At 48.4% G+C, this 141,908-nt stretch overlaps 2 protein-coding genes, 3 long non-coding RNA genes and 2 pseudogenes across 9 annotated transcripts; 4 read left to right on the top strand and 3 right to left on the bottom strand.

Moving 5' to 3' along the window:
- Nucleotides 1-1,054: 1,054 nt before the first annotated feature.
- Nucleotides 1,055-2,663, top strand: LOC138423726 (14-3-3 protein epsilon pseudogene; annotated as a pseudogene).
- A 16,920-nt stretch (nucleotides 2,664-19,583) lies between these two features.
- Nucleotides 19,584-36,098, top strand: LOC138423831 (uncharacterized). Its single transcript, XR_011250469.1, has 3 exons — nucleotides 19,584-19,641; nucleotides 19,787-19,861; nucleotides 35,182-36,098. It is a non-coding gene; the product is annotated as an uncharacterized lncRNA (long non-coding RNA).
- An 11,002-nt stretch (nucleotides 36,099-47,100) lies between these two features.
- On the bottom strand, nucleotides 47,101-101,265 carry LOC138423810 (uncharacterized). Of its 4 annotated transcripts, XR_011250460.1 has the most exons (5): nucleotides 101,001-101,253; nucleotides 99,103-99,191; nucleotides 98,915-98,984; nucleotides 62,050-62,323; nucleotides 58,225-58,443 (listed from the first exon to the last, which is right to left on the bottom strand). It is a non-coding gene; the product is annotated as an uncharacterized lncRNA (long non-coding RNA). The 4 variants fall into 4 exon arrangements; XR_011250461.1 differs by lacking the exons at nucleotides 58,225-58,443; nucleotides 62,050-62,323 and adding an exon at nucleotides 47,101-47,581; XR_011250459.1 differs by lacking the exons at nucleotides 58,225-58,443; nucleotides 62,050-62,323 and adding an exon at nucleotides 79,450-79,606.
- A 26-nt stretch (nucleotides 101,266-101,291) lies between these two features.
- On the top strand, nucleotides 101,292-111,161 carry C18H15orf39 (chromosome 18 C15orf39 homolog). 2 transcript variants are annotated; one of them, XM_069560163.1, is made up of 3 exons: nucleotides 101,292-101,459; nucleotides 105,063-107,912; nucleotides 109,770-111,161. In XM_069560163.1, the coding sequence occupies exons 2-3, from the start codon at nucleotides 105,113-105,115 to the stop codon at nucleotides 110,120-110,122; spliced, it is 3,153 nt and encodes a 1,050-aa protein (XP_069416264.1). In that variant the 5' UTR covers nucleotides 101,292-101,459; nucleotides 105,063-105,112; the 3' UTR covers nucleotides 110,123-111,161. The 2 variants fall into 2 exon arrangements, with proteins under 2 accessions (XP_069416264.1, XP_069416265.1); XM_069560164.1 differs by having other exon boundaries at nucleotides 101,294-101,459; nucleotides 105,063-107,964.
- Nucleotides 111,162-122,545: 11,384 nt separating this feature from the next.
- Nucleotides 122,546-124,251, bottom strand: LOC138423808 (uncharacterized). The gene is made up of 4 exons (XR_011250457.1): nucleotides 124,106-124,251; nucleotides 123,691-123,773; nucleotides 123,487-123,530; nucleotides 122,546-123,047 (listed from the first exon to the last, which is right to left on the bottom strand). It is a non-coding gene; the product is annotated as an uncharacterized lncRNA (long non-coding RNA).
- Nucleotides 124,252-124,391: 140 nt separating this feature from the next.
- LOC138423392 (taste receptor cell protein 1-like) lies at nucleotides 124,392-131,235 on the bottom strand. The gene is made up of 9 exons (XM_069559301.1): nucleotides 131,193-131,235; nucleotides 129,324-129,367; nucleotides 129,124-129,264; nucleotides 128,007-128,068; nucleotides 126,364-126,521; nucleotides 126,071-126,164; nucleotides 125,599-125,663; nucleotides 125,173-125,256; nucleotides 124,392-124,682 (listed from the first exon to the last, which is right to left on the bottom strand). The coding sequence occupies exons 1-9, from the start codon at nucleotides 131,233-131,235 to the stop codon at nucleotides 124,477-124,479; spliced, it is 897 nt and encodes a 298-aa protein (XP_069415402.1). The 3' UTR covers nucleotides 124,392-124,476.
- Nucleotides 131,236-137,392: 6,157 nt separating this feature from the next.
- Nucleotides 137,393-138,308, top strand: LOC138423391 (stress-induced-phosphoprotein 1 pseudogene; annotated as a pseudogene).
- Nucleotides 138,309-141,908: the final 3,600 nt, after the last annotated feature.

The raw sequence follows: 141,908 nt of genomic DNA, 5'->3' as shown, positions 1-141,908 counted from the left end.
TGTCTAGTCAAGGCTGTGGTTTTCCCAGTGGTCATGTATGGATGTGAGAGTTGGACTATAAAGAAAGCTGAGCACCGAAGAATTGATGCTTTTGAACTGTGGTGTTGGAGAAGACTCTTGAGAGTCCCTTGGACTGCAAGGAGATCCAACCAGTCCATTCTGAAGGAGATCAACCCTGGGATTTCTTTGGAAGGAATGATGCTAAAGCTGAAACTCCAGTACTTTGGCCACCTCATGCGAAGAGTTGACTCATTGGAAAAGACTCTGATGCTGGGAGGGATTGGGGGCAGGAGGAGAAGGGGACGACAGAGGATGAGATGGCTGGATGGCATCATTGACTCAATGGATGTGAGTCTGAGTGAACTCTGGGAGTTCGTGATGGACAGGGAGGCCTGGTGTGCTGTGATTCCTGGGGTCACAAAGAGTCGGACACAACTGAGTGACTGAACTGAACTGAAGAGAGAACAAGCTTTATTCTATTAAAAAATAATTTAAATCTCTCTTTGGTTTTTGGAAGACCCCTGTAGTCATCAAATAATCAATCCTTATTAATAGTTAAAGCTGCTCAGAAAGGGAGCTTAAAAATTAAAATTCAGTCTAAATGACCTTGGTAGTATACTAAGAGTTAAAATAAAATTCCCCAAGGAGAATTTAGCTGAAGGTCCACTTTTCCCTATACCCAAATAGGGAGGAATAAGCAGAGACTATGAATTTGACATAAAATGAGACCCTATGCAAATGAAAAATGACATGCAAAAAGATGCAAATAAATGAAGACAGTAGGGAGGGCCCTAGTGCCCTGGGTAGACATGGAATACTGGCTTCCTCTGGTTGGATGGCAGTTCTAAGAAAGTTGCCCCATCCTCCTCCTAGGTTCTCCCACATGGCCCCTCTGGCTGAGAAACTGAGGCCCAAAGACTATTCTTGCTGCCCTGGTCCCTCTTCCAGTCATTTGCAGAGACCCCTGTGGTCCATTGGAGCCACTTTCTTGCCACTCTACTCTCCCTGCTATGTGGGCCCTGGGGCTGGAGTCTGGTGCTGGGTTCAGGGCACTATGGAGTCAGGACAACTGGGCATGGCGGATAATTCTATGGCACCTCTTGATCCTTCAAGGTCTGTCCACTTCTCTTACACAGCCCCTATCCTCACCCCCATGCCATATGTTCAACTTTTCTCTTCATCACAGCAGTGTAAACAACAATAGTTTGCAGGGACTGGACATCAGGCAAAACAGGGCTATGATCTTCGACAGATGGAGGACACACAAAGCGAACCCCATGTTTAACCAACTTTCTTCCTGAGGCCATTTTCCAAACTGAGATGCAGCCAACTAGACCAAATAGGAGGTGACATCTCAAACAAAGGTTTTAAAATAAGTAAGGATAATATGTTAAAGAGAATAGAGCAAAAGATGGACCAAATGGGTGAAAAGCTTGAGTATTTAAAGAGAAAACTTGAATCTATAAGAATGAAAAATATTGGTGTTTTAGACTGCAAAATATCTGAAATTAAGAACTCACTGAATGGGTTTAACAGGACACTGTATACAGAGAAGACAAGATTAGTGACCAATCAATAGATATTATCTGGATTGAAGCACAGAGTGACAAGGAATTGAGGAATAAACAGAGCTGAGCATAAGAGATAGTAGGACATGCTCAAATATTTGAATAGATAATGACTGAGAATTTTCTAAATATGATGAAAGGCATCAAGCCACAGATTCATGAATATCAGTGACGATTGAGACACTGCCATTTTTGTTGCTCAGAAGTGGAGTGAGAGGCTGAGAGTGGGAGACACTATCTGCTTCCATCCTTCGCAATCTGGTGTATCAGGCAAAGCAGGCCGAGCAGGCTGAGCAATGCGGTGGAATGGTGAAATCAATGAAGAAAGTAGCAGGGACGGATGTGGAGTTGACAGTTGAAGGAAGAAACCTCCTATCTGTGCATATAAAAACTGTGATCAGAAGTAGAAGAGCTTCCTGGAGAATAACCCGCAACAAAGAAGAAAACAAGGGAGGAGAAGACAAGCTAAAAATGATTTGGGAATATCGGCAAATGGTTGAGACCAAGCTACAGTTAATCCGTTGTGACATTCTGGGTGTACTGGATGAACACCTCATTCCAGTCCCTAACACTGGCTGAGCCCAAGCTTTTCTATGATAAAATGAAGAGGGACTAGCACAGGTATCTGGCTGAATTTGCCATAGGAAATGACAGGAAGGAGGCTGTGGAGAACAGCTTGATGGCTTATAAAGCTGCTAGTGCTGTTGCCGTGACAGAACTTCCATCGACACGTCCCATTCACTTAGCCTTGCTCTCAATTTTTCCATATTCTACTATGAAATTCCTAATTCCCCTGAGCATACCTGCAGGTTGACAAAAGCAGCTTTTAATGAGGCAGTTGCAGAACTGAGCACACTGAGTGAGGAAAGCTGTAAGGACTCTCCACCTATCACACAGTTGTTAGTGATGATCTGACACTATGGACTTGGACATGCAGGGTGATGGTGAAGAGCGGAATAAAGAAGCACTGCAGGATGTGGAAGATGATAATCGGTGACACAGAAAAGCCAACATGAGAAACCATCTCTGACTACCCCAGACATTCCCATCCTACCCATCTTGGAAATTCCCCCATTGTTACTGAGAACCACCAAACCTGACTTTTACGTATGGCCTCAGACTTTAGTTCCTGCCCTGTTGGTCTTTTTGTTGTTGTTGTTAACGGTTTTCTAAAGTTCTTAAAGGCAAGAGTGAGTTTCTGTGGATTTTACTGGTCCCAGCTTTTAGGATCTTTAAGAGCACTAACAGGAGTGCAGAGAGGCTTTTTCAGCATTACTGCATTGTCTCTTGCAGACGCCGCAAGATCACCATTAGCAATGGAAATCACATTCAAAAGCTGTTAGAATTTTGTGTGATGCAAGCATCTAAGAGAAAGGTTAATCACACGACTGAGGTGTATGTGGTATCATTTTCCCTTTTTCTAATTCTTTGAATTTTAAACCAATGTTTAAAATTAATTGGATCTTAGCTAGAGGTGGTTAAAGGTTGTCTGGGGAGGTTTTTGCAATGGTTTTGCTATTTAAAAGTGTTTCAGACTCTGTTGAAATGTTGAAAAGTATGATGCTGGTAACAGTTTAACAATTGTGGCTGCTCATTCTTGTCTCCTTTTGCTCTTCCTCTGAAGCAGGTTAGCATTGAAGGTGTTATGGAAAAGCCAGCATGCATGTTCAGTTCTTTGTTTCTTCTCCCACTGGACCCCAGCCCTTCCCTCCTTTGCTCCCTCAGCCTCTTTATTCAGTATGTCTAACTTGAAACTAATTTATACTACTGCCTATATGACTTGAGCCATAGATACAGAATCTGTATTGTTCTTACTGAAACACAGCATGGATTAACATTAAACTGAAATAAAAGAAACCTAAATAAAACAAACCTAAATTTGAATAAAACAAAGCTAAACTTGAATAAAACAAACTCCAAATATTATAAGTATAAAGAAAACTATACCTAGGCCCATCAAAAATCTTAAAAGCAACCATATTTTAAAAAATTAACTTGTTTTTGGCTACACTGGGTCCTTACTGAGGTGCATTAGCTCTTTGTTAAAGTGATCATATTTTTAAAGAGACAGAGTTAGTAACCAGTTAACAGTACAGTTGATGGCTAACTATGGAAGCCAGAAGACAATGCAATGATATCTTTAAAGTGCTAAAGAAGAAACCCTACCAATCTAGAATTCTATGCCCAGAAAAAATATCCTTCAGAAATGAAGGGAAAATAAATGTGTTCAAAATTTTGTCAAGTGGACAAAAATTCAAAGAAATTGGTTTGTCACTAGTACACATTGGCCATACAGGAAATTTTTATGGGAATTCAGGATGAAGGAAAATGACCCCTGAGTGAACTGCAGGGAGGAATAAAGGTGTAGCAAAAGATTAAAATGTACATAATTATAAATGAATATTTACTAAAATAACAATAGGGGATTCCCTGGCAGTCCCATAGTTAGGACTCCATATTCTCACTTGCCAAGGGCCAAGACTCAATCCCTGGTCAGAGAACTAAGATTCCACAGTCACATGGTCAATAAATTAACTAATTAATTAAAAAAAAACAACTTAAAGCTAACAATATTATAAATTGTTTAAAGTTTTTATTGGAGCTGATTTACTTTGTTGTGCAGCAGAAATGAACACAACATTGTAAAGCAGTTAATCTCTACCCCCTGTTCTACTGCTCTAGGGCATCACGGAGCACCAAGCCAAGTTCCCTGTGCTGTACAGCAGCTTCCCACTAGCTACCTATTTTACATACGGCAGTGCATGTGTCTCATAAGGTGTTTAACATGAAAGTAAATCCACGTCAGTGTATAAAAATACAAATATATATTTAAATATATAAATAAAATTATACACACACACATACACACACGGGCTTCCCTGGTGGTTCAGATCAAAAAGAATCTGCCTGCAATGCAGGAGACCTGGGTTCAATCCCTGGATTGAGACGATCCCCTGGAGAAGGGAATGGTTACCTACTCTAGTATTCTGGCCTGGAGAATTCCATGGACAGAGGAGCCTGGCAGGCTAGAGATCCATGGGATCTCAAAGAGTTAGACATGACTGAGCGACTTTTACAACACACCCTAAACTTAGAGGCTTCCCTTGTGTCTGAAATGGTAAAGTCTAATGTTCTCTGTCAGATTTTATTAGTGGTGGCAGGTGAGTGGCACATGACGATGTGATAAATGATATTAATTAGTTTTAACTTCATTCAAGGTGCTATGGGCTTGAAGAGTATGGGCTCTGCAGACAGGTCTGGGCTTGAATTTCATCTCTGTGATTCTGACTTCTTTGGAGCCTGAGCGTCCTCATCCATAAAATGGATTGTGTAGAATAAGTAAAACGATATATGTGATGTGCTCAGCACAATGCCTGGCCCATGTGTGTGTACATGCTAAGTTGCTTCAGTCATGTCTGACTCTTTATGACCCCATGGACTATAGCCTGCCAGCCTCCTCTGTCCATGGAGATTCTTCAGGCAAGAATGCTGGAGTGGGTTGTCATGCCCTCCTCCAGGGGATCTTCCCAACCCAGGGGTCTAACCTGAGTTTCTCACATCTCCTGTATTAGCAGGCAGGTTCTTTACCACTAGCACCACTTGGGAAGCCCTGCCTGGCACATGTGAAAGTGAAGTTGCTCAGTTGTGTCTGACTCTTTGCAACCCATGGACTGTAGCCTACCAGGCTCCTCCCTCCATGGGATTCTCCAGGCAAGAGTACTGGAGTGGGTTGCCACTTCCTTCTCCAGGGGATCTTCCTGACACAGGGATCGAACCTGGGTCTCCCACATTCCAGGCAGATGCTTTACCCTCTGAGCCACCAGAGAAGTACCACAGATGGTAGATGGTTATTTCTGAGCACCTCAGCTATGTTATAAATATTCTAAGTAGAGAGACCATATTTCTATTTTGTTGTGGTTAGGTTTTTCTTTTTTTTTTTAATTCTTTGAATTCTGGAATATTTTAATTGAAGGATAATTGCTTTACAGAATTTTGTTGTTCTGTAACATAATCAGCCATATGGCTGATTCATGTTGAGGTTTGACAAAAAACAACAAAATTCTGTAAAGCAATTATCCATCAATTAAAAAATAAATTTTAAAAAGAAAAAAAGGCTATACCATAGATAACATATTTACAGTTTTAATAATAATAATATAATTAATACCAAGATACTTATTTCACAACTAGAAAATAAAACACATCCAATTCCTTGGAGCCTTTTGTTTCTTTTCCCAAATCATATCTCCTCTCACCACTTCAGAGGTTGCCACTATCCTGAATAGTATAGTGTAAGTAGAGGTCTTATGGGGGGCAGCACACCCACTCCTCCCAGCCGGGGAGGTCTAGTGGAAGCCAGAAACTCTCATGCCCTCCCAGCAATAACAGATAATACCCCCAACTCCAGAGTCAGTGGAGGCTGTTATGAACTGAATTGTGCCACCCCCATTCATAAGCTGAACCTGTAACCCTTGATAAGACAATATTTGGAGATAGGGCTGTTAGGGGGGTAATGAAGGTTAAACAAGGTCATAAAGGTGACGTCCTAGTCCAATAGATGTTCTTATAAGAAGAGGAAGAGACACCTGGGATGTAAACACACAGAGGAAAGGCCATGGGAGGAAGGAGTGAGTAGGTGGCCAGCTGCAAGCCAAGGAGAGAGTTCTCACCAGAAATCAAACTCCAACACCTTGATCTTGGACTTTCCAATCTCCAGAATGTGAGACAATAAATTTCTGTTGTTTAAGACACCCAGTCTGTGGTGTTTTGCTATGGAAGCCTGAGCTGACTACTATGGAGGCAGAGTGGGGAACCTGGATGTCTAACCCTGCCTTGCCTTAATGAGGTAGCACCTCCCCTCCTCTGCTGGACCAGTGTTAGAGGAAACCAGCTAAAACCAGAAGTTTAAATAAGATCCAGAGTCTCATAATATAATAGCCAAAGCACCCAGGTTTTAGTAGAAAATTACTTGTGACACCAATAGCCAAGAAGATCTCACACTGAAGGAAAAAAAAAATATTAATAGATACCACACTCAAGATTCCAGTGATGTTATCTGATTAAGATTTAAAAGCAGGCATCATACAATGCTTTAGGAAGCGACTGTGAGCACATCTGAAACAAGAAGAAAAAGAGAAAATCTCAGCAAAGAAATATACAAAGAAGAACCAAATGGATATTTTAGAACTGAAAAATTCAACAACCAAAATAAAAAACTTGGTAGATGTGTTCAGTAGCAAAATGGAAGGGGATAGAAGAAAGAATCCACGAAGCTGCCCAATCTGGACAACAGAGAGAAAATAAACTGGAAAAAAAAAGAGTGAAAAGAACCCCAGAGACCCAGGGGACTGTATAAAAAGAGCTAATATTCATGTCATTGGCATCTAAGAAGGAGAGAACATGTAGGACAGGATATATTGTGACAGTCATCCTTAGAAAATACAGTCCATGTTGCACAGAGCTGTAGTCGCTGTAGTCTTCTGTTTCATTTCAGTATTCTATTGTGTGACTGAACCATAAGCTTTTACTCATTCTACTGTAAAGGACATTTGGGTTGTTGCCATTTTTATTGCTATTTTAAACAGTGCTTCTGGGAATATTCTGTTCATGTCTCCAGGAGTGGAATTGCTGGGTCAAAGGGTATGTGAATGTTCACCTTCACAAATAATGTAAAATTCTTCTTCAAAGTGAGTGTACTAACATCTAGTCCCACGGCGGTGTACTAGTTCCATTTTGCCAACATTTTGTCAGTCTTTAAAAATGTTTCCAAACCAGTGGGCATGAAATGGTAATTTGTGGTTTTATTTGCATTTCCTTTTCTACTAACAAGGCCAAGTGTATTTTCATAAATTTAACAGGCCATTTGTGTTTTCTGTGAAATGCTTGTTTGTGTTTTCGAAACTTTTTCTATTGAATCATTTGTCTTTCTAATTGATTTATAGGATCTGGCTACTAATCTTTTTTGGCTTTATGTAAAAATATTCCATTAGGACTTGATTGGAAAAGTAATAAAGCTGTACATCAATTTGTACAATACTGTACAACTTTACAGTATTGAAACTTTCTATCCGTGAACATGGTGTTACTCCGTTTGGTTTTCTTATTGCCTTTCAAAAAGGTCCTTTAGTTTTCTTCATAAATTTTTTGAACATCTTTTGTTAGATTTATTTTCAATGACCTTATATTTTTCATTGCTACTGTAAATCTTTAATTGTATTTTCTGACTTTATTGCTGATGTTTATAAATTCATTAGACATATTTTTTGCAAAGTGAATTGATATATTTTCCCAGGCTGTCAATTGACTTTTCATTTTGTAAATAGTGCATTTTGAAGACCACTGATTTTAAGCAGTTATTGATGTACCTCAGTGTGGTTTCCTTCATATTTCTTCTATTTGGAGTTCATTGAGTGTTTTTGTAGCTATTGGTAATTTTCATCAAATTTGAATTCTTCAAATGTTTGTCTCTCTCTCTCAAAGCTATGGTTTTTCCCATAGTCATATACAAATGTGAGTTGGGAAGGCTGAGCACCAAAGAACTGATGCTCTCAAATTGTGGTGCAGGAGATGACTCTTGAGAGTCCATTGGTCTGCAAGGAGATCAGGGAGTCAATCCTAAAGGAAATCAGTCCTGAATATTTACTGGAAGGACTGAGCTGAAGCTGAAGCTCCAATACTTTGGCCACCTGATGGGAAGAGCCAACTCATTGGAAAAGACCCGGATGCTGGTAAAGATTGTAGACAGGAGGATAAGGGGGCAAAGAGGATGAGATGGTTGGATGGCATCATTGACTCAATGGACATGAGTTTGAACTGTTGTTCAGTCACTCAGTCATGTCTGATTCTCTGCAACCCTATGGACTACAGCATGCCAGAATTCCCTGTCCTTCACTATCTCCCAGAGTTTGCTCATATTCATGTTCATTGAGTCGGTGATGCTATCCAACCATCTCTTCCTCTGTCACCCCTTTCTCCTCTTGTCTTCAGTCTTTCCCAGTATCAGGGTCTTTCCCAATGAGTCAGTTATTCGCATCAGGTGGCCAAAGGACTGAAACTTCAGCTTCAGCATCAGTCATTCCAATGGATATTCAGGGTTGATTTCCTTTAGGATTGATTGGTTTGATCTCCTTGCTGTCCGAGGGACTTTCAAGAGTCTTCTCCAACACCACAGTTCAAAAGCATCAATTCTCCAGCAATCAAGCCTTCTTTATGGTCCAACTCTCACATCTATACATGACCACTGGAAAAACCATAGCTTTGGCTATACAGACCTTTGTCAGCAAGTAATGTCTCTACTTTTTAGTAGGCTGTCTAGGCTTTCACAGCTTTTCTTCCAAGGAGCAAGCATCTTTTGATTTCATGGCTGCAGTCACCATTTGCAGTGATTTTGGAGCCCAAGAAAATAAAGTCTCTCACTGTTTCCATTGTTTCCCCACCTATTTGCCATGAATTCACGGGACTGGATGCCATGATCTTCGTTTTTTGAATGTTGAGTTTCAAGCTGGCGTTGTTACTCTCCTCTTTCATTTTCATCAAGAGGCTCTAGTTCGTTTTTGCTTTCTGCCATAAGGGTGATATCATCTGCATATCTGAGGTTATTGATATTTCTCCCAGCAATCTTGATTCCAGCTTGTGCTTTATCCAGCCCACCATCTCATGTGATATACTCTCCATATCAGTTAAATAAGTAGGGTGACAATATACAGCCTTGATGTACTCCTTTCCCAGTTTGGAGCCAGTCTGTTGTTCCATGTACGGTTCTAACTGTTACTTCTTGACCTGCATACAGGTTTTTCAGGAGGCAGGTAAGATGGTCTGGTATTCCCATCTCTTGAAGAATTTTCCAGAGTTTGTTGTGATCCACACAGTAAAAGGCTTTAGCATAGTCAATGAAGCAGAAGTAGATGTTTTTCTGGAATTCTCTTGCTTTTTGTATGGTCCATTGGATGTTGGCTATTTGATCTCTGGTTCCTCTGCCTTTTCTAAATCCAGCTTGAACATATGGAAGTTCTTGGTTCACTTACAGTTGAAGCTTAACTTGAAGGATTTTGAGCATTAACTTGCTAGCATATGCTGCTGCTGCTGCTGCTAAGTCACTTCAGTCATGTCTGACTCTGTGTGACCCCACAGATGGCAGCCCACCAGGCTCCTCCATCCCTGGGATTCTCTAGGCATATGAAATGAGAGCAATTGTGCTATAGTATGAACATTCATTGAAATTTCCCTTCCTTGGGATTGGAATGAAAAGTGACCTTTTCTAGTCCCATGGCCCCATTTCCAAAATTGCTGGCATATTGAGTGCAACACTTTAGCAGCATCATCTTTTAGGATTTTAAATAGTTTAGCTGGAATTCCATCACCTCCACTAACTTTTTTTTTTGTAGTGATGCTTCCTAAGGCCAACTTGAGTTCATACTCCAGTGTGTGGCTCTAGGTGAATGATCATACCATCATGATTATCCAGGTCATTAAGGTCTTTTTTGTATAGGTCTTCTGTATATTCTTACCACCTCTTCTTAATATCTTCTGCTTCTGTTAGATCCATACCATTTCTATCCTTTATTGTGCCCATCTTTGCATGAAATGTTCCCTTGGTATCTCTAATTTTCTTGAAGTTGTCTCTAGTCCTTCCCATTCTGTTGTTTTCCTCTATTTTTTTCATTGTTCACTTTGGAAGGCTTTCTTATCTCTCCTTGCTACTCTTTGGAACTCTGCATTCAGATGGGTATATCTTTACTTTTCTCCTTTGCCTTTCACTTCTCTTCTTTTCTCAGCTATTTGTAAGGCCTCCTCAGACAGTCATTTTCCCTTTTTGCATTTCTTTTTCTTGGGGATGGTTTTGATCACTGCCTGCTATACAATGTTATGAACCTCCCTCCACAGTTCTTCAGGCATTCTATCAGATCTAATCCCTTGAATCTATTTGTCACTTCTACATATAATCGTAAGGAATTTGATTTAGGTCACACCTGAATGGCCTACTGGTCTTCCTTACTTTCTTCAATTTAAGTCTAAATTCTGCAATAAGGAGTTCACGATCTGAGCTACAGTCAGCTCCCGGTCTTGTTTTTGCTGACTGTATAGAGCTTCTCCATCTTTGGGTGCAAAGAATATAATCAATCTGATTTCAGTATTGACCATCTGGTGATGTCCCTGTATAGAATCATCTCTTGTGCTGTTGGACGAGGGTGTTTGCTATGACCAGTACATTCTCTTGGCAAACTCTGTTAGCCTTTGCCCTGCTTCACTTTGTATTACAAGGCCAAACTAGCCTGTTACTTTGGGTATCTCTTGACTTCTTATTTTGCATTCTAGTCCCCTATGATGAAAAGGACATCTATTTTTGGTGTTAGTTCCAGGTCTTATAGGTCTCATAGAACTGTTCAATGTCAATTTCTTTGGCATTAGTGGTTGGGGCATAGACTTGGATTACTGTGATATTGAATGGTTTGCCTCAGAAATGAACAGATTATTCTGTCTTTTTGAGACTGCATCCAAATACAGACTCTTTTGCTATGAGGGCTACTCCATTTCTTCTAAGGGATTCTAGCCCATAGTAGTAGATATAGTGATAATCTGAATTAAATTTGCCTATTCCCATCCATTTTATGATTCCTAAAATGTCTCTTGCCATCTCCTGTTTGACCACCTCCAATTTACCTTGATTCATGGACCTAGCATTCCAGGTTCCTATGCAGTATTGTTCTTTACAGCATCTAACTTTACTTTCACCACCAGACACATCCACAGCTGGGTGGTGTTTCCGCTTTAGCTCAGCCTCCTCATTCCTTCTGGAGCTATCTCTGCTCTTCTCCAGTAGCATATTAGGCATTTACCGACTGGGGGAATTCATCTTTCAGTGTCATATCGTTTTGCCTTTTCATAATGTTCATGGGGTTCTCAAGGCAAGAATGCTGAAATGGTTTGCCATTCCCTTCTCCAATGGACCACATTTTGTCAGAACTCTCCACCATGGTGGAGAGTTCACCTACCATCTTGGGTGGTTCTACAGAGTATGGCTCATAGTTTGAGCTAACTCTGGGAAATAGTGAATGATGTGGAAGCCTGGTGTGCCATAGTCCATGGGGTTGCAAAGAGTCAGACATGACTTAGTGACTGAATAACAACATCAATATAAGATTTTTCTTATCTAGTAATTAAATTTGCCTTTTTAGAATTACTTTTTAGGTCTTTTTATGCTCAGGCTTTGTCTACTTTTTTTTTTAAAGATATGGGATATATTTCTAATTGCTGTTTTAGTTTTAATGTTCTTATCTACTAATTCTATTGTCTCTGTCATATTTTAGTCTATCTCTATTGACTTATTTTTCTTATCATTATGGGTAATATTACCTGTTGATTTTTTTTTTCTTGAGAATATGTCAAATTTACTAACTTGCTAGCAAGGAACTAGCAAGATGACCAAAGTACGCTGTTTCAGAGAGGGTATGAGGAGAAGGAGTGAGATAGTAGGGGCACAGCCACTCCCCTAAATGGAATGTTGCCGAAGCAGGAAAGAGAGTGGGGTCTTTTGGCAAGATGGTCTCTATCATTTTATCAACTGTCACAGAGAGGGCCTTTGTGGCAAGTGGTCTGAGGTACCTACCATCAAGAGCAGACACACTTGTGTGTGAATTGAAACCACAAAGCTCCTCCCTCCTCCTAGGTGTATCTCACTGGCCGATTAGCAGAGGGCAGGAAACAGTGGCACCCCAGAGAAGCAGCCAGCCTCAGAGCAACAAGTGTGTGTGTGTGTGTGTGTGTGTGCGCGCGCCCGCTCAGTCGCTCAGTCCTGTCTGACTCTTCACGACCCCATGGACTGCAACCCTCCAGGCTCCTCTGTCCATGGGATTCTCCAGGCAAGAAAACTGGAATGAGTTCCTGTTCCCTTCTCCAGGGGATCTTCCCTACCCAGGGATCGAACCTGGGTCTCCTGCACTGCAGGCAGATTTTTTACTGTCTGAGTCACCAGGGAAGCATATGACCCAGAAATTTTACTTTTGGGTCTATACCAAAAGTAATTGAAAGTAGGGTATCAAAACCATATGTCTACACACATGTTCATAGCAGCTTTATTCACTATAGCTGAAACACAGAAGCAAACCAGGTCTGCATTGATGAATGAATAGATGACCAAAATGTGGTATACTCACACAATGGAATATTATTCAGCCTTAAAAAGGAAGGAAGTTCTGCAATATGCTATCAGTTCAGTTCAGTTCAGTTCATTTCAGTCGCTCAGTCGTGTCTGACTCTTTGCGACCCCATGAATTGTAGCATGCCAGGCCTCCCTGTCCATCACCAACTCCCGGAGTTCCCTCAGAGTTGCATCCATCGAGTCCATGATGCCATCCAGCCATCTCATCCTGGGTCGTCCCCTTCTCCTCCTACCCCCAATCCCTCCTAGCATCAGAGTCTTTTCCAATGAGTCAACTCTTCTCATGAGGTGTCCTACATACTGGAGCTTCAGCTTTAGCATCATTCCTTCCAAAGAACACCCAGGATTGATTTCCTTTAGAATGGACTGGTTAGATCTCCTTGCAGTCCAAGAGACTCTCAAGAGTCTTCTCCAACACCACAGTTCAAAAGCATCAATTCTTCGGCACTCAGCCTTCTTCACAGTCCAACTCTCACATCCATACATGACCACAGGAAAAATCATAGCCTTGACTAGACGGACCTTAGTTGGCAAAGTAATGTCTCTGCTTTTGAATATACTATCTAGGTTGGTCATAACTTTTCTTCTAAGGAGTAAGCGTCTTTTAATTTCATGGCTGCAGTCACCATCTGCAGTGATTTTGGAGCCCCCCAAAATAAAGTCTGACACTGTTTCTACTGTTTCCCCATCTATTTCCCATGAAGTGATGGGACCAGATGCCATGATCTTCGTTTTCTGAATGTTGAGCTTTAAGCCAACTTTTTCACTCTCCTCTTTCACTTTCATCAAGAGGCTTTTTAGTTCCTCTTCACTTTCTGCCATTAGGGTGGTGTCATCTGCATATCTGAGGTTATTGATATTTCTCCTGGCAATCTTGATTCCAGCTTGTGTTTCTTCCAGTCCAGCGTTTCTCATGACGTACTCTGCATATAAGTTAAATAAGCAGGGTGACAATATACAGCTTTGACGTACTCCTTTTCCTATTTGGAACCAGTCTATTGTTCCATGTCCAGTTCTAACTGTTGCTTCCTGACCTGCATACGGAGGAGTGGTGGCTGCGCAGCACAGAAGGGCCTAGAGGAGCTATCCCACGTTGAAGGTCAGGAATGGTGGCGGTAAGGAGATACCCCTCATCCAAGGTAAGGAGCAGTGGCTGTGCTTTGCTGGAGCAGCCGTGAAGAGATACCCCATGCCAAGGTAAGAGAAACCCAAGTAAGATGGTAAGTGTTGCAAGAGGGCATAAGAGGGCATCAGAGGGCAGACACACTGGAACCATACTCACAGAAAACTAGTCAATCTAATCACACTAGGACCACAGCCTTGTCTAACTCAATGAAACCAAGCCATGCCTATGGGGCAACCCAAGATGGGCTGGTCATGGTGGAGAGGCCTGACAGAATGTGGTCCACTGGAGAAGGGAATGGCAAACCACTTCAGTATTCTTGCCTTGAGAACCCCATGAACAGTATGAAAAGGCAAAATGATAGGATACCAAAAGAGGAACTCCCCAGGTCAGTAGGTGCCCAATATGCTACTGGAGATCAGTGGAGAAAGAACTCCAGAAAGAATGAAGGGATGGAGCCAAAGCAAAAACAATACCCAGCTGTGGATATGACTGGCGATAGAAGCAAGATCCAATGCTGTAAAGAGCAATATTGCATAAGAACCTGGAACGTCCAGTCCATGAATCAAGGCAAATTGGAAGTGGTCAAACAAGAGATGGCAAGGGTGAACGTCGACATTTTAGGAATCAGCGAACTAAAATGGACTGGAATGGGTGAATTTAACTCAGATGACCATTACTTCTACTACTGCGGGCAGGAATCCCTCAGAAGAAATGGAGTAGCCATCATGGTCAACAAAAGAGTTTGAAATGCAGTACTTGGATGCAATATGCTATAACATAGATAAACCTCAAGGATATTACACTAAGTGAAATAAGCCAATCATAAAGAAGATAAATACTGTATGATTCCAATTAGATGAGGTACTTAGGGGAATTGAATTCAGAGAGATAGAAGGTAAAATGGTGGTTAACCAGGGGTTGGGGCTAGGGAAGAATGAGGAGTTATTATTTAAAGGGTCTGGAGTTTCAGTTTTACAAGATGAAAAGAGTTATGGGGATGAAAGTTGGTGATGGTTACACAACAATGTGAATGTACCTAAAAAAAAAAAAAAAAAAAAACAATGTGAATGTACTTAATATCACTGAACTGTGAACTTAAACATGGTTAAAATGATAGACGTTATATTATGGGTATTTTACCACAATAAAGAAAAAATCACAAAACTGGAGTACCTTGGGGGCTACCCTGTAGGGCTATAAGCACAATGGGCTGCATAGAAGACTTCCGTGTGTGTCTGGAAGGACAATTTAGTAATGATGAGAAGGAGAGAGAAAGAGCCTGGCTCCTAGGGAGACTGGAGGAGGCCAGGCTGAGAAGAACAGAGATAAGGATGGAAAGGTTCAAAAAATTCCATTGCATGGTCAGAGCAAGACGCTTCTGCAGACATCGTTAGTTGTGATATTTCTAAAGTAGTCATCAGAAATGTAGCATGTAAGGTGGAGTGGATGGAGCAACCTGTTAGAGGCTGAGCACAAAGAACCTGAACTAAGATGTAGGAGAAGTAGAAAAAGTAGGAAAGGAAAGAAGGGAAGGAGAAAGGAAGGCAAGAAGTGGGAGAGGGGCAATGATTTAGTGAGAGAAAAATGGTAGGCCTGTAGAAGGAAAAGGCAGAGAGGAATCAAGATTTTTCAGAAGGGACCATCAGCAACAGAAAAAGAGTTCTTAGGATGCCACACATGCTCATCAAATCCTACTCTCCCAACAAGAGTTCAGAAGAGAAGCTGTTTATCTAATACCATTGTAAAAGCAATGGTGTTTCTCCCTCTTCCCTTGTCCACTCACCAAGTACTTAGGATGGGCAGGTACTGTGCCACAGAATCTGACCATTAGGGTCCAGTCTGGGCCTTGGGGCTGGTGGAGGGGATCATGCGAGGAAAGGCAAGGTGTCTGGTGCCAAGAGACTATGCTGCCAGAACCCAGAAGGGATGGGCCGGGAGAGAGATGCTGTATCTGGGCTGGAGCCAGACCTGGAGGAGGACCCTGAATGTGACAACAGACCAGAGGGCTGCCAGGAAGAGAGCCACACTGAGGCGAAACCAACAGAGGTGGGCTGCGGCGGTGCATCAGAGCCCTCTCCAGGTACCAACAGTGATGCACAGCTAGGGATTCCAGCCAAGAAATGACATTGCACAGGAAGATCTGCTTGTCTGCAGACTGAAGGATGGGCTACCTGCCGGGAGCCAGCAAGAGGAATCCCGCCCATGGCAAAAGTCATGGGGAAGGAAGCCCGACAAAACGCAAAGGCGTGATCTGGCTTCAGGGGTTCCCCCTGAGCTTTCCTGAACATCTACCCCACAAAACCAGAGTCTGCCTGCCTTATTGTACTGTGCTTTCCACTCTTCTGCCTCTAATAGGAATTAACTTAGGGCTCCAGTTAACAGTCTCCTGCACATGAAAGGAATGTTTCAGCTCAAACCCCTCTGATGGCTCTCTAACTTGCCTGACAGGTTCCCCTGGACTTTCACAATTTGTGAATTGCTTACAGCCTCCCAGCCACGAGAGGCACAAAGCTTAAAGCATCTTAAAGATACAGAGCCTTTTCTAAAGAGCTAAAAATTATATTGGTGACGGGTTTTCACTGTTGACTCAATGACTGCTGCCAGGCCTCCATATTCTTTATCTTTTAGGCACCTGGGAGGATATTAATCAATGTAATCAGGATGCAGAAATAGGAATATAGTAGTTTTGATGTTAGCAACATTAGACTTTTGAGTTAATTACTTTTCTCTTTGTTAGAAATTACTGTACTCCTTTTACTTGTTATAAATTGTTGTATCCTTGCTATATAAGAATATTACTTTATTTAATGCTTTTTGAGAGTGGAACCAGACTTTGGGAAGAACAACACAAATAAGTCTTCTGGTTGACAAACCCTTATCAGAAAAGGGCTGTAAAATGTTAATTGGCCTTCTGGCTGGAAGATGATGTAAATCACCTAAGACTTGTGTATACAACTAAGTATGCAGAGAAAAGGCCTGATCTCAATAAGAGTCAGGGCTGCTGATACTGCATAATTTTGTATTACCCATTGATCTCTATGTACAATCAAAAAGTATAAAAGGCCTTCTGAACAATAAAGGATGGACTGGTTTCTCGGACTAGTCTCTCGAACTAGTTTCTTGGAAATCTGGTTTCCCCCGTGTCTCTCTCTCTCTTTCTCCCTCTCCCTCCCTCTCCTTTTCTGGCTGAATTCCCATCTGGAGCGGGGAGGCTCACCACGTCTACTAACTTGCCCCAGCTTTTAAGTCCCATGAGAGAGGGAGCCCAAGGCGGGGCACCCTCCACTATTCAAACGAGCGCCGGTGGCCTAACATAGATGGTGCAAATTTCTTGTCCTGAAGTTTTATTGGCTTTCCCCGTAAACCAAGTTATTCAGCCTCTTTTCTCCACTAAATTTTCCTACTATACTATTCCTTCTTAATTTCTTTTATATTTCTAAATAAATAAGTTTTTCCTCGCCTACTCCGTCTCCCCTTCGAATTCCCTGGATCCACCGGGGCTGGACCCCAGCAGCAACCTGCATACTCTGCATCCTCTAAGGTTGAGAAAATGCACTGAGGGTGGCCTGCCTGTTTATAAGTCCCTCGTGTTGCTTTGGGGCTTCCCAAGTGGCGCAGTGGTTAAGAATCCACCTGCCAATGCAGACGAGGCAAGATATGAGTCTTTAAAAATATTCATGAAGTCTAATTTGTCTATTTTTTTCTCTTGTTATCTGTACCTTCAGTGTCATAGCCAAGAAATCATTGCCAAATCCAGTGTTGTGAAGGTTTGGTCCTATGGTTTCTTCCAACAGTTTTATTGTTTCTGGTCTTACATTTGGGTCTTTCATCCATTTTGAGTGAGTTTTTACATATGGTGTTAAGAATTCACCTTCATTCTTTTGCATGTGGCTATCCAATTTTCTCAGCACCATTTGTTGAAAATGCTGTACTTTACCTCACTGAATGGTCTTGTCACCTTTATAAGAAATCATTTGATTGTATATATCAAAGTTTGTTTCTGGGGTCTCTATCCTATTCCATTGGTCTTCAGGCCTATCTTTATGCCCATACCACAGGTTTTGATGACTGTAGCTTTAAGTTTTGAAATCAGGAAGTGTGAGTCCTCTAGTTTTGTTTTCCTTTTTCAAGATTGTTTTGTGCATTCAGGGTCTTTTGAGATTGCATATGAATTTTAGGGTTTTTTCCTCCTATTTTCACACAGAAGTCATTGGGATTTTTGATAGAAATTGCATTGAATCTGTAGGTTGTTTTAGGTAATATTGACATTTTAACAATATAAAGTCTTCTGATCAATGAGTATGAGTCGTATTTACATTTATTTATATCTTTAATTTATTTCCTCAGTGTTTTGTAGTTTCCATTGTACAAATCTTTCTCCTCCTTGGTTAAGTAAATTCCAAAGTATTTTATTTTTTTGAGCAATTGTAAATGGAATTATTTTTATAACTTCTTTTTCAGATTGGTCATTGTTTGTGTATAAAAATGCAACTGATCTTTGTGTGTTGATTTATATCCTGCTACTTATTGAATCTATCAGGATTTTTTTTTTGTTAAATCTCAATAAAATTAGGTTTCTCAACATATAAGATCATATTATCTGCAAACAGGTAATTTTACTTCTTCCTTTTCAATTTGGATGCTTTTATTTCTTTTTCTCATCTAAGTGCTCTGGCTAGAACTTCCAGTGCCATGTTGAATAGAAGTGATAAAAGCAGACATCCTTGCTGTATTCCTGATTTTAGAGGAAAAGCTTTCAGTCTTTCACAGTTGAGTATGATGTTTACTTTGTATTTTTTAATATGACTTTTATTATGTTAAGGTAGTTTCTTAGTTTGTTTCATTATAAAAGACTTGGATTTTTTCAAATTCTTTCCTGCATCAGTTGAGATGATCATGTGTTTCTCTTTTTCCCTTCATTCTGTTAATGTGGGACATTACATTCATTGGCTTTGCTATGTTGGACCATCCTTGCATTCCAGAAATAAACTTCACTTGTCCATGATATATAATATTTTTAATATGCTGCTGAATTCTGTTTGCTAGTATTTTCCTGAGGACTTTTTGCAGAATGTTTATAGGGATGTTGAGCTGTAGTTTTCTTTTCTTATTGTATCTTTTTCTTTGGTATCAGGGTTATCCTGATCTCATAGAATGAGTTACAAAGCGTCCTTCCTGTTCACTTCTTTGGAAAGATTTGAAGGATTGGTATTAGTTTTTTGAATTTTTGATGGAGTGCTCACTTCAGCAGCACAGTATTCTAAAATTTTTGATGGAATTTACCAGTGAATCCATCAGGCCTGGGGCTTTTCTTAGTTGGCAGATTTTGGATTTCTGATTCAATCCCCTTACTAGTTATGGGTATATTCAGATTTTCTATTTCTTCATGCTTTAATCTTGGTAGGCTTTGTGTTTCTAGAAAATTTTTATCTAGGTTATCCAATTTATTGATGTACAATTGTAATAGTACTATTTTATAATCCCTTTTCCCCCTATAGAATTGGTAGTAATCTTTTTACTGTACTGATTTTAGTCATTTGAATCTTCTCTATTTTTTCCTTAGTCCATCTAGCTAAAAGTTTGACAATTTTGTTGATTTTTTTCAAAGAGCCAACTTTAGTTTTCATTGCTTTTCTGTTATTTTTCTATTTTCTATTTTGCTTATTGCTGCTCTAATCTTTAGTATTTCCTTCCTTCTGCTAGCTTTGCATTTAGTTTGTTCTTCTTTTTTAGTTCCTTAAGTTATAAAGTTAGGTTGTTTTGAGCTCTTTTCTGTTTTGTTTTTTAAGGTAAGCATTTATAGTTATAAATTCCCCCCAGCTCTACTTTTCCTGCATCCTATGTTTGTGTATGCTGCATTTTCATTTATCTCTAAGTATTTTCTCTTTGTATTTATATTTATTTATTTATGGTTGTACTGGGTCTTCATTGCAGTGCACAGGATCTTTGTTGCTGCAAGGGGATTTTCTCTAGCTGCAGCAAGCAAGGGCTACTCTCTAGCTGCAGAGGGTAAGTTTCTCATAGCGGTGGCTTCTCCTGTTGCAGAGCACAGGCTCTAGGGCACACAGGTTTCAGTAGTTTCAACTCATGGGCTCTAGAGCACAGACTCGGTCGCCCCGTGGCACATGGGATCCTAACTCTCAGACCAAGGACTGAACCCATGTCCCCTGCATTAGCAGGTGAACTCTTAACTACTGGACCACCAGGGAAGACCCTCTAAGTATTTTCTAATTTCCTTTGTGATTTCTTCTTTGATCCATTGGTTGTTTAAAAATATGTTGTTTAATCTCCACAATTTGTGAACTTTCCTTTTTTTGAATTCTAACTTCATCTCCTTTTGAGTAGAGAAGATACTTTGTATGATATCTTTTTTTTTAAAATCTGTTGAGACTTACTTTGTGGCTTAATGTATAGTCTACACTGAAAAATGTCCCATGTGCTTTTGAGGAAAATGTGTATTCTGCTGTTAGGCAGAGTGTTTTGTATATGTGTGTTAGATCTAGTTGGTTTATTGTGTTGTTTAACCCTTTATTTCTTTATTTATGTTCTGTCTGGTTATTCTGTCCATTATGGTGAGTGAGATATTAGAGCCTCCAACTATTATTGTAATAATACCTATTTCTCCCTTCAGTTCTGTCATTTTTGTTTCATATATTTTGATGGTCTGTCATTCAGTTCAGTTCAGTTACTCAGTCGTGTCCAACTCTTTGCAACTCCATGAATCGCAGCACGCCAGGCCTCCCCGTTCATCACCAACTCCCGGCGTTCACTCAGACTCATGTCCATCGAGTCAGTGATGCCATCCAGCCATCTCATCCTCTGTCGTCCCCTTCTCCTCCTACCCCCAATCCCTCCCAGCATCAGAGTCTTTTCCAATGAATCAACTCTTCGCATCAGGTGGCCAAAGTACTGGAGCTTCAGCTTTAGCATCATTCCTTCCAAAGAAATCCCAGGGCTGATCTCCTTCAGAATAGACTGGTTGGATCTCCTTGCAGTCCAAGGGACTCTCAAGAGTCTTCTCCAACACCACAGTTCAAAAGCATCAATTCTTCAGCACTCAGCTTTCTTCACGGTCCAACTCTCACATCCATACATGACACTGGAAAAACCATAGCCTTGACTAGATGGGCCTTTGTTGGCAAAGTAATGTCTCTGCTTTTTAATATACTATCTAGGTTGGTCATAACTTTTCTTCCAAGGAGTAAGTGTCTTTTAATTTCATGGCTGCAATCACCATCTGCAGTGATTTTGGAGCCCCCAAAAATAAAGTCTGACACTGTTTCTACTGTTTCCCCATCTATTTCCCATGAAGTGATGGGACCAGATGCCATGATCTTAACGTTTTCTGAATGTTGAGCTTTAAGCCAACTTTTTCACTCTCCTCTTTCACTTTCATCAAGAGGCTTTTTAGTTCCTCTTCACTTTCTGCCATAAGGGTGGTGTCATCTACTTATCTGAGGTTATTGATATTTCTCCCGTCAATCTTGATCCCAGCTTATGCTTCTTCCAGTCCAGAGTTTCTCATGATATACTCTGCATATAAGTTAAATAAGCAGGGTGACAATATACAGCCTCGACGTACTCCTTTTCCTATTTGGAACCAGTCTGTTGTTCCATTTCCAGTTCTAATTGTTGCTTCCTGACCTGCAGATGTACAGATATTTATAATGGTTACATATTCTTGCTGTATTGAATCTTTTGTTAATGCATAACATCCTTCATTGTCTCTTATAATTTTTTTCATTTAAAGTCTGTTTTGTATGATATTTAGTGTTGCCACTCTTGTTCTCTTTTGGTTACAATTTGCATGAAAAATCTTTTTGCATCCTTTCAGTTTTAACCTGTTTGTGTCTTTGGATCTCAAGTGAATCTCTTGTAGATAGCATATGGTTGGATCATATATTTTTATCCATTCTTCCAACCTCTGTCTTTGACTGCAGTGTTTATATTAATGTAACTACGTTCAAGAGTGAATTATTTGTCACTGTGCTATTTGTTTTCTATATGCCTTATAACCTTTTTGCTTCTTATTTTCTGCATTCTTGTCTTTTGTGTTTAGTTCTTTTTTTGGTAGTAAAATATTTGAATTCCTTTCTCATTTTTTTTCATATATATTCTATAGCTATTTTTTTGTGGTTACAATGGGGATTACATTTAACATTTTAAAGTTAAGATACTCTGATTTGAATTACAGAGTATTTACATTAATATTAGCATTTGTAGTAACAATTGATTTTTTCTTTAAATGTTTTAGTCCTTGAAATCATATAGAAAGCAAAAAGCACAGTTACAAACCAGTTACTAGCATTTATAATTGCCCATGTATTTACATTTGTTGATATCTTTATTTCTCTCTTTGACTTTAAGTTACTACCTGGTATCCTCTTTTAAACTTGCAGGACTGTCTTGAGCATTTCTTTGTTTATTTTATTTATCTATTTTTAACCCTTTTATTTTGTATTGGAGTATAGAAGATTAGTAAACAATGTGACACATTTAGATGAGCAGCAAAAGGACCCAGCCATACAAACACATGTATCCATTCTCTCCCCAACTCCCCTCCCATCCAGGCTACCATGTAACATTGAGCAGAGTTCCATGTGCTATACAGTAGGTCCTTGTTGGCTATCCATTTTAAACATAGCCGTGTGTACTTGCCCATCCCAAACTCCCCAACTATCCCTTCCTTGCAGGGCAGGTCTATTGGTCACAAAGTCCCTCAATTTTCAACTATCTGGGAATTTCTAGATTTCTCCCTTACTCTTAGAGAACAGTTTTGGTGGATATAGGACTTTTGGCTGACATTTTTTTCTTTTAGTAGTTCAAATGTATGGGCCTACTGTCTTATAGCTCAAAAATTGTGTCAGAAATCTGACAATTATCTTATTAAGTTTCCTTTGTATGTGATGATTTGCTTCTCTCTTGCTGCTCTTAAGATTCTCTTTGCCTACCTTTTTACAGTTTAATTATGACTCTTGATGTGATTCTCTTTGAGTTCATCTTATTGGAGTTTGTTGAGCTTCCTGGATGTTCATATTTATGTCTTTCATCAAATTTGTGAAGTTTCCAGTTGTTATGTCTTTAAATTCTTTCTGCCCCTTTCTCTCTCTCACCTCCTACTGGGACTGCCACAGTGCTTGTTTTGCTCCTCTTGATGGTGTCCCACAGGTCTCTTAGGGTCCATTTACTTTTCTTCAATCTCTTTTCTTCTCCTTAGACTCAATAATTGTCATTGTCTTATCTTCAAGTTGGCTAACTCTTTCTTCTTCCTGTTCAAATCTGCCTTTGAATCCCTGTAGTGAGTTTTTCATTTCAGTTATTGCATTTATAGCTCCAGAATTTCTTTTTGGTCCCTTTTTGTTTTCTGTCTCTTTATTGATATTTCCATTTTGTTCACACATCATCTTCTTGACTTCATCCCATTTTCCTTGAGTTCTTTGAGCATCTTTAAGACAATTGTTTTGAAGTCTTTGTGTAGTATATCTGCCATTATATCTTTTTCAGAGATAGTTTCCATTGATTTATTTTTTTTCTATGAGAAACATACTTACTGTTTCTTTGTGTGCCTTGTCATTTTTTGTGAACACTGGATATTCGAATCAATTAATATGATAATTCTGGAAATCAGATTATCCCCTTTTCCAAGAGTTTACTGGGGGTTTTTTTGTTTGTTTGTTTTACTTGTCTTTTTAATTGTTGTAGGCTATCTTTGTACTGAGGATCAGCCTGAGGTATAAATTCAATGTCTTCTCATATCTTTTCTGAGACTCCCTGGGCATGTATGGTCATTTTCTAATTTTCCTTGTATATGCATATGTTTTTAAATATCCTAGTCTTTAATGTCTGGTTCCTGAGAGGGGGGAAAAAGATAAAAATGAAGGGTAGATAAAAAGATGCCATACCTTTAAATCCTATGTACGTCACTTCAGCTAGAGAGGGAGGAGCTTGCAAAACAGGAAAGATGCAACAACGGCTGCCAACCTCTTCGTCTCCACCTCTGTAATCAGAAACAGCAATCAGCCATCACAAAAGAGATCCCTGATATTTGGAGGACAGAATCCCTGATCTTTGGTGCTACACACTGCATGCAAGCTATTGCAGGAATATGTGCGCAGCTGCCCGCCATGTGGCTGTGGGGTGGAAGATGGGTAGCTCCTGCTGTGCTAAGAGCTAAAATTGGCTGAAATTAGCCACAGTTCACCATCCAAGTCCTCCCACTGGAAGCTGAAAGCCTTCAACAGATTCCAGATTTCCAGAATATATACATCAGACAGAATTTGCTGGTGCAGCTCTAGGTGGGGAGACAGATTCTTGGTGCTTCCTATTTTGATGTCCTCCTAGAATCTTCCTCTATACCTGGTGTTTTTTTATTGGATGCCAGATTCTGTCATTTAAAATTGTGTTTTGGAGTTTTTTATATTTCTTTGATTTTGATCTTACATGCAGTTAGTTATTTGGTAACAATGTGACTCCTTTGAGACTTGCTTGTGATTTTTTTTTTTTTCATGGAGCCAGAGTAGTCTTTATTCTAGGACTCATTTGGCAATACTCTTCTGAGACATCTCTCTGATGTCTACTTTGTCAAGAGATCCTTGCACCCAGCTGTTGAGAACATGAACTATTCCCAGGTTTTGGTTCTGGTTCTTGTTCCTCTTGTCCTTTGCTTTGGTAGCGTCCTCATGTAGTGTGCCATTTAGTGCTCAGCCGAAGACTATAGATTACGGGAGCTCTCTTTCTCTGTGAAGGTTTCTTATTCCAGTACTCTACATATTCCAGCCACCTTCAACTTCCCAGACTCTCAACCTTCTCTTCAACTCTGGTATAAATATTAGTATACAGATTTAAGGGGTAGATGTATATTTTCACTTCTCATGAGTAAATACCTAGGAGTCAGATTTCTAGGGCATATGGTAAGTATATGTTTTACCTTACAAGAAGCTGCCAAATTATGTTCCAAGTGGCTACACTAAGTGCACCCAACAAAATGATTGCACTGTTTTACAGTTTCACCCAGTAACATATAAAAATTCCAAATACTCTTCATTCTCTCCATTTTTCTTTCAGCTATTCCAACAAGTACGTAATGGCATCACATTGTACTTTTAATTTTCATATTCTTAATGATGATATTGAGCATTTAAACTGTGCTTATTGTCATCTCCATATCCTCTTTGATGAGGTTTCTATTAAAATATTTTCCACATTTTTAAAGTTGTGTGATTTTTGGCTTTTAATTAAGAATTTTTCATTTACATGCCATCAAACTCATACTTGTACAACCAAAAAATAAAATAAAATAAACTTGTACTATTATCACCATCATATACTTTTAGAAATTTTTCATCACTTCAAAAATTCCTTTGTGCCCATTTGTCCTCAGTCTCTGCTCCCACCCCAAGACCAAGGCAACTGGTGATCTGTTTTATATCTTCATAAAGTTGCATTATTTGAATTTTGCACAAATGAAATGATTCAATATGTAAATAATATTTTGTTTCTGTTTTTCTCTGTTTAGCATAATGTTTTTGAGATTCTTTAATGTTATAGCATTTACCAATAGTTTGTTTATTTTCTATTGATATATAGTAATGCATTAATGCATTATATATAGTAATCCATTTGAATGCAGAGTTCCAAAGAATAGCAAGGAGAGATAAGAAAGCCTTCCTCAGTGATCAATGCAAAGAAATAGAAGAAAACAACAGAATGGGAAAGACTAGAGATCTCTTCAAGAAAATTAGAGATACCAAGGGAATATTTCATGCACAGATGGGCTCAATAAAGGACAGAAATGGTCTGGACCTAACAGAAGTAGAAGATATTAAGAAGAGGTGGCAAGAATACACAGAAGAACTGTACAAAAAGATCTTTATGACTGAGATAATCACAATGGTGTGATCACTCACACTCATCTAGAGCCAGTCGTCCTGGAATGTGAAGTCAAGTGGGCCTTAGGAAGCATCACTACAAACAAAGCTAGTGGAGGTGATGGAATTCCAGTTGAGCTATTTCAAATCCTAAAAGATGATGTTGTGAAAGTGCTGCACTCAATATGTCAGCAAATTTGGAAAACTCAGCAGTGGCTACAGGACTAGAAAAGGTCAGATTTCATTCCAATCCTAAAGAAAGACAATGCCAAAGAATGATCTGACTACCGCACAATGTCACTCATCTCACATGCTAGTAAAGTAATGCTCAAAATTCTCCAAGCCAGGCTTCAGAAATACGTGAACTGTGAACTTCCTGATGTTCAAGCTGGTTTTAGAAAAGGCAGAGGAACCAGAGATCAAGTTGCCAGGATCAAATTGCTGCTGGATCATCGAAAAAGTAAGAGAGGTTCAGAAAAACATGTATTTCTGCTTTATTGACTATGCCAAAGCCTTTGACTGTGTGGATCACAATAAACTGTGGAAAATTCTGAAAGAGATGGGAATACCAGACCACCTGACCTGCCTCTTGAGAAACCTACATGCAGGTCAGGAAGCAACAGTTAGAACTGGACATGGAACAACAGACTGGTTCCAAATAGGGAAAGGAGTACGTCGAGGCTGTATATTGTCACTCTGCTTATTTAACTTATATGCAGAGTACATCCTGAGAAACGCTGGGCTGGAAGAAGCACAAGCTGGAATCAAGATTGACAGGAGAAATATCAATAACCTCAGATATGCAGATGACACCACCCTTATGGCAGAAAGTGAAGAGGAGCTAAAGAGCCTCTTGATGAAAGTGAAAGAGGAGAGTGAAAAAATTGGCTTAAAGCTCAACATCCAGAAAACTAAGATCATGGCATTCAATCCCATCACTTTGTGGCAAATAGATGGGAAAACAGTAGAAACAGTGCCTGACTTTATTTTTTTGGGCTCCCAAATCACTGCAGATGGTGATTGCAGCCATGAAATTAAAAGACACTTACTCCTTAGACTTCCTGGTGGCTCAGACGGTAAAGCGTCTGCCTACAATGTGGGAGACCTGGGTTCAATCCCTGGGTTGGGAAGATCCCCTGGAGAAGGAAATGGCAACCCACTCCAGTACTCTTGCCTGGAAAATCCCATGGACAGAGGAGCCTGGTGGGCTACAGTCCATGGGGTCACAAAGAGTCGGATACGACTGAGCGACTTCATTTTCATTTACTCCTTGGAAGAAAAGTTATGACCAACCTAGACAGCATATTAAAAAGCAGAGACATTACTTTGTCAACAAAGGTCCATCTAGTCAAGGCTATGGTTTTCCCAGTAGTTATGTATGAATGTAAGAGTTGGACTATAAAGAAAGCTAAGCGCAGAAGAATTGATGCTTTTGAACTGTGGTTTTGGAGAAGCCTCTTGAGAGTCCCTTGGACTGCAAGGAGATCCAACCAGTCCATCCTAAAGCAGATCAGTCCTGGGTGTTCATTGGAAGGACTGATTTGAAGCTGAAACTCCAATACTTTGGCCACCTGATGCAGAGAGCTGACTCATTGGAAAAAACCCTGATGCTGGGAAAGATTGAGGGCAGGAGGAGAAGGGGGCAACAGAGGATGAGATGGTTGGATGGCATCACCAACTCAGTGGACATGGGTTTGGGTAGACTCCAGCAGTTGGTGATGGACAGGGAGACCTGACGTGCTGCGGTTCATGGTGTTGCAAAGAGTTGGACACTACTAAGTGAATGAACTGAACTGAACTGAACTGAATGCATTATAAGGCTATATCACATTTTGTTTATTCATCTACCAGTTGATGAGCATTTGGATTTTTACCAGTTTTAAATTATTATGAATAATGTTACCATGAATGCTCATCAACAAGTTTTTGTTGTTATTGTTTTTTGCCACACCATGCAGCATGCAGAACCTTAGTTTCTTGACCAAGGCTCAAACCCACATCCCCTGCATTGGAAGCATGGAATCTTAACCACTGGATCACCAGGAAACTCCCCATAAACAAGTCTTTGTGTGGTAAACATATGTTTTCATTTCACTTGGGTAGCTAACTAGGAGTAGAAATGCTTGATTGTGTATTAAGTACATGTTTTATTTCTTTGATGAAATATCTCTTCAACATTTTGCCAAATTTTTAATTGGATTTTTTGTCTTCCTATTGTTGAGTTGTAAGCGCTCTTTATGTATTCTGGATACACGTACCTTAGCAGATACATGATTTACAAAAAAGTTATCTCTCTCAGTTATCATTTCACTTACTTGACAGTATCTTTTGAACCCCAAAGTTTTAAAATTTGATGAAGTACAATTTACTTGTTTCTTCTTTTGTTGCTTATCCTTTTGCTGTCGCATCTTAGAAGGCTTTGCCTAATCCAAGGTCATGAAAGTTTATGCCCATGTTTTCTTCTAAACGTTTTAGATTTTTAGCTCTTATGCTTAGGAATATAATCCACTTGGAGTTAACTTTTTTGTAAGGTATAAGGAAGGGGTTAACTTTTTTCTTTTACATGTAGTTATCCAGTATCCTAGTATAATTTTTTTAAAGACTATTTTTTCCACACTGAATGCCTAGGCACTCTTGCTGAAAATCAGTTGACCATAAATGTCAGGGTTTATTTCTGGACTCTAAATTCTATTCCATTGATCTATATGTCTATTCTTATGTGATACTGAACAGTCATGATTACTGTAGCTTTGTTGTGTTTTAACATCAGAAAGTGTGATTCCTCCAACTTCGTTCTTCTTTTTCAAGATTGTTTTGACTATTCTGAGTCACTTGCATTTCCATATAAGTTTTAGAATCAGCTTTTCAGTTTCTGCAAAAAACGCAGCTGGGATTTTGATTTTGATTCCACTAAATCTGTAGACCAATTTGGGGAGTATTGCCATCTTAAGAATATTGTCTTCATCCAATCCATGAACATGAAATATCTTTCCATAAATGTATAAAGGTCTTCTTAAATTTCTTTCAGTGATGTTTTATAGATTTCAGTGTGTGAATCCTGTACTTTTCTTTAAATTTATTTGCAAGTAATTTACTCTTTTTTATGCTATTGTAAGTGGAATTGCTTTCTTTGTTTCACTTTTGGATTGGTCATTGCTATTGTATTTGCTTGAATTTTGTTCAAAGAAATTTTTCTGAATTTATTTATTATTTTAAATAGGTTTTTCTATGGCTTCCATAGGATTTTCTATATGCAAGATCATGTTATCTGAAAATAGAGATAGTTTTACTTTCTTGCTTTCCAAAAGAATACTCTTCCTCTCCCTCTACCCTTTACTTTTGTAATTATCCTGGCTATTATCTCTAGTACAATGTTTGAATAGAAATGGTGGAATTGAACATCTTGTTCCTGATCTTAGGGGGAGAGCTTTCAGTCTTTCATCACTAAATATGGGTTTTTCATAGATGCCCTTTATCAGATTGAGGAAGTTCCTTTCTATTCATAGTTTTCTGAGTGTTTTCATCATGAAAGGGTGTTGAATTTTATCAAATGGCTTATCCACATTGTTGAAATGATTGTGCAGTTTTTGTTCTTTTTTCTATTAATACATTGTATAACATTGCTTTTCTTTTTCAGACTCTTTGAAGCAAAAACTTAGATTATTAATATTTTACTTTTCTCCTATTCTAACCTAAGCATTTAAAGCTATAAATTATTCTTTAAGCGTTGATTCAACAACATGCAATAAATATAGATATACTGTGTTTGAATTTTCATTCAATTCAATTTATTCCACTTTCTTTTTTTTAAGAAGTGTCTTGTTTAGGATTTCCCTGTTGGGACAGTGGCTGGGAATCCACCTGCCAATGCAGGGGACACAGTTTTAATCCCTGGTCTGGGAAATTTCCACATGCCTCAGAGCAACTAAACCCTTGTGCCACCACTCCTGAGCCTGCAAGCTGAAACTATTGAGCCTGAGCGCTACAACTTCTAAGGCCCGTGTACCTAGAGCCTGTGCTCTAAAACAAGAGACGTCACTGCAATGAGAAGACTGTGCACCATGATGAAGAGTAGCCCCTGCTTGCTGCAGCTAGAGAAAGCCAGTGCACAGCAACAAAGACCTAACATGACCAAAAATAAATAAATCATACTAAAATGCTTCTAGAAACAGAAGTATCTTCTTTAATTTCCAAATGCTTGGAGGCTTCTCAATTTTCTGCTATTTTTGATTTCTAATTTAATTCTGTTGTGTATGAAGAACATACCTTGTGTGACCTCAGGCTTTTTAACATATTATTGACTGGGGGATTTTTGCAGAAATTAATGCCTGTGGCTTTAATACATCTCTGGTAAAAATTGTGTTGTTTCTTAAGGCTTCTTTTCTGGACTAAAACTTATAGAGTCTTAGAGACTAGAGAATGTTACATGTTTGCTTGGAAATAATGTGTAGTGACTTCACTTTCACTTTTCACTTTCATGCATTGGAGAAGGAAATGGCAACCCACTCCATTGTTCTTGCCTGGAGAATCCCAGGGATGGCGGAGCCTGGTGGGCTGCCGTCTCTGGGGTTGCACAGAGTTGAACATGACTGACGCAACTTAGCAGCAGCAGCTATTGCTATTGATTTGGATTTTCTATCAAAGTTAGGTCAAATTGCTTGAGACCGTTGTTCATGTCTTCTATATCCTTAGTGACTTTTTGATTATTTGTTCATCAGTTACCAAGAGAGGCAAATTGAAATCCCCTAATATAGTTGTTGAACTGTCTATATCTCCTTTCATTTCTATCAGTTTTTGGTTCACAAGTATTAGGGCTCTGTTATTAACTGCTTATTTGTTTATAATTGCTTTATTTTCTTGATGCATTGATTCTTTTATCATTATGGAGTATCTTTTTGTTTGCAGTAGTGTTTCTTGTTTTAAAGTCTAATTTTGCCTGATATTAATGTCATTAACAATACTTTTTACATGATATATGTTTTTCCATTCTTTTACATTCAATTTATTTATATTTTTTGAATGTAATGTGACTCCCAGACTTCCCTGGTGGTCCAGTGGTTAAGAATACATCTGCCCATGCAGGGGACATGGTATTGATCCCTGACCCAGGAAGATTGCACATGCCAAAGGGTAACTAAAACCATGTGCCACAACTACTGAGCCCACGCTCTAGAGCCCGTACTTTGCAGCAAAAGAATCCACTGCAATGAGACAGCCTGTGCACCACAACTAGACAGTAGCCCCCATTCACTGCACCTAAGGAAAGCTGGTGTGCAGCAACAAAGATCCAACACAGCCAGAATAAATAAATAAATAAATTTAAAATGTGCCTCTTGCAGACAGTGTACAATCGGATCTTGCTTTATTAGATATTCGGACAATCTACACCTTTTTACTGGAATGTTTAGAATTCATATTTAATGTAGATATTGATATGATGTCATGTCAGTCCATTTTGCTATTTATTTTCTTATGTCCTTTTTGTTCCTCTGTTCCCCTTTGTTGCCCTCACTTACGTTAAGCAAATATTTTTAATGTATTGTCATCATTCCTCTGTTGATTAACTACATTTTTAGTGTTATTTTCTTAGTAGTTTCTTAAGGATTAAGATCCTAACTTATGACTATCTACTTTTGTATTGACTTAATTCTAAATATAGCAACTTCCTCCAATACAGCTCCATTGCTTCTCTCCTCTTGCATGTTGCTGGTTTTATATGTAATTTACATATGTTATGAACTTGACGATACAATGTTGTAATTACTGCTCTATTTAATTTTCTGCTTTCTAAAAGAAATTAAGTAAGATGAATTGGTTGCAAAAGGACAAATACTGTCTGATTCCATTTTTATGAGGATGTGTACAAACACCTTGAATCCATAAGATTTCCATTCTGCCAGTTGATCTGTGTGTGGATTGGGGAGTTTATTCAAAGTTCATCTAGTTCTCAAGACTGCCTTGGTCTTCACTTTCTGCTAGGGCTCTTGTAGATCTCTGTGAATGCGCTTACTTTCCCTGTCAGCCAGGCTTATATGGAGAACTGATCTAGCCCTTCCGTAGCTGTCCGATTTCCAGGGTCTCCCCATTAAGTTTCTTGCTGGTGTACTGCTCTCCCAACCAGGCTAGCAAAACTGCAGATTTTCCAATTTGTTACCTACTTTCATTAGCAGTGATGCTGGTTTAAGTTTTTGCCTACTTCAGTTCAAGTATATCCCCCTTTGTGGATATACTTCTGATTTTCATGCTATCCACACCCTGGTAACACTACCACTGTCAATGACCAAGCTACGGGGCAACGGATGCAGCCTCAGGTGAAAAGATTGCAGAATTCTACTGTTATTGCTCAAAGTTGTAACATGTTTTTCATGAATATATGATTCTCAATTTGTTGTTTGCCTTTGGCTAATCACCGAACCACTGCAAAGGTTATTTTGTTTTGTTTTTGTTTTTTATGTGTCCAGCTTTATATTTGTTTTTTAGGGAAAATATTTGCCAACCTCTTCATGCCACCTCAGACAGAAATTCCCCTTCCTGTTAGTGACTTTTGGGAATTCTTCATACACTCTGGATACTAGTCCTATAACAAATATGTATATTGTAAATATTTTCTCTCAGGCTGAGGCTTGTCTTTTCATCTGTTTAATAGTATTTGAAAAGCAAAACCTTAAAAACATTTATGAAATACAGTTTATTGATTTTTTTCCATATCGATTGTGCTTTTGGTATACTATCTGAGAAAACTTTGCCTGACCTATGTTCACAAAGATTTTTCTACTGTTTTTTTAGAAGATTTATAGTTTAGGTTTACATTTCTATCTGTGGTCCATTTCGAGTTAATTTTTAAATGTGTGATTTGAGTTGAGGTTCTTCTTTTTTTTGTTTTTTAATGACTGTCCAATTGTTCCAGTATAATTTGTTGAAAAGAATATTATTTGTCCATTGAGTTGACTTGACTTGACACCTTTATCAAAAATCAGTTGACCATATATGTGTGAGCTTACCTTTTTATTCTCAATTCTAACCTGTTAAAAGATAAAGTACAGTAAAATTTGGAAGAGTTTATTTGAGTAAACATTCATTCAAATTGGGCAGTACCAACCCAAGTGGTTAGGAGCTCTCTACAAGCAGGAGCTATGCACAAAAGCTTAGCAGCATGCTGCTGCTGCTGCTAAGTCGCTTCAGTCGTGTCCGACTCTGTGCGACCCCATAGACGGCAGCCCACCAGGCTCCCCTGTCCCTGGGATTCTCCAGGCAAGAACACTGGAGTGGGTTGCCATTTCCTTTTCCAATATATGAAAGTGAAAAGTGAAAGTGAAGTCCCTCAGTCATGCATACATGGAAGCAAAGCAAGGAAATTATTTGATATGCTATAACTTAAGCAGTTGCCTTATTTGGCTGTTTGTGATCGGTTGTTCTTTAGTTTCAATTTCTTAACCTTGAGGCACTTACAGAAATTTACTCTGAATTAGATTTTGGTGTGCTTACAAGGCACTAGAGTCACCTCAATCTGATGGCCTCTTTGTTTAATTACTTTAACAATTTCACTGATATCTGTATATGGTGGCTCAGATGGTAAAGCATCTGCCTGCAATGGGGGAGACCCGGGTTCAATTCCTGGGTTGGGAAGATCCCCTGGAGAAGGCAATGGCAATCCACTCCAGCACTCTTGCCTGGAAAATCCCATGGACAGAGGAGCCTGATAGGCTACAGTCCATGGGATCGCAAAGAGTCGAACATGACTGAGCGACTTCACTTTCTTTCTTCTTTTCTATACTCTCTTGAATATTGTAGCTTTATAGTAAATCTTGAAATAAAGGTGGCAAAGTTCTTTTTTTTCAAAGCTGTTTTGGATATTCAAGGTCCTTTGTATTTTTATACTTATTTTAGAATCATCTTGTTGATTTCTATGAAAGAACATGCTGGAATTTTTATTGGAATTGCCTTAAATCTATAGATTACGTTGGGAAGGATTGGTCTCTTGATGTTTCTAATCCATCAGCATTTATTTAGGTCTTCTTTAGTTTTTCTCATCATGTTGATTTCAGCATACCAAGCTTGCATACATTTTGCTAGATTTATACCAAGTATTTCAAGCTTTTATGCTATTGTAAATGTCTTGTTGTTGTTTAGTTGCTAAGTCATATCAACTCTTTGCAACCCCATGGACATAGCCTACCGGGCTCTTCAGTCCATGGGATTTTCCAGTCAAGAATATTGGAGTAGGTTGCCTTTTCCTTCTCCAGAGAATCTTCCTGACCCAGGAATCAAACCTGTGTTTCCTGCATGGTTTATGCCAAGTATTTATACCAAGAATTATACCAAGTATTTCATGTATTTTATGCTATTGTAAATGATACTATGTAAATTTTTAAAATTGTTAATATTTATAGAAATACAATTGGTGGGGCTTGCCTGGCAGTCCAGTGGTTAAGACTCTATACTTCTACTGCAGGGAGTCCAGGTTCAGTTCCTGGTTGGGGAACTAAGATCCCACATGCTACACAGAACAGCCAAAAAAATAAATAGAAATACAATAACTCTTTCTATGATGACCTTGTATCCTATACAGTTGCTAAATTCATTTGTTATAATGGTTTTTTGTAGATATTAGTATTTTTATATACAGTCAATTATGATTTTTCGGTATTAGAAACAGATTTACCTCTTCCTTTACTACCTGCATGCCTTTCATCTCTTTTCTCTGGCATTGCACCGGAAAGGACATCTGGTTAAATGTTCAATAGGAGTGAAGAGAGGGTACATCTTTTTAAAAAATATTTGTTTATTTGCTGCAGTAGGTCTTAGTTGCAGCACATGGGATCTTTAGTTCTGACATGCAAACTCTTAGTTGCAGTTTGTGGGATCTAGTTTCCTGACCAGGGATCAAACCCAGGCCCCCTGCACTGGGAGCGTGGAGTCATAGGCACTGAACCACCAGGGAAGTCCCAAGAGCATACATCTTTGCTTTTTCTTGATCTTGAATAGAAAGCATTCAGTCTTTCACCATAAATTAGACAATAGGTGTAGGCTTTTGGTGGATGTCTTTCACTGAGTTGTGGAAGTTTCCTTAATTCTTAGTTTGCTGAGATGTTTTATCATGAATAAATGTTAAATTTCTTCCATGCCTCTTAATTTCTCTTTCTTATCTCACATTTTTATCATTCGTTGCTGAATTCTTGGTAATTTCTTAAGCTTTGTATTTCAATTTACTAATTCTTTCTTCAACTTTGTCTTATTCTGCATTTCACCTTGTCCTTTGATGTTTATAATTTAAATTATTTTTTTAAATTTTTATTATCACAATTTTCATTTCTAGAACTTTTATCTGATTTGTATTCAAACATGGCTAATTTTGTTAATTTATTATTCTGTCATCATATTTTCAATATCTTTTTAAACTTCTTCAGATATATTAAAATAATTATTTCCTATTCTGAATCTGCTTATTTAACTTATATGTAGAGTACATCATGAGAAACACTGGGCTGGAGGAAGCACAAGCTGGAATCAAGATTGACGGGAGAAATATCAATAATATCAGATAAGCAGATGACACCACCCTTATGGCAGAAAGTGAAGAACTAAAGAGCCTCTTGATGAAAATGAAAGAGGAGAGTGAAAAAGTTGGCTTAAAGCTCAACATTCAGAAAACGAAGATCATGGCATCCGGTCCCATCACTTCATGGCAAACAGATGGGGGAACAGTGGAAACAGTGGCTGACTTTATTTTTCTGGGCTCCAAAGTCACTGCAGATGGTGATTGCAGCCATGAAATTAAAAGACACTTACTCCTTGGAAGGAAAGTTATGACCAACCTAGATAGCATATTCAAAAGCAGAGACATCACTTTGTCAACAAAGATCCATCTAGTCAAGGCTATGGTTTTTCCAGTGGTCATGTATGGATGTGAGAGTCGGACTATAAAGAAAGCTGAGTGCCACCAAGAATTGATGCTTCTGAACTGTGATGTTGGAGAATACTCTTGAGAATCCCTTGGACTGCAAGGAGATCCAACCAGTCCATCCTAAAGCAGACCAGTCCTGGGTGTTCATTGGAAGGAGTGATGTTGAAGCTGAAACTCCGAAGAGCTGACTCATTGGAAAAGACCCTGATGCTGGGAAAGACTGAGGGCAGGGGGAGAAGGGGACGACAGAGGATGAGATGGTTGGATGGCATCACCAACTCAGTGGACATGGATTTGGGTGGACTCTGGGAATTGGTGGTGGACAGGGAGGCCTGGCGTGCTGTAGTTCAGGGGGTTGCAAAGAGTCAGACATGACTGAGTGGCTGAACTGAACTGATTCTGAATCTCTTCATCCCATTTGGTGCAGTATTCGTAGGCCTCACCTTCTATATGTTCAATATACTGTTTGTGCTGATTGATGATCCTTGTGGTTTGTTTCCCCATGAGGTTTTTGTTGTTGTTGTTTATTTTACTTTTGATTATAAGCTTAATGTTCTTTGGAATTCTTTGAGATCTATATTTAAAATATGTTCTTCCAGAGAGGGTTTGCTTTGCTTTTGTCCATCACCTAGAAGTACTTCCACCTCAGAACTACTTAAATAAATTTTTGGCTTGGATTTTTTCCAGTCACACAAAGAATATGATTTAGGGCTTCCCTCTGCATGAATTTGGTTTATATCAGGAATCCTGATGGGCTTTTTTTATTCCCTGTGTTCCTACACCACCCAAAGCCAAGTGAATACAGGAAACTCTTCTGTGAGTGAGTGGGCATTTTCTCACCCTGTTTCTCTCCTAGAGCTCTGACTTTTGAAAAGTTCCAAATTGGGGGGAGCAGAGGGGTCTTTGGTAACCTCCTTCCCAGGCCCAGACCTAAGACCTTTTCTTCTCTTTCCTGTTCTGTTTGGGTTCTCCTAAGAGCAGAGCTTCAGACAAAAACTTGCATTTAGTTAATCTGACACCAGGGAGGAGGAGTGAGGGATGAGAGTGAAACAAAGAAACAAAAGCCAATATAGGATCAAGGGGACCTCTGATACTTCCTGGATGCTCACAGGATCATCTACAAGGAGCTTTGCGAAATGGAGCCTAAAGAGAGAAGCATTTATTATTTGCTCCTGTCTTCCACTGATCAAGAGTGGCTCTACAGTGTGCAGAGAAGGGCACCCTCCTATACTGTTGGTGGGAATGTAAATTGATACAGCTACTATGGAGAACTGTATGAAGGTTTCTTTAAAAACTAAAAATAAGGCTACCATATGACCCTGCATTCCAACTCTTGGGCATAGATCTGGAGAGAAACATGATCCAAAAAGTCGTGTGCACCCCAATTTTCATTGCAGCACTGTATACAGTAGCCAAGACATGGAAGCCACCTAAATGCCCATCAACAGAGGAATGGATAAAGAAGATATGGTACATATATGTACAATAGACTATTACTCAACCATCAAAATTCTCCAAGCCAGGCTTCAGCAATACGTGAACAGTGAACTTCCAGATGTTCAAGCTGGATTTAGAAAAAGCAGAAGAACCAGAGATCAAATTACCAACATCCATTCGATCATCGGAAAAGCAAGAGAGTTCCAAAAAAATGTCTATTTCTGCTTTATTGACTATGCCAAAGCCTTTGACTGTGTGGATCACAATAAACTGTGGAAAATTCTTCGAGAGATGGGAATACCAGACCGCCTACCTGCCTCCTGAGAAATCTGTATGCAGGTCAGAAAGCAACAGTTAGAACTGGACATGGAACAAGACTGGTTCCAAATAGGAAAAGGAGTACATCAAGGCTGTATATTGTCACTCTGCTTATTTAACTTATATGTAGAGTACATAATGAGAAACGCTGGGCTGGATGAAGCACTGGCTGAAATCAAGATTGCCGGGAGAAATATCAATAACCTCAGATATGCAGATGACACCACCCTTATGGCAGAAAGTGAAGAGGAACTAAAAAGCCTCTTGATGAAAGTGAAAGAGGAGAGTGAAAAAGTTGGCTCAAAGCTCAATATTCAGACAACTAAGATCATGGCATCTGGTCCCATCACTTCATGGAAAATATATGGAGAAACAGTGGAGACAGTGTCAGGCTTAATTTGGGGGGCGCTCCAAAATCACTGCAGATGGTGACTGCAGCCATGAAATTAAAAGATGCTTATTCCTTGGAAGGAAAGTTATGACCAACTTAGCATATTAAAAAGCAGAGACATTACTTTGCCAACAAAGGTCCATCTAGTCAAGGCTATGGTTTTTCCACTGGTCATGTATGGATGTGAGAGTTGGACTATAAAGAAAGCTGAGTGCCAAAGAATTGATGCTTTTGAACTGTGGTGTTGGAGAAGACTCTTGAGAGTCCCTTGGACTGCAAGGAGATCTAGCCAGTCCATCCTAAAGGAGATCAGTCCTGAGTGTTCATTGGAAGGACTGATGTTGAAGCTGAAACTCCAATACTTTGGCCATCTGATGCAAAGAGATGACTCATTTGAAAAGACCCTGATGCTGGGAAAGACTAAGGGCAGGAGGAGAAGGGGACAACAGAGGATGAGATGGTGGATGGCATCACTGACTCAATGGACATGAGTTTGGGTAAACTCCAGGAGTTGGTGATGGACAGGGAGGCCTGCTGTGCTGCAGTCCATGGGGTTGCTAAGAGTCAGACATGACTGAGTGACTGAACTGAGCTGAACTGAATGTAGCCATAACACAACCTCACAAAACATAACCATGATAACCACACAAAGTAACCCGTGACCAGAGGAGCACCTCATGAGGTGCGTGTGCAGCGCCATAAGCAATCTCAGCTGTTACATAGCCATCCAAAGTTACTGTTTACAGCACCTGGGGCAAGAGGCTATGAGAGCATAGAGCAAGAGAGCCTGTCTGGCGCCATTTTGTTAATTTCCCCACAGTCCCTTTAGGAAGGCTGCTAGGCAACCAGGAAATAAAAGGAAAGCATCAAATATTTATCCTCTCTTTTGTATATGATTTCTCCTTCCAGATAACTAAATAATCAACGAGGGGAAGTTTCACTTTGTAGAAATATGCCTGCTAATGAAGGAAGAATAAATGATGTGGTTAAAATATCACCATTTTGTAGACCCTCATGAATCCAGGCAATGAACGTCAATGGTTGCAAATGTCAAAAAATGACAGCCAACCAGAGATTATGTGCTTCTGATGGGAGCACGCATCATCACCTAAGAAGCAATCTTTCAAAATAATTGTTTTTTTAATTTGTTCAATTTACAGAAAATACAGAGGACAAAAGAACATATTAAATGGTGCTACAGGGATAAAATCAGCCAAGTTCAGACTGCGGCAAACTACAATGATGAATGATCCAATTTATTTAACAAAACAGCTTTACAAGATAGATGGTGGGGGAGCCTAGAGATTTAAGGTTCATCAACCAAGCACAGTACACATTTGTTATTCAGTTCAGTTCAGTCACACAATCGTGTCCGACTCTGTGTGACCCCATGAATCGCAGCACGCCTCCCTGTCCATCACCAACTCCCGGAGTTCACTCAGATTCACGTCCATCGAGTCAGTGATGCCATCCAGCCATCTCATCCTCTGTCGTCCCCTTCTCCTCCTGCCCCCAATCCCTCCCAGCATCAGAGTCTTTTCCAATGAGTCAACTCTTCACATGAGGTAGCCAAAGTACTGGAGTTTCAGCTTTAGCATCGTTCCTTCCAAAGAACTCCCGGGGTCGATCTCCTTCAGAATGGACTGGTTGGATCTCCTTGCAGTCCAAGGGACTCTCAAGAGTCTTCTCCAACACCACAGTTCAAAAGCATCAATTCTTCAGCGCTCAGCCTTCTTCACAGTCCAACTCTCACATCCATACATGACTACTGGAAAAACCATAGCCTTGTTATTTTAGCATTTGTTATTATTTGGATATTATTTGGAGCCCAATTCAAACAACAATTTAAAAAAGAAAAATGAAAAAAAGGAAAATTATAAGATAAAGAAGTATGAACTCTGAATAGATTGCTGTTTCTATTAATGAATTACTATTGATTTTTTGTATTATTTTGTTTAATTCCTTATCTTTTGGAGCTGCATACTGAAATATTTACAGAAAAAATACATGATCTTTTGAACTTGCTTTGAGATAATCCAGTGGTTTCCCTGATGGCTCAGTGGTAAAGAATCTGCCTGCCAATGCAGAAGACATTCTGCATTCTGGTCCAGGAAGATCCCACATGCTGCACAGGGCAACTAAGTCCGTGTGCCACAGCTACTGAGCCTGTGCTGTAGAGTCCAGGTGCCACAACTACTGAGCCCACGTGCTGCGGCTACCAAAGCCTGCATGCCCTAGAGCCCATGCTCTGCAGCAGAAGCCTCCACAATGAGAAGCCCGCAAATCACAGCTGGAGAGTAGCCCCTACTCGCTGCAACTAGAGAAAACCTGCACAGCAAGGAAGACCCAGCACGGCCAAAAATAAATAAATTAATTAATTTTTAAAAAAAGGTAATCCAGAGTTGAAGGAAAAGTGGGCAAGGGTATAGGTGAAAACAAGACTAACCATATGAGACAGGGGTAACCAGAGTTTCATCATATTATTTCTCCTAGCTTTGTATATGTCTGAAATTTTCCATAATAAAATTTTAATGCCTCTATATTCGTCTGTTAGAGCTAAAATGAGGCTGTGTAACAAATGACCCTCCAAAACTCAGAAGCAGAAGTTACCCACCATGGAGAAGGCACCGAGATGACTTGCCCATCTGACATTAGCCAGCTTCCGTCGCTGGCCACCCTGGTGCTCTCACAATGGTCACACGAAGGAAGCAGCCATAGTCAGAGGGATGGAGGCCATGCGTGAGCCCAACAAAAAGTGCAGGTTCCCACTAGCCACGGCTGTCTAAGCTACTGCTGCTAACGAATATCTGAACTGCCAGCAACAGAGATGTATACCAAGTCCTCCATTTAACACCATTTCTCCAGAAGACCAACTGCCTTGCGGGGGCAACTTAACTATTCTGAGCCCCTTCCATCCTTCAGGGACCAGTAACTCATTACAAACGATAATGTTTATTCTAAATAGCATCTTAACCAAATAATTAAGTACGTCAAGGCTGTATATTGTCACCTTGCTTATTTAACTTATATGCAGAGTACATCATGTGAAACGCTGGGCTGGATGAAGCACATGCTGGAATCAGGATTGCCAGGAGAAATACCAATAACCTCAGATATGCATTGCCTGGAGAATCTCAGGGATGGGGGAGCCTGGTGGGCTGCCGTCTATGGGGTTGCACAGAGTCAGACACGACTGAAGTGACCTAGCGGTAGCAGCAGCAGATATGCAGATAACACCACCCTTATGGCAGAAAGTGGAGAAGAACTAAAGAGCCTCTTGATGAAAGTGAAAGAGGAGAGTGAAAAAATTGGTTTAAAACTCAACATTCAGACAACTAAGATCATGGCATCCAATTCCATCACTTCATGTCAAATAGATGGGGAAACAATGAAAACAGTGACAGACTTTTTGGGGGGACTCCAAAATCACTGCAGATGGTGACTGCAGCCATGAAATTAAAAGATGCTTGCTCCTTGGAAGGAAAGCTATGACCAGCCTAGACAGCATATTAAAAGGCAGAGACATTACTTTGCCAAAAAAGGTCCATTTAGTCAAGGCTATAGTTTTTCCAGTAGTCATGTGCGGATGTGAGAGTTGGGCTACAAAGAAAGCTGAGTGCCGAAGAACTGATGCTTTTGAACTGTGGTGTTGGAAAAGACTCTTGAGAGTCCCTTGGACTGCAAGGAGATCCAACCAGTCCATCCTAAAGGAAATCAGTCCTGAATATTCATTGGAAGAACTGATGCTGAAGCTGAAACTCCAATACTTTGGCCATCTGATCGAAGAACTGACTCACTGGAAAAGATCCTGATGCTGGGAAAGATTGAAGGCAGAAGGAAAAGGGGACGACAGAGGATGAGATGGTTGGATGGCATCACTGACTTGATGGACATGAGTTTGAGTAGGCTCCAGGAGTTGGTGATGGACAGGGAAGCCTGGCATGCTGCAGTCCATTGGGTCTCAAAGAGTCAGACATGACTTAGTGACTGAACTGAACTGAACTAAATAATCCCAACCAGTAAGAAATATTTATATTCATTTCAATCCCCAGACTCAGGTCACTCCAGAAAGATTATTCTAAACACACTGATTGTGTTTTCCTACAGTAATGATACCAATACCCTGATATGAACTGCAGCTCAGGTCTTAGGCTTCTGTACTGCCATCTGTGAAATGATCTCCTGGGATTCTTTACTCTGTGCTTTTGCTAGCTGTCTGTTAAACCATCTCGGCACTCTCCTGACTACTTTGGAATGTCTTCTGTGTTTGGGGATTGGATGTTGCTGGATAGTAAGCTTTGTTATCAGCAAAATGGTACTTAAATTTATAAAAGCCTGCTAAATGCCATTTTTTCCCCAGCTTTATTGAGATGTAATTAACATGAAACACCGTATAAAGTTGAAAGTGTACCTTAAGTGCCATTATAAAATGATTACTTGTTCTATACCAAAAACCAAACCAAACCAAAACCATTCAGAAGCTTAAAACAATAATCACACACTGTCATGCTCATGTGTGTGTGAGTCAGCTGTGCCTTGAATCATCTAGCTTCAGGCTCCAAGCCAGACTGAGTTCAGGTGTACTCTACATATCACTCATTCTCCTTGGATTTGTGCTACCCAGGGCGTATGGTCTATTCCTGGACACTCATTCCAGGACCCAGACTGAAGGAGCAGCAGCTATTCGGGGAATGTTCTTATCGTGACAGATAACTGCAGCACAAGAGGGCATGTCCTATTGAGCAAGCACATTTCAAAGCTTCTCTTGTCAGATTCACAAACTTCCTACTGGGCAAGGCAAGTCACCTGCTGCTGCTGCTGCTGCTGCTAAGTCGCTTCAGTCTCCAAACACAAAGTCAAAAGTGGGAAAGAATTCACTGCCCACTATGACAAGGGTGGGGATGGAGAATTCTATTACAGGGGAGCAAAGACTTGACCCAGTAATCCAGTCTATCACAGCCCCTTTAGCTCCAAGCCACTTACTTGGTTCAAGCTCCAGCATTGGACTATAGGAACATTCTGCTAGGAACCCTGCCTGCCTCTAGTCTGGTCATTCCAAACTTTGCTTCAGTCAGAGTAATTTTTTTTCACTAGTTCTCCATTTTTATTTCCTAATTGAGGTTAAAAAAAAAACACACATAACATAAAATTGACCATTTTAATAATTTCTAAGTATACAGTTATAGTGTTAAGTATATCTACATTGTTGTGCTACCAGTCTCCAAATTTTTGTCATCTTGCAAAACCAAAACTCCATATACATTATTAAATAAAAACACCCCATTTCCCATCCCCTACCAAGTCCCTCGGAGACGGCAATGGCACCCCACTCCAGTACTCTTGCCTGGAAAATCCCATGGATGGAGGAGCCTTGTAGGCTGCAGTTCATGGGGTCGCTAAGAGTAGGACACGACTGAGCAACTTCACTTTCACTTTGCACTTTCACACACTGGAGAAGGAAATGGCAACCCACTCCAGCGTTCTTGCCTGAAGAATCCCAGGGACGGGGGAGCCTGGTGGGCTGCCGTCTCTGGGGTCTCACAGAGTCGGACACGACTGAAGTGACTTAGCAGCAACCAAGTCCCTGGCAGCCACAGTTCTTTCTGTTTCTATTAGTTTGACTACTCTAGAAACCCCCTATCAGCAGAATCACATTTGTCTTTTTGTGACTGGCTTATTTCACTTAGCATAATAATTCATCCAAGTTGTACCATATGTCAGAATTTCCTTCCTTTTTTAGTCTGAGTACTATTCCTTTGGATGTATATAACCACATTTTGTTTCTCCATTCATCTGTTGATATACACTTGAATTGCTTCCATGTTTTGTTGTTGTTGTTTACTCAATCAGGTCCAACTCTCTGAAACCCCACAGACTAGCGCCCACCAGGCTCCCCTGTCCATGGAATTTCCCAGGCAAGAACACTGAAGTGGGTTGCCTTCTCCTTCTCCAGGGGATCGTCCCAATTCACAAACTGAACCCAGATCTCTTGCTTTGGTAGGTGGATACTTTACCACTGAGCCACCAGGAAAATTGTTCCATGTTTTAGCTTTTGTAAATAATGCTGCTATGAACAAGGGTGTACAAATATCCCTTTGAGACCCTGTTTTAAATTCCTTTTAGTGTATACCCAGAAGTGGAATTGCTGGATCACATGGTAATTCTATTTTTAATTTTTTGAGGAACTTTTATACTGTTTCCCACAGTGTCTGTACCATTTTGCATTCCTACCAGTGGTGCACAAAAGTTCCAGTTTCTTTGCATCCTCACCAACACTTGTTATTTTCTGCTTTGTTTGTTTGTTTGTTTGTTTTGGTAGTGTCCATCCTAATGGTATCAGATTTTTTTAATTAAACTTTTTATTTTGTTATGATTGTAGATTCACATGCAGTTATAAGAAATAATAAAGACATTTCCTTCCTTTGCTTCCAGCCTTCACCAGTGATGACATCTGTTAATAGTACGATAGCTACACCCTGGAAATTGAAATTGTTACAATCCACCAGTCTTCAGATTTCAGCATTTTACATGATCTTTTAAACAGATGAATCTGATCATATCACTTCCTTGGTTTTCCTTTGTTTGTTTTGTTGACTGGGTGACCTATGGGCTCTTAGTTCCCTGACCAGCAATCAAACCCATGCCCCTTGCACTGGAAGCACAGAGTCTTAACCACTGGACCACCAGGGAAGTCCCAGACTTTGTTGTTTAAAACTTTTCTAAGGATGTTCAGTGTATCATTGTTTAGATTATTTTAAAAATAAAATAAAAATTAGAAACAGTCACAAATGTTCAGCAATAGAGGAACAGTTTAATAGATTACATTACATTCATGTAATAGGCATACAAGAGTTTTCCTGGTGGCTCAGTGGTAAAGAATCTGCCTGCCAACACAGGAGACACAGTTTCGATTCCTTGTCAGGGAAGATCCCAAATTCCGTGGAGCAACTAGGACCCTGCAGCACAGCTACTGAGCCTGTGCTCTAGAGCCCAGAAGCTGCAACTACTGAGCCCATGCACCACAACTACTGAAGTCCATGCACGCTAGAGCGTGTGCTGGAGAACAAGAGAAAGCACCACAATGAGAAGCCCGGACACTGAAACTAGGGAGCAGTCCCCACTCGCCGCAACTAGAGAAAAGCCCAAGCAGCAGCGGAGACCCAGCACAGCCCCAAAGAAATCATAGATAAATAAGTTTACAATGCAGCCATTAAAAAGAACATAGCAGCTATGTATACACTGCTATGGACTAGTTCCCATGGTCCATTATTTCCCTACTGAGAAGAGCAAGATGCAGAACTGAGACTCAGGACTGAGACAAAGACATTCACTCTCTTTTGCAGCAGTTCTCAGACTTCTCTGGGACCCTTTTATATTTAAAATTATTGAAGAGCCCAAAGCACTTTTGTTAATGAAGGCTTAGAAATTGTTGTTGTTTAGTTGCTCAGTCATGTCTGACTCTTTGCAGCTCCGCAGACTGTAGCCTGCCAGGCTCCTGGGTCCCCAGGATTTCCCAGGCACGAATACTGCAGTGGGTTGCCATTTTCTTCTCCAGGGGATCTTTCCAACCCAGGGATCGAACCCAGGCCTCCTGAATTGGCAGGTAGATTCCTTACCACTTGGCCACCAGGGACTCAGATAATTTTTAAATATTTACATATTAATCATTTAAAAATAACTACTATAAACCAGTTATTTGTTAATATCAGGAATATTTTTATGAAAAGAAACTTTTTAAAAAATTAGTGAGAAGAATGGCTTTGTTTTGTTTTTGAGAACCTCTTTAATCCCTGGCTTAGTAGAAAACAGCTTGATTTTCATATCTGCTACATTGTTTTGGTTGAATAAAGTGAAGAAAATTCAGTGTCACAAAGATATATAGCTAGAAAAAGGAGGAACCTTCTAATAGACTTTTGCAGATATTCTTCTTTGATAGCATGTCAAAATTTGACAAGTGGAAGTTTCTTAAAGATTAGTTGCAATGTAGAATCTAAAACCATAGCAAGGACATTTTTCATCCTCTGTTACCTTAAAATATATTGTTCTGTCTTGCACTTTGAATGAATCTTTTATATGGGCATGATTTTATAACATCATGTATTTGTCATTTGGAAAATATTGAGTTATGCAAATTTTCCAAATTTTAACATGTTTTCACGATACAATATTGAAAAATTACATATGTTACTATCACCATTAATCTCATCAGAAAAGTCTTTAAGTACTAGTAAAAGAAAAAACTGCTGTTTCCTCTCTACTCACACTTCTACCAAATGTATGGATTTTTTCCCCTACATCACCTGTTCTCTGACACTGACTACTTGGAGTTACAGCAGACCGCAGAGGTTAACGGTTCAGTCCCACAGATTGCCACCACTTTAGATGCCAGCCACAAATCCTAACTTGTCACTTGTACTTTCAACTAATCAGCTATTGAGTCTAGGGTTCCCATAACCCCCCTTTAGATAATTTGCTATAATGGCTCACAGAACTCAGGGAAACACTTATTTATATTTACTGGTTTATTATAGGATAAATAAAAAGGATAAAATAAGAGAGGAACAGCCAGATAAAGAAGTACATAGGCAAGATCTGGAAGTGTCCTGAATGCAGGGGTTTCATCTGCATGGAGTTGGGGTGCACCATCTTCCAGCAGATGGATATTTTTATCAACCCAGAAGCTCTCTAAATCCCTTTGGTTAAGGGTTTTTATGCAGGTTTCATTACATAGCCATGCGTGTATGTGTGCTAAGTCGCTTCAGGTGTGTCCAACTCTTTGCGACTCTACAGATTATAGTCCGCCAGGCTCCTCTGACCGTAGGATTCTCCACACAAGATTACTGGAGTGGGTTGCCATGCCCTCCTCCAGGGGATCTTCCCAACACAGAGATCAAACCCTCATCTCTTCTGTTTCCTGCCTTGGCAGGCAGGTTCTTTACCACTTGGGAAGCCCCATTACATTGCAAGATTGATTAAATCATTGACCACTGAAGATTAAGTCAGCCTCAAGCCCTGCTGTATTTCCCAGAGATAAGGGATGGACCAAATATTCCAACCTTCCCTAATCTTCTGATTGGTTCCTCTGGCAACCAGTCCAACATCTTTCAGGAGTCACCTCATTAGCATAAACTCAGGTGTGGATGAAAGGAGCTTGTTATGAATAACAAAAGACCTCCTCTCACCCCTACCACTCTGGAATTCCAAAGGTTTTAGAAGCTCTGTGCCAAGAAAGGGAGGAAGACCAAATACATGTTTCTTATTATATCACAGTTTTGATGCCAAAAGCTGAGCTTCTGTGTGCTGGTGCCAAATTGAATCTTGGAGACAAGAGTTTTGGGTGACACAGAAAAGAATAGCTTTATTGCTTTGTCATCACCAACTTGACGAGCAAGGTCCAGGAAATGGTGAAGGACAGGGAAGCCTCTCAGGCTGCAATTCACAGGGTCTCAAAGAGTCAGACATGATTAACCAACTGAAAAACAACAATTGCTTTGCCAGGCAAAGAGGGACACAGCAGGCTTGTGCCCCTCAAAGGTGTGTGCAGGGCCTGCACTCATTTTTTTTCTTGAAAAACAAAATTATTGAAGAATAGTTGACTTACAGTTTTTCAGGTGCACAGCTAGGTAAGCAATCATTTAATCTGTCTTTAGGCAGTTTCCTCCTAATGAGCTTCTCTGGGTCCTTAAATCCGGCCTCTGGTGGTCTCTTGATGAGGTTCATGATCTTTGGAGTGAAGAACACTGTTATCTTCCTTTTGTTGGGGGTTTCAGTTCTGGAGGCTTCTCAGGTGGCACTAGTAGTAAAGAACCTGCCTGCCAAAGCAGGAGACATAAGAGATGTCAGTTAGATCCCTGGTTCAGGAAGATCCCCTGAAGGAGGGCATGGCAACCCGCTCCAGTATTCTTGCCTGGAGAATCCCATGGACAGAGGAGCCTGGAAAGCTATAGTCCATAGGGTCCCAAAGAGTCAGACACGATTGAAGTGACTTAACATAACATGTAGACTTATCTTTGTGTCCACTCTTCATCTCCAGTGATAAGAGACCCTCCTCCCTTCCAGGTACTGAGGGAAACATCTTTGCAAGGGAAATTGATGCCCTGCCTTTAGGTAGATAAAGGGAGGATAAAAACCTCTTCCTGAATCAGCCAATTACCAGTTGCCTTCAGGTCAAAATAATCCTTATGCCAAAATGGTATATTTTGGGGTGGCATATTTCAAATCCTAAAAGATGTTGCTGTTAAAGTGCTGCACTCAATATGCCAGCAAATATGGAAAACGCAGCAGTGGCCACAGGACTGGAAAAGATCAGTTTTCATTCCTATCCCAAAGAAAGACAATGCCAATGAATGTTCAAGCTACTGCACAAGTGCACTCATCTCACACGCTAGTAAAGTAATGCTCAAAATTCTTGAAGCAAGGCTTCAACAGTACATGAACTGAGAAATTCCAGATGTTCAAGCTGGATTTAAGAAAAGGCAGAGGAACCAGAGATCAAATTGCCAACATCCGTTAGATCACACAAAAAGCAAGAGAATTCCAGAAAAACATCTACTTCTGCTTCACTGACTATGCCAAAGCCTTTGACTGTGTGGATCACAATAAACTGTGGAAAATTCTGAAAGAGATGGGAATACCAGACCACCTGACCTCCCTCCTGAGAAATCTGTATGCAGGTCAAGAAGCAATGGTTAGAGCCAGACATGGAACAACAGACTGGTTCCAAATTGGAAAAGGAGTACACCAAGGTTGTATATTGTCACCCTGCTTATTTAACTTATATGCAGAGTACATTATGAAAAACGCTGGGCTGGAGGAAGCACAACCTGTAGTCAAAATTGCCAGGAGAAATATCAATAACCTCATATATGCAAATGATACCACCCTTATGGCAGAAAGCAAAGAGGAACTAAAGAACCTTTTGATGAAGGTGAAAGAGGAGAGTGAAAAAGCTGACTTAAAACTCAACGTTCAAAAAATGAAGATCATGGCATCTGCTCGCATCACTTCATGGCAAATAGTTGAGGAAACAATGGAAACAGTGACAGACTTTATTTGGGGGGCTCCAAAATCACTGCAGATGGTGACTGCAGCCATGAAATTAAAAGATGCTTGCTCCTTGGAAGAAAAGGTATGACCAACCTAGACAGCATATTCAAAAGCAGAGACATTCCTTTGGGGTTGCAAAGAGCATGAGCAATTGAGCGACAACATCCCAGTCCCTTCATGTGCCACTGCCTTAATTTTTGCTAAGGCACTAACAGCTTTACCTACCATTCTTTTGAGTGATCAGTGAAATGATAACATAGTTAAAGGGTAAATAATGTCTTAGAGTATTACTGTAACTGAGCACAGCCCTGTGGGGGCCCTCCTGGGCACAAGAAGCCTTTCTGTGTCCCACCCCTCACCCTCTCCCCTTGTTTTTTATTTTCGGGATAAAGGCTTTAGGCTCCTAGATGTCCCTGAGTTCCAGGGAGCAAACAGTTGCTCATTAGGGCAGAAAGGGAATACAGAAACAAAGGAGGAATAGCCAAGAAACTTTAGTGCGGTTTAAAGCAGGATCCTGGTTCCTCCCCAAGGAACACACATAACACTATCTTTGGATTCTTCTGCATGAAATAAGGCCCCCACCAATGTGGATGATGAATAACTTCAGGTGGACCACAAGGTTCCTGGAGCATCACCCTGTTGCCTTGGTTAATCAGGAGAAAGTCACGCACCCTGCAGTTCAGTTCAGGGACGCCATGGACTGCAGCATCCCAGGCTTCCCTGTCCATCATCAACTCCCGGAGCTTACTCAAACTCATGTCCGTCGAGTCAGTGATGCTGTCCAACCATCTCATCCTCTGTCGTCCCCTTCTCCTCCTGCCTTCAGTCTCCCAGAATCAAGGTCTTTTCCAATGAGTCAGTTCTTCGCAGCAGGTAGCCAAAGTATTGGAGTTTCAGCTTCAACATCAGTCCTTCCAATGAACATTCAGGACTAATTTCCTTTAGAATGGACTGGTTGGATCTCCTTGCAGTCCAAGGGACTCTCAAGAGTCTTCTCCAACACCACAGTTCAAAAGTATCAATTATTCGGCGCTCAGCTTTCTTTATAGTCCAACTCTCACATTCATACATGACTACTGGAAAACACATAGCTTTGACTAGACGGACCTTTGTCAGCAAAGTAATGTCTCTGCTTTTTAATATGCTGTCTAGGTTAGTCATAGCTTTTCTTCCAAAGACCAAGCATCTTTTAATTTCACGGCTGGAGTCATCATGTAATCCTGCCGCCAAATTTTGCCTCTAAAAACTCCCTGAAACCCATCGAGGAGTCGGGGATTTTTTGAGCACAAGCTACTTGTCCTTTCTTGGCCCTGCAACAAACTTTTCTTGGCTCCAAACTCTGACGTTTTGGTTTGTTTGGTCTCACCATGTGTTGAGCACATGAATTTGTTTTTGGTAAAAGGAGTTTTGTATTTTCATTTGCTAGATCTAGCAACCCTAAGCAAGACATTACTATTTAGCACCCCATTCGAGGTAAACCTCTTTTTATACACCATGTTAACTCTTTGTTAACCCTTGCTGTCTCCATGAGAAGCTTAAAACACTTACTGATGAATACTTTCAGTCCCCAAACTGCAAAGACTCAGAGGACAGAGGCAAACTGTGGGCTGGGATGGATACTAGAGGTAAGAACATGTGTCTTCCTATAAAGTACGGGGGTGGGGGTGGGGGTCTCCATTTCAGCTTGGTCACAAGCTCCTGTCTTTTTTTTTTTTAATATATATATTTATTTGACTGTGCCAGGTCTTCCTTGCAGCATGCAAACTCTTAGTTGTAGCATGTGGATCTAGTTCTCCGACCAGGGATCAAGCCCAGGCTCCCTGCAAGGAGGGAACAAGGAGTCTTAAGCCACTGCACCACCAGGGAAATCCCACAAGCTCCTTTTTCAACCCATCTCTTCACCCCACCCTCTCACCAGTCCTGTCTCTAACCAAAGCTGCTATCTCTGCAAACTCTCCCCCCATAGAACTGACCACCACTCCCCACAGAGTTCCGAAATCTGGTTCCACCTCCTGGAAGGTCCCTGGGTGTCTGCAATTGCCCTGGTAGGGGAGCTCTGGTCTGAGGCGGGGTGGTGGTGATGGGTCCTCCCTCCCAGCCTGTCGCTCTCCACCAGACACAGCTGTTGCCGTTTTTCTCTCCTGTTAAGGACCTGACAGCAAACTCTCCTCCCTGCTGGGAGAACTTCTTCCTCCCAAGATCACAGAGTGGGGGATATTCCCTGCTTGAGGCCCTGATTTCTCTCCAGCTAACATGACCTTGACCTATTCCCTTCTGGGAGGACAGCCACCACCATATTAAGATGCCTTGCACTCCTTCTGGGCTGCCATTCCCAGCATCCCAGAAACTGAATGCTTGCTGCTGAACCGTCTGATCAAATGACGCCAATCTGCCCAGGGCTGGTTCCAGCCAAATGGCTCCAGCCCAGGGTTCCCCTCTGAGAAGAAGGCCACAGAGGGAGAGGTTTGGATGTGGTGGCCCCAGCCATGGACCAGTCTCTAGGAGAGGCTGCGTAGGGTCAGGTGCAGCAAACCTCTCCCATTGCTGGGCACTGATCTGGGGAAACAGCTTTGCTCAGAACCAGAGTAGGATTGCCCCCATAGAGGCGGGAATGTGTGTATTCTGGAAGCAGTGATGTGTTCTCCTAAGGAGGTAACAGGGGAGCTGGGCGTGTGTGAGCAGGTGGGTATGAAGAAATGGGTGGAGGCTCCAGGGCTGGTGCTTTCAACCTGCCCTCCCGGCTCACAGGGGAAAAGAGTGAGGCCAGAAGACAAGTGAGTTGTCCGAGATCACACAGTGACTGAGGCCTAGAACTCAGGGCTTTGGGTTCTCCACTGGGATAGGAGGCCTCATGGTTACGTGGCAGATTCTCCCTCTACTTCTAGAGGGGGGAAGGGTGAAGTTTCCTGGTGACCCTTATGCCAGAAAGGACTCTTGGGGCTAATTCAGTCACTCCTCCCCTCCCAGACTGGAACCCTAGCTGCTGCTATTGGACTTAAAAGACCAGGGAGACCGGCTCTGGGGTCCTGGCTGGACACCTTCTGATTTAAGCAGGATGGCTTCCCACACGTGTGGACATCTAGAGCAGAGGAAGCTGGGTGCCACAGACTACTGCCCCCTGCATCACTGCAGAGTGGCACTCAGGCCACTCTTGCAGGCCTGGAGCAAGAGTGTACACAGAGGCTGCCACTGGGCTGGCTTCCCTCCTCTGTGGTGGCATGATGCATATTTCAGAGGTAGCTCCCACAGTATACCCCAGTGCCTTCTTACAATGTGCTTTGACACATGTCCCATTAAGACATGCAGTCTGTCTGTATGCCCTGCCCTCTCATTTGGGCAACTTTATGGCTACCGCAGAAACAATGCTATATGACTTCTATAACTGAGTCATGAAAGGCGACAGAGCTTCTGCCTGATTCTTTCAGGACTCTTGCTCTTAGACCATAACTGCTAGGCTGAAAGAAAGCCCAGGCCCAGGCCAGCATAGGTGGAGGTGCAACGCCTGCAGCCAGCATCTGAGTGAGCAACTTTTGCACTGACTTTTGCCCCAGCCACCATCTGACTTGACCCGCATACTGGTATTTCAGCAGGCAGGTAGAGTGATCTCATATTCCCATCTCTTTAAGAATGTTCCACAGTTTGTTGTGATCCACACAGTCAAAGGCTTGAGTGTAGTCAATGAAGCAGAAGTAGTTGTTTTTCTGGAATTCCTTTGCTTTTTCTATGATCTGACAGGTGTTGGCAATTTAATCTCTGGTTCCTCTGCCTTTTCTAAACCCAGCTTGAACATCTGGAAGTTCTCAGTTCATGTACTGCCAAAAGATTTTGAGCATTACCTTGCTAGCATGTGAAATGATCGCAGTTGTGCGGTAGTTTGAACATTCTTTGGCATCACCTGTCTTTGAGATTGGAATGAAAACTCCACACAAAAGACTCCGAGAGAGAACAGTCCAGCTGAGTCCAATCAAACTCCAGAACCATAAGAGATACTGTTCTTATTTCATACCACAAAGTTTTGGGGTGGTTGGTTACACAATAGTGATTGGAATATATTCTATTCCAGGCTCCATCCTGCACCACGAGCGGCCTCAGCACCCCAGAACTTCTGTTCAAACTCTACATGCTCCCTGGGTCCCCCTGCACAACAGGCACCATTGGCCAGCCCTTGGACTTAGAAATACCCATCCCTGCTGCCCTAGAGGAGATAAGGTGGGCAGAAACCAGCTCAGGCCTGGAAAGTGGGCTGGAGGTCTGGAGGCCAGGGACCCAGAGTGTGGTCTAAAATGGGGCATGGGCTCTACTCTTGGTCCCAGTGGGGCTGGGAGCAGGCAGGGCAGGACCAGAGTGAGGTCTTCCGAAGCACAGAACCCAAGGGTGAGTACTTTATATCTGCCATTTCTTTTCTTTTTTTTTTTAAAACTCTTATTAATTTGGCTGTGCCGGGTCTTATATATAGAATTTTATTTATTTATGTTTGTATTTATTTTGGCTGTGCTGGGTCTTTGTTGCTGTAAGGGCTTTTGCTAGTTGTGGAGAGCGGGGGCTCTTCTTCATTGTAGTGCACAGGCTTCTCATTGCAGTGGCTTCTCTTGTTGCAGAGCATGGGCTCTAGCGCGCATAGGTTTCAGGAGTCACTGCACATGGGCTCGGTAGTTGCAGTTCTCGAGCTCTGGAGCACAGATTCAATAGTTATGGTGCTCGGGCTTAGTTGCTCTGCAGCATGTGGGATCTTCCTGGATCAGAGATTGAACTCATGTCCCCTGCATTGGCAGGCAGACTCTTTACCACTGAGCCATCAGGGAAGCCCTATCTGCTCTCTCTTGATCCTCCCCCAGCCCTGCCCCACTGGGCTCATTGTCTTTGTTGCCCATGAGAACACACAGGTTCGTAGAGAGTAAGTCACAAGGTACAGACACCCCAGCAGCAGCCAAGGTCAGATGGTAGCCTTTGTCAAACCACAAGGCTCCCAAGGCCCTCCTTGGCTCAAAGACACTTGATTGAGAATTTCTCAGACATGTAGTCTACCTACCTTTATTTTAAAACCAAACAAAACTGTACCCACTTTCGACTAAATGGGGAGGCCAAGAAGCCTGAAATAGGAGAACCCAGCCTTGACCGTGGGGGATGACGCTGGAAGTCAGAGGGCTGGAAGCGTCCAGCTGCCATCCATCCAGGAGCCCAGTCCTGTTGGAGGTCACCAAACCAGCTGGCGGAGACTCATTTATCTCTTTAGCTCCCCACCAAGGGATCTCTTTATCAGCTGCCCAGTCCTTAAACCCAATGTTCACCCTGAGGAGTGTCTTTTAAAACCATTTGGCCTTGAGAAAGGCAGTCTGCCCCTTATCGCTCTGTTTTGTTCTGTGTTGGCTTCCTGGTGGGTTATCAGGGGAAGCTTTGGTTTCTTGTCTCCTGTTATCTCCCTGCTGGAATTCAAAGCTGCCCTCAGCAGCTCCTGGGTGCCCCACCCTGTGGAGAATAGACAGCTGGAGGGGCAGGAGCTTTCCCTTCCAGTCAGTCCTTCCTGAGTCCCAACTCCTGGAACTTGTCTGCCCCTCGCCCACCTGGGCACTTAACAAGGCTGGCTGGGTATCACTCATGGCTTCTCCAGGGACATATGACATCATGAGGGTGAGCCTCATGGAACCTAGATTTGGGGAGTTCACAGAGCAACCACTTACAAACAAACAAGCAAACCAATGTTGGCTTCTTGCTTTACTTTTGTATTTATTTATTTGCCAGATACATTACAGAAAGCAGCTTCTTTTATTTCTTAAGAAAGGATGTTTTAACTCCCAATGAGGCAAATTCCCTGGTGGCCTGGTGGTTGGGATCTGTGCTTTCGCTACCGAGGGCGTGGGTTTAATCCCTGGTCAGGGAACTAGGATCCCACAAGCTGCACCGTGTGGCCAAAAGACAAAACAAACTCCCAAAAGAGTAGGAAGATCCAACTCCCAAAGAGTAGGAAGGCTATAAAGTCAGATTAAAATGATGGTGGCCCTGCATTCCCAGACCTGCCCTCTGACAAGAAAGGATGCCTGGCAGCCTGACATGATCTCTGAGGCCTGTGAAAACCTTGTCTGGGTTGCATCAGCTCCTGGATAGGTATTGAGACTCAGATCTAAGGAAATGAGGCTCTGGGGATTCCACAGAGCTGCCAGGTCCTTGCACACACATGGCTGTCTCAGGGCCTACATAGCACCTTTGCTTGCCCTGAATCCCCATCCCCTCCCCCCCACGCCCACACTCACGCTGCAGACACCGCCTAGCCGTCTCCTCCTCTAAGCAAAGCCTGCTTTGTGGGTGTGAGATCTGTGTGGTCACACAGGCTCTGTGCTGAGAAGGGCCCAGTGCTTGGTTTCACGCTCTGCCTTTGCTATCTCAAAATCTGAGCAAATGGCCTTGCGTTTTCATTCTGCAAGAGGCCATACAGATTATGGAGCCAGTCTTGCTTCCACAACACCTTGCTAATGTCATCTCTCACTCTAAGCTGAGTCTGAGGCCTCAGACAGCTGCTCTGCTTACTCCCCGATCACTCTCCCCTGAAAGCCCTACTTGCTTATTTGTCTCCTCACAAGTCTCTGAACCCCCTGAGGTCTGGGATAGAGTCTACATGAGCCCTGCACCATACTTAGTACATGGCAGGTGCATGTGTGTTGACATAAACAGTCCAGCAAAGGACTGGCCCCGTTCCTTATGTGATTCTGGCCAGAGCTGGGCTTCAACACACTTCTCTTGCTTTGGGGCCAAGACAATCTTCCCCGCCCTCTTGCTCTCCTGACCAGTGGCCAAAGGCCAAAACCAACCCAGACCAAAGCCAAACAGAAATTTGTTTTTCTGACCTAGGACCCAAATTAACGTATTTTGTTTTTTCCCAAAGGTACTCTACCATTTTCTAGAGGAGTTAAGACCAGCTAATTCAGAACATTAGAACACCCTCAACTCTCCAGGGCTGGGAGGTGTAAGGTTAGAATGAGGACAAAAATACCACCCAAGGTGGAGTAGGGCCCTGCTGGGTCATGAAGGACCCAGTATATCTGGGACCCAGATGTGAGGAACTGGTAAGCTGTGACCAGGGGGAGTGGCATGTGCTAAGGCTAGATTTCACAGGAGCAAAGAAAAGAAGGGTATGGCTTATACCAGTTCTGCCAAATCCTCCATGAAATCCCCTTACAGCCTTTTATTCATTCATTTATCCACTTATGCAGGGGATGTCTAGTGAGGAAGACTGACAGATCCCAAAGTTGTTTTTTTTTTTTTGTCTGACTGTGCAAGTGGCTTGTGGGATCCTAGTTCCCCCACCAGGGATGGAACCCATACCTCCTGCAGTGGAAGTGCAGAGTCTTAACCACGGGACCAGCAGGGAAGTCCGGATTCCAATCTTTAATGCTTAGAACCCAATCTTTGGAACAAGGTAGAGTCTATAAATAGTATGATGGAAGGAAGCCACTGGTGCGTACTTGGCTCCCTGCACTGGATGGAGGTTTCACAGATGCACCTTCGGGGCTTCTGCTGTCTTTAGAGGCAGCCCTCTCCTTGCTCGGGGACCAGTGCCCAAGCCAGTGGTTATCTGAGCCTGCAACCGGCAGTGCTGTGCTGTTCTCTAAGTTTCCCCAGCTTCCCCAGGGCTCTTCTCCCCTCTGGTAGCTGAGTTCTCAGCCAGCTGCTCCGGGCTCCATCTGATCAGTCTGCATGCACGCACGCTAAGTCGCTTCAGTCGTGTCTGACTCTGTGAAACGCTATGGACTATAGCCTGTCAGGCTCCTCTGTCCATGGGATTCTCTAAGCAAGAATACTGGAGTGAGTTGCCATGCCCCCTCCAGGGGATCTTCCCCACCCAGGGATCAAACCTGTGTGTCTTATGTCTTTTGCACTGGCAGACGGGTTCTTTACCACTAGTGCCACCTGGGAAACCCTGAATTAGTCTCTAGCGAAGCCCCAAAACGGACCACTCTGGCTTGCCCGCAGGCGTGGGAGATAGATCCGGCCATGTCTCTCCTCAACAAATATTGAAACACCCGCTGGGTGCCCAGCTCTGGGCTCAGGAGGGTGTATCCAGGCCCAGGAGGGAAGGGATGGTCTATTTTCTAGAGCTCTGGTCCCCATTGTGGGCACCCAAGAAAGAAGTGCTGAAGGAATGAATAACCAGGCCTGGGCAGACTAACTTCTGGACAAAGTTGGGGCATAGATCATCAGTGCTCAGCTGATCAGAGAGGAAAGAAGTCAGGTGTATGGGGAAGGTGAAAAAACTTTCCAGTCTCTAAATTCAAGAAAGGAAAAGACTTCCGGGGCCAAGCTCTTCTTAGCCACGAACAGGTTCATTTTAAACCTGGCGGAAATAACCACAGACAGTCTTACGTCAGTACCCTCAGGGCCAGCCAATCAGTGGCGGCCTCGTTCCAGGGACCACGCTTCTGAGAACCAGCCAATCAGTACCAGCCTTATTCCCCAGCACTCCAGCTTCTGAAAGACAACCAATTCCTAAGCTTTAATGTTGAAAGTCAGCCAATCTACAAACAGCCGGGCTTCTGAAAGTCAGCCAATTACTGAAGAGCCTGCTTTCCATGCCCTGTACAAGATCAGCTCCAGCGCTGTGCGGATTTTGCGCTTGCTTAGCAAGTAAAGTTCTCTCTGTGTGTTTTTCTCTTTCTGCAATAGATACAGCTTCCCTGGGAGGAAGAGTTGCACTCAGTGTACAGGTCCATATGTGACTGGTGGTGTCTGGGCCACTGGGCCACTTCTCTGTAACCCTGTCCTCTTCTTGCCCCAGAGATGTCTTGAGAACTGGGGAACAAGGCTTTGACTAAGGAGAGAGTGTGTATAGGGTATCTTTACAAGGCCCTCTGTGGGGCTCCACAGGCAGGGGAAGAGGGTCCAACCTAAGAGGGATCCGTGGCACAAACACTCCTGCTCTCCCAGGGCTGCTCTGAGAGGGCCGTTAATGGATAGCGAGACATCCATGACATCACATCTGGTTGGAATGACATGATCTGATGGAGGGGGCAGGACAGTAAGAGCAATCAGCAGAATTATTCTAGAGCTCCCGAGCCATACTAGCGGGGCCCGTCTTTCCCGGGATGCAGTAAGTCCCGAGGAGTGAGGGGAGGGTAAGTCTGGGAGGGGTCAGGGGACCAGAATGCCTCTCCTACTTGTGCTGACGTTACTGGCCAGCACTTTACGTCAGGGAAACAAAGAGGCGAGCACAGCTCCTCATCTTTATCTTCTCCCAGTGCTGTCCCCCACTATCCCACAGGCTAAGCCAGTGATGGGGTTGTTACTGAGCACAAGTTTGCGTGCTTGACACAGTAAGGTCAAATAAGCTGAACCAAAATGTCGAAGTTTGAAGCAGAGAAAGGTTTATTGCAAAGCCATGCAAGGAAAAATGGTGGTTTGTGCTCAAAAAACCCCCAGAACTCCCCAAAGGGTTTCAGCGATGCATTTTTAATGGCCAGGTGAGGGAGAGGCCTACCAGGGTATGCACTCAGCTACTGCACGGTTCTCTGGCTGATGTTGAGGTAACAGTGATTAACGTTATCAGTCCTTAGGTGCCAGTAGGCCTGGGGGCTCTGTGCCCAGGATCATTAAGTAGTTAATTTCTTCCATTTGGTGGTGGGTTTTAGCATCTGAAAAACTAAGGAAATACGCATGAGATACTATTATCTGGATACTTCAGAGAGGAGCTTCAGCAGAGGGTTTAGGAGTGAGGTCTGTCCTGGGAAGGCCCTGCAGGGTCCTGCCTAGTCACAGTGTGAACCCAAGGCCAGAGATTCTTTGATTGGAGAACTTCTTGGAATAGGGGCCTGGGTTGGCCTGAAGAGGGCCTGGTTGGGACCCTTGGAGTGATGGTACAGTAAGCAGAGTCAGGCTCTGTGAAGAGTCTGTGCGTTCTGCCTGCTTTGCCCCACTCTGCTCCTCCGCACAAACACCTGTTGCCACACCTGCCTTCACTGGGTAGATGACATATATTAAGGTGCCTTTTCCATTTACTGGAATAGACCTCATGTGGCAAGCAACTATCTCAGGAAGTTGTGCTTTATCAAGTCCTGGTCTGTTGGGAGTGTGCAGTGGTTTGGGACTTCTCCTTGAGCAATGGGTGCAGCAGCCACCCACGTGCCCTTCCTACAGTCTGGCTACCGTTTCTTCTTCCCTCGACCTCCTACCCTCAACCCCATGCAAACCTCCAAAAGGCTGATTTGCATAACATTTTGCCTATGTTTGCCTGGTGGCTCCTTTCTCCTTTTGGAGCCAGCCTGGAACTCCTGGGTTTTGGCTGCCAGGAGCTCTGCTCCTCCACGCCTGCCTGCAGGATGGCTAGGTTCTTCAATTCTTCTCCCCAGAATTAGGCTGGGACTAAAGCAAGGCCCAAAAGTGCCCACAGCAGAAATAAAGAGGCACTCATTCTTTCATTCATTTTTTGGCTGCATCTCGTGACTTTTGGGATCTTAGTTCCCCTACCAGGGATCAAAGCCTGGCCTTCGGCAGTAAAACCATGAAGTCCTAACCACTCGACCCTCAGGGAATCCCCCCGCCTCTTTTTTTTTTTTTCAGTTGAGGTAAAGTTGGTTTACAAAGTTGTGCTAATTTCTGCTGTGCAAAGTGAACCAGTTATACACACATATTTAACGTATTCTTTTCCACTATGGTTTATTCCAGGAGATTGAATATAGTTCCCTGTGTTATACAGTATGACCTTGTGGTTTCCTATTCTAAATGTAATAGTTTGCATCTGCTAAGCCCAAACTCCCAGTCCATCCCTCTCCCACCCGCTTCCACCTTGGCAACCACTCCTCTGTGTCTGTGAGTCTGTTTTGTAGACAGGTTCATTCATGTCATATTTTAGATTCCACATGTAAGTGATAGCACATGATATTTGTCTTTCTCTTTTTGACTTAGTATGAGAATCTCTCAGTCCATCCGTCGCTGCAAATGGCACTATTCTGTTCTTTTTATGGCTGAGTAATATTCCACTGTATAGATCTCCTGTTTATCTGTCGATGGCCATTTAGGTTGGTTCCGTATCCTGGCTATTGCGATTGGAGCTGCTGTGCACAAAGGAGTGCTTGTATCTTTTTGAATTATAGTTTCTGAATTATAGTTTTGTCTGGTGTATTCCCAGGAGTGAGACTGCTATATCATACATGAGAAAATGGAATATCTCCTGCCATATAAGTAAACAAAGAATATCACAGTAATCCGCAATTGCAGCCACTGACAGTGAGCTGGTGAGCCCTGAGGGAACTCAGGAAGGATAAAATACCTGCCATCTAGCAGTCATCAAAGTGCAGTCACTCCCTACAGTGAGCCCTAAGGAAGCTCAGAATGTGAAAAACACAGGATACTGGCCCCAGATAGCTGAGGTACATATCAAAGGAATTATTTCAGTGAGGCCAGACTCTTGCATCTTCCCAAACACAGAAAAGCACTAAATTCTTTAACCTGGGATATCTGGTTTTCTTTAATTTACAAACAACTTTTAACATTCAGACTACTTGCCCTTTGTTGCAAAATTTCTATATTACCTGGTTCATCTCCCTCCCCACCTCCTCAGAGCAGTTCTCTCAGGGTTACTTGAGATGCTGCCTCCTGGGCTTTAGTCCTAAAATTTTCTGCCAAATAAAACATAGCTCTCAACTTTTAGGTTGCGTGTATTTTTTCAGTTGACATATGGTAATTCTATTTTTAGTTTTCTGAGGAACCTCCATGCTGTTTTCCATAGTGGCTGCATCAACTTACATTCCCACCAGCCATGTAAGGGGGTTCCCTTTTCTCCACACCTTTTCCAGCATTTTTTATTTGTACACTTTTTAATGATGGCCATTCTGACCAGTGTGAGGGGCTACCTCAGTGTAGTTTTGATTTACATTTCTCTAATAATTAGTGATGGTGAATATCTTTTACATGCCCACTAACCATCTGTATGTCTTCTTTTGAGAAATAACTATTAAGTTCTTCTGCCCATTTTTTGATTGGATTGTTTGTCTTTTTGTTGTTGAGTTGTATGAGCTGTTTGTATATTTTGGAGATTAAGCCCTTGTTGGTTGCATCATCTGCAATTATTTTCTCCCATTTGTAGTTTGTCTTTTCATTTTTTAAATGGTCTTCTTCACTCTACAAAAGCTTGTAAGCTTGATTAGGTCTCATTTGTTTATTTTTGTTTTTATTTCTAGTGCCTGGGAGACTGACCTAAGAAAACATTGGTACAATTTATGTCAGAGAATATTTTGAAGAGACACTCACTCTTAGGTGCTGACCCTGTCCTTGCAAGATCCTGAGGGTGAGAGCCTCCTGAACTTTTGCCCATGAGATGCCTCACTTGCCTTACTGGAGCCCCTGCTGGGGGTGTTCAGGCCCCCGGGATCTGAAATCAAATCTTATCAAATGTGCCCTAAAAGTTGTTCATCCTGAGTCTGCCCCCAACCCCTCTTGGAGGGGCAGCTAGAAGAGGGAAGAAGGGGTCTGAGGTTGGTGGCACTGTGAGATCAGTATCAGGATCAAGAATCAGAGGGGAACCGCCCCCTAACACCACCCCAGGAAGTGAAAACCACATTGAAGGAAATTTGGAGTGACCTGCCATCAGAGGGAACCAAGCAGGCTGGTGAGTGGGGACGATGCTGATGTGAAACTCAGCACCCTGAACTGAACTTGACCTTCACCACAGCCTATCCTGGGGACCACCTGGCCCTTCCCAGAGAGGTCTGAAAGACTCTAGGGAAGGCTAGGCTGAAGCAGGAGGTTTAAAGTCCATGTCTCTCATAGGTTAGCTGTAGAAAGGGGACTGTTGTGAGGCCAGGAGGCGAGGCAGTGAAGATCTGCCTGTTTTAGGCAGCGGTGGTGGTAGATGTGTGCCTCCATCTCCATGCCTAGGCTTCAGAATTGCTCAGGCCCGGCCAAATTCCCCCCTCTCTCAGCCCTGCCTGCTCCTCACTCTGCAGAGAACTTTATCTTGCCTGACCCTTTGGACATCCCTCCTGCTTTCAGAAGTTATCCAGAACCTGAAACCCCTCTGTGCCTAGGTCATTGTTTGTGGCTTCAGGGTATGCTTTCTTGGGAATTCCCTGGTGGTCTAGTGGTTAGGACTTAGTGCTTTCACACTTTCAATGTTGCGCCCCGTGTTTGATCCCTGCTTGGGAAACTAAGATCTCTCAAGTCACACAGCATGGCCAAAAAAAAACCCCAAAGAAATTTTTTTTTTTTTTTTTAAGTCTAGCTAGAGGAGAGTGTGCCCCTGCTCACTGACCTCTTTCAGTGGTTGGTTGGGTGGAGGTGGTCCACAGGCCCACGTGGGCAGGATGAGCGTAAAGCAAGTGCAGGGTGAGCGTCCTCCTGTGTTGGGTGGTGCTGAGCCAGCTCTGAGAGGTGTGTACGCGTGTACGTGGAGGTGCCCCCAGATTATTCCAGGCTGGGTCTTCTGCATTCCCTGCGTGTCTGGGAGTCCTGCGCTCACCGGACAAACATCACCAGTGGCAACTAGCTGGCAAGACATTGTTTTCCAAAGGTGTTTCTTCACTTCTCTTTGGGAAAGGTGAAAACAAAGACAAGAGTTGACTCGTGGTTCTGAGCCTCATCTCCCAGAGTGTGAAGTGATCCCAAACACCCTGCCTCCCATATGTCTCCTCCCACCTCTCCCAGGGCTGGGGAGCCCAGGAGGCTTCTGACATGATACGTATGAGATAGGCAAGCCTCTAGCCTTGTCTTGAGGCTCTCTAGTGACTTATGCCCCCTCAGAGGGTATGAGGTGATAAAAAAGCAGAACAGACTTTAGAGACTGGCTGAGAAGGTAGTGGCCTGGGGAGGCTGGAGGGAACTGATCATAAATCAGAACTGGTGTCAGCCACCATACCCCCCGGCCCCCCACACACACTTTTGACGGTGACCAGGGCAGGATATGCCACGCCAGAAGCTCCCACTGTCACGTGTGGATTGCTTTGAACTGAACACAGTGGGGGCCCCCTCGGTGGGCTCAGGAAGAGCTTTTCATCCCTCTCACAATGACCTAAGGGAATTTAGAGAGGGGCCTGAACCAAGAAGAGATAACTTTTCATATCAGGAAGATTTATTTGCAGGGCATGACAAGCATTTCTTTACCAAACATCTGCTGTTCCCATCTTCCTATGAATTTTCTCTCTTCCCTTTGAAGCCCCTGACCACTACCCTCTTCTCCTTAGCTTGGGATGGTATGTATATAAACCTCAGTTATTCCTGACTGCCCTTGGGAGCCTCGTATTTGTTGACTGAAAAAATACACACAATCTACAATTTGAGTTGTTCTTGTCTAATCACTAAATTGTGTCTGATTCTCTTGTGACCCTATGGACTGTGGACCGCCAGTCTCCTCTGTCAATGGGATTACCCAGGCTAGAATACTGGAGTAAGTTGCCATTCTCTTCTCCAGGGAATCTTCCCGAACCAGGGACCGAACCTGTGTCTCCTGCATTGGTTGGTGAATTCTTTACCGCTGAGTCACCAGCAAAGCCCTACAAGTGGACAGTTATGCTTTATTCAATAGAAAGTTTTAGGGCTTAAGCCTGACAGCCAGCATCTCAAGTAACCCTGATAGAACTGCTCCTAGGAGGTGGGGTGGGGGGTGGAGAGGAGCCAGGTTATATAGAAGTTTTGTTACAAGGGACAGGTAGTCAGAACATCAAAAGTTTTTTGTAAATTAAAGAAAGCCAGATTCCAAGTTACAGAATTTAGTGCATTTCTATGTGTGGGAAAATGCAAGAGTCCAGGCTCACTGAAATTATTTCTTTGATCTGTACCTCAGCTGTCTGGGGCAGTATCCTGCATTTTCACATCCTGAGTTTCCTTGGGGCTCATCATAGGGAGTGGCTGCAGTGTGATGGCTGCTAGATGGCAAATATTCTTTCCTTCTTGAGTTCCCTTGGGCCTTACCAGCTTACCATTCATGGTGGCTGCAATTGCATGACTGTGACATCCTTGTTTACCGATACAATAGGAAAATTCCATTTCTCATATTTTTATGGGTCTCCCATATGTATGAAATTTTGTTTTTTTTTCCTATTAATCTACCCTATGTCAATTTAATGATTAACACAGCCAAGAAACTAGAAGGGAAAAAGGGAAAAGTTTTCTGTTTTGTTTGGGGCCATGTTAGCCAATGGGGTGAGTTCCAGGGAGAGAAGTTTCAGCTCAGAAAGAAGAACCTTTTCTCAGCAGAGCTAATGATGCCAAAAACGTGACCTCTGTGTACCAGTGCCGAATCAAATCTCAGAGACAGAGTCTTGAGTGAAGTAGAAAAGAATAGCTTTATTGCTTTGCCAGGCAAAGGGGACAGCAATGCACTCCATGCCCTCAAAAACTGTGTGTCCCAACACTGGAAGATTTTTATAGTAAGGAGTTGTATAGTAATGGCCCAAGGGTGGGGTTGCTGATAAGGATTAGGGTATGTGTAAAGCCTCACAGATTAAACCTCCTTTAATCTGACCTCAGGTGGTCTCCAGCTTCTCTGGAATGAAGGAGGGTTAACATCTTCCATTTGTTGGGGGCTTTAGTACTGGAAAGGTCCGATGCTAAAGAGCAATATTGCATAGGCACCTGGAATGTCAGGTCCATGAATCAAGGCAAATTGGAAATGGTCAAACAAGAGATAGCAAGAGTGAACGTTGACAATCTACGAATCAGTGAACTAAAATGGACTGGAATGGATCAATTTAACTCAGATGACCATTATATCTACTACTGCGGGCAGGAATCCCCAGAAGAAATGGAGTAGCCATCATGGTCAACAAAAGAGTCCGAAATACAGTACTTGGATGCAGTCTCAAAAACGACACAATGATCTCTGTTCGTTTCCATGGCAAACCATTCAATATCACAGTAATCCAAGTCTATGCCCCAACCAGTAACGCTGACGAAGCTGATGTTGAAAGGTTCTATGAAGACGTACACGACCTTTTAGAACTAACACCCAAAAAAAGATGTCCTTTTCATTATAGGGGACTGGAATGCAAAAGTAAGAAGTCAAGAAACACCTGGACTAACAGGCAAATTTGGCCTTGGAATGTGGAATGAAGCAGGGCAAAGACTAATAGAGTTTTGCCAAGAAAATGCACTGGTCATAGCAAACACCCTCTTCCAACAACACAAGAGAAGACTCTACACATGGACATCACCAGGTGGTCAACACCAAAATCAGATTGATTATATTCTTTGCAGCCAAAGTTGGAGAAGCTCTATAAAGTCAACAAAAACAAGACCAAGAGCTGACTGTGGCTCAGATCATGAACTTCTTATTACCAAATTCAGACTTAAATTGAAGAAAGTAGGGAAAACCGCTAGACCATTCAGGTATGACCTAAATCAAATCCCTTATGATTATACAGTGGAAGTGAGAAATAGATTTAAGGGACTAGATCTGATAGATAGAGTGCCTGATGAACTATGGAATGAGGTTCGTGACACTGTACAGGAGACAGGGATCAAGACCATCCCCATGGAAAAGAAATGCAAAAAAGCAAAATGGCTGTCTGGGGAGGCCTTACAAATAGCTGTGAAAAGAAGAGAGGCGGAAAAACAAAGGAGAAAAGGAAAGATATAAGCATCTGAATGCAGAGTTCCAAAGACTAGCAAGGAGAGATAAGAAAGCCTTCCTCAGCAATCAATGCAAAGAAATAGAGGAAAATAACAGAATGGGAAAGACTAGAGATCTCTTCTGGAAAATTAGAGATACCAAGGGAACATTTCATGCACAGATGGGCTCAATAAAGGACAGAAATGGTCTGGACCTAACAGAATCAGAAGATATTAAGAAGAGGTGGCAAGAATACACAGAAGAACTGTACTAAAAAGATCTTCACGACCCAGATAATCACGATGGTGTGATCAGTCATCTAGAGCCAGACATCCTGGAATGTGGAGTCAAGTGGGCCTTAGAAAGCATCACTACCAACAAAGCTAGTGGAGGTGATGAAATTCCAGTTGAGCTATTTCAAATCCTGAAAGATGATGCTGTGAAAGTGCTGCACTCAATATGCCAGCAAATTTGGAAAACTCAGCAGTGGCCACAGGACTGGAAAAGGTCAGTTTTCATTCCAATCCCAAAGAAAGGCAATGCCAAAGAATGCTCAAACTACCACATAATTGCACTCATCTCACATGCTAGTAAAGTAATGCTCAAAATTCTCCAAGCCAGGCTTCAGCAATACGTGAACCGCGAACTTCCTGATGTTCAAGCTGGTTTTAGAAAAGGCAGAGGAACCATAGATCAAATTGCCAACATCCGCTGGATCATGGGAAAAACAAGAGAGTTCCAGAAAAACATGTATTTCTGCTTTATTGACTATGCCAAAGCCTTTGACTGTGTGGATCACAATAAACTGTGGAAAATTCTTAAAGAGATGGGAATATCAGAGCACCTGACCTGCCTCTTGAGAAACATATATGCAGATCAGGAAGCAACAGTTAGAACTGGACATGGAACAACAGACTGGTTCCAAATAGGAAAAGGAGTATGTCAAGGCTGTATATTGTCACCCTGCTTATTTAACTTCTATGCAGAGTACATCATGAGAAACTCTGGACTGGAAGAAGCATAAGCTGGGATCAAGATTGACAGGAGAAATATCAATAACCTCAGATAAGTAGATGACACCACCCTTATGGCAGAAAGTGAAGAGGAACTAAAAAGCCTCTTGATGAAAGTGAAAGAGGAGAGTGAAAAAGTTGGCTTAAAGCTCAACATTCAGAAAACGTTAAGATCATGGCATCTGGTCCCATCACTTCATGGCAAATAGATTGGGAAAGAGTGGAAACAGTGTCAGACTTTATTTTTGGGGGCTCCAAAATCGCTGCAGATGGTGACTGCAGCCATGAAATTAAAAGATGCTTACTCCTTGGAAGAAAAGTTACAACCAACCTAGATAGCATATTCAAAAGCAGAGACATTACTTTGCCAACAAAGGTCCATCTAGTCAAGGCTATGGTTTTTCCTGTGGTCATGTATGGATGTGAGAGTTGGACTGTGAAGAAAGCTGAGTGCTGAAGAATTGATGCTTTTGAACTGTGATGTTGGAGAAGACTCTTGAGAGTCCCTTGGACTGCAAGGAGATCCAACCAATCCATTCTGAAGGAGATCAGCCCTGGGATTTCTTTGGAAGGAATGATGCTAAAGCTGAAACTCCAGTACTTTGGCCACCTCATGCGAAGAGTTGACTCATTGGAAAAGACTCTGATGCTGGGGGGGATTGAGGACAGGAGGAAAAAGGGATGACGGAGGATGAGATCTGCTGGATGGCATCACTGACTCGATGGACATGAGTCTGAGTGAACCCAGGAGTTGGTGATGGACAGGGAGGCCTGGAGTGCTGTGATTCATGGCGTTGCAAAGAGTCAGACATGACTGAGTAACTGAACTGAACTGAACTTAGTTCTGGAAAAGAGCTGAAATACATTGCTCTGTGTATCCCTGAGGCAGAACCAGGACCTTCCCCAAGACTGCACTACTGCTTTGGGGGAGCTAATGAGCTTTCTCTCACTGGAGAAGTACAAGTAGAGCGTGGCCCATTAGCAGAGTTTTGATGGTTTTCTGAAGGCCTCCAAGAAGGGTCTTGGGTGCTGGGACCAGACTCTTCTCTGGGAGCATGGCCAGGAAGGGTATCTCTTCCCCAAATCCAGCTGACCTGTCTGAACAAAAGCTGGGGGCTAGAGGGATGGATGTTGCCTGGATATCCCACTCTCAGGACAGGCTTCTCCTCTGGGAATCAGCAGTTGGTCTTTAGCTTCCTCTCCCAGCTCTGCTTTTGTCCAGCTCCTGTCACCTGACAACTCATTCTCACAGCCAGATGAAAGCAGGCCTGACATCCAAAGGCCACCTGTGTTCAGTGCTTCTTGGATTCAGGTGAGTGATGGCTTCCCTTCTCAAGACCCAGACCTGTTACTCAGGTGGAGTGTCTAGGGATGGACCAAGAGACCTTGCCCCTCTGGGGCTGCTCCCAAATTAGCACCTTTTACTGCTTGCTTCACAGCCAGGCTCAGGAAGGGTGAGGCTGTGTCATAGATGGGCACTGATAGGGAATGGGGTTCAGTAACACTGCACAGGGGAAGTGATGGGTGCCAGAAGGGATCTTCCTGAGCCCTGGGAGCCTATAAGTGGACCTGCTCTGGGTGTAACATGCAGGGGCCCATTCAGATGAGATGAAAATCAACCCTGCGGTACCCCAGCCAGTCCCAGGGCCTCTCTTCCCCTTCTTCTTGCCTGACCATCACAGGGAAGCCAAGCTGGGGCTGAGCCATCACCAAAGGGGCTGGGAGCTGGGTCAGGATCCTGCCCTCAGCTTCACCCCCAGAAGAAGTTCCTTCCCGCTTGCAGCCTCCAGTTTCCCCACTTGAATTATCGCTAAGAGCTTGTTTCAAGTGAGTTGAGGTCTAGGGAAGGGGGAGGTCTTGGAGGCCAGAGAAAGTTAAAAGCAGTCTTGGCCTCAGGGCCTACCATCCCAGCAATGTGACCAGTCAGCCTCTGGCTCAGGGGTGACAGCTGATGGGCCTGAGGGTGGTCTTGAGGGTGGGACAGCTTGTGCCAGTGATGTACAAAGGTCCGGATGGTGGGAGCCATATACTCCAAGTGTAGGCAATGTGAGGGGTGTGTGTAGAGAATTTTAAAACAGTAACAGAATAAAGTCTCTCTGCCTTTTATTCTTGCCATGTGCTGGCAGTTCTAAACTCTGTCAGTGATAAAATACTTCACTCTGAAAGTCTTTTATTGGTTGAAGTTTTAAATAATTGTTTCAGTTACTGTTGAATTTTTTGTAATAAGTAAAATAAGCTTCAAATTAGTACCTTTTACTGCATATTCGTTAATAAATGTTTTGTTCTACTGAACAAAATTCTTGGGCTTCCCCTTGGCTTAAAGCTCAACATTCAGAAAACAAAGATCATAACATCCGGTCCCATCGCTTCATAGCAAGTAGATGGAGAAACAGTGGAAACAGAGGCTGACTATTTTTTTGGGCTCCAACATCACTGCAGATGGTGACTGCAGCCATGAAATTAAAAGATGCTTACTCCTTGGAAGAAAAGTTATGACCAACCTAGACAGCATATTAAAAAGCAGAGACATTACTTTGCCAACAAAGGTCTGTCTAGTCAAGACTATGGTTTTTCCAGTAGTCATGTATGGATGTGAGAGTTGGACTATGAAGAAAGCTGAGTGCCGAAGAATTTATGCTTTTGAACTATAATGTTGAGGAAGACTCTTGAGACCCCCTTGGACTGCAAGGAGATCCAACCAGTCCCTCCTAAAGGAAATCAGTCCTGAATGTTCACTGGAAGGACTGATGTTGAAGCTGAAACTCCAATACTTTGGCCACCTGATGCGAAGAGCTGACACATTTGAAAAGACCCTGATGCTGGGAAAGATTGAAGGCAGGAGAAAAGGGGACGATAGAGGATGAGATGGTTGGATGGCATCACTGACTCAATGGACATGAGTTTGAGTAAACTCCAGGAGCTGGTGATGGACAGGAAGGCCTGGCATGCTGCAGTCCATGGGGTTGCAAACAGTCGGACACAACTAAGTGACTGAACTGAACTGAACTGCGGCTCAGTTGGTAAAAGAATCCGTCTGCAATGCGGGAGACCTGGGTTCGATCCCTGGGTTGGAAAGATCCCCTGAAGAAGGGAAAGGCTACCCACTCCAGTATTCTGGCCTGGAGAATTCCATGGACTGTATAGTCCACGGGGTCATAAAGAGTAGGACCCGACAGCAACTCTCACTTTCACTCAGAGAATTCCCTGTTACACATACCTGCCAAGCTTCCAGCATGGTTTCCTTTGTCATTCCTAACTGGCTCGCCTCATCGTTAGTCCTGATGGCACATAATCCTGTGTTTAAACAGTGGCTTCTGAATCAGCAGGGCTTCCCTGGTAGCTCAGACAGTATAGAATCTGCCTACAATGCAGGAGACCAGGTTCAGAGCTTGGGGTAGGAAGATCCCCTGGAGAAGGGAATGGCAACCCACTCCAGTTTTCTTGCCTGGAGAATCCCAAGGACAGAGGAGCCTGGCAGGCTGCAGTCCATGAGGTCACAGAGTCAGACACGACTGAGGAACTAACCCTACTACTACTCCTAATCAGCAAGGACAGCACAGTGACTGTAAAGACAAAGCAATGAAACTTGATGACCCCCGATTCTGCCACTCTGTGTAACAGCTTGGAGGTTTTATTTGTGAAATTAGAGCCAAGTAGGAGGTGTAACAGGCTTCCCAGATGGTACTGGTAGTAAATAACATAATGCAGGAGATGCAAGATAGGTGGGTTTGATCCCTGGGTCAGGAAGATCCTCTAGAGAAGGAAATGGCAACCCACTCCAGTATTCTTGCTTGGAGAATCCCATGGACAGAGGAGCCTGGCTGGTTACAGGTCATGGGGTTGCAAAGAGTAGGACACGACTGAAGTGACTTAGCATGCTTGTACACAAAAGGTGTAGTATTTTTGTTTGATAAATGCAAAAGTTAGTTCATTACAAATGCATTCATTTCATTTCATGATCCTTTCCGTGTAATCACAGAGAGGAGGGAAGTGTTAAAAAATGGTCCACCATGAGTCAAACGTGCTTAGTACATCACTGGTTTGTGCAGCTCTGTGGAGGGGGATCCAGCCAGTTTTCTATCCTGGGGACCTTGACCTCATAGGGAAGGCAGGGAAAGGGGTCAGCCTCACTGGTAGAGGAATGGCCTGGGGACTTTTGCAGCCCAGCAGCAGGTCCTCCTCCCCCAACTCAGTGTTATTCACCAGTGGATGAAGTTCCCTAGTGTAACCTGCAGCCACTCCATTGCCCCAGGTGGGAGAGGCGTGGGCTGCAGCTTAGTCCTGAGCAAGCTCTGATAAGGAACAGAGGCCCCAACCTCAGCCTGGAAGAACAACCTGGAAGTTGTCTAGAAAACTGACAGGTGCCCTCCAGCCTGGGCTTACATCTCATCTCTGTAATGAGCGAAGGGGTACCAAATCTACCACTGTGTCCTAAGAATTATTTTGAGCTGAAGATATTTGAGAAACAACAGATGCAGGAAGAGGCCTTTCTCTGAACTTTCCCTTATCTGCCTAAAAGCAGAGCCTCCCAAAAGAATTCCAATGTCATAAATTCCCTCCTGGGAGTTTCACAAGCAGAGAAGATGGACTCCAGTCACCTGAGACAGGGACCAGAATTCACCTAAACAGATCTTATCACAATACTCTCACTTCTCCCATCCATTCTCCTAAGAGCCCATTTATCTTTCCTAAAAGCTGTTTGTTTTCCCCTAAGTGCTCTTTCTCCTCTTCCGCTGTTAAGATGGTATATAATATCTGATAACGGGTTAATATCCAAAGAACTCATACAACTCAATAGCAAAAAGAAAAAAAAAGATCTAATTTAAAAATGGACCGAAGAACTGAGGAGACATTTTCCCAAAGGAGACATTACAGATGGCCAAAACGTACACAAGAAGGTGCTTGGACATCATTGATCTTCAGGGAAATGCAAATACGAATCACAGTGAGATACCACTTCACACCTGTTAGAATGGCAGTCATGGGTACAAATGACTGATGCATGTTGATGAATGTCAGAAATAGATGCAATATTGTAAAACCATTGTCCTTTTATTAAAAATAAATAATTTTTAAAAGAAATATCAAGTGTTGGTGAGGATGTGGAGAAAAGGGAATTCTCTACACTGTACATTGGTGCTGTCATAATGGAAAACAGTCTATAGGATCCTCACCAGGTTAAAAACAGAACTACCATACGATCCAGCAATTCCGCATCTTGGCAAAGGAAATGAAAGTGAGAACTTGAACAGACAGCTATAGCCCTAGGTTTCCTGCAGTGTTATATACAAAAGCCCAGACATGATAATAACCTAAGTGTCAACGGATGAATGGATAAAGATGTGGTATATGTAAACACACCATGGAATATTATTTAGCTATGAGACAGAAGGAAATCCTGCCATTTGTAACAGCAATGATAGACCTTGAGGACATTATGCTAAATAAGATAACAAAAGAAAAATACAATATGATATCACTTAAGTGTGGAATCTAAAGTTGAACTCCCAGAAACAGAGTAGAGTGGTGGTTGCTAGGGGCTGGGGCAGCAGGGTGGGGTGGTGGTGGAATGAGCAGATGATAGTCAGAGTACAAACTTCCATGCATAAGGTGAGTAAATACTGGGGACCTAAGGTATAGTATGATGATTATAGTTAATAATGCTGTGTCATATACTTGCAAAGAATGTTCAAACTACTATACAGTTGCATTCATTTCATATACTAGCAAGGCAATGCTCAAAACCCTTCAAGACAGCCTTCAAAAGTAAGTGAACTGAGAACTTTCAGATGTACAAGCTGGATTTAGAAAAGGCAGAGGAACCAGAGATCAAATTACCAACATCCATTGGATGATAGAAAAATCAAGAGAATTAAAAAAAAAAAAATCTGCTTCATTGACTACGCTAAAGCCTTTGACTGTGTGGATCACAACAAACTGTGGAAAATTCTTAAAGAGATGGGAATACCAGACCACCTTACCTGCCTCCTGAAAATTCTGTATGCAGATCAAGAAGCAACAATTAGAACCGGACATGGAACAACGGACTGGTTCCAAATTGAGAAAGGAGTACATCAAGGCTGTATATTGTCACTTTCCTTATTTAACTTCTATGCACAGTACATCATATGAAATGCTGAACCAGATGAAGCACAAGCTGGAATCAAGATTGCCAGGAGAAATATCAATAACCTCAGATATGCAGATGACTCTACCCTTATGCCAGAAAGTGAAGAGGAACTAAAGAGCCTCTTGATGAAAGTGAAAGAGTAGAGTGAAAAAACTGGCTTAAAACTCAACATTCAAAAAACTAAGATTGTGGCATCTGGTCCCATCACTTCATGGCAAACAGATGGGGAAACAATGGAAACAGTGACAGACTTATTTCTTGGGCTCCAAAATCACTGCAGATGGTGACTGCAGCCATGAAATTAAAAGACACTTGCTCCTTGGAAGAAAAACTATGACAAACCTAGACTGCATGTTCAAAAGCAGAGACATTTCTTTGTCGACAAAGGTCCCTATAGTCAAAGCTACGGTTTTTCCAATAGTTATGTATGGATGTGAGAGCTGGGCCATAAAGAAGACTGAGCACCAAAGAACTGATGCTTTTGAACTGTGGTGCTGGAGAAAACTCCTGAGAGTCCCTTGGACTGCAAGGAGATCAAACCAGTCAACCCTAAAGGAAATCAGTCCTGACTATTCATTGGAAGGACTAATGCTGAAGCTGAGGCTCCAATACTTTGGCCACCTGCTGCGAAGAACTGACTCTTTGGAAAAGAACCTGGTGCTGGGAAAGACTGAAGGCAGGAGGAGAGGATGAGATGGTTGGATGGCATCACTAACTCAATGGACATGAATTTAAGCAAGCTCTGGGAGTTGATGATGGACAAGGAAGCCTGGCATGCTGCAGTCCATGGGACTGCAAAGAGTTGGACATGACTGAGCGACTGAATTGACTGAAGATGTGTTACCTAATTTAATCCTCCCAATAACTTTTTCTATATGTATACTTTTTTATACTGCATCTACACTGCAGTATACATGACTCCAAGAATTATGGCTCCCAAGTCCCAGAGAGATGGTGACCACAACATCTTATCAGCATCAACATATGAAGGTTGCCCAATTTGCATATCTATCAGACCTACAGCCAAATGTGATGGGGTGGCAGAAGCAGCATTTATGCACTAATCCTGTCATGTTGTTGTTCAGTCGCCCAGTTGTGTCTGAATCTTTGCAACCACATGACCTGCAGCCCGCCAGGCCTCCCTGTCCCTCAGCGTCTCCCGGAGCGTGCCCAAGTTCATGTTCATTGCATTGGTGATGCTATCCAGGCATCTCATGCTCTGATGCCCTCTTCTCCTTCTGCCCTTGATCTTTCCCAGCATCAGGGACTTTTCCAAAGAGTCGTGTGTTTGCATCACATGACCAGAATATTGGAGCAGCATCAGTCCTCTCAGTGAACATTCAAGTTTGATCTCCCTTAAGATTGACTGGTTTGATCTCCTTGCTATCCAAGGGACTTTCAGGAGTCTTCTCCAGCATCACAGGTTGAAGACATCAGTTCTTTGGCATTCTGTCTTCTTTATGGTCCAGCTATCCTGTCAAGAGCCACACCTAAAAATTTAGTTAATTTTCATGTAGCCAATCATAGTGAAGAAATGAATGGCAATGCCCTTACGGGAAGTGCGGTATGATGTACTTCATATAGTATCTATACTACAGTATATATTTTACATGTGAAATAATATTTTACATATAGTGCACATGTAACATATCTCTAAATTGTATGTTTATTATTTAAATATAATTATAGATACATTTGTTTATATGTAAATATATATATATATTAAATATATCTATATATTAATTTAGGGCTTCCCTGGTGGCTCAGAGGGTAAAGGAGACCTGGGTTTGATCCCTGGGTCAGAAAGATCCCCTGGAGAAGGACATGGCAACCCCTTCTAATACTCTTGCCTGGAAAATTCCATGAATGGAGGAGCCTAGTAGGGTACAGTCCATGGGATGGCAAAGAGTCTAACAAACCTGAGCAACTTCACAGGGATGCTGTAATTGCATTAAAAGAACCTAAAGCTTCCACTGTGCTATTGCTGTGCTATGACTTGGAGGTTTGGATATATGAATTTATTCTTGTCACAAAGCTTCTAAGGGGTTTCCCAGGTGGCACTAGCAGTAAAGAACCCTCCTGCCAATGCAGGAGATGCAAAAGACTTGGGTTTGATCCCTGGGACCAATCCCTAGGTCAGGAAGATCCCCTGGAGTAAGAAATGGCAACATAATCCAGTATTCTTGCCTGGAAAATTCCATGGACAGCAGAGCCTGGCACGCTAGAGTCCATGGGGCCTCAAAGAGTTGAACACGACTTCATGACAAACCCTTGGAATTTCCCAAGTGATAGCAGTGCCTTTTATTATTTGTAATAAGCTCCTTTGATTATACCTGAATTCATGTTAATGCAGTGGCTTTCTGGTCGCCAGAAAGGCCAAATATGTGATGAACGGGTGGGAATTTTCCACTCCACCCACCTTATTTGGACCTCCAGGAAGGGGAAGGGGTCCTGGAAATCGGATTATACAGACTCTTACCCAACGAGGTTCAGAGACCTTCTAAGGTGCTGGTAGGGTGGCACACCTGGAGGTGAGCTTGGAAGCGCCTATCTCATCCTCCATGTCTTGCTCTATATGTCTCTTCCCTCTGGTTGTTTGTTTGAGCCTGTAAAATAAACCTTAGTTCTGTGAGTCATTCTAGCTAATTATTGATCTTGGGAGTGGGGAGTTGTGGGAACCCAAGAATTTGTAGTCAGCCCAGCAGAAGTATGTATGCCCCAGGCACCCCATTTGCAACTGGCATCGGAAATAGGGTCAATCTTATGGGACTGAGCTCTTCAGCTTGTAGGATGTGACACTCACCCCAGGCAGACAGTGTAAGAACTGAACTGGGCTGTTGGGCACCCAGGTGGTGGTAGAGAATTTGTTGTTAATGTGGGGAAAATCTCCATAAAGGAGCCAACTACAAAAAGAGAGTTCCCCACTGCAGAGTATAAAGACCCAGAACTTTCTTACCACCATCCTCTATTTATCGGTAATATGCAAAAAAAAAAAAAAAGTTTGAAATAAAAGGCAAATCTCTGGCAGGAGGCTCTGTGTATTACTGTGAAGAGCTTCACAGGAGATCCAGTGCAGAATGGCATTCTAGACCCTCACCATTGTTGGTGAGAGAGACAGCATCTCTACCAGCAAGTTGATCACCACTGGCATCCCCCTGGAGCTTAAGGCACCATGGTTCTTTTGCTCCAAAGGAATGTGTATGTCTGTAGTACATATTAATAGAGACCTTTATCTGAAAAGATGGAATATTTCTACATGGAGTTCTTTTATGTTGAATAATCCTATAATATAACTCCTATAATATAACACACTCAGTGGTGTCTGACTCTTTGCGACCCCAGGCTCCTCTGTCCATGGGATTTTCCCAGGCAAGAACACTAGAATGGGTTACCATTTCCTCCTCCAGGGGATCTTCCTGCCCCAGGGATTGAACCTGGGTCTCCTACATTGCAGGCAGATTCCTTACCATCTGAACTAAAGCAATAAAGAATCCTTTTATCTGAAAAGATGGAATAGTTCTATATGGGGAATCTTTGACGTTGCATAATCCTATAATAAATACGAAGAATTTGGAAATGCTGTCCATCTTATCATGGGTTCTCTGACAAAACAGAGCTTAATGCAAGGATTAAGGTGTTAATTGGGGAGGTGCAAGCCCATGGTAGCAAGGGTACAGAAAAGATAAGTAAGGCTGGGAAAGGTGGAATAAAGAAGTTTGGGGTTACAAAGTTACTTTGAAGCCAGTGGAATTAGTGTAATACATTCACTGAAGATGGACACAGTTTCATCCCGTGTCCATCATGAAAACGGAGGGACATCCCATCACGTCCATGGGATGGAGCTGGTTGATGGTGACCTTTCCCCCACAGGCCTCCTTACTCCATTTCTGAGTGTTTCTTAGAGGAGAAGGACTGCCAGGGGCCCAGCACAGCCCACTCACACCTCTCCCTTCCACTGCCTGTGGCCACACCCCAGAGAGCCCAGCCAAGGCCCAACAGTTGAATTCACATCACCCAGTACCACCTATGGTGCACCAGGACCCCAGAAGTGAATCAGACCTTGTCGTTACGATTTGATTGCTAATAATAATAGCCACCCCTATTGCCACCGGTTACTATAGCACCAGTTTTGTGTCTGGCACATAAACATAAACACACACACATTACACATGCATCTTGTTTAATTCTGACCGCAACCTTGAAGAAGATATACATCACTTTTCCATTTTGCAGATGGAGAAACTGAGGCTCAGATGTGTTCTAGACCTTGCCCAAGAGCACCAAAGGGTTAAGAGGGGCCTGGGTTAGGCTCAAAACACATTTTGAACTTCTATGAGGAGGTCAATCGAAGAACATGCTAGAGGGATAGTCTTTGTTCCTTAATCACCAGGTTTTCTCAATACGCTATGGAGTGCTGTATGGCCAATGCACCGCAATGCACTTCAGGCTAAGGTTTCTGTGTGGCTCCCTGTCTGGCTACTTGTGTGTCCAGATGAGGGCTCACCCAGAGCAGTGAAGCCCTCTTCCCCTTCCTCAGTGCAGCATGGCCTGAGAGCTCATGGGCTGGGCCTGGACCCCCAGAGACGGGGTATCGCTTGCACAGAGCTGTGGGGTCCTCTCGTCCTTTGCCCTCACTTTCCGGCCCTCTTCCCTGGTGAGGTGACCCTCCAGCATGCCTGAGCATCTGGCCACTCCTGAGAAATGAAACCCGCACCACCCTGGTCTGAGGCTGCTGTGGTGTGGTGTGAAAAGTGTCCCTTCGAAATTCTCATCATCAGGAAGTAGATGCCTGGGATACCACAGTCACTCCCTTTAAGGGAACAAGCAACCATTCTTGACAAGCTGAAATATTTTTTTAAGCTAAGAAGCGGCTGCTCTAAAGTTGCTAAAACTGAGTCAATATTTGGCTTCAATCCCCAGGACAAATAACAGTATAGAGAAAACTTTTAGAGTTGCGGGTGCTGTATAGACAAATGAATGCAGCCAACTGTATGTTTTGCACATGGGCAATGAATTGGATGTTTGAAGGTGTTATCTTTCATTTGTTTCTTTCTTTTTTTCTTTTTTGTCTCACAGCTAGGCTTGTGAGATCTTAGTTCCCCAACCAGAGGTGGAAGCCTGGGCCACCGCAATGAAAACACTGAGTCCTAACCATTGGACCACCAGGGAATTCCCCTCTTTCACTTGATTGGAAGCAAAAGAAGCATTTTAAATACTCTTATATGTAGCTATTTACTTATTTGGCTGCCATAGGTCTTAGTTGCAGCATGTGGGAGCTTTGATCTGATTGGCAACACATGCACTCTTAGTGTGGCATGTGGGATCTACTTCCTTGACCAGGGATCAAACCCTGCACTGGGGCTTCCCTGGTGGCTCTGTGGTGAAGAATCCAGCTGCCAATGTGGGAGACACGGGTTCGAACCCTGATCCGGGAAGATCCCACGTGCTGCAGAACAACTCAGCCCGTGCACCACCACTTCTGAGCCTGTGCTCTCGATCCCCGGAGCCACAGCTAGTGAGTCCACGTGCCACAGCTACTGAAGCCCACGCACCCTAGAGCCTGTGCTCAGCAACAAGAGAAGCCCCTGCAATGAGGAGCCCAAGCACCGCCATAGAGAGTAGCCCCTGCTTGCCACAACTAGAGAAAAGCCCTCGCAGCAAGGGAGATCCAGCGCAGCTAAAAACAAACAAATAAAATTCAAACAAACAAACAAACCCTGCATTGAGCACAGAGTCTTAGCCACTGGACCACAGGGAAGTCCCCAAAAGATGAATTTTTGTAAAGCACAAAAAAGGGAATAGTGGCACAATGCAAATATGAGACTTGCAAATCCTTGATGATAAATGTTCCATAACAGGCTGTATTTTTGCTGTTGTTGAACACGTTTTTGCCAAATTTGCAATGCCCTGTGAATGCTTTCCGTGAAGCAGGAGAGATTTCTCTCCGAGTAGGGAGGCTTTGTGGGTCTCCTTGGCCTCTCTTTGGCCCAGGATCCACAGGTATCTCAGACTTGAGCCTGTCGGGCTGTCCCTCTCTCAGGTGGACGACACACAGTTAGAGCTGGCTTCATGGGTCTGAGGCCAGGGCAGGCCTCAGGACCCTGCACTCTGAAGGGCACCAAGTTTGGTTTAACGCACTGGAATTGATCAGCATCTTGAAATTCATCATAATTTTATCTTTGAATTTGTGTCTTGTAAGGAAAGTCCAGTGGGGTAAGGGGGCCAGTGCCACGCACTTGGGGCCTCCTGCTCACACATGGTCTTGCATCCTGCCACCTTCCTGTCTCTTTGGAACGTGCTCTCATCCTCTGGTACACCTGGCTTCACCTGGCCTTCTCCCCACCCTGCTACCACTGGCCATCCTTCTCTAGACAGGCAGCAGTGTGGTGCGTTCAGCAGGGTGACCTGGCCAGGGCAAGCCTTTTTCCCACTCTCATACAGGTGCTGAGCATATCCTGGCTTGGAGGTTTAGGACATGGATGGGACTGTAGTCCTGTGGAAAGGTTAGATGCCTGACTTGACTCCCTGGAGCATCTACCTGGTGGCTGACAGGAGGGGTAACCTGGTCATCAGTGGATCCCAGATGGGTATACCAAGTCTTGAGACTTGCCTATCCTACTGCTCATTTGTGAGGGGTCTGCACATCTCCTGTGAGTATCCACATGCTGGAAGGAGTGTGACATTAATTAAATAAAAGGAGCATAGGGTGGATTGAGAGAGAAATCGCAGAAAGAAGGAAAATGCTTTAGCTTTCCTCCTGCTTTCTGAGCAAAGGACCCTGCCATTTCATTTTGCACTGAGCCTGGTGGATTACATAGCCAATCGTGTATGCAGGGTTGTGCTGGAGCCAGCTCTCACTGGCTGCCCACTCCACATCCAGTGATGTCATGTTAGAAACTTGAAAGGGCCCTGGTGATAATATTAACAAGACAGAAATCAGGCAAATGCTGCAAACCAGGACTTTTTTTTTTTTTTTTGAACTGGTTGTTAAACATTTACCAGTACACCATTGCACAGAACACTCAATAACACTGGAAACTTCTTCCTCTTGCTATTTTTATCGGCTATGCTGGGCAGGCCCAAACTTCTAGGGGGACAGTGCAGAGCCACGGAAGGAAAGCTAGGGGCAAAAAAAGAAAAAAAAACAGCTTACTAAGTGCCCAGACCATTTCACCACCATTTCTGGGATGAGGAGACAAGCTCAGAGAGGTAATGGACTCACCCAACACCACACAGCAGGACAGCTACTGAGCTCACATTGGGCCCAAGGTCCTAGCTCTTAGGAGAGGTTCTTTAGAGCCACATGTCCCCTGTGTCCAGTACAGGGTTCTGAACTTCAAGAATAAACTGAGATGAGGGGCCTAGGCGGAAAGGCAAGAGGGGAGTCAGAGAAGGACCCATAAGTCTCAAACCCTACACTTTTGTCCTCTTCCAGGATCCTCACAGCCTGAGGCAGAGGCCTAAATGAACGGGCAGCAGGACAGAATGTTCCAGCAGCCACTGACTAGATCAGAGGCACAAATATTTGCTAAGCCCAGAGGCCTCCCAGACACACTGGCAGGGTTCAGGGAAGCAGGTATATGGAGGCTCTTCTTCTGGAGCCAGGGAATCCAGGAGAGGGAGAAGCCCCTCAGAGAGGTCCGCACTGATCCCATTTGCATTGTCACACTTATATTTGAGTCCCTTACTCCCTCAAGTATGTCAAGCCCAACCGCAAAGCACCTTCTCAGCCATGAGCAGAACAGGGAGATGACCCCCACTTTACAGATAAGAAAACTGAGGCCCACTGAGGGAAGAGAACATACTCAAGGGCTGGGAAATGGGGGAGCTTAAAGTGGAGGTAGGATGGGAAAGCTCGCCCCCAATACCAACAGTCTCCTGCATCTGGTCTACTGCCCTCCTACTCAAGAAGTGCCCTTGAACCTCACTGGCCTGGAGTATTATTTCCTAGTCTCTCATATCTGGCCAGAGCTCCTGTACCCTTGCTTCTTACAGCTCCCAAGGGTTACTCTCTCCCCTGGGGAACCTCCCCTCTCTTCTTACCTCCCAAGTCAGGGAGCCCTTCCTGCCTTACACCCTCGGCAAATCTTGACCCTCTTGCCCTACCTAGCTTGGACCTGGCCTCCAGTCCAGAAAGCCCTCCAGGAATGCTTGCTGCTCACAGAGCCCTTGCCTTTTCAGGAGTGAAAGCATGAGGGATCTGAGTTCTTCTCATTAGTGGGAGTAAAACAGGGGCTTGGAGCCTACTTGCAACTCTGTTACCAACTCACAGGGTGATCTGGGGCTATCCTGTTCTCTCTGAGCCTCCTTTGCCTCATCTGGACTCAGTTTGCCTGCCCCACCAGGGCGCTGAGACTGGGTGGGAAAACCTTGACTGTGGGCACAGGTCACAGCTGCTAGAGTTCTTGTTGGCATCAGCACTGTCCAAGCCTTGGGCTCCATCCAGACCACTGTCATCCAACCATACAGCGTATCACCTTCTGCCGCTCCTCCAGGGGTAGGAGGCCTGAGCCTAGCCTGAGAGCTCAGCTAGGGTGGGTGCTGGGCACACAGGCACTCTTGCTCTCCTCCACTGGCCCCAGTGAACCAGGCGAAGGCATGGAGCTGGGAGGGGCTGCAGATAGAGGAGTTGGAGGCCACCTTGAGTCTCAGACCCCGACAGCTCTGCCCTTCAATCCTCCGGGGTTTTAATGACTTTTCCCAATCAAGAGCAAACTCTGTCTCCATGGCAGCAAGACTAGGAAGGACCCCTGGGAAATACTAGAAGTTTTTTCCCCTGGAGGCCAATTTTGGAAGGTCCAGATAAGTGCTCCCCATAATGCCTAGAATCAGAGACTGTCTTGGCAGTGCATCGTATAGAAGCCTGCTTCCCATAGTACAGATGAGAAAACCGACACCTAGACAGTTTCAGGGACTTGATACCACTGCAGGTAGCTGAAGCTCCAAAACTTTGGCCACCTGATGCGAAGAACTGACTCAATGGAAAAGACCCTGATGCTGCGAAAGACTGAAGGTGGGAGGAGAAGGGGGTGACAGAGGATGAGATGGTTGGATGGTATCACCGACTCAATGGACATGAGTTTGAGGAAGCTCCGGGAGATGGCGAAGGACAGGGAAGCCTGGCGTGCTGCAGTCCATGGGGTCGCAAAGAGTCGGACACTAAGCGACTTAACAACCACCACTGCAGGGGAGACGCTAGTACGTTCAGAAAGGCGGGACCTCGCCTGGAAGGTGCAAGCTCCAGCTGTTTACTTAGTTTTAACGCAAAGAGTTGACTCATTGGGAAAGACTCTGATGCTGGGAGGGATTGGGGGCAGGAGGAGAAGGGGACGACAGAGGATGAGATGGCTGGATGGCATCACGGACTCGATGGACGCGAGTCTGAGTGAACTCCGGGAGTTGGTGATGGACAGGGAGGCCTGGCGTGCTGCGATTCATGGAGTCGCAAAGAGTCGGACACGACTGAGCGACTGAACTGAACTGAACTGAACGCTATTCTGAGTTGCTTTAGGGGTCAGCTGCTCGCAGTCACCCCTGGGCACCGCTTTAGGTCTTCAAACATCTAAGACTGAAACAAGACCAATCCACTGGAGCTCTGTTTCGAGGCTCTGGACCCTTCGGATCCCAAGGAGGACAGAATCGTGCGCTCTCAGCGACCAGTGTGGGGGCCCCAGGGGGCGGGGCGCACCGGGGGCGGGGCCCAGGCGCCTATGACTCCGCCCCCGGTAAACTCCCGACTCGGTAAACAAGCCGCGGCGGCGCCTGGGGCTTCTCGTGCAAGCCCGGCGCCGAGTTACATCAAGGTCCCCTGGAGTTTCAAGCCCCGGCCGCCTGGTCCCCGCAGCCCTCGCCCGCCCGCCCGCCGCCTGTGTCCGAGGAGCGGAGAGTCGGCGAGGCATCTCCCTCCCCAGGCTTCTCAGAGCAGGAAGGCCTCCAGGTTTTCTCGGGCGGCCCCTGGGACTTCGTGGAAACCGATTCAGCTGGAGAGAAGGGGCTACGGCGTGGCCGCACAGGAACTGCACCTCAGTTTCCCCACCTGTGAAACCAGGGGGCTGCGTGAGGGTTCTGTGCCATCCAACCAGGGGCAGGAGAGGTGCGCCCTGACCCCGGGGCGAGGGGCCGACCCCCGAAAGAAATGGCTGCGGCCAGAGCCGGGCTTTTTCCTTGAGCGGTGTAGCTCGCAAAAAGCCAGGTGTCCCAGAACGCAGACCCTCCCCTTCGAGGGGCCTGGATGACCGTGAGTCACACAGAACAAAAAGATGACTTTATAGTATCCTAGCATCTCCCCTTTCCCGATTTGCGGCGGGACAGCGACCCTCTGGGTAGAAGGAAGACCTGCCCGCCACCCCCACAGCGGGTTTGCGTTCTGAAAAAGGTGTTGCGGCGCAATATCCGCAGCTTGCACGTCGGAGCCTGAGTTGAGCCTCAGGCGCCGGAGGAGGCAGAGGGCCCCCGCCACTGGCCTGCACTAGATGGGCCAGAACAGGCCTGGGGGGCCGCAGAAGGGACGCTGGCCCCATCGAGCCGGGTCGGGGACACCACGGTTTGGTGATTGTGTACCTGCGCTCTCCAGTAAGGTAACCACTAGCCACTCGTGGCTGTTGAACACTTGAAATATAGTGTGGGGACCCACTTGGAACCACAAAGTTGGCATGAAGATCCTTTTAAGCTGAGGATATTTGAGATTCAACAGATGCAGGAAAATAGTCTCCTGGGAGCTTCCCTTATCTGACGAAAAGCAGCAGCTTCTGGGAAATGAGGCTACCATAAATCCCCTCTCCAGGGGAGTTTCAAGGCCCTAAAGAAGACAAGAGACCATTCATACTTGTATAGACAATTATTACCACAAACTTTCTTACAATGGTTCGCCTAAAAACCCATTTATCATTCCTGAAGAAGTCTTATTTGTTTTTTTCCCATAGAAGTCATTATTTCCCCTCGATTTTTTCCTCAGTTAGGTTTGTAAACCTTTAATCATTTAATGAGCCAGCTACTTCCTTTATTGGCTCCCAAATGCATACGAAATATACTTTTTTCTTCTGTTAATCTGTCTTTTGTCAATTTAATTTTCTGGCCTCTGCAACTGAACCTGGAAGGGCAAAGGAAACTTTCCTCCCGTGCAGGGGCTAGTTGGCATGAATACGTGCAAGAGTGTAAAATACAGGATTTCAAAGGCTTAGTTTGAAGTAAAAGAATGGCATGAATCATTTTAAAATTTAATTAAAAATTTCATGTATTGATTACATATAATATTTTGGATAAATTGGGTTAAATAAAATATATTCAAATTAATTTCACCTGTTTTCTTCTCGCGTCCACTAGAAAATTTTTTAAAAACATGTGGCTGGTATTATATTTCTATTGGCCAGAACTACTAAATGTCAGGTGACCTTGTGTCTTTGGGTTTACTTTTACCAGGCAACATCAACACGGCTTTATTAACTGAATGCTCAGTCAGGTCCTGAGCAGCTCCCTGGGGCGAGGCAGAGGGGGGGTTGGAGAAGGCAGAGGCACTGTGCCAGTCCTCAAGAAGTTGCCAAGCCCCTCTTGGCTCCCAGCTCAGCCTGGCTGGGTCCTCCTGCAGTCTTGCCTCCCCTCCTCCGCAGGACACTCAGGCCAGCAGAAGGCTGGGCAGAGGAACCTGGGGCCTGCCAGGGCTCTGGGAACTCAGGGAGGGAGCTCTACACAGGCCAAGGGTTCAGAAGACAGTGTGGCCAGTGGCCAGAAACCATGGCTGGCCTTTGAGAGCTATTCCCATAGCCAGGACCACAGAGGAGCCTTTCAGCTGCCCATTCCCCAGCCTCACTACACAGCACCTCCTGCCCATCAATTAGTGGCAGCAAAGCCCTCTCTCTACAAGCCCTCCCAGTACCACCTGGCAGTATTGCAGCAGGTTCCCCAGCTCTCTCATCCTCTCTGCCAGCTCCTGTTCTCCAGGCCCTGCTTGATTAAAAGATGTGCCTGATCATCAAAGGGGTACAGGCTGATGTCTGAGAAAGAAAGATAGCCCAGACGCACGCATACACATACAAAACCCACACCACTTCTGCAGCTGGTTATTTCTGATTAACAGCCCACACCTGGTCATTTGAGGGCTGTCCTAGTTGGTATGACCCAGGTTTAACCCATGCAGCTGATATGAATGTGACAGCTTTACAGCTCTGTAAAGCTAACCAGACCTGTACATAGTTAAAACAACCTTATCTAACATTCCTTTTTCTTCTCCTGTATAAACTTGCTCACAATAATAGTAGCTACCACTCTTATCGTGTTTATTGTGTGCCAGGCACTGTGCTAGTGGCTTATACATATTAATTAACTTAATTTGAATTCAGTTGGATTTCAGGCACAACAACCCTATGACGTCTGTACTGTTATTATCCATTGTTCATGGGTGAGGAAACCAAGGCACAGAAACGTTAAATCAACTTGCTCAAGGTCACAGAGCTAGAAAGGGGCAAAACTTGGATCAAAACTAGGCTGTCTGGCTTTGTGTTTGTGCTGCAAATCACTTCATTACACAGCTTCTCCCCCGCATACTGGAGGAATCTATTGTGTTTTGTTTTCCTTGACTGCTTCCTTTGCTAACCGGTTTATGGTAAACCTCTAACAGTGCTCACCATCTAAAACCTGAGATTGCCTTTCACATATTAAAAATGAGGTAGCAAAGTGACCAAACTCATGGGGAAGAAGAAATAAATCCCAGAGGAATAAATCTTCCTATCCTTTGTCCATTTCTCTATGTGGGTGGGCAGGAAAGCACTGTCTGTGAAGGGGTGTAGCTTGTTAAAAGAGACATTGTAGCTGAAGGTTGCGAGGCCTGGGCTGATAGGTGCCCTTAGTTTAGCAAGCTGCCTGGGCGGGCTTAGAAATGGAGACCTAGCTGGTTTGCTGGGGTGGGGGCGGGAAGGCTAAATTGCTACAAATGAGGGTAGGAGAACAAGCATTTCAGACAGGGGTTGGGGAAGCCCTAGAAGATGTCTGCAAGCTGTGGCCTGAGTCAGGTGTGGCAGGACAGGAAACTGCTGATGGGTTTTAAAACAAGATGGCCTCTGTTTGGTTGCCTGCAGTGCTTAGCTGTGATGCTCCTCTCCATCCTCCTGACCTTTGGTGGAAACCCAACACTGATGCTGCTTTGTGCCCGACAGTGCTGAGGAGCTAAGGGGCTGGAGTGGGTGTCGGGATCCAGCCTGGGGAGGAGTGGGCCTGGAGGCGACGGGCACAGGGCGAGCTGCTGCATGGAGAAAGAGCAGTTGCTCTGGCAGCCTCCGAGTTGCTGGGGAGGTCATGGTGCCTGGCAGCTGCAGGCTGGGCAGTGTGTAAGGATGTCCAGCCCCTGGAGTCCAGCGCACGCTCTGCTCTCACTGTCAGGCGCTCTGGTGCAGGGCTGTCTGCCCAGCGTGGCGCCTTTCCCCCAGCTGTGTGGGCTGGCAGCGGCCCTGTGTGGAGCCTCTGCTCAAAGCTGAAGACTTGAGGCCTCTCCCGCAGCAACCGCACCACTCGGGTCCCTCACGCAGCGCAGGTCCTGGGCTGCTGCTCTAGACCATCCTGAGTCAGAGAAAGACCCACAGGGCCTCATCCGAACTCCTGATTCCGTCTCCTGCCTCTTTCTGGGGCTGCGGTAGGTCCACCTCCTCTGGGCAGCCTGCCTCCCCAAGTGCGTCCAGCCTGTGGGACGTCAAAGACAAATGGGGCCCACGATGGGAGTCCCAAGGGATATACTACGAGCCGTACAGCATCTGCATTTTCTGATCAGAGTTTGGTTTGGTTTGGTTTTGAAGTTAGAGCAGACTCGAGGGTTTGTTTTATTTATCCATTCCTATTGTTTATAATGAACCTGTGCACCAGATACATTGATTTTCTAATTTAGTCTCACAACATATCATTGAGTATTTTTACTCCTAAATTACAGATGAGAAAACAGAGTCAGGGGACCCAATCCCTGTCTGTATGGTACAGGTCTTCCAGTTTGGTATGGATGGGGAGGCTGCAGCCTGGGCTTCAAGTGGGAAAAGGGGAACCAGTGAGGGCTGTGCTTTTCATTTGCTTCCACTATAAGAAAGGAAGAAAGGCGTAAGAGTCCTGTCTCAGAGATGAGAAAACCGGCCAACTGTGTCCAGGGACTGGCCTGAGCTCACAAAGCTTGGCTGGGGTGCAGCCAGGATGCAAACTCGCCTTTGCTAGTCTGGCAGAGGAACTCAGTGTAACCCCCAAAGCAGTGAGTGCAGGGGCAGGTCTAGGGATGGGGGAGGGTGGGCATGGAGTTAGGGGAACAAAATCAGAGTAGAGGGCCATGGACACCCCCACCTCAACACTCACCCTCTCCACACTTCCTTATCCCAGGCTAGGGGGCTTTCAGGACCCTGAGTGACTAGTGGGTCCTGTGGACACACACAGAGGCCATGCATACCTTGGCATAACAGGTGTGACAGAGTCCAAGACACAGAACAAAGGGGGAATTCCCTGGCAGTACAGTGGTTTAGGGTTCCGTGCTTGCACTGCAGGGGGTATGGGTTCCATCCCTGGTCAGGGAACTAAGAATCCTGCATGCTGTGTGGGCTCAGCCTTAAAAAAAAAAAAAAAAGAACAAGGGGGTGAGCCAATGAATGTATAAATGAATGAGGAAAAGAATGAATGAAAAGCCATGTTCGAAGGTGTGTCTGTTCGTGTGTGGCTGGGCTTCTGAGTGGTTGCAATGTCTGCGCCTTGTCCTCCAAGCTCCTGTGAGCCTGGCCTGGCTGGGAAGGCTCCATTCCAGGCACGCTGGCAGGAGCGCAGGGCTGGGAGTGAGGAACTCCAGCTTGGGGTCTGCTTCTGTTGCTCCCTGGCAGTGAGAGCTTGAGCTTGAGGTCCCTTCACCTGAGCTGCCCCATCTGCACGACTGGCCCACTAGCCCACAGCTCTGGCAACTGCTGTCCACTACAGTCCACTGAGCTCCATGAACTGTAAGGCTCTAGGCCCATGATGTCCTTGTTATGAGAAAAGTCAACAGCCCTGGACAGAGTCCACAGGCAGCAGGGTGGGCAGGAGATTGGACAGGAAATGGGGAGGGGTAGAGGCAGGACTAGGTCTGGCTGAGTGAGGCTAGGGAGGGGGCAGGCCTCCAGTACTGTGGAGACGGGGTGCTCTTGGCTGTTCCAGGACAGACCCCCACTTGCTGCACAGCCCAGTTTGGTGCCCCCCACCCCTTGGCTTCACCTTCAGCTCACCCTGGGTTCCTCACATCCACACTCTCGCCTAGTCTGCCTGCTTGCCCCACAAGGTGGGTGGGCAGTTATCCTAATTGTATACCCACAGAAGCTGTGCTTCAGGGAGGTAAAATGATTCACCTAAGGCAACACAGCTAAGAAGCAGCACAGGCAGGATGTGAGCTGAGGACGGGGCACCCCCAGCCCAGAGTGTGGGCCTTTGACCTTCAGTGCCCTGGCCCTGGGAGCACATTCTTAAGCTCAGGGAGGGTCCTCAGTCTCCTCTGAGGCCTGTCTCGACTTGCCGGGGTGAAAAGCCCCGTACCCTGGTAGAAGTGTATCAGATCACAGTGATGGTCCTGGCCTCCCAGGGACTGGCTCCCAGCCATAGCCCAGGGGTGGGGCGGTGGTTAGCACTCCACCCGCCCTGACTGGAATCTTGGAGTCAGCCAATCAGAGGGCCCCTCAAAGTCCACAGGAGTGCGTGGGACTGAAGTGGTTGCAGGAGTGGATGAGAGGTGGCCCCGGTTCTGGGCTGGCCCTGATTGAGGACTGAAGCAGACTGTTCGTGGAGGGCAGACACAGGCTGTGGTCAGATGGGCCCAGGGAGCTGCCCAGGTCTTTCACACCCAAGCCAGATCCTCTTCCGGATTCACCAGCTTCCCCTGCTGCCGCCCACCGCCCCCACAGTCGAGCTGAGTAGTGGGAAGAGTTGCCCTCCAAATGCCTTCACATTTGCCCTTGGCGCTCAAGGCTTTATGCTGCCCCTTCTAGGGAAAACCGGGGCCACGGTCACAGGCAGGGCACAGGCTGACTAGAGCCTCATACTTCTGCCCTCCACCGTCAGCACCCATGGTGCAGGTCAGAGGATGCCCCTGTGGACTTGAGGGTGCATAAGGAGGATCCGGCCAGGGGCAGTGGGAGCCCTCAGATTGCCCCCTGGAGGCAAGGAGCCATGGGGGGTTCTGAGTCCCTTTGCCTTAACTGAACAACCCCCCTGCAAGGCCTTTTGCCCTACTAGGATCACCCTGGTGTGTTTCCTGGCTGTTTCCTCAGACTTGGGACAGGGATGAGGATGGAGCTGGAACTGGAGTGGGGATGAAGATGGGCTGGGAACTGGAGGCTTAAGAGCAGGAGACGTTATTGGAAGGGTCTGCCTGGCCCTCCCCTGCAGCAGGGAGCCTCTGGAGGGAGGAGGGATGGAGGGGGGAGGGTTGGCTTTCTGGCCTTCCCACCATGACTTACAGGACTTCTCCTTTCTAGAGAAGGGAAAGCAGGCCTCAACCCTGCACTTTCTCAGGGTCCCGAGGCTTTCTCAGGAACTGGCCTGAGGAAGGAGTGAGAACACAGGCTCCCTGAGTGCTTATCAAGCACCTGAGAACACTGGGCACTTGAGCCTTACCTGAGGCAGGAGCATCAGTTCAACAGTCAAAGACTCTGTAGGTTAGCGAGGTGAAGGGCCTCCTTGCCTGAGGTCCCACAGCCACGAGTGGCAAGTTGGTATCTGGGATGGGGTTAAGTGTATGGATGTGAGAGTTGGACTGTGAAGAAGGCTGAGCACCGAAGAATTGATGCTTTTGAACTGTGGTGTTGGAGAAGACTCTTGAGAGTCCCTTGGACTGCGAGGAGATCCAACCAGTCCATTCTGAAGGAGATCAGCCCTGGGTGTTCTTTGGAAGGAATGATGCTAAAGCTGAAACTCCAGTACTTTGGCCACCTCATGGGAAGAGTTGATTCATTGGAAAAGACTCTGATGCTGGGAGGGATTGGGGGCAGGAGAAGGGGACGACAGAGGTTGAGATGGCTGGATGGCATCACGGACTCGACGGACGTGAGTCTGAGTGAACTCCGGGAGATTGGTGATGGACAGGGAGGCCTGGCATGCTGTGATGCATGGGGTCGCAAAGAGTCGGACATGACTGAGCGACTGAACTGAACTAAGTGGCTGGTGGCTTTTTTTTTTTTTTCCCACCAGAGCATCCTTAAGAAAGCCATGTTTATCCCCAGGAAGGAGGCATTGATGGGGAGTTTTGGCACCAGAACATTGAGACAGCAGTTTCAAAGCAGTGGGACTTTTCTAGACTGAACTGGAGACTCGTTGCAGGGGCAGGCCGGGCCCCGGCCAAGTATCCTCCCCCAGTTGCTCTGTATTTGCCTTTCCGGCCGCTAGGGCTCCAGTCTCAGGGTTGACCACAGCCTGGTATCAGCCCTAAGCCACCCCAGTCTGTGGGTTCTGGCTTGGGGTGAGGCTGACTTCCTGCCTGTCTGTGTCCCCTGCGCCATTCAAACTGGTTGGTTGGTTACCTGGGCCTCACATGCCCTCCCTCACATCCTCCCCTAAGCCTGGGCAGTACCTGGTGGGACCCCCATCCCTGTCAAGACCTCTCTCCCTGGGTCAGTGCTGCTGTGAGTCTGGGAGACGGAGACAAAGGCTGTGACCCTCATCTCCTGCCCCATGGCCTGGGTCCCCCCACGCCACTTGCCTGCCTACCACCTCCATAGCACTATGGCTCGCCCCACACCTCACATCCTGTGATTCTCTCTGGAACCTGGGGGCTGTTCCTATGACTGTCCCACTGTTAAAAATGTGGAAACTGAGCTCAGTCAGGGGACATCTCGGCCTGCCCTGACCCCAGAGACTCTCCACTGTGCTGCGGCCTCACACACCCTGACAACCTCTCACATTGTGCCACTTCCTTTTGTCTCCTACAGTGGGGCCTTTCTGACCCCACCAGCCACAAGCTGTCCCCACCCCACCCTTAGCTCCCTGATCTGACCCTACCCTTTTGCCCCCTTCCCTTGGGGACTCAGCTGTCCTCTTAACTTCCCCTGCCTATCACCCTGATATCCCACCCACCCAGGGGTCCCTAAATAAGCAGAGCTGTTGAGAAGGTGTGGGTGGGTGCTGAGAAGGGTCCCAGAGATTGCTGGGAGAAGCCTTGTCCCGGGAGGACAAGGCTCCTAGCCCCCTACTCCAATCCGAGGGGTTCTTCAGATGGCTCCACTGCCCAGTGCTAGGAAGCCCACATCAGCTGAGGGCACCTCTGGGTGCAGGGAGACTGATGGGGCCTTGCGCCCTGGCCCCTGGGCCTGCCTGAACCTGCCCAGCCCTGGGCCCTGAGGTCATGGAGACCTCCTCAAACCCCTTCCCCAGGGGGTGCTGTTCAAAGGCAGACAGGCCTGATGAGGTGCTAATTACTGAGCTAATTGGAGCTGAGTGAGCTACAGATGGCCTGGCTGACAGGAGGGAGGAACTGCCCAGGGGAGGGGGCTGTCCACAGAGGGTGAGGAGGAGGCCCAGGGCCAGAGTCGGCTGTGTTTGTTCAGGAATTGTTGATTTACCAGCCCTGGCCAGCTGTGTTGCGGCGCATCCTGGTCTCTTCCACACCTCAGCCCTGGCCCTGGCTTTCTCTCCACAAGAAGACTTGTGCTCTGAGGCCGCACATGTTGGAAGGGATATTTCCTGAGCACTGGGGAGCAGAGTGCTCTGCTCCAGGGAGACTGGAGGAGGAGGGCGGTCAACCCCGTCCTGGTGTAACAGGAAGGAAAGGGACAGGGCACAAACTTTTGAAAGAATGATATAGCCCAAGGACACAACATAAACCAACTAGAATCAAATGGGACCAAGATGGCAGACAAGATTAGACCTCGATCCTCAATCAGCAAGTGAAATGACACACCCAGAGGTGTCATGACAATTCCAAGGCACTGCCAAAAGACCAAGGAGTGGGCATGACCCAAATCTTGGAAATCTCCACTCCTTCCTCAAAATAGATGGAATAATCCTCCCACTCATTAGCATATGAAATTCAGTTCAGTTCAGTCGCTCAGTCATGTCTGACTCTTTGCGACCCCATGAACCACAGCACGCCAGGCCTCCCTGTCCATTACCAACTCCTGGAGTCCACCCAAACCCATGTCCATTGAGTCGGTGATGCCATCCAATCATCTCATCCTCTGCCATCCCCTTCACCTCCTGCCCTCAGTCTTTCCCAGCATCAGGGTCTCTTCAAATGAGTCAGCCCTTTGCATCAGGTGGCCAAAGTATTGGAGTTTCAGCTTCAACATCAGTCCTTCCAATGAACACTCAGGACTGATCGCCTTTAGGATGGACTGGTTGGATCTCCTTGCAGTCCAAGGGACTCTCAAGAGTATTCTCCAACACCACAGTTCAGAAGCATCAATTCTTTGGCGCTCAGCTTTCTTTATAGTAAAACACTCATATCCATACATGACCATTGGAAAAACCATAGCCTTGACTAGAGGGACCTTTGTTGGCAAAGTAATGTCTCTGCTTTTTAATATGCTGTCTAGGTTGGTCATAACTTTTCTTCCAAGGAGTTAGTGTCTTTTAATTTCATGGCTGTAGTCACCATCTGCAGTGATTTTGGAGCCCCTCAAACTAAAGTCAGCCACTGTTTCCACTGTTTCCCCATCTATTTGCCATGAAGTGATGGGACTGGATGCCATGATCTTAGTTTTCTGAATGTTGAGCTTTAAGCCAACTTTTTCACTCTCTTCTTTCACTTTCATCAAGAGGCTCTTTGTCTAAGATAATCATTGTATCTACAACTGTGGGCAGGAATCCCTTAGAAGAAATGGAGTAGCCATCATAGTCAACAAAAGAGTCCAAAATGCAGTACTTGGATGCAATCTCAAAAGCGACAGAATGATCTCTATTCATTTCCAAGGCAAACAATTCAATATCAGGGTAATCCAAGTGTACGCCCTGACCAGTAATGCTGAAGAAGCTGAAGTTGAATGGTTCTAACTAACACCCCCAAAAGATGTCTTCTTCATTATAGGGGACTGGAGTGCAAAAGTAGGAAGTCAAGAAACACCTGGAGTAACAGGCAAATTTGGCCTTGGAGTACAGAATGAAGCAGGGCAAAGGCTAATAGAGTTTTGCCAAGAGAATGCACTGGTCATAGCATTTGAAATTACCCAGCCTGTAAAAACTAACCACGCCATATTTGGCGGCCGCACTCGCCCTCTGCGATGGCCCACACTCGCTCTATAAAGTGTGCTTCTCTCTGAATCTGAACAACCTCCTTCTTACTTATCACTTTCCCTCTCACTGAATTCTTTCTGTCATGAGACATCAAGAATCTGAGCTTCGTTAGGTCCTGAAATCAGGTACCATGGGTTTGGACTGGGTTTGAGTCCCGTGCACATGGGCTCAAGTCCCAGTCTGTGGTAAACAGTTTCACTGGGGTGGCAGGTGTGGGGCTGGGGCCCCTTGAGCTGGGTCATTGCGAAGGGGTCTGGGGCTCATGCCAGCCCTGACTCTTTCTGGACCTTGGCCTGAGCCCTGTCCCTCAAGAACAGACCCGTGTGGGCTGGAGAGCCTGAGGAGGTGGATTTGTGCTCTATAATCAAGGAGGCGCACACATAAGGGATGAGACTGACGCCCAGACAGAGGGTGGGGGAGTTAGTATGGCCATCTCGATGCAACTTTTAAGGATTCTCTTCACAGCCCACCTTTCTGGCACAGTAATTCTCAGCACCCTGGAGAGAGAGGGTCTTTGTTCACGTAAGGCCAGAACCCAGGCCTCAGTAGAACAGTATGTGACTGTCATTCACATCAGCCTAGGTGTCTCAGCCCACAGCAGCTCTAGCCCCATTGACACCCTGTGGCTCCTGACCACACTCTGCATTCTGTCTGGTCTCCAGGCCTTTAGAAAGCTGTCCCCAACCCTCCGCCCCCTCCCCCACCCAAAGCATATCCTCTCTGCTCCTTTCTGCCTAGTTAAGTCCTCTCCACTCTGCAGGCTCTGGTTCCATCTGCATCTCAGACAGCTCTGTGACCTTCCACTTGACCTGCAGCCCTGGCTTCTCCACACCATTTCCTCAGGGGGCCCAGGACCCAGACCAGGTAATCAGGAGAGAAAGCTGGGAGGCTAAACCTCCCCCAGGTGAATGCTTGTCCCCACTTCTCCTTCCTCCTAGGATGCTCTCAGAACTCAGTGAGATAGTGGGTATGAAAGGCCATTGGTAGTAATACAGGTTTAATAACATGATGACAATTATTCCAATTTTCCAAGTCCCCACTTCTGGGCCAGGCACCACATTAGGTACTTTCCATGCTTATCTTCTCACAGCAACCCTCCAGGGCTGTAGTTTCTATTGTCCGCACTTTTCAAGGAGGAACTGGAGGCTCAGCGAGGTCAAGCAACCCATCCAAAGTTACACAGCAGTTAAGTGACAGTCTGGGGACTCTTGAGTCCCTCCCCTCACAATGGGGCGGGGGGTTGTTATTATTTTTTTGCCAACCTGTTTCCTTCCCCCTTTCCCCTCCCTCCCTGCCTGTTACCCTCTGCCTGGTGAGTTTGCATCATTACTAGGGCTCAGGGGTCCAATTAGGGGATCTCCTCAAGGGAGCAGACTGAGGCAATCCCTATCCCAAGGGGGCCTCCCTGAGCCAAAGTTTTAATTAGCCATCACTGCTCTTCCTGAAACTCTGACTTGCCCATGGTGACACCAGCCAGGCTGGCTCTGTGGCAAGAGGCAGGACTGGCACCCAACCCAGCAGCACAGATGAAGCAACCCTCGTATGGGAGGGAAGCATGCCTGGGTTCCCATCCCTGCACAGCTCCTATAGGTTCACCTCAACTTATGTTCTTTAATCCATTAAGTGGATTAATGTAATAAATGAATTAAGTGACTTAACCCATTAAATGGATTACATAAGTTAATCACATTAATATTTATTATTGTTGTTTAGTTGCTAAGTCACATCTGACTCTTTTGTGACCCCATGGACTGTAACCTGCCCTGCTCCTCTGTCCCTGGAATCTCCCAGGCAAGAATACTGGGGTGGGTTGCCATTTCCTTCTCCAGGGGATCTTCCCAACCTAGGCATCAAAACTGTGTCTTCTACATTGAGGCAACTGAGTCTCAGGCAATCAACATGTCCAGGGTCACACAACCACTGAGAGGCAGGGCAGGATTTAAAGGCAAAGCCCAAACCCTGTAACCTGGGAAAACAGACTCCTTGTGTCCCTACCTCAGACCACAGGGTAGTGCCCTCAGTCCCTAAAGAGGGAAAAGTGCCCCTCTCTGCTCCTACTCAGCCTCCCAGAAACCTGAGTATGGGTGTTTGTGTGGGAGACCCTGGAGACCCCCTTAATGGGGCAGGGCTGTGGGTCTAGCTGAGAAAACGATCAGGAGTTTCTGAGGCTGCAGCTCTGAAGCATCACCCCCTCTCCTCCCAGGCACATGAAGCCTCCTGAAGTGACCCTGGCCTTAACTGGCCTGACTGTATGGCACCCCCCTCGGCAGCAATAGCTATGCCAGCCCGAAGCCAGAGCCGAGCCCTTGGATGCAGTTGCCTGGTAACCAGCCCTAAGTGATGGAAACCCCAGTAGGCCATTAACGAGGGCACAATGCCAACTGCCCAGCCCAAACCCCACTGCCCCAGCTGGCTTTAGGAAGGCTTCGATGGACAGTACACCTGGCCTGCCCACGGTAGGACAAGAGGGTGCTCCAGCAGTGAGGGAGGGGGCCCAGGCAGGGCCAGGAGGAACTGGGTTGGCAATCTCCCAAGACCTTTGAACTGGGGAGCTGAGGGAAGGTAAATCCCTATGGAGGCCAAGGCCTGACCGAGGTGAGGTGAGCACTGGGCAGGAGTCAGGGTTGTGGGTACAGCTCGCTCAGGCCCAAACCACCATCCTGGAAGCAGCTGTGCTGTTCTGCCCAGGGCATGGAGGCCGGGGGAGGGGATCCCCAGAGAGAGGCCCTGGATGGGGAAAGGAAAGGAGGTGATTAGAGAGGCTGGCAGGAGTCCAGGCTCCGGTCGGGGGAGCAGCCTCCTGCAACACTGAGGGGGAAGTGCGTCAGCCTCTCCCTGTCTCTCAGGGGCTCTTCTCTGCTTCTCACAACCCCAGCCCCAGGTTGGGGGCCTCCAAGGAAGGGCCTGCAGGCATCCAGGTGGAACTTAGCCAGGTGTTTCTCCCTCCTAGGTCTGGGGGTAGGAGGCTGAACAAGAAGGAAGCCAGTGTTCAGACTGGAACAGGCCTTAGGAGACCTGAACCAGCTCCTTACTTTCCCCATGTTGACCAATGGGCTGCCGCTGGTCTGGGGTTTGCAGTCTCTGGTCCTGAGAGGCAAAGGGGGGCGTGCAGGGGAGCCTTTGCAGCAAAGGCTCCTCTTAGGCTCTTACCTCTGGGCCTGGGGAGGTTTTTCTGCCTTTCCTCCCCTTCAGATGTGCAGAGTCCTGCTTTGCCATGAACCCATCTCTCCACGACCATGGCTTGACTTAGCTTTGTGCTAGGTACTGGAGTCCCAGCTCTCAGGTAGACCCATGCCCTGCCCAGGACCAAGGTCCATCTCCAGGTTAGTAGGGGAGCCCAGCTTGCCACCAGCCAGTTTAGCAGAATGCTAAGGGGCCTCAGAAGAGGTGACCAGACTGAGCCTGGAGCTCTGGAAGTCTTCTTGGAGGAAAGGACCTGAGCTGAGCCTTGAAGGCCAATAGGAGTTAGTAAAAAAAGAGCTAGACAGGCAGCCAAGGTCCAGGGAGAGAATCTTCCACAGCATGGAGGTGTCACCCGGCAAGGAAGCTGGACTCTGGGAGCTGCAGTGGCAGGCTGGCTAGAGAGGGTCAGTGAGGAGACAGGCAGAAGCCAGAGTGGAAAACTGGACGCTGAAGGCACTGGGGAGCTCCCCAGTGGTGTAGTCCCAGGGGCAGATGTAGGCATTAGAACCACCTTCCTGGAGTTAGGGAGGGAATGTTTCCCACTGCTTCCAGCACCTAGCCAGAACCTTACCCACACACCCCCACCACCCCCCACCCACAAGGGGCTTGGCTCTGGCACAGCCAGATAGCGGGCCCTTCCTGATTCAATTCCCAGTACCCTATTTCTCGGGCTTCTTGGGCCACAGCAGCCCCCACCCCACACAAGCACACATCATGCTGGAATGCCATGGTCTGTTTTACAGGCATCTCTCTCACTGACAGGAAAACAGCACCAGGATTCTACACAGCACAAAGCTTGGGGGTCCTCAGTAGTGGAAGGAAGGAGAGGAAGGACAGTCCATCCACCCTGGCTGTCAATTAATCAGAGGGTACCCGCCCCCACCCCCTACTCCCCTGCAGTACGTGGTCTTCAGAGTGGCCTAGTGAAAGGCCTTCCCTTTTTCTTGATCTTTGGGATCCCCCTCTGAGAGACTCTGATTTCCTCTGGAGAGGAGTTCAGGCTCCTCCAGAGTTTGGGGGACTCCCCATTCCCTGCTTACCCAGGCATAATAGCAAGTTCTGCCCTTCTCCCCCAGCCTGGCCCTCCATGCAGAAGGAAACTCTGGTTTACCAGCAGAGTTTTGGGAAGCGGCTTACCACACACTGATCAGATCCTATGAATCTGCCCCACCCCAGGTCCTATCCAGTCCAAACCCCTTGAGATGCCTGGCACCCAGGCCAGCAGCCACTGGGACAGGGCCCTCTTCAGACTCTGTACTTGGGTGGCGGAGACTTCCTGACCACCAGCTGTGCCTAAGCCTTCTCTCAGAAGGGTTCAGGGTCACACAGTCTGGGGTTGGTGGGGAAAGTCACAGCTCCTCTATTTTTTGGCTCTGTGGGCAAGCCGCTTCCCCCTCCCCCTCCAGAACTACCACTGGTTGAGGATTTATTATCAAAAACCAGCTGTGAACTCCTTGGATCTGCAGGCACTCTGTGACGTGTTCTAATCATGACCATTTGACTGATGAGCAACTGAGAGGTTAAGGGGCTTGCCTAAGGTGACACAGCCCAGCAGGGCACACCACAGTTTGCTTGCTTTTCACACTCCTGCCTCATATGCTTGTTGTAAGATTTAAATGAGATCACATCTATCATGTGATGTACGGCTGAGGGCCACATTCAAGGAGTGTGAACTGCTTGCCTTCTTCCCTTGCTCACCCACTGTTGCAGGGAAAAGCTCATTCTGACTCCATGTTGGAACTGTTTCATTGACTTGCTTTTCATTGCTTTTGTTATTATAATCATACATAATGGCCTGCCTCAGAGAACCCCTGACCAATAAACCAAAGTGCCTCTGTTCAGGACCCTGTACACCTGTGGATGGAAGGAAGGAAGAAATTAACACATTCCTTTTCTGAAGCTTGCCATTCTAAGAGATATTTGCAAGATTAACAGCCTTTGTTTCCTCACCTCCCCCATCTCTGATCTATAAAAGAACCTGGCATCCAGACCCCAATAAGATGGTTATTTTGAGACATTAGTCCACCATCTTTTCCATCAGCCAGCTTTTCAAATAAAGTTATATTCCCTGCCTCAGCACCTCATCCCCGATCCACTGGCCTGTCTTTCAGGGAGCAGAGCAAGCTTGCCTCAGTAACACCACCAGCACGGAGCTAGCTGTTCCTCTGCTGGGTGGAAGGAGGAGAAGCGTGAGGAAGTATAGAGGACGGAGCACCTTAAAGCAATCTGGGGGTCTCCCCGAAGGAGGCAATGTCTATAGCTAGGTCTGAAAGGATTGGGGAGCATGTTGCTGTGTGTCTCGGGGAAAGGCACAGCATTGCTCTGTCTCTCTGCTTATAGAAGGAGCTCCTGTGAGGAAGGAAGGAGATTTGTAAATAGCAGGTGTGGCCTCATTATATCGAGGGACATTGTTATCAATAACCATGTGTAGGTAACAAGCTGAGGTTCAGGAAGCTGGCCTTGCCTTCCCAGAGAGCCAGGAGGAGTAATCAGTGTCTAGGGTGGGGTGGAGGAGGAGAATCTGCCTTCGGATTCCATGCAGCTCCAGGGTGTGTGTGTGTTGGGGGTAGGGTGGGGAGGAATGTCCTCCCTTCCAGGCTTTTATATTCTACTGTGCCTCCACTCCAGTATTCCTGCCTGGAAAATCCCATGGACAGAGGAGCCTGGTAGGCTGCAGTCCATGGGGTCGCTAGGAGTCGGACACGACTGAGCGACTTCACTTTTACTTTTCACTTTCATGCATTGGAGAAGGAAATGGCAACCCACTCCAGTGTTCTTGCCTGGAGAATCCCAGGGACGGCGGAGCCTGATGGGCTGCCGTCTCTGGGGTGGCACAGAGTCGGACACGACTAAGGCGACTTAGCCGCAGCAGCAGTGCCTCCAGCCAGGAACCCTACTTAAGGGTAGTATTCTCTTCTCTGCTTTGGCTCACAATGTTCCTTCCAACGGCAATACCATTTCTCCTCTCCATGACCACAGGCTAAGAATCACACTGGGCAGTGGAAGGGAGGGGGGGATCCCAAGGCAGCCACCTTGTACTGGTTACCTTCTTTTATCCAACAAAGGCTTGATAGGCATCTCTCTACACAGGCTCTCCACAGGCTCTCCACATGACCCTTAGGGTAGAGAAGAAGAGGGCAGGGTCATGCCTTCAGGAGCTCATGGTCAGCTGACACTCTACAAACATTTTAGGGTTTACAGCAATTTCTCACACTGATTTTGTTCAACACTCACTTCAGTCTGTGAGGCAGGTTTCATGGTTCCCATTTTGCAGATAAGGAAACTGAGGTTCGGAAAGTTACAAAGGTAACATCTAAGTGATGCTGAAAAGGAAGGGATAAGATGCTGATTAAGTGAAGACACTTTGTGAAGTGTCTCTGGATTAAGACAAGCCTCAGTGGGGCTGGGACTGCAGAATCTTAAGTGACCCCGTTGGGTCTCACCAGCCTTATCCTGGCCTGAGTGGGCCCCGCTCATGCTCAGAGAGATCGGAGAGAACACCTGGCCGCTGAGCATACAACTTGACAGTCCTGAGACTAGACCCTGAACGCTGAGAAAACTGCCCTCCACCCAACTCCTAACTACAGGGCAGAGACAGGGAAATGGGTGTCTTAGAGGGGAGGGCAGAGTTGGTGAGGAGCAACAGTGGGGAAGCACAGCCTGTGAGCTGAGACTGGGGCATGACCCCTGGCTGTCAGCACACAAATGCACTCTCCTGATGCCAGCCTGCTGTGTGACTTTGGGAAAGCCCCAACCTTCTCTGAGTCCCTGCTTCCCAGCTCTCTCCAGACTCAAATTCCTAAGGATCCTCCAGCTCTCGATTGAGTGGCACCCTTTCTGCAGCCCCCGGGTGGCCTTTACTTCCTCTTTCTCGCTATTGTGCCCAGCCTCTGCTGCCCAGCTCAGTGGCTCAAGCGTCATCCTTACTCTTGGAACCTGCAGTCCTAGGCCTGCTCTGCCCTCTGACTCAGGCAGGCCTGAACTTTGGGATCTAAGCAGGTGACCTGGGTGGTTGTGCCCCATGATTGGGCTTTGACCTTTGGCATGTCCACCTGGTCCCTCCCTCCTCCATGGCACACACCTGTCCCCAGTCCTAGGGCAGCCCAGGAAATGCAAGGGACCAGGTTTTTCAGAGAAGGCAGCAGCACTGCACCGAGGGGCTTTTCATCTATCATGAGATGGCCCAGAGAGGCAGTCCTTCCACCCCTCCAGCTCCTCTCTAGGTAACAGCCCAATCCCGGCTGGGAATGCTCCACCCCATCTGACCTCTCAGGCCAAACGTGCGCAGGCCTGTTTTACTGAGGGATATTTGTCCTAAAGGACAAGTGGACTCACTGAAGCGACTTGGCGAACCTCCCAGCATCCTTATACCTGGTCCACTTTGCATGCGTTAGTTGCTCAGTCGTGTACGACTCTTTACAACTCTATGGGCTACAGCCCGCCAGGCTCCTTTGTCCATGGGATTCTCCAAGCCAGAATACTGGAGTGGGTTGCCAGTTCCTTCTCCAGGGAATCTTCCTGACCCAGGGATCAAACCCAGGTCTTCACATTACCGGCAAATTCTTTATCCTCTGAGCCACCAGAGAAGCCCTGGTTCTCTTTAGGGATGGGGAAATCACCCCTTCCTCAGAAGGTATGGGGCCTAACCAGAATTGAGATAGGTTTGTAGAAATTTGCCCTCACTGGCTGCACCGAGAATGAGAGGACAGACTAAGGAGCCCTTCTCCAGCCTCCTAAGGGAGAGGGCAATGGCAACCCACTCCAGTACTCTTGCCTGGAGAATCCCATGGATGGAGGAGCCTGGTGGGGTGCAGTCCATGGGGTCAGTGAAGAGTTGGACATGACTGAGCGACTTCACTTTCATTTTCCACTTTCATGCTTTGGAGAAGGAAATGGCAACCCACTCCAGTGTTCTTGCCTGGAGAATCCCGGGGATGGAGGAGCCTAGTGGGTTGCCCTCTATGGGGTCGCAGTCGGACACGACTGAGGCGACTTAGCAGCAGCTGCAGCAGCAACATAACTGTACTAGCGAAGAGTCACATATTTAATGCCAACACTTCTAAGCCTTACGACACCACCATTATGATATAATTTAATCCTAGTTTTACCGAAATGAGGAAACTAAAGCTCACCGAGGTCAAGTGGCAGGCACAAGTTCACAGAGCTAAAAGGCGGCAATGAATGAAGGGTCTAACGGAGGCGTGTGATGGGCGCGCCGCGCGATGGCTTCGCGGAGAGCGGGGGGTACAGAGTGTGCATAGCGCCGGCGGCCCGGTCCCCGGAGGGCTGGCAGAGGCAGGTCCTCTTCACCCCGGGACTCAGGGGAGCACAAACTCCCAGAGGCCCGGCACGGCTCTGCCCCTGCTGCGCGGGCCGCCCCGCCCCCGCTCCGCCCCCAGCCCGCCCCGCCCGGGACCGCAGACGGCGCCCGGCGGCGGCGCGAACGGCAGCGAGGAGGGTGGCTCTGGGCTCGGTGCTCACCGCGACTTCCCGCGCAGGGCCCGGCCGGACCAGGACGCGCGTCCTCAGCGGCGCTGGAGGATGCGGCCCCGGTGCCGGGCAGCAGCAGCGGGAAGCCGGGTGCCCTGCAGGTAGGAGCTCGCCCACTCGGCGGGCGCGGAAACTTGGGCCGAGTTTGCGGGCGGCGCGTGGGGAAGGGGCGGGTGGCGCTGCCCCAGGGCGCCCCTACCGGCCGGTCCCGGGATGGAGCGCGCTGGGCCTGGGCCGAGGTGGCGTGGCTCCTTCTTGCCGAGGAGGGGGGCCCCCGGCGGGCGGGCTGCGGGCAGGGGTCGCGCCGCTGCCCCGACTTTCCCTGGATTTCGAGGCCCCGGGGGCCCGGTAGCGCTCTGGAGCTCGGGTGACCGATCCGGCGCGGGGCTGGCGAAGAGGAGCTAAGGCCGAGCCCCCGGGCCTCCCGCGGGGCCCGGCTCACGTGGACTGCCCGGGCGGAGATGAGGGGGCGGCGGGGGCCTGGCCTGGGGGCGGCTGGCACTGAGACGCCTTGGGGCCCTGGACGCGCCCTGCTGGGACGGGACGGCCCTGCGGTTTCCTTGCTAAGGCTTGACTCACCCTCTGGCCGCAGCCCAGGCTGGCGGGATCGCCCGGAGGCGGTGGCTGCCCGAACTCTGCTGCCTGGCCGCCCCCTACCCCAGCCCTCCCGCCAGTTTTTAGATGTCGGTGTGCGGGGCCCCGAGCGAGGGGAGAACGCAGTTCTGGAGGGGAGTGTGTGCAGATACGGGCCAGGCACGTACTTGCAGGCGCGGGTTTGCATGGGTGGCGGCCTGTGTATCGGCCTGCTGGGGTGCACGTGCGCCCCAGCGCCGCCGGGTAGAGCATGGGGACACCCGGAAGCCGGCGGGGTCGGGTGCGGCAGCAGCCCCAAAGCCAGGTCGGTTGAGGGCCCCAGACACTGGAGTTCAGGGCGAGGCAGGTAGAGGACAGGGGCGTGGAGCGGATCCCGCCACCCTTCCCCCACCGCTAGAGCCTGGGCTGCCCCTAGATGCGGTTGTAGCGTAGGCAGGGCCCAAAACCTCAGCCGGGGGAGGTGTGAGAACACGGGAAGCGGAGCCGATTCAGCCTCTAAAAGGCGCTGGCCACAGCTGGGCAGGATCGCTCTCTTCTTCCTGGTCTTGTCCAATGTCTATCAGGAGACCCCTTAGGCGTTGGAACTGGGCCAGGGAGCTGTTTGCGCCCCCTGCTGTTTAGGGCAGGGATGGCACGGCGGCGGTGGGCTCCTCTCCTGGGCGCTGCTTGAGAATGGGGCTCCCAGCCCAGCTCCAACTTGTCAGGAAGCCGCTGGATGGCCCCAAGAGTGATGTGACCCTGCTCCCTGGAGCCCTGCCCTTCTTCAAACAATTGCTTGCCTCTTCAGGTGTGTGAGGGAAGGAGGCACCTACACTTGGGCTACCACTTAGCGTGGAGAGGGGCCTTGCCTTGAGGGGTTGTGTGCTGGGCTCTCTACCTCCTAATAGCAGGAGGTTGTGTTACCCCCATACCCTTCATAGCTCTCTGCTGGTTCCCTGGAGCCCTCATCTCTCCCCCAAGATTTGGGGGTCCCAAGTGGCCTCACCTTTATTGGATGAGTCCCAGGGGTGTCACAGGAAGTCCCCAGGGCAAAGGGCACACAATGCGCAGAGCCCAGGAGAGAATGGCTCTTGGGGGCTGGGGCTGGGTATGGAGAAGGTCCCAAGGAGTGTGTGGGGGAAGTGAGACTAGAGCCCACACTTAATTAACCCAGAGCTCCCCAAGGGCAGGGGTCTCAAACCCCACCCCCAAACCATACAACCACTTCTTGCAAAGCTGCTGTGCACCGGGGTGGGAGGCTTTCCCCTTGGGATGCACGCCCTGTTGTAGGGCACTGCCATCAGTATTGTGGCCCCGATGCCCCTTCCTGTCTTCTCAGGACCATCCACTTCTTCATGCTGGTCTGAGGTTAGAATCTGGCCAGGAGGTGAGACAACTGTCTGAGTGTTGCCTGGCTTCCTTGGTATACTTAGGCTGGAATAAGGGTGGTCACTGGCTCCCATAATACCCTTGGCTTGTGCCAGTCTAACTCGGAGCCTGTGGGTGTTATTGATCACCAGCTGAAGGGAGAGAACTGCAGGGGTTGTTGGGGGGTGGAGGTTGGTCTTGGCTTGGTGACAGAACCCTGTGACACCTGGCCCATGGCCTAATCATAGCAAGATTGAGCTGATTCATCCTTCCTAAGCCACCTGAGGGTTTCGGGGAGCAGGGCACTGGGGGAGGTAGAAGCAGGTCAGTGTGGTTCTAGCAGGCTGGCCTCAGATGACCTCTCCTGGGCCATGGGGTACCTGCTGCCTTGAGGAAATCCACGTTGACCTCTCTGGGTCTTGCTTGGCCTAGCTTGGGGACCTTAGAGTCTCTCTGGCACTTTTTTCCTTCAGTACAAGGGGGTCATTGCCAACTAGCACTTCATGACCGTGGAAGCTCCTCCCTGGATATTCACAGCATCTCGCCTCCCCACCTGCTCCACGGTCCTGTGCTGCCCCCGTGCGCCTTGGGACAGCTGCAGCTTGGGGCTGGGATGGACACAGGCGCTCCTCCTGCACTTTCGTGGGAGCTTCCTGTTGCTGCCACAGCGCCATCTGCTGGACAGTCTTTGCTCTCCTGGTGGGGTTGGTTTTAGGGTGAGGGTGGGGGTTACACCAAAGGTTCCCCTGGGCCACTTCTCCTGGGGACTGCTACTCTCTAAAACCAAGCCAGTATGTGTCCTTCTGAGCCTGGGGACTTGGTTCCAGGTCTGGCTGCCACTTTTTAATAAGACTGACAGGTCAGAAAGTGAGATCTAGAGTGTCACAGGAAATCTGGATTTGTAGACAATGCCTGATTCCACACCTTGCCTGCTGTAGGGATCTGGAAATCACTGTGGCATCTAAGACTTAAGAGCTTGTAGTGGGAAGTAGGAAGCCTGCTTCTCGTCCCATCTCTTCCGTCAATGACTGGGATAAACAGGACTCCTCATCTGTATATGGATGGAAGTAGGAACAGGAGGAGTGTCCAAGCAAAGTGGCCCTCAGACTGTGCTCCCCAGAGTCTGAGACTTCAGAGGGGGTCTTGGGAGTCATGTGGAGGAAAGCTGAACTGAAGGGACTCCAGGAGTGGGGGTAGGGGTATAGTAGAGCTGCTGCTAAGTCGCCTCAGTCGTGTCCGACTCTGTGTGACCCCATGGACGGCAGCCCACCAGGCACCTCCATCCCTGGGATTCTCCAGGCAAGAACACTGGAGTGGGTTGCCATTTCCTTCTCCAATGCATGAAAGTGAAAAGTGAAAGTGAGGTCGCTCAGTCGTGTCCGACTCTTCAAGATCCCATGGACTGCAGCCCACCAGGCTCCTCCATCCATGGGATTCTCCAAGCAAGAGTACTGGAGTGGGGTGCCATTGCCTTCTCCGATAGTAGAGCTGCTGTGTAAGAATTCTTTAAGCAAAAGATTTTACAGCTTTAGAAATAAAGTTGGCTCATGCGTGCATTCATTCATCCGTACATAAATGGATGTACTTAGCATATATGAATCCGTGCATGAATGGGTGTACTTAGTATCCATACATGATTGTACTTAGCATCTACTAAGTGCCAAGTTCTTAGGCATGGCATTAAGTCAGTGAGAACAGCAGTTCTCTGTTGCTTGCCTGTGGCCTGTTTTTTTGACAGCCCCTGCCTCTCTTCTCTCTCCCAGGTCAGCGTTTGAGTAGCTGGGGCCCTGGAGGGCTTGAAGCCTTCACAGTGATGGCGGAGAAGCGGCCACTGGGGACCCTGGGGCCTGTGATGTATGGGAAGCTGCCCCGCCTAGAGGCAGACTCCGGGCCCGGCCACAGCCTGCCCCCCTCTGCTGGTAACCAGGACCCCTGCAGCTACAAGGGTGCCTACTTCTCCTGCCCCATGGGGGCTCCTCCTAAGACAGGGTCTGAGCGATTGGCTTCCTGGACCCCATACCCACCCTTGTACCCTACCAACATGGCAGGACCCCCACTCCGAGCAAACAGTCTTCTGACCAGCTGCCTGCTCTACCGCCCGCCCACAGAAAGTTCTGAGAAGGTGCAGGACGCTGGCCCTGTCGAGCTCCTGCCCTTTGGTCCCCAGTCTCACTCCTACCCAGGTCCCCCACTGGCAGCACCCAAACCTGTCTACCGTAGCCCGCTGTGTTACGGGCTCTCGACTTGCCTGGGAGAGGGGGCACCGAAGAAGCCTCTAGATGTTGACTGGACGCTGGTGACCGGATCCTTGTTACCGCCAGTGGACCCGTCTTGTTCTCTGCCCCCAGCCTCTGGCAAGGGCCAGTTCCTGGATGGCACCTTCTTGCGTGGGGTGCCAGCTGGGGCGTCTGACAAAGACTCCTCGGCGAGCTTCTCCCCCTGCCAGGCCTTCTTGGAGAAGTACCGGGCCCTCCACAGCACAGGCTTCCTGGCCTCGAAGTATGCGAGTCCTTACTCTGGGGACCCCAAGCAGGCGTTGTCTGAGGGCCCCCCGAGTCCTTGGACCCAGCTGGCCCAACCCCTAGGACCAACCTGCCAGGACGCAGTGCCCCCTCACTATCCGCTGCCCCACCCCACACAGCCCGTGCCTTGCTTGCCAGCCTGTCGCCACCCAGAGAAGCCGGGCAGCTATGGCTCAGTGCTCCCACTGCAGCCACTGGGAGCCCCCAAGGGGGCTGGGTACCCGGCTGGTGGGCTGAACAGCCCCTACCTGAGGCAGCAGGCCGTTCAGACACCCTATATGCCCCCTGTGGGGCTGGACACTTACGCCTACCCCTCCGCTCCCCTCCCAGCACCTTCGCCAGGCCTCAAGCTGGAGCCACCTCTCACCCCACGCTGCCCACTGGACTTTGCCCCCCAAACGCTGGGCTTCCCTTATGCCCGGGAGGACCTCTCTCTCTATGGAGCATCCCCAGGGCTTGGAGGGACGCCACCTTCCCAGAACAATGTGCAGGCCTTGCCAAAGCCCGGGGCCTTCCAGCGGGCATGCCAGCCTCTGCCTGCCAGCCAGCCATGCTCAGAGCTCACGAGGCCTGCAGAGAAGCCCGTGCAGGAAGCCGAGGAGAAGATGTGGCTGCCCGGCTGCAGAAAGGAGCATCCCCAGCCGCAGCCGCAGGCCAAGCCCCAGCCCCGGCCCGATGAGCACCCCGGGGCACCCATTGTCATCGGAGATAGTCCAGTTCCGCGCACCCCACCGCCGCTCCCACCCTGTGCCCAGGAGCGCCAGTCTCTGCCACAGAATGAGGGCTCACTGCCCCCCAGCTCTCCACCTATGCCGGTCATCGACAATGTCTTCAGCCTGGCCCCCTACCGTGACTACCTGGACGTGCCAGCACCCGAGGCCCCAGCTGAGCCTGAACCGGCCCCAGCCCCCAACGAGAGCCACGACAAAGACTGTGGAAGGTCCCTACCTGCCCAGGAAGCTCCCTCCAGTGAGCACCCCTCACATAAGGAGGAGGTCGCTCTGGACTTGAGTGTGAAGAAGACCGCCGCCGAGGCCTCCCCCACCAAGGTCCCTCATCCCATGGGACGTGCCAAGCCTACCCCAGCCGTGGATATGCTGGCCGCAGGAAGCAATGTCTCCAACGTGCCAGGTACGGGGGACATGGTCTCCAATCCGCAGGGCCTGCCAAAGGCAGTCACAGAGGCGTCAGAACCACCTGGGGTGCCAGTGACCACAGAGGCCACCCCAAGGACCAACTTCCACAGCTCGGTGGCCTTCATGTTTCGAAAGTTCAAGATCATCCGGCCAGCACCCTTGCCTGCAGCTGTGGTCCCCGCCGCGCCCACCTTGGCCCCTGCCCCGGCCCAGCCCACACCCACCCCGACTCCCACCCCCGTGCCCCCTGGACTACAGATGCTCACCCAGCCCTTGCCCGTGGCCTGCTTCGGCCTGACACTGCCCAGCCCTCCAGCTGTAGCCATGGCCTCCCCCGCCTCCGTGCCTGCCCCAGCTCCATCGCCCGCACCAGCTCCGGCTCCGGCTCCGGCTCCGGCTCCGGCTCCGGCTCCCGCTCCAGTTGCTGGCCCCTCCCCAGCTTCTACCCCCGCCACGGCCGACTCCTCAGAGCAGCACTTCGCAGGACTGCATGCATCCTTGTGTGACGCCATCTCGGGCTCCGTGGCCCACTCCCCACCTGAAAAGCTGCGCGAGTGGCTCGAGACGTCTGGGCCCTGGGGCCGGGCGGCGTGGCAGGACTGCCAGCGCGTGCAGGGGCTGCTGGGCAAGCTGCTGTCGCAGCTGCAGAGCTTCGTGTGCACGCAGCAGTGCCCCTTCCCCCACGTGGTGAGGGCCGGGGCCATCTTCGTACCCATCCACCTGGTGAAGGAGCGGCTGTTCCCGCGGCTGCCACCTGCCTCCGTGGACCACGTGCTGCAGGAGCACCGCGTGGAACTGCGGCCCACCACACTGTCGGAGGAGCGGGCCCTGCGGGAGCGTGCCCTGCACGGCTGCACCTCGCGCATGCTGAAGCTGCTGGCGCTGCGCCAGCTGCCCGACATCTACCCGGACCTGCTGGGCCTGCAGTGGCGAGACTGCGTCCGCCGCCAACTGGGTGAGCATGGGGCCACCCCCGTAGCCGCCGGAGCTGTGTGAGCGAGTGACAGGTGTGTGGGCTGTGAGAGTGGTCACCGCTGGGGGCTGAGGGATTCCTGGGCCTCTGGGAAGGACTCATCCCGGTACTGGGGAAAGGCAGGGGCTGGCTTTCTGGGGGGGCCCCCATCCTTCTTCACCCCCAGTGTCAACGAGCACCTTCACAGCCTCCTCTGTCAGCCCCTGAGCATGTCAGCTTGCCAGCTGCTCTGTCCCCAGGGAAACTTGGCCTTCCCTCCACGATCCCTGCTCCCCCACTTCCTCCGTTGTGCCTTTTCCATCTTTGGTGCAAGTTTCTCGTCTCTTGTTCTTGGGGCTCTGACCAGGCCCCGTGTCCTGTCTGAGGTCATTTCCCCTTGTGTGTGTCCTGCCCCGCCTCCACACTTCGGAGCTCAAGCCCCAAGTCGCCGACTGCTTGTTGGGCTTCTGCACCTGGGGTCTCTCCTGACCCTTAGCTTCACCTCTGCCTGAGCTTGCTTTCCACCCCCGTCTGTCCCGGCCCAGCGAGCAGCACTGTACTCAGCCAGCGCTCAGTAGTTCCCCAGTCCTCCCAGGTAGACACTGGAGTTGCTTGTGAGTCGGTGCCGTTCTGCGGTTTGCTTTTCCCTGCCATGTGAAGTCTGCGTGGTGTGCTCCCCTGTGACCTTCTTGTGTCTGAGAGCGTCTTCTGCATCAGATCAGGCATCTGGACCTTGCCCTCAGGAGGGGCTGCAGTGCCGCCCAGGTGGACCGTGGCCATCGCACTTAGCCAGGGCTTTGGTGATGGCGCCAAGTGGTGTCTGTTGCTGCCTGTCCTTCTTCAGGACATTTGGCATCGAAGGCTGAGGCCCCCTCTGTAGTCCGCCGCCCACCTGACCTTCCGTCCTCCAGGCCTCTGGCTCTGTCTCTCCAGAAACTCTTTCCTGTCCCCTTCCCATCCTGGCAGCCTTCCCCTGGACTTTGATCTGGTCCAGGCTCCATAGAGAGGAGACCTGAGGCAACAAGGGATAGATGTGGAGCTTGGGGTCTGAGTGAAGAGCATTGCTGACCCCTGAGCACTTGAGAGATTGAGTCATTTGCCCTAATGGGGTGCAAAGAACATGGAAATACAAGTATTCTATTCTTGGATGAGAAGGAATGAAGGTGGGTGGGTGTCGATGCCTCCCTCACAAGCCCTCCAGCCATTTGGGCTCTCTGGGGCCCACAGAGGGGCGGGTCATTTTTCCTGCGCTGGGCAGTGGGGTCCAGACCGAGCCTACGAGAGTGGGGCCCAGCTTCCTGCCTCTGGCTGCGTTTTGGGGCCCTGGTCTCCACCCTCCCGTATCTTTGTGGAGCTGCTCCTCAGAGGTGTCCTTAGACAGGGCTCCCCTGACAGCCTGCCTTCCAAGCAGGAGCCCCCTTTCACCCCCTCCCCCTGGGCAGTGTTCTCAGCCCAGCCTTGCCTGGGCTCTGTCCCTTGTTCTGGCTCTGGGGGTGATGTGGCAGGGCCCCCTCTGTTCCTCAGTTCCCACAGCTGTTCACTGAGCCTTTAGATCAGACCAGTGGTGTCTGGCCTGTTGAGCCCCTTTCCTCTCGTTCTTGTGCCCAGACAGGCCCTGGCGGGGTCCCCTCATCAGATTGAGCGCTGGCATCACCTGGGGAGAGGCCTGCCCTTTTGGCTTGACGGGCTTGACAGTCTTGCCCATGGGCACGTGCTGGGGAGGGTCATGATGTCTGTGACCTTACCAGGGCTGCCCTCACCCGGGACAGCAGAACCACTGGTTTAGCTGGTTTTGGGGGCCCAAAGATGGGACCTGAGGGTGTTCTGGGTCTATGGCCTGACAGTCTGTTCATTTTCCAGGTGACTTTAACACCAAGCCTGGATCAGTGCCCTCTTCGGAATCCACCGTGGCCAGAGACGAGCCAGGGAGCCTAGACCTGATTTGGAAGTCAGCTGCCTCCAAAGCCAAAAAGCCAGGGAGGAAGCCGCCGACTCCTGGCCCAGAGAAAGCAGAGGCGACTGCTGTGGGGGGGTCACAAGGTGCCTCCCCCACCCCTGCTGCTGGCGCCACGGTGAAGGCACGCTTCCGCAGCCTGCTTGAATCTGCCTGGCTCGATGGCCTGGCACTGCCCACTTGGGGCCACAAGGCCTCGGGACCGGACCGGACCGCACCACGCCCGCAGCTGTTGGGCAGCCAGAGCCACCAGCTGTAGCCTTAGGTCACCACTGCTGTTTGGAGATCTGTGGATCGCTCTAAGCCCCGCTTCTGCCGTTCCAGCTACTGAGGGCCAGGAGCGGACATGGCCTTGCGGTTTTTCCAGCCCTTACCCTGCTCGCCACCCCTCACCCCAGGCTGGGCTGAGAGCCCCTGAACTTTTAACTTGAGGGTGTTTATCAGAAAGGATATTTCCTATTAGAGAAAAGGTGTGGGCCTTGGAGCACAACAGACCTGGGCTCGAGTCCTGGCTCCTGTTCCTCGCTGTGTAACCGGGCAGGCCCCTGCCTCTCTTGTGCCCACGGTTCTCCATTTGTAAAATAGCACAACACAGCCTACCTCACAGGGTTGTTGTGGAGTGATGCCCGACACACACCCATCACGGTTTGCTCTCTGCTTCCTGCTCCAGGACAGGAGACGGGAGCTCGGCTGGGGCCTTCCTCTAGGAAGTCCTTGTGTGGCATCTTAGAGTGGTCCCTTGTCCAGTGTACATGGCTCACACACTTTCTAGAGTCATTTCCGAGGGAAGCTTAGAGCTGCAGCCCCAGCGTTCAGGGTTTGACCCTAATCCCCCAGTCGGGAGCTCCCTGAGGGAGCCCCTCCCCTTCCACAGGGGTATAGGGATACAGCCCGGGGCTGGCATCCTTGTCCTGCTGCTTTCACCCCTGGGAGCCCTGGCCTCTGATGAACTGACCCAGTGACTTCCCTGCGCTGCTGCTGTGACCTGGTGCGTTTTCCCAAGGAAGTTGTGTGTTTGCAGGAAGCCAAGCAGCTACAGGGACTCAGGGACTAAAAGGGACAGGCTGAGTGACAGCTCAGCCCTGGAAGTCTCCGAAGATGTCAACTAAGTAAGGACTTTGGCCCTCCCCACACCAGGGTCCCAGCAGCCACTCCTGCTGTGGGTTAGCTCCTTGCAGAGTGCTGAACTGAGCCAGAGGCTGGCAGGTTGGGCCTCTGGCCTAGTTAAGGTTTGTAATAGGGCTGTGGGCCCTGGAGAGAGGCCATTGAACATTAAAAACATTTGGGTGGTTTTTGGACTTGAGGCTTGACTTTGTCTTGGTGAGAGGAGGGGTGTATGTCGTAGGTTGGCTCCACGTGTCGTCACTGGGTCCCTCGCCCTTCATTCACAGTCTGCAGCTCTCTGCTCCCAGCCCACATGTGCCGAGGCTCTCCAGCACCCTCTGCCCGCTAGCTCGGGCCATGTGGGTCCTGGGCTTGCTAGTCTGTAGCCCACTGCCCCATGAGAAATGCTGGTCACCAGACACCATCGCATACCCCTCTCCCAGGACCAAGGACATACCTGCCAAGTTCTGGGTAGGACAGAGCTGTCCCCATCCCCCCACCCCACCCCTGGGACAGCCCCTTTCCCATCTTAGCTGGGCTTAGGTTCCCTTCAGACACCTTGCCTCTGCTGGCCTGTATTCCTACAGGTTTGTTCTCAGGGCTGCTGAGGTTGCTTCCTAACCGTCCATCTGGGCAGAGCCAGTCCATGAGGGCTGGTCACACCTACCAGCATCAACCCTAATATCTGTGGGTTTTCACTGAGCTCAACTACATTATTGTGTAGACCCGTTGCCTCCTGTACTCTAACCATACAGGCCTGAGGAGTGCCCTGGCCATTGATGGCAGAAGGGAAGTATGTGTTCAGTCGTGTACAACTCTTTTTGACCCTATGGATGGTGTAGCTTGCCAAGCTCCTCTATCCATGAAATTCTCCAGGCAAGAATACTGGAGTGGGTCACCATTCCCTTCTTCAGGGGATCTGATGTAGGAATCAAACCCAGGTCTTCTGCATTGCAGGTGGATTCTTCACTGTATGGGCCGTCAGGGAAACCCAAAATGTGAGTTGCCTCTGTGGACTGTACAGGAATTGAACCTACAACCTTGACATTAATTGCACCACACTCATCAACTGAGCTAACCAGGAAACAGGCAACTCTGACACGTGTGACTGTAGGGCAGAACCTGGAGGAAGAACGCAGTGGAAGCTCAGGAGGGGCTTAATGGGGTGGCGTGGTGAGGGCTCAGTGAGAAGGTGTCCTTGCGTCCCAGATGAGATGCTTCCTGCGTGGAAGCCACATAGGAAGATGCGGGTGAAAGGAGTGCCGGGTGTGGCCTGAGGAAAACCACGTGCGGAGGCTCAGGGGTAAAGTCTGGGAAGGATTAGAAGTGTGGCTGGAGTGTGGGAGCAAGGTGAAGAAGGTGGGGCCTGGTTAGGCTCAATCCATCCTGCTGGCAGCTCATTCAGTCCTGCAGTCTGAAGAGCTGGGGTGGGGTTCATGCTGTTTAGAGGAAGGTGAAGAGCAGAGAGTCTGAGTCACTCGGGGTACTAGAGGGAGAGACAGGACTGCACTGAACGCCTTGGGCTTCGTCCTCAGTTGCCAGCGCCTTGGTGGATTTGGCTCTGATTCTTGCTGCTTTACTTTCTTATTTTCTTTTCCCTCCTTCCTTTCCCACCTCTGTCTGTCCCTCCTTTCCTGCCTTCCTTGTACACCTAGAGCGTCCCCTGTTACCTGCCAGAGTGCACATCCTGCCAGCCATTACAGGGCAGGAACTGAGGCCCCGGGAACAGGACTCCGCACCCGAGTCCATGCGTCCACCTGGGGCCCCAGGAGCGGGGCAAGGGCGGAGCAGAGCTGTAGCGAGGGTCGGGGTGGATGCCTCTTGGGACAACTCTGTCCTGGGAGCCCAGCCTGAGGGGAGAGACCTAGCCCTGGCCTGAGGGGCCTATTAAGGGAGCAGATACGACAGTGTTCCAAGGAGCCCCAGCCGAAGTGGTGGGAACGGGTCCAAAGCTCTACCCAGGCCTCCTGTCCGGGAGACAGTGCTACCACCCGTCACAGTTGTTCACAAAGCTCGTTCCATTCTTTGATAGGAATATTGATGGCTAAGAGCTGAGGGCAAGGAAGCCAGGGTGGGGTGTGGAAGCGAGCGTGGTGGCTGCCCGCACCCCTTGAGGAGACTGGAATGGGGCCCACTCCACTGTGTCCATCCAAGTGGCTCTTCTGACCCCACAGTTCCCCTGCAACTGGCTAAGTCTCCTGGGCTGGGCTGCAACCAGGCAGGACTTTTCGAGCAATCCCTTGGTAAATGCTCTCCTGGGCCCCATGGAGAAGGGTCTTAGGCAGAGCCCTGGAATCTAGGTTTTAATTGAACTCCCAAGGGGACACTGAGTCAGGAATCATTTCCAGTAACACAGACTACTACTCCCTCTGGGTCACAGGTGGGGAAAGCAGTCCAGGAACTTGCTGATGGTCGCATCAAGTCAGGCGCTGTGTCCAGACCTAGAGCAGATCAGGGGCCGTGTCCAGTCCTGAGGGTTCGGGGCCAGTGGAGAGCGGAGAACGTTCTGTGCCCGGCTCTGCTCTGCCCTCTGTTGGCTGGGCCCAGACCTGCCCTGGCCTGGGTTCTCTCTGCCCAGGTGGCCTCACTAGGCAACATGTGCAGGCTCTTTCCTTTTACGTTAATAAAATGAGGCAGGTGCTCAGGTGAGCCTTCGATTTGCTTGAGGCCCTGCCCCCTGGCTGCCCAACCTGCTCCACAGCTCAATACAAATGGCCAAGTGTCCCGACCCACTAGTTTTGCAGCCAGGAGTTAAGCCTGCAAGGAGGTGAGTGAGGGGGCAGCTCTGTAGGGCGTCGGGGGTGAGGAAGAGAGCGGGGCTGTGGGGGGTTGAGGGGCATGAAGACACCCCACTCCCAACCTCCACAGCTTCCTCCCTGGCTTGTTGTCACTGAGGGGTTAAGTGAAGGGGCTATTTTTCCTCGGTCCCCGCAGAGGAAATGGAGCAGGGCTCACTCCCACCTGACGGAACATGCCTCTGCTGACCCCAAAAGGCCCTCTAGAGGTGGGAGTGGTCGCCTCAGCCCCTGGGGCCACCTCCAACCCTGCCTGGCCTGGACCCAGCTGAGTAAGCCGGGGTGAGTGCGGGGTGGTATGGGGAAGGCGGCGGGGGGCTCTGGCCGGTGGCACCAGGCCCTGCTGCTGGCTGCTGTCTTCTCTGCCCTCTGGACCTCTGCCCGGGCAGCTTCCCCAGCCCCCACCCCTCGTACTCCTCAAGGGGGTGCCCAGCCCAGTCCAGGGCCGGCCTCCAGCCCCCAGGGCAGGGGAGGGGCCGCAGGGCCCTCCTCTCCCCTGGCTGGCTGAGGTTGGCAGGCAGGTGGGAGGCTCCTTGGGGATGCCAACCATGGGCATTCTAGCTGCTGCCCACCCAAGCTTGTAGCCACCCCATCTGGCCCCCCTCAGCCTGCACTGGCCACTCTGCTTCCTGCACCCCCACCTCTTGCTTCCAGGGGCCCAATTCCCAGGCTCCTGTGCCTTCTCAGGGCAGTAGGGACCTAGGCTCCTGGAAAGGGGGTGCTGAGCCCCTGAGCTCCTTGGAAGGACCTCAAGAGGCCCCTCCAATGACTGCCAGGCCTGGCAGGGGGCCCCCTGCTCCTCTTCCCACCAGCCCCCAGATAAAATCATCAACAAGCCCCTGTCCTTCGCATGCAGGGATAGTGAGGCTGGGGCAGTCCTCTCTCCTCCTGATGGTTCACAGCCTGGGATTCCAAGAGTGGCGGCTTCTCCTCAAACCCTGCTAAACCTCCCTTCCCCAAGCCCCACTGTCAGAGGGACTGGGGTTTGGCTTGGGGCCCCAGAGCAGAAAATCTAGAAGCTTTCACCAGCCTGTTGCCTGCTGAGGGCTTGGCCCTCCTTCTGAAGGGTCCTCAGTGAGTCCCGGGCTCCCATCCACCATGAGTGGTGATGAAAGTGCTTGGGGAGGCCTGAGTCCCTCAACAACCCTGGGACCTGCCCGCCTCTCTTGACACCTCCTCGATATGGGAGAGCCAGGGCCACCCTGACCAGACTTCCCTGGCGCTTCTCAGCTTGCCGCCTGCTAGCTCTGAGGACACACGGTCGCCAGCTTCCAGGGGGCCTGTCTTCCCCGGAACCCCCGTCTACCAGCACCCTGCCATTGCTAAGCCCCGCAGGTGGCACAAGTCCCAGCCACTACACCTGGTCCTCACCAGCTCTGCCTGCTGCTTCCCCAACACCGCCTTCTAGCCTGATGGGTGTCCCAGGCCCCCAGCCTCTGGTTCCCCAGCCCTTGCCAGTTGTCCAGCTTGGAGCCTTCCTAGACATGATGCTGCCCCAACTGGAGGAAGCTCAGGCCCCTCTCCTGGCCTGGATACCCCTGGCCCCAGCCCCTGGCAGCCTAGTTCCCTCCAGCACTCCTCAGGACTGGTGGGGACAGAGCCTACCAGGATTCTTGGCCTCCTTAATCAATAGAAATTGATCAGAGGCCAGACAGGAAATTCAGGCAAGTCTTTATTAGGGCCCCTGCTGCAGCAGGGAGGAGCCAGAACAAGCAAGTTTCCCTTGCTTCTTGCTCTCAGGATGGCGGTGGTGGGGGCGAGCAGGTTACTTATATGGGGTGAGGGTAGAGGTGTGTTCAGGGGTTGGGTCAGAGGGGTGGCTTAGGTGGTTTGCCCACCCCTTAGGTGGTGCTGCTTGCAGAGGGCATGCGCAGTATCCTTCTTTTGTTCCCGGTTCTTTAGAAGTGGCAGTTGGGCTTTTTGGTCTCTTTCTGTGTCATCCAGAATTTGCCCCCAACTGCGCAGAGATGTGTGTCTGGGTGCCTGCATTGCAGCAAAGGGTGCCTGGCCTGCCTCCAGGAGAACTCTCCCTGTTCGGCTGGTGCCACGTTCTGTGCACCCGGCGTGCTTTCCATGCAGCCCTAGTAGGTCTCCCTGTTTCCTTGTGGCCTCCAGGCTGACCTCCCTGATGTGGTTCCTAACCTCCTGCTGGGCCCACCATGAGGCTTCTGCAATACTTCATCTCATGCTGGTCTTCCTCCCAGGGACCCTTCTGGAGCTTGATGCTGCAGACTTCAGTGAGGGAGAGCCCAGTGCCCCTTCCCCCTTGGCTCTGTGGCTGGAAACCCACACCAGGTCCTCAGACCAGTCCAGACCCGCAGCCTCCTCTTTTTTGAATGCTGGCCCATCCACAACCTGGACACTGGAGCCCCTGGGCATAGAGGTGTAATGACCCCCAGGACATCACCCTCAAGCAGAGCCTACCGGCACTAGGCCCTGGCTCTCAAGGTTGACCCATGCAGTGGAAGTGTCCCTGGGCAGAGGGCTCAGTCCTGAGGACCCAGCTGTCCTCCTGCCTTGGCTGCTGGGGCCCCCAACTCGACTCATTCAGGAGTCCTGGAGATCACCGCAGGAGGCCATAGCCAGCAGCAGGGAGTGCCTGGTGTTTCTGTCCCTCTTTTTATGTTGCCCACTTGGGTGTGAAGGGCTGGGTGCTTTGGGGGGACTACAAGTCCCCTCTGGTCAGACTTATGGGACTGCCCTTGTCCCACAGGCAGGTCTGAGCAGTCCAGGCCCAAAGACAGAGGGACTCTGCTCTTCCCTTGAGCAGAGTCCCTCTGTCTTTCCAGCGACCAGCAGGCTCAAAGCCCCAGTAATTGTTGGGTGGCCTGTGTCCCGTTCCACTCTGTCCCTGGCTCCAGTCCTGGCCTGGAATGTGGGTACCTTACAGTTGGAGGTCACAGATGGCAGGTTGTTACAGCATGGCCTGCCTGTGCCCAGGGCCTGGCCACCAAGGCTCCCATGCCCTTCTCCACGTCCATGGACATCATCTATGCACTGCTCATCCCCCAACCCCAGCCCCGGCTCAGCCTGGAAGTCATCCTGACAGTAAGAATAGTGCCACCCAAGTTATGGGCTGAGCAAGGAGAAGCCTGCTTAGGGGGTGGCTGGTAAAGGGCCTGAGGCCGAATGTCTGGGAATTCCTCCCAGCTCATTTTCCTTTCTCCTTGGCCCCCAAAGAAGGCAGTTTTCTCCTGCCTAGCCCCAAACACACATTGCTGCCCCTGGCTTTTCTCTCCCTACCCTCGTGGGACTGATGCTTTGTTTTGTCCTGGGTTCCATGTGACAGGCAATTATCCCTCCTTTCCTCTTCAAAGGCCAGCTGAGGCAGCTAGGTGGATAGATCCCCCATGGCCCCAGCTCTTAATGACAGAACCGAGCCCAGTCCTTCCCCAGTGGCCATGCCCAGTGGAGTCCACGCTTCGAGGCCTCCCTCTCCTCTGCCCAGGCGCTTCCTGTCCTTCTTGCCGGCCTCCTAAAATCCAGTCTGATTCTAGTACATCTTCTCGTCTCCATGCGTCGGGTAGGCTGCTAAGCCTAGGTTTGGGTCCCTGCCCATCTCTAAAGCCCCCTCCAGGCTGGGGAGGGGCCTGGCCTCCCCTGCTGGCTAGCCCACCGGCAGAGTCCTCGCCACACCGGCTCCCTGCAGCCAGAGTGAGTGTCGGTGGAGGCTGGGAGCAGATTCTGCCTGCCGCCTCAGATCTTCCTAGCACTGTGGCAGCCAAGGTGGGCCAGCACATGGGTACCTACTGCCCCTGGTGCATGGGTCTGGCCTCGCTCAGCCCCAGTGGTGTGTTGGGGGGAAGTGCTGCCCACTGTCTCCTGGAACATGCTTGTTATTGCACTTTTGTCCCTTCTGGGTTCCCTGGCTGACCCTGTGAGGATGCCTGTTACCTACTCTTCTGACTGCCCCGTGGCCCAGCTCAAACCTTCCCCTAGCCCTGTGAACCTTTCCCCACGGGTCAGCCTCCACTTCTTGCCCCCTCACTCTACAGCTTTCTGTAGGTGTTCACGTTAGGGCTGGGTTTTAAGAGATGGCATGTGAGAGTTGAAACTAGGACCTGGATGGCTATGATCCCCTCAGGGTAAGGCCCTCATCTGCCCCAGCCTCACCTTCTAGAATAGCCCAGAACCCTGCCTCCTTTGGTTTCAGGCCTTCTGGGAGCTGAGGTTGCCCTTGTTTGCCTTCCAAGTCAATATCGACATCCTCTTATGACCGCAGGGGTTTTCCTTGATTAGAGTCTGTGGCAAAACAAAGCTAGAGTATTGATCCAGAATGGCCTGGGGCCCCTATTCACTGTCTTAAAACTCTGATGGTGTTGTGCCCTTCAGAGTATACCTCGGAGCACCTGGAGCCTGTGAAGCTGCCTGTCACCTTGCTAATCCTGCTCAGAATGAAAGCCAACTCAAGCCCACAGAGCAAGCTGAAAGCAGGTGCAGCCCCTCCATCTCCACAGCCTCTGAGCTGGGAGAACATTGTTCCCAGGGCCTGGAGGCAGAATCAGGAGGACAAGGCTCCATAGGGGTGGAGCCTCTTAAGGGGTGGTTCTGGGACCAGGACTGCCAAACCTGCCCCTTCTCCTATAAGTCTACTGGCCCCAGAGATAGCAAGTATCTTGTCCAGGAGCAGAGTGGAACCTTAGACTTCCTTCTCACTCAGCTGCACTTTCCCCACCCCTGCCAGGTGCTGGAGCAGCCAGGCAGGACTCATCCTGCAAAAACCTCTTCGTCTCCCTTCACATCTGGTTAGGAGGGGGAGGGAGGAGATGGGTTAGCTTCCCTGCCAGCTAATCTCCTGTTCAAGGAGAGATGGCATCTGGGCTGCAGCATCTCATTCTTAGATGAGAAAAGTGAAAAATGAAAGTGTTAGTTGTGTCCAACTCTTTGTGACCCCATGGACTGTAGACCGCCAGGCTCCTCTGTCCATGGAATTCTCCAGGCAAGAATACTGGAGTGGGTAGCCATTTCATTCTCCAGGGCATCTTCCCAACCCAGGGATCTAACCCCAGTCTCCTGCATTGTAGGCAGATTCTTTACCATCTGAGACACTAGGGAAGCCCCCTGGTTCTTATCTGGCCTTGGGCAAGTACCCTCACTTGCTTCCTAATCCAGGTACCCAGGAGCCTAAGTCTGTCTCCCTAGAGGTCCTTAAACCCATCCCCTGGCAGTCCCCTCTCCTAACCCTGAGGGACCCAGGGCACAGCCATTCCCAGGGCCGTCCCACCAAGACTGGCTCTGGTCACTGCAGCTTCCTGCTGGAGCCTTGGGGCCATTGTCTTGCCACCTTCCAGCCCCCTGGGTGGACATCTAGCCCATAGTTCTTGGGCCCTGGACTTAGACCTGAAGGTCTTTCTGTTGTTGATGAATCTTCTTGGCAGATGCAAGGCACAGCTTTGCTGGATGTCTCAGGCAAGGTTAGGCCCCCTCCCTGCAGCACTGACATCTGTTTGTCAAGCCTGAACTAGGCTATAGGCTGAGGGAGGGGATAAGGTCTCACTTACGTGGACAAGATCCCAGGAGGAAACTTGTTTAAGCTCGTGGCCCCTGTAGTCTCTCTTTTGGGCAAGCCGCTCCCCTGCCCCCGCCCTGCCACAAGCCCTGGGCTTCTCAGGTGGTGCTAGTGGTAAAGAACCCGCCTGCCAGTTCAGGAGACACAAGAGACCTGGGTTCAATCCCTGGGCTGGGAAGATCCCCTGGAGGAGGACATGGCAACCCACTCCAGTATTCTTGCCTGGAGAATCCCATGGACAGAGAAGCCTAGCAGGCTACAGTCCATGGGGTCGCAAAGAGTTGGACATGACTGAAGCGAATTAGCATGCATGCATGCCACCCTCCCTTCTTCAGGCCAGCAGAAGCCTGAGCGCAGAGCCAGGCCTGGTGGATGGTCCCCAGGTGCTGATGACCTTGGCCAACTGCTTGTGGACCTGAGCTCCCTCACTGTGGCTGCTGAGTGACACCCCTCCCCGAGTCTGCTGTCCCTCCAGGGGCCAGGCCTGGACCCAGCTGACTTTTGTCTACTTCCGGCCCCTCTAGGCTCCCCCTGAACATAACTGCCTTGCCTATTGCCTCATCTGTCCTTAACCCTCACGGACATTGCATGTCTTGTCTACCAGCTCCTCAGCAGAGACACAGCCACCTTGATAGGCCTGGGCCTGGCCTTGGAGTAGCCAGGGGGTCATGCTTTCCTTGGAGGCAGAGTGCCCATCCCTGCCTGCCTCCCACTCCTGCAGGTGCCGTGGGAGCTGAGCCCCTTCCCTGGCTTCCAGCAGGTGCCAATTCAACATTCCCAGTGCATGTTGCGGGGTGGGGGGTTTCAGCTGATAGCGCTTTCCCTGGCGTGCAGGCCCTGGAGAAGCCCTGGCCCAGTGGGCTGCCTTGTTCCCTGCCCTGCTACCTCTGCAAATCTGGGGCTGCAGGCCCTGCCCCTGGGTGGGCAGCAGAATTTTCACCTTTCTTGTGCAGATGCTAGCCCACCTCTGCCATAGGCACATAGTCAAGAATGCAGACTCTGGAGTCAGGAGCCTGGGTTCTGAGCCCAGCCCTGTGACTGTCACCTTTCTCCGCATCCTTTCCTCAGCTGTGATGTGGGGATGGTGGCACCTGTGTCACAGGTACTTGGTGAATGCTAGTTTGTTAGAGTGAACTGAGTTCTGGAGGTGGCAGGTGGCGTGATGAAGGTAGAATTGCACATTCACCTCTGAGCCTCTATTTAGCTGGAGGACGGGGTGGCACAGCTCCAGAGTAGCTGAGAAACAAGTCTGTGTGACGGTGGGTCGTGGGAAGTGTCTTGCAGGCACCATCAGGCCCACAGGGAAGATTGGCTTAGGAAAGACTTGATCGTCTGTGTTGCAGAGCTGGCTTGCCAGGCCCTTCCACCGTCCGGCGTCCATCTGGCTGGCTCACCTTGCCAGGTAGACCCTTTCTCCTTATGTGGTGCAGGCATTGTCACCTTATCTCCAGAGAGACCAAGCTAGGTCCCCACGTGTGGGTTCCCTTCTCTGTACCCTCTCCCTCAAACCCACAGAAGTCACTGGGTGTATCTGAATTCTACTTTCATACAAGGCCTCACATGATGCTCAGCAGCCTGGTTTGTGGAGGAGGCAACCAAAACCTGAAGATCAGGAAGACTAAGCTTTACCACCAGCCTTGGCCCTCAGGCTCATTCCTGCTTATCTCACCCCTTCTCTCCTTTTGTCGTGTCCAACTCTGTGCAACCCCACAGATGGCAGCCCATCAGGCTCCGCCGTGCCTGGGATTCTCCAGGCAGGAACACTGGAGTGGGTTGCCATTTCCTTCTCCAGTACATGAAAGTGAAGTCGCTCAGTCATGTCCAACTCTTCGTGACCCCATGGACTGCAGCCTACCAGGCTCCTCCATCCATGGGGTTCTCCAGGCAAGAGGACGGGAGTGGGGTGCCATCGCCTTCTCCGTCTCTCCTTTATCCCTAAAATGACTCTCATAGTAAGGGCGGCAGCTCCGGAGAACAAGGCTGGCATAGCCCTCCCTCCCTAAGAAAAACACGAGCAGGAATAGGGACTTCCCTGGAGGTCCAGTGGCTAAGACTGCTCACTCGCAGTGCAGGGGACCCAGCTTCAATCCCTGGTTGGGGAACTAGAATGCCATAACTAAGACCCAGCACTGTCAAATATTTTTTTAAAAAAGAAAACCATCAGCAGGGATGTTTTAGGTATCCTGACTGCCAGGAGAACATCTACCAGGGCCTATTCCTAGTCCTTGGCCTGCTCTGGCCCTTGAGTCAAAAGTTGTAGAAAGAGGGGGCTGACCCAAGGTGGGTGCTGGTCTTCTGGGTACCTAGGGGTACGGCCTTGGGGGGCAAGGGCCCTTCAGGGGTATGAATGAATGATTGCCTATTTCAGAAGTACAGAGGAATCTCCTGGCCTCGTGGGGCCCCGAGTAGCTGTAGCTGCCAACTACAGTTAACTCTATGTGGTGACCTTCCTGTTGAACTTCTCTGGCATCTTGGTGTCAGTTGCTGTCTTCGGCTGGGTAATCCCATGGTCTGGGCCCTAGGCTCCTGGGTCCTCTCATTGGGCCTGCTGGCTCTTCTCTAAGTAGAGGGAGCCTTTCAGGTAAGACTAAGCTGGAGTCCCCTTCCATTCTTCCCTTTCAAACCCCGTGGTTTGAAAGACCACGGGGACTTCCTTGGTGGTCCAGTGATTAAGAATCTGCCTTCCAATGAAGAGGGTGTGGGTTCAATCCCTGGTCTCAGAGCTAAGATCTCAATTGCCTCCTGGCCAAAATCCAAACATAAAACAGAAGCAGTATTGTAAAGACTTTCAAAGGCCATCCTTCCGTGCTACCAGATTTCTCATGTCCCAGGGGGCCCAGGAGCTGCTTGAGCTTTATGAGAGATAGCCTTCACCTACCTGTGTCCTCCAGGAAAGCTGCCTCCACGGCCCTATCCTCAGGCCTCTGAGGGGCTCTTAGCCTGGCTTCCATGCGAGGTCTCCCAGCCAGGCAGTCTGTTCTCGGCACTGGGCCTGCCCCACGGCTCCAACCTCCCCTGGTGCACGCCCAGTGCTCTGGTTTGCTGAGTAGCAACCAGGCCTCACCTTGGCCACCAGCCCCCAAAGCCCTTTGATCTGAGGGTGGCCGGCCCTAAGGCGGAGGTGACGCTGGGACCACACTTTGCCCCCCAGGAGTCCCCATCCCCACCCTCGAACCTGTCAGTCCTCTGCCCCACCTCCTCCTCCACTCTGAACCTCTCCCATGTCTTCCTGTCAGATGACTGCCTAGAAACAAAAGCAATCTCTTACACCAACTTCTGATTGCTCCTGTTATTTAATTTTCTGTACCCTAAACAAGCAGAGTTCATCTTGAGGCCAGTAATACCTCTAGCCTCACTACCGTGTCAGGCCAGGCGCGAGGAAGCCAGCTCTGTTCCCCTTCCCGCATCTTCTGCAGCCTCTGTCTTGCCATGTTCCGCTCCCCACGGCCTGACCTGAGTATGATGGTGACCTGAAGGGTTTTCCCAGACCTTGAGTCGGGGTGGCTGCTGTGGCTAACACCTTCTGGTCTCCCTGGTGGGGGTGGTGAGGTGCTGTTCCCCCCAGCCCACCTCTCGCTCCCTCGGAGTGTAGTTCTTGGTGGAGCTGGAAGGGAGGAAGCCCCCCATGCTGTAGGGACCTCAGGCTAGGGCCTTTCTGCTTTGGCTCTGCTTCTCAGAAACCTGAGCGCTGACTCTGGAAGGCTGGGAGCAGGTTAGGGCAGGAGGAGAGGTCTGGAACTTGGTTTCACTGGAGGAGCAACAGCAGGAAGGGGCACCTGGGGGTGGAGGAAAGGACAGAAACTGGGATCCAGGAATCACAAGGTACCCCAGCATGGTCCTCTGTGCCGTCCTCCGCGTCCACCCCTGGGGTCCCCACTTCTCCCAAGCTGAGGAGGAGTCACTGCCTGGTGCTCCAGTGGTGGAGGCAACCCCTCCCACCCCCAGATCTCTTTCCCTGTCCCAGCTCTCCTGGCCATGTGGGGCCCCGGGTTCTGTCTCTGTCTACCCACCCACTGCAGCATTTCTGAGGCTAAGTGGAGCCCGTTCACCACCCCAGGATCAGCCCCCATTAGGGTGTAAACTTTGGGCCACAGTGATTGTACTGCCCAGGCTCTGTCAACACCCACTGGGAAATGTCTGCACAAAGCCTTGGCAGCTGGGAGGCAGACCCCACCCAGAGTAAACACCCCAGAGGGACTGACACCTGTGCCTCACCGTGTTTGGCTGGACACACCAAAGCAGGTCTTCCGCTTCCACACCTGCAATGGGAAGGGTGGGGTCAGGCCAAGCTTTCCAGCTGGAAGACCCTGAGCTCCCTTGGGTGGGCTCAGGAGGGAAACAAGCCCTCACCTTGACTCAGAGGGTCAAGGGTCCAGCATGTCTCTCAGGAAAGCACCCCTGGCCCAGACAGACACTCACCAGGACCAAGATGAACGCAATAAACAGGAGACCCAGGATGATGAGCGCCACAGCATAGCAGGAGATGGAGGTATCAGGCTGACCTGAGGATGCGGAAGAAAGTAGGGAGATGGCTGGGGTTGGTCACCATTCTTCTAGACCACAGACCCCTGAGAAGGCACAGCCAGGCCTGCAGAGAAGTCCCGAGTGAGGGGTCCTTGCCCAGAAGTGCTACAAGAATGGAGCTTTGAAGCTGGGGCTGCCTTGGAGGGCTCCCAGGAAGAGGAAGCTGGGCTTGGCCCCTAAAGATCTGCAGCAGGAAGAAGGGAGGGGAGGAGGGAGCGGCAGACCGCAGAGTCAGGGCAACCAGGGGCAGCGAGGCGAAAGGCCTGAGGCAGGAGGCAGATGGATAGAAGATAGAGAGGGAGGCACTGACCGAGGTCTGGGATGACCATCTTCACAGAGAGGCCCTCAGCTTCCCACAGGGCTCGCAGACCCTGGAGCACGCAGCCCTGCACGACGGCTTGGGCCAGCGCAGGCCTGAAGAAAGTGGCGGCCACCCTGGCGGTCAGTGGGTCAGGCCTGGCCGGAGGATCATCGCCAATGTCAGGAGGCTAGAGAGCCTGGGGGCCTCACTCAGGAAGGCCGTTTCTCTGAGCCCCTGACCCGTCCACAGAGCCCAGCCCTGGGCCCCAGGTCACCCAGAGCCTCCAAGGACTTACTGGAACTTCTCTACCACCACTTGGCCGAAGGGCCGCAGAGGCCTGAGGATGGCGGTCAGCTGGGGAGCAGAGAAGGCGAAGAGGGTCACGGCCTTACTGCAGCCTTGTTGGGGCCCCTCCCTGAGGCTTCCAGCCTCCTGCTCTTCCCTCCCCCTCCCCACTTCACCCATCTCGTCAGTTGCCCCCGAAGTTTCCGGGACTTAGGGCTGGTTTTGTCCTTCAGGGCCTCGGTGAAGGGTTGGTCCAGGATCTGCAGCCACACTTCGCAAAGCACCAGCTCTGCTTTCTCCCCTAGATGGGCGAGGAGGTGGGCATCAGCCTGCGCCCCTCTCCCAGGAGCCCTGGCGTGCACACCCCAACCTCCTTACTCTCAGCCAACGGTCAGCCAAATCCAGTCTGAGTGCCTTAACCCATGTGCTAAAAATTTTTCAGATAGTTGAAAAACATCAAAAGAATGGTAACCTGTTGCACAATTACATGACATTCAGGTCTCTGTATCCATCTGGTCGTACTGGCGCGCAGCCACGCCCATCTGTCTATGTCATGTCTGTGGCTGCCTTCTCCCTATAAGGGAGCAGTCACGTAGTTAAGACAGACACGATGGAGCCTGGCTATCCAGCTCCCCGTCTAACGTGCCACATCTGATTCTCTGTGGCCCCAGGACAAAAGTGTGTGTGACTGAGATGAAGTTCTGTCCATTCTCCAAAGGAGGAACACTGAGACCCAGAGAGATTAAGAGGCTGCCGGCCAAGGACACCCAGGGATCCCAGCCCTGACTCACCATTGGCCATGATGCTGGATTTCTGGACAGCAGGATCCATTATGTTCCGGGCCAGGTAATTGGCCAAGCCAGGGAGGTGGGTACCTACGGGGGTCTGGAACTTGTATTCGATGTAAACGCCCACCCACTGGTCCACATTACTAGGGCAAGTACAAGGCGGGAGTGCAAGGGTTACAGGCTTGGCCAGGACATGTTTCTAGAAGGAGGCATCCAGCCTCCCACCCCAGCACATTCTCAGGCTTAGGGCTCCCTGCCTCCTAAGGCAGAGCTTTACAGGGCCAGCTGGGGGTACCTGGGACAAAACTCTCCCCTGGTGGCCCCTGAGCCCACAGCTCCCATGGCCTGGCTCACAGCCCTCTCTGCCCCAGGGCAACCCCCAAGAGAGGAGGAGGGAAGGCTGGGCTGCAGGGGGAGAGCCCCACCCACCTGAAGAGGAGCAGGGGGCCCTCCTGGGGATGTGCTGAATAGAATTCTGCCACCAAGGCTGTGACCTGTGGGGAGTCCGGGAGGTCAGAGTGGGCCTGGAGCTCTCTCCTGAGACCCAGCGTGGGGTGGGGAGGGTGAGGTGACTGAGCAGCTCCTTAAACCTTGCGTTCTGGGTGCCTCCCTTGCTCACCCTAGTGCTGGACCTGGGTAGGGGTGTCTGGTTACAGAGCCTGACCATAACCCCCTGGGATGAGCTGTTGCCTGCCCCAGACAACTTCCCCAATGTCAGGCAGAATGTCATCCCTCAAACTGGGGGCCAATGGGTAGGGCTGTGTGCCCTTCATGCCTGCCTCCTCCCGTAGGGCCATGGCTGGGGGCTGCCCCACCCCTCACCCCCAAGCCACAGAGGCCTGCAGTCAAGGAAGGCAAAGTGAGTCCCAGGCCTTGGAGGGCAGGCCAGAGGCCACCTCACCTGTGGGAGGATCTTCTTTTCCAGCAGGACAAAGAGGGCAGAGCCGGGCAGGAGGAGCAGGGGACGGAAGGGCTCCATGGCTGTGAGATGGATGCTGAGGGTCTCCAGGGCCAGGTCAGTCAGGTTGGACCCTGAGAGCCACGGCTAGGAGTTCAGGAGGCCCTGGGAGCCTCATGATCCACCACCCCTTGCCTCATGGCTGGAAAAGGGGGTGCACCTCTCTAGGGAGCACCCCCAGCTGTCCATGGGCACCAAGGAAGGGGGTGGGGGAAGAGGGGCAGGCAGAGACTCACCATCCGAGGCAAGGCTGCTCTCATCCAAGGACAGGTTCCCCAGCATCCGCCCTGCGGCCTTCACTGAGCGGTGCAGGGTCCAGAGGACTTCACGGGCAGAGGGGCCCGGGACGTGGCCCCCAAACACAAGGGAGGCATTCACAGCTGCGGAGTTGGGCCTGTGGACAGACTCCTCCTTACCAGGGGTCCAGGCGAGACAGGGAGAACCCTGGGGGATGGATGAAGACCTGGCTGGTGCACAGGACCAGGGTCCTGAGGAAGGAGGGAGCTGTGGACAGGGTCGCTGTGTGGCATCACCCCTCTGGGCCTCAGCTGGGCTCCTAGCTAAAGTGGGGATAACGATTCCTTTCAGCAGGGCTGTGTGGGGGCTAATGGTGCAGCCAGCAGGGCACACAGCAGGTGCCTGGGAAAGCCAGTCCCCTTGGACAGCCCAACAAACTGGCTCTGATGGGAACACTGGGAATCCCGCCCAGGGAAACAGCCGCTGTGAGCAAGCAGGAAGTCAGCCTGAGCCAGGCTGAGAAAAACATCTTTGGTGGTATCACAAGGAGCAGGGGGTCAGAAGAGAGGGAGGTGACAGGCCTGAGGAATCTCTGTAAGCCTGTGGGAGGTGGGCCATGTAGCCACATCCCAAGGAGGCAGCCTGGCCTGAGCACGGGGTTGAAGGAGTTTGTGGGGAAAGATCTGAAAACAAGCAGCCTCAGGACCCAGACTTCCTTCATCCTTCCCCAGAGTACCCGTTTTGTGCTGTGCCCTCCTGGGTTTGGGAAGACAAAGCCTCTGTTCAGACCCAGGGCAGGGAATCCAGAGACTGATTTCAGTTCAGAGGGGAAACTTTCTAACCAACTTGGGTCAAGGAACATAGTGGTGGTGAACTTCCTATCACTAGGTATAACCAAGCTTCCATCAAGGTCCACACTGAGCTCACAACTCATGTGGGGCTGTGATGGTTTGGACTTTCTCAACCTTTTCTATAAGATTTCAGGACTGGCATCTGCTGATCAAATCTGGCTTTAGGACTCTCACAGCACCCTCAGAGGCTCAGAACCAGAGAGCCCCCGCCCCCACCCCAGAGAATTTGCACTTGCTTACATGTCCTTTAATTTCCCATGTGGTGCTAGTGGTAAAGCACCCACTTGCCAATGCAGGTAGATGTAAGAGACGTGGGTTCAATCTCTGGGTTGCGAAGATCCCCTGGAGGAGGGCATGGCAACCCACTCCAGTATTGTTGCCTGGAGAATCCCATGGACAGAGGAGCCTGGTGAGTTACAGTCCATGGGGTCCCAAAGAGCCAGACATGACTGAAGTGACTTAGCACCCAGGCACATGTCATTTTTTAAGGGCTCTTGGCCCCAGGGAAGTCCTCTGCCTTCTCTACCAGGTTCAGGCAAACCTGGCACCCCCGCCCCAATCCTGCAGCTGGAACTGGAGCTCAGAGTAGGCAGGAGGTCCCCTAAGTTTACACAGCCAGAGGCACACCCAGATGTGGGCCTCCTTCCTGCCCGCTGAGGGCTTTTCTGGCCCTCAACGTGCTGTGGTGGAGCTGGGCAGGGCAGGGCAGCCTGGCCGAGTACACTTGTGCCTGAGAAGGCGCAAACTGGCTGGCAGACGGGTGGTGGAGCCTGAGAGACTCGCTCGCTCACCTGAATTGCAGGACGCCGACTCCCTCAAAGCTGGAGAAGGCCTCGTGATAGAGCGACTGGAGCTGGGGACAGACAGAGCCAGGTGAGGGCCTTCAAGCCCCCACTTCTCCACAGCGCCAGCTCACCCTCATTATCTCTGGTCCGGTCCCTGCAGTGGCCTCACTGTCCACCTGGGTAGCCCAGGGCCACCCAAGCCTTCCCCGCGTGGCCAGCAGAGACCACTTGCCAACCACCCTCTACTGAGAACCACAGGGGGCCCTCAGCTATCCAGCAAACACACAGCCTTCCCAGGCCTTTCCTTCACTGCAGTTTTACTGAAAATGGCTCTCCAATCCAATTAGCCTGTATGCCCACAGCCACCACCCTGCAGGCGGCAGCCTCTCCTCCTAATTCTCCCCAGCCCAGCCCGGGCCTCGAGTCTTCTCCAGAAAGCCTCTCACCTGTGACCCTAGACCTCAGCCTCTACCCACCTTTCCACCTCAAGGTCCTCACACATCCGTTTCCTCTGTCTAGGAAACGCTTGCTCACTTCATCTGGCTTAGCCTTCTGTCCATCCCAGTTAAAATTCTCCTTCCTCAGAAAGGTATTCTCTGGGCACCCCCTGACCCCAGCTACCCAATCCAGTCTTCTGCTTATCCTGTAAGAGTTCCCCATACTCAGTCTCTGCAAGAGTCTCTGCCTGGCCCCCCCTTCCTGCTGGAGCCACTCACAGGACAGGGTCAGCTTTCTACCTCTTGGGCTCCCACTGTGCACCCACATGCTCCTCCCCACACCAATGAGAAGCCCAAGGCGGGTTTCACTCCCTCCATACTTCCAGAGCCCCTGTGGGCACCCCGCCCTGGGCCCAGCCACCCCCAGGGAGCTGCGGTTTACAGGGAGAGGCAAGCTGGGATGGGACAGTGTGGGGAAGGGAGCCAACAGAGGGCGAGATGCCGGCTCCGTGGGGCCAGGGTCTGAGTCGTTGGGAGAGGCCCCTCCAAGGGCCAGGGTAGTGGAGGAATAGCAGGAGCCAAAACACAGAATAGAGGCAGGCCTGTGTGCTCAGAGGCAAGCGGGGGGGTGGGCTGGGCTGGACTGGGGTCAGCACTCCTGAGCGGATGAAGGAAGAAGCCCACACCTGGTGTCGGATGTTGTCACGCAGCAGCTGGTACGCCGGGGAGGCAGGGTTCCCAAGTGCCACCACCGAGGCTTCATTGGTGATCCTGAAGGTCACAAAGTGAGTCACACGGCTGGGTCGTGGGGAGGGGGATCTCGAGTTCTGCAATGAGACAGTCTGACGGGGACGAGACAGGGAAGGCGACTGGGGTGAGGCCACACCTCCAGGGACTCTGGGGCAGCCAGCAGGAAGGCCAAGGGCACATCTGAGGGAGAGGGTGGCTAAAGAGGCTGGGCTAGCAGGGACCAATGGCCTGGGCTGGACTGTCCACTGAAGAGCAGCCATCCCTGTAACCGCCGGAGGTGGCTGGGCAGGTGGAAAACTGGAAATATCGACGAGACGGCCTGTGGTTGTGCGGGGGAACACAGAGGCAGAAGTGTCCCGGGAGGTTCTGGCTCTGGTGGTGAAGGGGCAACCTGGGCCCACGATGGGTGACAGTGATGCCAATGAGGGTGATGGGGATGTGAGTGGGTATGATGGTGGCGGTAATGCTGATGACAACTGTGAAGAGGGTACTGTTGAGAGCAATGGCAATACTGAAGGACCCAGGCCCAGACTGGACACCAGACCATTTCTAGAGGAGCCCGAGACCACTGTGAGGGCTGCAGAAGCCGTGTCCAGCACTGACTGCGCTGTTGCTACAGGAGGAAGCGGCTCTGTTGCAGCCAACATGTGACTGATCGATGCAAACGCAAGTGGGCCCTGGGGTGCTGAGGACACGGCCTTCTCTGGGGCCCTTGGAGCCAATGTCAGAAGTGGGGCATTCGCTGGCTTGAAGTTGCTGGGCCCTGAAGCAGACGGTGTCCAGACCTTGGGGTTGAAGAGGTGCCTGCTCACAGGCTGGGACTGTGGTTGGGGAGAAGCCTGCAGTGGTGATGTGGTAGCCTTCTCTGGAGACCCAGGGACCAAGATCTCCTCTCCATCTCCAGGCGCAGCCACATGGGACACTGGCTGGGACTTGGGGGTGCTGTGGGCTGCAGGCTCAGCCACTGCAGATGAAGCTGGTCTGTGTGTGTCACCTCCTGGGCCACCAGAGGGTCCCAAAGTGGCAGTCTGGTTTGGAAGGAGCTGCAAGTCCAGGAGGAAGCCTAGGAGACCTTGCTGGTCCCCGGGGGCCTCTGGAAAAAGGCCTCTTGCCCTCCTGCCAGGAGCCTCCCCTGACCTCTCGGCTGAGGGAGAGACCCCTGCAGGGACTGGCACCAAGTGGTTTAATGATGGGAAGAGTATCTTCTTGCTGCCACCTTGCAAAACAGATGTGCCAGAGGTCCAGGGAGATGGGCCCAGGTCTTCGTGAGCAGGAGGAAGGGGCAGGGCGGGAGCCGAGACCACCAGGACAGCTGCAAACCAGGAGAGCCCTTTTCTATCAGCTGCTCGGTGGGCTGGGAACTGGCCCACAGTCTCAGGTGCCTGCCCCCACTGCCACCTCCCTGCTTTATGGGACCCAAGGAGACAAAAACCCTGGCCCCGGCTCTGCCCCGAACCACTGTTCTACCTCCAGAGAAATCTCCCCTCTCTGATCCAAGCCCACCAGAGACAAGGCAACCCTGCCCTGCCCCCAGAAGAGGGGACTGTGAGGGCAAGAGGGTACACCTCAAGGGTCCCACTCTTTTCTTCCGCCCCAGGGAAATCCTTTCTGGTGAGGCCCAGGCTGCTGGAGGGGGCTGGCAAGTGTTGTTCAGCCTCCAGTAAGGGAACAAGGCAATCACCTCGTCACATTTCCAGAACTCAGGATGCTTGAGGGCTGAAAGAGGTGAGGGATGGGCGGGGCCCCATCTCTGAAAGCCATAATGCTACCTCTGGCTGCAAGGGTGCACTGAGCCCCCTGGGGCCAGCCCAACGCCAGGTTTCCCCAGTGAGTGACACTGAGTGCCCTTGGGGAGACCCAAGCCCGAGAAGGGGATCCTTTGAGCTGACAAAGCCAGGCTGACATGAGGATAAGGAAGGTCAGCCCTGATGTGGGAGCCACGGGAGTCCCAGAAGAGAGCCCGTGGGGCCTGGGACGGGCCCCCTGGGGCCACAGCCCCACTTACCAGCCAGGAGAGTCCCAGCAGATGGGAGCCGCTGCCCAGCCATGCCGAGGGCGCCTGCTCAGGCTGCCAAGCCCAGAACCAGATGGGAGGAGGCAGGTGGAAGATTCCCTCCAGATCTCCCTTCAGGAAAAAGTGCTGCCCAGCCGTGAGCTCTGGTCAGCCGAAGCCTCCAGCTATGCCCTGAGCTGCGTCTGCCTGGCCTCCTTCCACAGTCCTGCCCTGCAGCCCAGGCACGAGTCCCTGTGTCCTCCAGCAAAGCCCTTCTCCCCTTGGGCGGCAGGCTCTGTTGAATGGGGACTTTGTGTGCTAGCCCCACAGCCTGAGAAGTTATAGGCTTGAAAATCTATTGAAGAAGAGTGAAAAGTTCTGTCTGGTCTAGGGGTGGGGTGGTCTTCATGGAGGTGGTGAGAGTCTCAGCGGTGGCGATGATCTGGGTAGGGGTAGGAGGGGTGTTAGTGGTGCTGATGGTGGGGTGGGGGTGGCTATGCAGACAGCGGCAGTCATGGCAGACGTGTGATGGTGGTGGAGGTGGTACCTGAGGTGGGAGCCCTGCAGGTGTGCCGATGGGATGGGACCTGGTGGAGGGCAGTGATGCCCGTTCCCTGCCCCAGCTACCACCCCATCAGGGTAGGAGGGGAGTCTGGAGGAGAGCAGATCAGAGAATAGTCCCCATCGTGCCCCCTACACTGGGCCCACGTGGAATCCTGGCCAGAGGCTTGGACTGGGGTTGTTGGATGTGGAGGTGGGTGGGCTTTAGGTCAAGGGTCCTCCCCAGGTTCCCCTGCAGACCCGGCATTCTGGGCAGACCCAGAGCCTCCTACTGGTCCTTGCTGTGGTCAGTCCTGCTTTCCTCTCACCAGCTCCTTCCTCCCCTCGCCCCTGAAGACACAGGAAGAGAAGGAAGAGGGTGGCCCTAAGCAGCCTTGCGCTACTGAGGGCAGGAAGGGCAGGGGTCTGGTGCCTTCATGGGAGCCAGTTAGGCATGGGGCTCGGACGATGCTCCACACCTCTCCCTACACCTGGCAGCAGTAGGAGGTTCTCAGCTCTTTCAAAGCCTCTCCCACCAGGCTCCTGGCTTGTGTGTGACCTCCAGGAGGGTCCAAGACCTGTCCCAGGTCACTCAGAACAGGCAGGCTGCAGAAACCCCTCAGGGGGAGATAATCCCTAGAACCCTTCACAGCAGGAAATCAGACCAGAAACTCCTGCCTTTCTTGCCTGCCTCTAGCCACCAACCAGCAACTCCTTCCTGAATGTACCCCTTCCCCTTTCTAAGGGAAAAATTCCCCGATGACCCAATCCCACCCTAACACATATATCATCCCAGGATCAGGCAAACGCCCCAGCCCAGCCCTTTTCCTGCCGTTCAACCACAGCTCAACTGCTTTGTAAAGCCAAGCTACTCTGTCCGCATACCCAGAGACAGCCATCTGCACCCAGCCCCTTCTGCATGAAGAGGTTGAGGGTCCAGGCACCCTAGGCTCTGGGGTCGATGTCCTCCTAAGGGCAGGCTTTGTTCTTTGACAACTGCCTCCAGGCCTAGTTTCATTGTCCCCATTCTCCCACCTGCCCTTCCACAGGTCTAAATTCTGGCCCATGACCCCATCCCCCAGACCAGGCAACCCACTCCGGCACCCTCATTCCATCTCCCTCTCCTGTGCACCCAGGATGCCCAGGTCTTACCTGGTGATGCCAGGAAGCCTCTGTCTCGGGAGACGTCAGTGTTCCACAAAGGAGATGGTGAGCGCAGCAACCCCAACATCCGCCTAGATGGGCAGGGCCGCCCCCTTCCCAGGCACTCTCGGGACCAGGAATGTTTGGTTTCTGATGGCTCTGATCCAAGAGTGAAGGCCACTCATACCCAAGGCCAGGCTGGACTAGACTATTTCAGCACTGAGGCTGGCTTAGCAGTGATGGTCAAAACATGAGCTCCCAGGGACAGGAGAGGGGTGAGGGAGAGAAATGCGCCTGAGGACCACTCCACACCACTGGGCAAGGGCTCTGGACTTAGGCTCCAGCGGTGGGAGATGAAGACATGCTCTCTCTCTCCATCAAGCCCCTGCTGATTGAGAACAATCTCGCAGAGAAAGCTCAATCAAGAACTAGGGACTGGGGCTCAGGGCTATGTCTAGGATCAGCATTTAGGATATGCATGGGGATGAGGCTCAATCTGTGTCAGCGTCGGTGCTGGAACTTGCACTTGAGCTGAGCTAGACCTGGGCTGTCTCTGCTCTTCCCCTGTGTTCCAATAGGGAGGCCATCCCAACACCCGAAATAACCTGTCTTCATCCTTAAAATAAACTGAGTGGGAATCTTAGCCCCAGATCAAGGATTTCAATAAAAACTTTTCAAAGACTCACAACCTCTGGGGCCGGGGCCGGAGCCAAGTGTTGGGTAATATTCCTCTTCTCATGGGCCAGCTCAGGACCCTCCATCAGGGCCTCCCCTCCTCCCAGCTCCACATCCCTGAGAGGACCACAGTCTAGCCCAGTTATATGGTCTGCTGTTCTGTGTAAGAGCTCTGCTCCCTCTCCATGCCCTGCTCCACAACACAGCTGAGTACAGAGGGGAGCCCTCTCTGTGATCACTGGGGGCAGTGGATTCCTGGGGCAGGAGGAGGGCTGCACTGGCGGTCATCCCATGACCCTAGTCCAGCACCAAAAGAGAGGGTGTGAGGAGACCCAAAGAGTCCTGGAGATGCGTACAGCAGTGAGCAAGAGGGGGATCCCAAGAGGAGAAACAGGATGGGTCATCCCAGGACTGACCAGGCAGACATTTGCCTAGACACACCGGCAGTGGGGCCGGCGGATGCTCAGCTTTGCCTATGTACCTTCCGGAGGTAAGGCCTCTCTGGCTCCAAAAGTGGGTATGAAGCTTGTCCTCCCTTCCTGGCTGTCTCTTCCGGGCTCCCAATCCCCTAGGAGAGCAGTAGGGGTGGGGTGGGGTGGGGACCAGCTTACATGACTCATGTGCCCCTTGGCAGGTGCCTGCCCATCCAGACCTTAATCCCCTGTTGCTTTGCTCCTTAGAGAAGGGCTGCTATGATGGTTGTGGGCTCTGGCCACTTGACCAGGACAGAACAGGAGGCTCACGGGAGGAACAGGGAGAAGAGTGGGGGAAGGCAGGGCCCTCTGCATCCTCTGCTGAATTCTCAATTCTCCACGAGCCTCTGGCTCTTCTGCCTGGCTGACTTTCATCCTGGCCCACTCCCCAGACCAGCTCCAGCCCATGCTCCTCTCCACTCCCACCCCTGCCCATGGCTGCTGAGGTGGCCACGTGCTAGCTCTGGGAAGGGACAGGAGAAGCGGTATGAGAGAAGCAGCACCTTCCACTTCATTGTGCTTCCAGGATGGTGTTCTAGGCCGAGAGAACAGCCTTAGCAAAGCTCTACCGCTAACTCAGTTCATGCACAGGAGGGAGGGCAGACCCCTCCCCACCATCCAGCCACTTTCCAGAGCCCCCACTTCCCCAGCTCCCTCCAGGACCCAGCCCAGGCTCCCCCAGGGTCTCAGTTTACAGCCCTGCCCATCATCACATCACTCAGGTACCCAGGGTGTCAACCCACCTATTCCAAGCATGTTGACAGGGTGAGAATCACTCTGTGAGCCCCTGTCAGGAGCAAGTGACAAGCAGAAATCCCAGCTGAATCAGGCCAGCTGACTGCTTTCCTGCCTCTGGTCTGCCTCTCCCCCGTCTTTGCCTCACCCGCTGCCTGTCCTTCTGCCCCGGGGAATGACAGTGCCCAAGCAGGAAACCTGGCCCCAGACCTGCCCTTTATCTCCAAAGGCGCATCCTCTAAGGAAGGTCAGGGGTCTGACACCTAATGCCATTTGTCCTGGGTTGTTCTACCCAGACTGGTCTCTCTCCTGCTGGAACCTCTGGCTGGATTCCCCTGCTTACCAAGTCAGGCTGTGCGTGGTGTTAAAAGTTGAATGAAAGGAAAATCATGGCTCTCATACAGATGGAAAAATGAACACATGTTAAAGATTATTTTTAATTCAGTATTAATGAGGGAACCAGGCAGACATTACGACCAGTTCAGGGGAGAATTCAAAGAAGCCTTAATTTATATGAAATAAATAAATGTTTAAATAGATTTATAAATACTTGTAAAACTTTTTCTTGTTTGATTATAAACAATTATTTTGCATTGCTATCAGTCATCCTCAACATAAGATTGTAAAAAAAAGTTTGTTTAAAATATATATATATATATACACACACACACACACAGTTTCAGAAGAATGGTTTTAATCAAAACAGTGCATAGTTTTCCATTGGAAAAATCTAGTAATTTTTTTTATTCAAAATTTCCTTACAGTGGTCAGATTCTCTGAACTGTGAAGCAAAGGAAATGGGGCTTATTAAGTATTGGAAATGTCAGGGAAGGCTTCCTGGAGGAGAGGGACTGGACAGGATAGGAAAGGGGAGGGCACTAGCAGAGACCACTAGTTGTCCCCGAATACTTCTCCTATTTTTCATTACTAATACTATCCCTTCTTCTTGTTCTTCTTTTTCATACTGCATGGCATGTGGGGTCTTAGTTCCCCAACCAGGGATTGAACCTCCACCCCCTCATTGGAAGCACAGAGTCTTAACCACTGGACTGCTGGAGAAGTTCCCAACTATCCCTTATTCTTAGCTGGGCATGCAGTGGTCCAGAATAAAGACTACATATCCCAGCCTCTCTTGTAGTAGGTGTGACCATGTGACCTGGTTCTGGCCAATAGGATAAGAGCACCATGATTTTGGTTCAGTCCAACTTTTTGCAACCCCATGGACTGCAGAGCACCATGAGGGATGTCCCCAAAAGGAAAAAGTGTTACTCTTTGTCATTCTCCTTCTTGCTGACTGAAATGTGAAACTCAAGCTCTTGAACCATGCGGTAGAGACTGTAAATGCCAGATGGTGAAGCAAACAGGAAGGTCCTAGACATCCTTGTGAAGCACCTGACCAGTTGTGGACTATCCACCTCCAAGCTTGTTTGGTATGAGAGGGAAATAGATGTCTATGTTATTCAAGCCACTGTTATTTGGGGTTTTCTATTTTTCATTGCCCTAGCCCTGACTTTACACCTGTATTGGGTAGAAACTATGCCTGGCCTCCCTTCTCTGACTTGGCAGCACCTGACTCAGCTGACATGAACAGAGCTCACTCAGTGAGAGCAGTGAGCAGTCTTTGGGGGCACACATCCCTTCCAGGCAACCCACACTTTTAGGTGCTCTTAGCCCTTCATGATTTTGCTTTCTTCATACATCTCCATGTCTCCCCAACAAGCACCCTCCACTTGGGCTAAGTGGGAACACTCATTCTTTCCAGGCACATTTCCAATTCCATGCTTTTGCTCCTGACTCAAGGGGTAGGTACTATGAACCGCCCATTAAAGTAAAGTGAAAGTCGCTTTGGAAAACCAGCACAATGTGTCCAACTCTTTGCGATCCCATGGAATTCTCTAGGCCAGAATATTGGAGTGGGTAGCCTTTCTCTTCTCCAGGTGATCTTCCAAACCCAGGGATTGAACCCAGGTCTCCCGCATTGCAGGTGGATTCTTTACTGGCTAAACCACAAGGGAATCCCATTAACCAAGGAAAAAATTGGAAAACCAGCACAATGTCTACCTTTAATAAAAACCCTGGCTGCAGTGAAATGGAAATCTGCATGAAGGCATCAGAGAGTCAACACAACAGTGAAGAACTCCTAGACCAAGATACAAGGAGGAGACAAAAAGTTCAGCATTCAGAGCTGCATTTCCCATGGGGCTGTTTGTCTATCATAAAAAGGTAGCTGAGAAGCTGATCAGTACTTTGAAGAGCTTCTAGGTTACTATAGAGACAAAAGCTGAAGTCCAGGACCTGCCAAAGTTTGGGGTAGGGTGTGCATTATGTTCTCATAAACCCATAGACCATTGGTTTGGAACACTGGACGGCTATATCGTGGGAGTAAGGGTGATCTGGAAGTAAGCCATATCTCACATAAACTGCAGCCCAGTTTTCAGTCTCAATTCATAAAATTGGATTACAATTATCTTGAATTGCTCATGAATTCAGGCACTGGGATACGAAAACGAAATTGCCTCTGGTGGAAGATAACATTATCTTAATCCTCAAAACATTTTACAAGCTAATGTTTTTAAAATGTTTGGCACACAGCTAAGGCAACGAGGCCCAGGAGGAGACAGGAAAACATGAACCAAGAATTAATGAATGCAGCAGACAGTAGAAACCCCCTCCGAGGATGGCTACAAAACTCTCAGCTTCAAGCTTGACTGGGGCAAGGGCTACTCGGGAAAACTAGAGGCTCTTGAGTTCGCAAACGAATTTGAAGAAGCCAAGCAAACCTCTGAGGCGGGTTTAAAACATAAGGCAAACATTCACATAAGGCAAACATTCTTCAGCTCAAAGAAGGTTTACAGATCATGGAGGCTTGGTTGGCAGAGAAGAAATGCATGAGCCCTTTCAGGACACTCAATCTGTCCTAGAAGCTGGAGAGTGATCCCAGGACAAGGACGCAGCCCACTAACCCTACCTACCAGGAACTAACAGAGCAACTATGAAACAAGTCATTCAACCTGGACACAAACCTGCAAGATCCCTGATCATGACTGCTCTACTCCCAGCGTCCTCCTCAGGCAGTGTGGGCAGTGTGCCTGAGGAGGAGGACGTTGCGACACCGGCACCACCACCTCCTCCCCCAAAGCAGCCCAAGCCGGAGCCAAACGCAGATCTTTCCAGAGAAGCAGCAGGCACTGAAAGACAAAGAACTGGGGCTGATAAGGAGAAAGGTTTTGACACAGCCTTGAAGCTCCATGAGAGAGCCACGGGCCTGGACTCCACCAACATGATTTACGTGACCAATCAAGCAGCCACGTTCTTTGCAAAGGGTGACTACGGTGAATGCCGGGAGCTTTGTGAGAAGACCGCTGAAGTGGGCCAGAAGGACTATCAACAGATGGCCAGGGCTTATGCTCAAATTGGCAACTCTTATTTCAAAGAAGAAAAGTACAAGGATGCCATCCATTTTTACAAGTCTCCAGCAGAGCACTGCATCCCAGGTGCGCTCCAAACATGCCAACAGAGCATGGAACTGGGCTCCCTCTGCTATCCAGCAGCTTCCCACTAGCTAGTCTACATATGGTAGGGGTATATATGTCAATACTACTCAGCTCGGTGCTCTGTGATAATCTAGATGGGGGGAGTGGGGTGGGAGGGAGGCTCAGGGGGGAGGGGATACATGTAAACACATGGGTGTTTCACAATGTTGTACAGCAGAAACTAACACAGCATTGTAAAGCAATTACCCTCCAATTAAAAAAGAGTGCCAACAGAAAGAGAAAATCCTCAAGGAGCAAGAGCCTCCCTAAGCTCTGAGTTGGCTTCAGAGGAGAACAAAGGCAATGAATGTTTTCAGGACAGGGACTCTGCCCAGCCCCGGAAGCATTTAGACAGAATCCATCAAACAGAACCCAAACAATGCCCAATTGTACAGTGATTGTACAATGATCCGGCCTGCTATGGCAATCTCCTGTGGTTTTAGGTGGCACTCAAGAACTCTGAAGACTGTATTCAGCCAGAACCAACCTTCATCAAGGGTTTTCCTTGGAAAGTGGTTGCCCTTGAAGTGATAAAAGATTACCCACAGGTTACAAATGTCCAGCCAGAAGGCACCAAACCTGGACTCCAATTGTAAAGGAGGTGATAGATGGTTACCGGTGCTCCACGAAGGCCCAGGACGACTGACATGACAGCCTGGAGGTGTGACGTGAGGGGCCATGGCTACCTCCAGGTGCAGCAGATGACCAGTGACCCTGCATCACCCTGGAGCAGATGCAGAAGTGCCTCTAGGAATGTAAATTGGTGTAGCCACAATTTATAGTATGAAACACTATGGAGTTTCCTCAAACCCCCCCTCAAAAAAGTTGCCATATGATCCAGCAATCCCACTCCTGGGCATATACCCTGACGAAACTATAATTAGAAGAGATACATGCATAGGAATTCCCTGGTGGCCCAGTGGTTAGGACTCCATGCTTCCACTGCAGGGGGCACAGGTTTGATCTCTGGTCAGGGAACTACCACCTCACATGCCATACAGCATGTCCAAAAAGAAAACGACACACCTCTGTGTTCATAAGAACAGTTCACACTAGCCAAGACATGGAAAAACCTAAATGTCCATCAACAGATGGATAGAGAAGATGTGGTGTGTGCGTGTGTATACAGATACATAATGAAATTTTAATCACTCATTAAAAAATGCCATTTACAGCAACGTGGATGGACCTACAGATGATCACACTAAGCAAAGTCAGTCAGAAAGAGAAAGACAAATACCATATGATATCACTTATATGCTCCTTGGAAGAAAAGTTATGGTGAACCTAGACAGCATATTAAAAATCAGAGATATTACTTTGCCAACAAAGGTCCATATAGTCAAAGCGATGGTTTTTCCAGTAGTCATGTATGGATGTGAGAGTCAAGCCATAAATAGGCTGAGTGCTGAAGAATTAATGCTTTTGAACTATGGTGCTAGAGAAGACTCCTGAGAGTCCCTTAGACTATAAGGAGATCCAACCAGTCAATCCTAAAGGAAATGAATCTTGAATATTCATTAGAAGGACTAATGCTGAAGCTTAGGCTCCAATACTTTGGCCACCTGATATGAAGAGCTGATTAATTAGAAAAGACCCTGATGCTGGGAAAGATTGAAAGCAGGAGGAGAAGGGGACAACAGAGGATGAGATGGTTGGATGGCATCACTGACTCAATGGACATGAGCTTGAGCAAGCTCTGGGAGATGGGGAAGGACAGGGAAGTCTGGCGTGCTGCAGTCCATGGGTCCACAAAGAGTTGGACACGACTGAGCAATTGAACAAAAACAATATGTGGAATCTAATATATGGTATAAATCAACGTATCTGTGAAACAAAAATGGACTCAAAAAGAACAGACTTTCAGTTGCCAAAAGGTAGGTGAGGAAAGGATTGGCAGTTTGGGTTAGCAGAGGCAAACTCTTATATATAAGATGGATAAACAACAAGGTCGTACTGTATTGCACAGGGAACTATATTCAATATCCTGTGACAAACCATAATGGAAAAGCATATGAAAAGCACACACACACACACACACACACACACACACACACACGAGACGGACCTAAGACCTGGGACCCTTTGCTGCAGTGCTACAATGCTTGAACCTGAGCAAACATCTCCTAGAGCAACAAGATACAAGGAAACTATAAGGGACTAGAAATACTTACTTTTAGCAAGTTTGCATGCCCTGTTGGGGCAAATTCTCGACAAGACACAAAAAGACCAACTGCCAATTCTAAAGAGCTGGGGGGAAAAGCAGGGGCTCAGGAGCAAAGGCAGGGTACTGTGCACGCCCCCTGCACACACCACCACCTAAAGGGTGGGTAAACCACCTAAGCCACCCTTGGACACACCCCTACGCTCACCTCATATAAGGAACCAGCTTGCCCACTCCCCAGTGAGTGAGAAAGCAAGGGAATCTGTTACTTGTTCTCACTCCTCCCTGCTACAGCAGGGGCCCCTTAATAAAGCCTTGCCTGATTTTCTTGTCTGGCTTCTGATCAATTTCTATTGATTAAGGAGACCAAGAACTCTGGTTGGTAACATATGTAAAACTGAATCACTTTATTTTACATAAGAAGTTAACACAACATTTTAAATCAACTATGCTTGAATCGACCCTGAATATTTATTGGAAGTATTGCTGCTGAAGCTGAAGCTCCAATACTTTGGCCACCTGATGAAAAGGACTGACTCCTTGGAAAAGACCCTGATGCTGAGAAAGATTGAAGGCAGGAGGAGAAGGGGACGACAGAGGATGAGATGGTTGGATGGCATCACTGACTCAACGGACATGAGTTTGAGCTAGCTCTGGGAGACGGTGAAGGACAGGGAAGTCTGGCGTGCTACAGTCCATGGGGTTGCAAAGAGCCAGACATGACAGAGTGACTGAACATCAATCCTTCAATAGCATTAAAGTAGTACATTTAGGCGGCGCTAGTGGTAATGGCACCCCACTCCAGTACACTCAATCCCATGGGTGGAGGAGCCTGGTAGGCCACAGTCCATGGGGTCATTAAGAGTCAGACACGACTGAGCGACTTCACTTTCACGCATTGGAGAGGGAAATGGCAACCCACTCCAGTGTTCTTGCCTGGAGAATCCCAGGGACAGAGGAGCCTGGTGGGCTTCCATCTATGGGGTCGCACAGAGTCGGACACGACTGACGCAACTTAGCAGCAGCAGCAGCAGTGGTAAAGAAACTGCCTGCCAAGGCAGGAGGCACTATGTGAACATTCGAGAATATTGTCATGGCACAGAAGATTCAGAAACTGATGGATATGGATCTCATTGAAGTTTAGGGATGATGTACGCAGGATCCTCCATCCTTTCACCCTCATGTGGAAAAAGGAGCCAGGATTGCAGTAACCAACATGAGACAGAAGGGAGAGAGGGCGGGGCGGGGGGAGTGCCAACTTACCTTTAAATACTTATACAGATCTGTGTGGAAGACACAGAGGCATTCAGTTCAGTTCAGTCGCTCAGTCGTGTCCGACTCTTTGCGACCCCATGAACCGCAGCACGCCAGGCCTCCCTGTCCATCACCAATCTCCCGGAGTTCACTCAAACTCACATCCATCGAGTCCGTGATGCCATCCAGCCATCTCATCCTCTGTCGCCCC

This window comes from Ovis canadensis, chromosome 18 (assembly GCF_042477335.2).
Source record: "Ovis canadensis isolate MfBH-ARS-UI-01 breed Bighorn chromosome 18, ARS-UI_OviCan_v2, whole genome shotgun sequence".
Taxonomy (NCBI): domain Eukaryota; kingdom Metazoa; phylum Chordata; class Mammalia; order Artiodactyla; family Bovidae; genus Ovis; species Ovis canadensis.
The sequence above is the reverse complement of the archived record's forward strand: the minus strand, read 5'-3'. Positions and strand labels throughout refer to the sequence as shown.

Excerpts from the sequence above, each read along its gene's own strand:
- C18H15orf39 (XM_069560163.1), top strand. The coding sequence starts at position 105,113 with ATGGCGGAGAAGCGGCCACTGGGGACCCTGGGGCCTGTGATGTATGGG. Across the intron at positions 107,913-109,769 it reads CTGCGTCCGCCGCCAACTGG|GTGACTTTAACACCAAGCCT; the intron begins GTGAGCATGGGG and ends TTCATTTTCCAG.
- LOC138423392 (XM_069559301.1), bottom strand. The coding sequence starts at position 131,235 with ATGGCTGGGCAGCGGCTCCCATCTGCTGGGACTCTCCTGGCTG. Across the intron at positions 128,069-129,123 it reads GTGACAACATCCGACACCAG|CTCCAGTCGCTCTATCACGA; the intron begins GTGTGGGCTTCT and ends GTCTGTCCCCAG. Across the intron at positions 126,165-126,363 it reads GAGCAGCCTTGCCTCGGATG|CATCCATCTCACAGCCATGG; the intron begins GTGAGTCTCTGC and ends GGAGACCCTCAG.